This window comes from Ixodes scapularis, unplaced genomic scaffold (genome assembly GCF_016920785.2).
Source record: "Ixodes scapularis isolate PalLabHiFi unplaced genomic scaffold, ASM1692078v2 PGA_scaffold8__174_contigs__length_109621045, whole genome shotgun sequence".
In the NCBI taxonomy this organism is placed as follows: domain Eukaryota; kingdom Metazoa; phylum Arthropoda; class Arachnida; order Ixodida; family Ixodidae; genus Ixodes; species Ixodes scapularis.
Window position 1 is genome coordinate 94188156 of NW_024609883.1, and position 112495 is coordinate 94300650.

At 47.3% G+C, this 112495-nt stretch overlaps 6 protein-coding genes and 1 non-coding gene across 10 annotated transcripts; 4 read left to right on the plus strand and 3 right to left on the minus strand.

Moving 5' to 3' along the window:
• Window positions 1-11437: 11437 nt before the first annotated feature.
• Window positions 11438-26431, plus strand: LOC8051171 (N-acyl-phosphatidylethanolamine-hydrolyzing phospholipase D). The gene is made up of 8 exons (XM_002435425.5): window positions 11438-11672; window positions 13398-13654; window positions 14113-14329; window positions 15974-16266; window positions 18503-18695; window positions 21220-21368; window positions 21804-21918; window positions 23099-26431. The coding sequence occupies exons 1-8, from the start codon at window positions 11604-11606 to the stop codon at window positions 23237-23239; spliced, it is 1434 nt and encodes a 477-aa protein (XP_002435470.2). The 5' UTR covers window positions 11438-11603; the 3' UTR covers window positions 23240-26431.
• Window positions 26432-28530: 2099 nt separating this feature from the next.
• LOC115322038 (proteasome subunit beta type-5) lies at window positions 28531-30261 on the minus strand. Its single transcript, XM_029982370.3, has 2 exons — window positions 30056-30261; window positions 28531-29336 (listed from the first exon to the last, which is right to left on the minus strand). Exons 1-2 carry the CDS (start codon window positions 30200-30202, stop codon window positions 28644-28646), a joined length of 840 nt encoding a protein of 279 aa, XP_029838230.1. The 5' UTR covers window positions 30203-30261; the 3' UTR covers window positions 28531-28643.
• Window positions 30262-30584: 323 nt separating this feature from the next.
• Window positions 30585-50110, plus strand: LOC8051168 (ankyrin repeat and BTB/POZ domain-containing protein 1). Of its 2 annotated transcripts, none has more exons than XM_029982372.3 (12): window positions 30585-30812; window positions 31462-31524; window positions 31607-31662; window positions 32321-32465; window positions 34233-34392; window positions 35210-35255; window positions 36140-36256; window positions 37434-37549; window positions 38118-38204; window positions 38424-38594; window positions 40143-40343; window positions 48481-50110. In XM_029982372.3, exons 1-12 carry the CDS (start codon window positions 30706-30708, stop codon window positions 48685-48687), a joined length of 1476 nt encoding a protein of 491 aa, XP_029838232.2. In that variant the 5' UTR covers window positions 30585-30705; the 3' UTR covers window positions 48688-50110. The 2 variants fall into 2 exon arrangements, with proteins under 2 accessions (XP_029838232.2, XP_040357057.1); XM_040501123.2 differs by having other exon boundaries at window positions 30614-30812; window positions 40121-40343.
• Window positions 50111-50587: 477 nt separating this feature from the next.
• On the minus strand, window positions 50588-52571 carry LOC8051173 (NADH dehydrogenase [ubiquinone] flavoprotein 1, mitochondrial). Its single transcript, XM_002435421.5, has one exon. The coding sequence runs from the start codon at window positions 52528-52530 to the stop codon at window positions 51097-51099; it is 1434 nt and encodes a 477-aa protein (XP_002435466.1). The 5' UTR covers window positions 52531-52571; the 3' UTR covers window positions 50588-51096.
• A 1489-nt stretch (window positions 52572-54060) lies between these two features.
• LOC115322048 lies at window positions 54061-54163 on the plus strand. The gene has a single exon (XR_003918921.1). It is a non-coding gene; the product is annotated as a U6 spliceosomal RNA (small nuclear RNA).
• Window positions 54164-55171: 1008 nt separating this feature from the next.
• LOC115308600 (condensin complex subunit 3) lies at window positions 55172-58687 on the plus strand. The gene has a single exon (XM_029966587.4). The coding sequence runs from the start codon at window positions 55334-55336 to the stop codon at window positions 58250-58252; it is 2919 nt and encodes a 972-aa protein (XP_029822447.2). The 5' UTR covers window positions 55172-55333; the 3' UTR covers window positions 58253-58687.
• Window positions 58688-61119: 2432 nt separating this feature from the next.
• Window positions 61120-93135, minus strand: LOC115308586 (ADP-ribosylation factor GTPase-activating protein 1). Of its 3 annotated transcripts, none has more exons than XM_040210911.3 (13): window positions 93049-93135; window positions 92208-92296; window positions 91152-91261; window positions 88832-89003; window positions 87651-87850; window positions 85567-85650; window positions 84335-84449; window positions 83269-83325; window positions 83101-83166; window positions 82881-82940; window positions 81069-81217; window positions 66202-66306; window positions 61120-62741 (listed from the first exon to the last, which is right to left on the minus strand). In XM_040210911.3, exons 2-13 carry the CDS (start codon window positions 92265-92267, stop codon window positions 62357-62359), a joined length of 1563 nt encoding a protein of 520 aa, XP_040066845.1. In that variant the 5' UTR covers window positions 92268-92296; window positions 93049-93135; the 3' UTR covers window positions 61120-62356. The 3 variants fall into 3 exon arrangements, with proteins under 3 accessions (XP_040066845.1, XP_040066846.1, XP_040066847.1); XM_040210912.3 differs by having other exon boundaries at window positions 92921-93095; XM_040210913.3 differs by lacking the exon at window positions 66202-66306 and having other exon boundaries at window positions 93049-93116.
• Window positions 93136-112495: the final 19360 nt, after the last annotated feature.

Genomic DNA, 112495 nt, shown 5'->3' on the forward strand with positions numbered 1-112495 from the left:
GGTGGTCGAAACAGCCCTCTACCTGAAACAGTCTGACGTCGCCAACAGCGACGGAGAGCACTCGTGGCGCCGTCTAGCTGTTCCCACCTTTCGGTGACCATGGCAATAGCGTATTCGCATCTGTACATGAGTGGAATGCTTAACAGCTGCCTCTGTAGTAGCGCGGGAGAAGGACGGCACTACGAAGTCGGGATTTTGGCCCCACTGTTTTCAGGAATCTCCTACTGCTGATATGAAAGACAGAAATTCGGTTGGAGGCGGTCTCAACCAACCAATGATCCTAAAAAGGCAGACATGGAAACGTACATCGCTGCTATATGGCACGTTCTATGCTCAATACACACCATCAATAACACTCAAAGCCCGTTAACAGCCTCCTCTACGACCACGTGACGTGATCACCAAATCAGAAATTGGGCCCGAGTCCGACATCGAGCGTCCTTCCAAGCATTGATTGGCTACGATGCCAAGCCGAACACTGACGTGGCGCTCGTGGTCTGTGCTCGATCTCATTTTGATGACGTCAAAATGCTAGCGCACGGTTTTTGATTATTTCATGGTCATGGACAGGTAAAAAAAACAAAAACGTAGAGCATGGCATATTATGAGCACGCTTCTTGTTTTGTGATCTTCGATGCTTCAATCTCATTGGCTGTGGCGCAATCAAGAGAAACTTGGGAGTCGCCAAGCCTTGTTGCGTTTCTTAATCCGTCATGTGACCACTGGCCAACTCAACTCCCTGACGTGACGTCATTGCGGTGGCGCTGCTGTCGGCACTGCGCATGCGCAGACGCTTCGCCTCTCTCAAATCTGGTTTCTACGCATGCGCAGTGCCAACAGCCGGTGTGGGCAAACGAGGGCTTGGTTCTAAACAGCGTGTTTGTGCTCTGAGAAATCTAGAGCGTTTACTTTCCCGCAAAACAATTAATTAGTAGAGCCAATCGCGGCAGTCTACGAAGGGAAATCGGCGAATGACGAAATCAAAAACTAAATTTAGAACTAAAAAAAAATGTTTACGCTGTGTCACTACTTGAGTGTGCCTCTTCATCACGTCCAATGCAACAGCGCAGACTATTTTTGTTTTTTAATGAGGTATAGTTCAGTGCCACACTGAATGACAAATTTCTCGGCAAGAATATATGGTTGTATTGTATCGTAATCCTTTACTAATTCATCCTTCTACCACTCCCAATCAACAATCGGTCACCCCAGAGTTCGTTGCTCAAAGGTCTCAAGATTCGCCATACCTTTTCTATACTTGAATGCAGCCAAAGTTAGGTGTCGTCACGTCCCATCATCAACCGGGTCTACATATCACGCGATGGTGTGCTGCTCCGACTTGCGTGTACCTGGTCCGAGAGGGGCACACTATAACGCGCAAGTCGGAGCAACACACCACGTTGCTTCAAACTGGCTCGTTAATGAACATGGCGGTAAGTAAGCTCTGGCCGTAGTCCATATCGTAGGGCAAGACAAAGTGCAAAGTGCATCTTTGGTGCATCCGAACGCGAGGATGGCCACTCCAATGGAAGGACAATATAGAAAACGTGCAGGGAACGCGCGACAACGAGGCAGTTAAGCGCGCGACGTCAATCGTTAAAATAAGAAAGTAAAAAAAAAAAAAAAAAAGAAAAAAAAAAGAGGCACATAAGCGCATTTGGGGGGTAAACAATCGCATGAGGTGCTTAAAGACCGACGATCAGTTCGCGCTTTCCACTTTTCCCCCGCTCCCTCCTCTCCCCCTTTCTTCCGTGTCCACCGTTGCTTGTTTCCTCCTCCCCCAGGGTGAGGAGGATCTTCTGCCTTGCAGAATCTCGTGTCTGGTCGTCGGCCTTTAAGGAGCTGACTAAGAAGAGCAGAGTGAGGGTGCGTTGCATCGTATTATCTCTCCTCTGCCAATGAGATCGGCGCACAAGCCGATAAGAACCCCAAAGAACGAATCATAAACCGTGAACATAATGACCCACGGCCTGCATTGTTCAAGCCCTCTGCGGTAATTATAAAAACGAATAGCTTTAAAAAAAAACAAAAAAAAACTCAGGGTCTGGTTTATTTTTCTTACGCTTCTTGCTTGGTGAAGGTATATCCTTTCCCAGGCTCACAATTGCACATGCTTGCTCGCATGAGCAGAGGAATACGACAGCGGCCAGATGCCCTGCTGGCAATTGTCTACGGGGGCGTTTTCACCGACGTCACTTCGTCCACCATTTTGTTGTTATGAGCAGTCTGGCGCGTGCAGAAGGCGAGCGCTCCGAAGATTCACATCACACCTCAAATTGCTAGTGCTTAAAAACTTCATCACGCTGACATCTAGCAACTAAATGTCGGATTGACGTCATGTGAAAACATTTTATAGAAATCAACACAGATGCAGTCTTAAAGAATGAAACGCTTTGTAACGCAACCCCCCATCCCAAAATGTTGCCCGTCCGTCCGTCCGTCCAGGCTTTTCGCGCTAAATTTAGCAGGAAAATTAATGTCACGTGACCTAAACACGAATTCAGCTTCCCCTCTAAATTTAGCGTGAAAATTAATGGGAAGATTGATGCCATGTGACCCGACGTCACGTAATCTTTACGTTTTATATAGTATATATACACGTGATATATAGACCGTTTCACTGAAAGAGGGCAAGAGAAAAAAGGGGAAAGGGCTGCCGGGGCTTTCCTCCTTACTGGGTAGTTAGAATTGAGCGAAAGACCCGGATGAACGCCTTGGACCCGTGAGTTTCTCCAAGTTCGGTTGTTTTCATCGCGGTTTCCTCTATTTTTTTTTTTCTTCTTCCAAATGCAATTAGGGTTAGCAGGATCAAGGACCACACTCCCTTGGTCATCGGGCCATCATTGTTCGGTAATAGGCTGCACGAATAACAACCGAAAGCGCGGAATATAATCGCAGAACATCTGTATCGCGCACGGGGCCCGACAAGACAACTGCGGCTGCAGTGTCTTCGAACATCATCGCGTCCCAAATGACCAAGACCTCCGGCGGCAGTGGGTTGCGTCCGTGAAAATAAAATACTTTTTATTTTCACGACGCCATCCTCTCGACTGTGCTCGGAACATTTCGTAAATAGAGCGTGCCCCAAACTTATCGCTGTAGACCGTAGATAAACATGGGCTACGCTCGCAAGGTGCGTGCAAGTTTTCTCGGAAGAATCGCTGTTTCAGCTTGTAACGTTTTGTAACGTTTGAGATGGAATGACCCTTAAAGGGACACAGACAAGGTATTTATGCTCGCCAAGGTTTTTATTTGCACATGAAATATGAGAACCCAAGCTCGAAATTCGTTTTCTTTCCGCCCGAAAACCGCCGATCGAGAACTGGCCGGTTTGAGTCGCGCTCACTCTCTCCTCCGTGGTCACGTGCTTATGGTTTAGACACCACCGCCAAATATAATCAAAGGCGTGGATCATCGAAGGTACACACACAAAATAATAAAAATATAAAATAATTATTATACCCATCTTTTGTGGCTTCTCCAAATACATTGACTGAAGAAAAAGAAAAAAAGTTGCACAGTTACGTGATTTTTGCGAACTCTCCCCTCCTCTATATTTCTTCTTCCTCCCCAGTCCAGTTTCGGTTTCGTTTTCGAGTTGTTGCGTTATTTGACTTTACTAAAAATATATATGACGCTAGCTGCAACAAAATACTGATTGGGTACTCTTCTGGCACAATAATAAATCGCCTGGCAACAAAAAACAAATTGGGATGTGCCAGTGTCCCTTTAATTGCGATCTCCTGCACAAAACGCTGAGAGCCGTGAACTTATGTCGTCGGACACAACGCGACAGGGTTCTTCTTATTTTGCAAATTAGTACATAACGTAGCCGTAAAGAAAACCTCAATTTCTATTGCTGAAAGAAGCGCATGCATCAATTTCGAATCCTTTAATCATTGATCGACTCGCTCCGGGAATTAACCCATCTCGTCTTCGCTGTTTTCAGTCCTAGACAAAAGACACACTCGTCGACGCGGTATTTTTAGTTAAAACTTATAAGCATCTGCAAGCCGGAGGGAGCTGCCATCTATCGTTCCCTGCAATGATCTCATCTCGCGTGTCCTTCTTCACATTGTATTTCATTGTTGTGGACGACACGAGACGCCAAAAATATTATCGCTGTGCTGCATCTAAACTTATAAAGGGACAAAAAAAAAGTTGAAGGGAAATTCATTCGCTGTAAACGGATAAAATTTTTTGAGTACTCACCTCCGATGTGTCTCGATGGCCTTCTCAGGATTGCCGCAGTTGCGGATGCTATAATGTGAAGCTTTCCAATTGAGCTGAAGAACACCGTCCGCGGCAGACAAGAACACAAGACACACCCTAAGTCGGATACCCAGCACTTTGGAGCACCCAACCAGTACACCCAACGCGGGAGCGGCGCCCCGAAAAACATGTTCGCCAACGCCTCTAACCACTCAGCATGGCCGCGAAACATGACGCTCGCTAGATGGCGCTACACTATTTAAAATGGCGCTAGCCACGATAAAACGGTTGATACTATATACAAGATTGCGTACGTTTAAAGTCTTCTACACAAATTAAAATGATCACTTCTTAAATGCTGCATTTCATGCATTATATACTTTAAACGTAAAGGTAGCTGCCAATTTTTCTCTCCCTCTCTCCCTGCAGGAGCACGGACTGCAGGACTGCTACCATGCGGAGAAGCCCCGGTTCTGACTGTGTTGCGGCATTGGAGCCGCAACACAGTGTATTCTTACACCTTTTGTCCCATATAATACACCCCAAAACTACTGTTCGACGTCACTGACGTCGATATGACGGTACTAACTTTCACAAGAGGCTTGATAGCCGTGTGGTACAACTTTTAAAATAGTTAATCTACGTGTAACTGACTGAAAAAAATATAATAGGGGTTAACTTGTTCCTACTGCGAAACCTCAGTGTTTTCTTTCTCTGGTCTTTGATATCAAGCCCCTCATAAAATTTGGGGCCGTCTGTTCGACTATAGTGCGCTGTACGTCGAATTAAAGTTTTGGGGTGCATTGTATGAAGGGTGTAAGGTAACACCCTTTTTTAAGAGTGAAGTGCTGACATTTGCATGCCTGACTGAGCGAAAGCTCAGTCAGGAAGTCAGTCAGAAAATGAAAGGAACTGCGCATGGCTTGTTGAATGAACTCAATCAGCCATTCGCCGCCCCCCCCCCCCCCCCCCCCCTCACCTACGGGTAATCAATTCAAGGATGTGCCCGAGCCAAGCCTCTCTGCCATAACCGGTTGCTCAACGAGGCCATTTAGAGTAGCCCCCATATCAGACCGCCCTTTCTCCCTGGCAGAAACGCCAAGGTCGCTATCTTAATGTGTAGGTACGGCTCACATCCGAGTCCAGTTGCTGGACAGTCATTGTTCGGGCAAGGAAAGGCGCACTTCTTCTTCGAGTGAGCAACGGTAAGTTCACGACACGGTTAACCCGTACACGAGATGGCCTTAATTCTTTTCGTTTGTTCTTACGCGTCGAAATGGTCACAATTCGTAGTACTGGTAGCTGTACGCCCCCACTCGCGGCGCCAATTAGAGTGGGAAAGCTTGCGTGCCCGACGCTAATCTCCACGTGTTCCAGGTATTTTCCGGTCTATATAAATTGCAGCGTTGTATAAGTCGCGTCCCTCTATGAAAGACCGTTTTCTAAAATTGGAATATAAGTCGCACCTTTCTGTATTTATACGCCGGGTGGTGAAAAAAAAATTAAATATGATTTGAGGCGGTTTTGAAATCGGACCAGCTTCATTATAATGATGTAAATCAAACCTTTCTCACAAAAATAGTCCCAAAATATTTTTCATTTACAGTTTGTCTGTCGTTTGATGTTCTCATCTGTTTTGTACTTAAGTCCAAGAATCATTAAGCAAGAAAGATTGATATACAACTGAGCATAAGCCAAAATAAAGTGCTCTTCTGAGAAAATCGGAGCGTTAAGCTTTACCCTTCGTTCGTCGGCTACGTAACGTCCAAATGCAACAAAATCAGAACGCAAACAAAGAAAGAACAAAAACTAGAAAACGAAAATTGGAAAAATGAGAACTCGAAAATATATGAAATAAACCTTCTAACTAACTAGAGAAAACATTTAGAACAATCTAAAGAAAACTGGAAAAGTGAGAACTCGCAAATATACAATGAAATAAACCTTTATAAGTAACTAAAGAGAATCAAACAGTTTTGTTCTAGTATGGCGGGGATTACAGCAAAAATTGTGGTTAATTAAACTAAATTTACGTTCAGAGTAATTATTTTTCCGCACTTTTATCAGTGATCGAACGAATTGATATATCAATCTGCCATGTTGAAAAATGTATACATATAGTGGTAAAGAATCACAGTAGGTTCAGTTACTTAAATGAAATTAATTGGATTTAAATAAAACAAATCTGATTTGCATGATTTTTTTAATCATGATTTTTTTCTTACCCATTTTGTACGCAGGTGCGGCGAAAATGCACTCAAAGCCCGCATATGTAGATTGTGATCGCGATCTATGTACGAGCGGAAACCAGTTTAAATATTCTTGGAAGCGAATTAAACGAAAGATATAAACCGAAAGAAGAGTGTATAAGTCGTACCGTTGTAAAGACAATGGTAAAGCAAAAAATAATTAAAAAAAAACGTGACTTTTACACAGTTTTAGCAAGTGTTTGGGAAGTACTTTAAGGATATTGTACTTAAAGTACTACTTCGAGCAGGTTTAGAAAACGGGTACTTTACTTGAAGTACATTCTCTGAGTATGTACTTGAACTGAGTATGTACTTGAACTGAGTATGTACTTGAACTTTCTCTTCCCAAGGAAAGTACAACTCCCAACTTCAATGTACACTCCCAAAATTTGGTCTTGTTGAATTTGTGTCATAAAATCATGTTTTGTCAACAAATAGGTGGCTTATAAGTTATATAAGGCACTTATTTGTTGACAAAGCATCATTTTGTGATACAAAACAAGATCAAATTTTGGGAACGTACATTGAAGTTGGGAGTTGTATAAGTTGATCGCGTGAACAGTTCGTCAGCGAAAGTAATACCACTACTCTGTGGCCACTTGACTTTATCCAATATTCTATGCCTTTCCAAAAATAACTGATGCAACCATGATTACCCTTGGGGCAATGCGCCTACCAGGGGGAATGAAAGGGCATCTTGAAAGGCTTTGTTAAAAATAACTTGTACTTGACCTTGAAGGCATATTGTATTTATAGTAATTCATGTAATTTGCACCCAGTGTACTTACTACTTTACTTAAAATACAAAAAGTATCCCCCCCCCCCACCCACACACACCAAAAAATTGCGCTTTTTTGTGTTTTTTTTTTTGTTTTTTTTTAAATTAAACTACATTTATCGTCGATCACTCATTTTTTACCCAAATGTGCTGGAGGTACGAACCATGTGCCAACTTTTCAGCACTAACCGTCGACACAGATCTCGATTGCATGAGGCTCTATATGCACCAGTTACCAAAAACGGGCAAAAAAAGAGCCCCATTTTCTCATGGAAAATTTCGGAAAAACACGTAACTTTTTAATAAGGAAACGGTTAGTGCTGAAACTTCGGCATATTGTTCGAATCTCTCGTGCTACATTTGCGCAATTTTTTTTTTTTTTTTTTTTTTTTTTGGGGGGGGGGGGGGGGTGAGAGAGAGACAAGCTGCACATTACTTTTTTTTTTATTTAATAACGTACTTACTTACTTCGAGTATCGGGTAACATAGTTGTGCTACCCTGAACCTATCTCCTTCCCAAAACTAAAAAAAAAAAAAAAAAAAAAAAATTGCACGAAATTTGTTTTCGCGTTTTTAGACGCCAAGTGAGGTCAGTTCTTGCATTCATCACACATACCTTAAAAATCAGAACCGTAAAAAAAAAAAAAAAAAAAAAAAAGTTTTTATGTAAAATTTTTGCAGGGAAAAGATGCTTCTTGAAATATGAAGCTTATGCTTTACTGACAAAACAGTAAACGCTTTACTCCATAAATAAAAAGTAATGCAAAAGTAACGTGTGTTCCTTTTTACCGTTTCCTGCAACTTGTTCCTTTTATCTTGAAGTGACGTAGGTCGGTAACGTTTTCCTTTTTATTTGCAAGCAACGAGTAGCTTACTTCGTTTCTAAATTCTTGAATTTTACCGCCATTTTCTTTGTTAACGTTGTTGTTTTTGTTGAAACCTTAGTCCTCAAAATGGTCCAAATGATCCCCTCCATTCATTGCAGATGGTGGGAAAATATTGGAAAGCGCAGCCGATCCTGCCCAGTTGCTCTTGAATGCAAAACGCTTATGACTTTCGCGCCAAATTTTTTTTATTGTCGAGCGGCTTCCTGAAGCTCTGCACTCTCGTTCACTCTGGCTAGGTGGCGCAAGCCACCGCCCAATTAAAAAGGGTTCAGCCGTATACCCATCCTACTACTCATCGAATGAACACACACACAAATAGCAGCCCGTGTGACACTGTGACCAGAGTGTCGAACCAATTTTTTTATCTGTGAATTTCAGTTCAGTTCTGGGTAGTAAAAATAGCGGTTAAAACCGGTTTGAACCGAATTGAGAATATGCCTTCCGAGTTGATTTGGCAATAGGCAGTATTTCTGCCGTAAAGCGAATAGCTGTAGATTTTTCTTTTATCGTTTCTGCAATTTATTTTTATTTTTTAAGGGGGAGGAATTGCGTGACTTAATTTTGACGCCACATTAACTTACAAAACGTCGTGTTAATACGGCTCAAGATCCATTTGTTCACCTCAGTTATATATATATTTGACCTGAATTGAAAGGTTGCCACGAAGAGTGGCAGCTCGCCTAAAATGCCCGTGATTGGTACAACTTTGCGTCGCGCTATTAGAAGATGAATCGTGGTTGTGCTCTGAAAGTAAAGAATTTTTTTCAGTGTATAAAATTATTGAATGGCGACCTCGTCGCTACATATATTGTGAAACATAGCTCACGAAATATGTTTCAAAATATAATATCATGACGACGCAACTGAGCTAAAAGTCATATATTCAAAATGTCACCAAAAGTTTTAGGACAAGCCGTTTCAGTTTACCTCGTACAGAAACACTGAGCGGCAATCACAATGCTTGTTTTTCTAAACACCATTGTTCAGATTCAGCAACGTGATACAGGTAAAGAATCATGCAGAAAGGAAAGGCCAAAATTGTTGACTTTAAACCCAACTTCGCACTCAGATCGATGCTGGCATAAATAACGCGTACACAAGTGATCACTTCTCTTATACAGGGTGAACTGTCAGAGCCTGGCTGTTGATGTTTGTTTTTCACAAGATGCCGGTGAATTCAATTAGAGAATAAGCATCACCCTTACTAATTGATAACTTGTTAAAAAGAAAAAAAATTAATATATTTGACGTTCTACTCGACATGGCCAGCTTTAATTGGCTGCTTTCTGACGGTCTGCGTGCGTAATCGTCATAGATCCGCCACGCGCCCCTAAGAATTTTGTTATTGTCCAGCCCACAGACACATAAAATTGCTGTTCGTCACATATAAAAAAAGAAAATAACGTCCTCTTACATGTTTGAGGAGTTATATCTGTGTCAGGAACACATAGTTACTTAAATCAACTTGAAATACATATGCCTTTCGAGGATAAAAAGGCCGGAAAAGAAATTTGCATAGAATCTTTCAGCGTCACCACCCTACAGTAATTAAATTACTTTTTGTTGACATCAATATATTTGATCAGCTCAAATAACCGCTTGAGACCAACACGGAAACATGTTTTTTGATCGCTGTTTGGCAGTGTGAAACACCCGGGTCGCGAGGTATGCCAAAAATGGCTTTTGCTCACATGATAGATCTGAAGACAAACACATGAAATGAGCAAAAAGGGAAAGATCATATGGCATAAAAAAAAAAAAATGCATAGAGATGTAATACTCATGATAGCGCGAAGGACAGTGGAAGATTCTTATAATCCTAACATAAATCACATTTTGGACTTGGCCTCAGCTTGCACGAACTCGAAACTTCGCGAAATAACGCCTTGGGAGGCTAATGTTACATTCGGTTTTACGTGCACCTGCTTTGGGTCCTTACTTTACGATTGTTTGCTTCATCGGACATGTGCTCTAACATTCTATTAGGCTGGCGCATATCATCTTAAGGCTGTTATATATACTGCGCAACTTTACAATTTAAAAATCTACTTTGTTGCGAACATTGCATTTCACCAGAAAACTGAACTATTTAACATGGTTTGCAGGTGACTTCATCGGCACAGAAAATAAATCCGGTGATGCGAAATGCACGCTGCAGAGGGTTCGCGCTCACTAGAAAGTCCGCCACAATAGCGTTGACGTTGATAACTTGCGAAACACACATTAGTGTTTCTCTGCAAACATTGGCAGACGCAGAAAAAATAAAGGAAAGAAACAGCTTTTCTCTCCCCAACTCGGAATTAGAACAAGTGGCCACGTGATCAGAGTTCATCATAGCCATGCGCTGGGATGGCAAAGCATAGAGCGTGGTCTGAGCATCAAATGTTGTTAGGAGTTTCACTATTCTCATCTTCGATATTGAACACGAGCCATTATCCGAATGTTTAGCGATACTGATTGTCATGAACCCGAGCACTGAACTCGGGCTCATGGCAATCGAGTACGTCATGGTGTCACATGACTCAATGTGCGAAGTCACGTGACGCCGTCATGTGACGTCACGGTGTACACAAAGCAACAACGCTAATAAATCTAGTGATGTTCTCAATTTATGCAGCGAGTCCCGGGTCGTCAAGGGTTACGTGTTATGACGTTGTTACTTAACAGCCTGTCTTGACACCACTCCCATATGTCGACTTGATCAATACATAAAAATACAGCTGCCAATTTTTTTTTCAAATATTTATTTTGTACTATTAACAAACAAAAAAAAAATATCGTGAACCGTTTCAAACCGGCTACATTTTTATTAATTTATTATTATTATTATTATTATTATTATTATTATTATTATTATTATTATTATTATTATTATTATTATTATTATTATTATTATTATTTTAGTTCCTGTTTGGTTTTAAGATGGCGGCGAAGGTTTTGGTTCGGTTCCGGTTTGGATAAGAATGTCGGTTCGGTCCCGCTTCGACACTGACGCAAAGCTGGGCTAGCATCACCAAATAGCTCGGGCCAACATTGCGACAGGAGATTTATTGTTCGTGACTTCGTACACAGTCCTTCATGGTGCAGTTTCTTTTCTCTCCAAACCAAGGTCTCATCGGTCTCATCTGGTTCGCGGACCGCTCTCTAACCAAAACTACAGCTACTGCAACGGAAATGGTGCAGTTAAAACTGCCCTGTGTTCACAGAGCCAATAGAACGCTGTGTCGTTTACCCAGTTAAACTCACTGCATGTCGCATTTCACCACTGTGCGCAGCTGCTAAATGGAAGATCTGATGTCATCTCATTCCAGGGGGGTGAAAACCCCGAGCGCATCGAGACTCGAGAGCAGATAGCGAAGAGTTTGCATAGGTGGCGCGAGCCGCGGCCTAAACCTCGGGGTTCAACCGTGTTCATTGGTCCATTCATTCATCCGAGCATCGTCAGCACTGGCGTCTCCACTCTATAGATAGCAGCCGATGCTAAAAGTATCTCGGATCTCGACGGCCGCTGCATCCACTGCTTGGAGGAATGTCTTCCCCAACGAGGTTTGTGCACGGATTTGAGGCTTGACTTGCGTTAAATTAATCCTACACACGATTTTGAATCGCACGATCTAACCGTAAAACTGTGTCCCGCGTCCGCACTCGCGTTCACGCGCGACGAACATCTCAAAGGCGTCACGCGCGCGTAACCCTTAAAAAATAAAGATCCAAAATACACACGGCCAAAAACTAAACACACGCAAAAGAAAGGGGCGCCGAGAGATAGCGGTGCAAGCGAGCGTTCTAGTAAACAAAACAAAATGACAAAATTTGCGAGCCTTGCGGTTTGGGAGATCTGTAATAAAAATAGTGATCGTTTCCCCCGTCCGCGACCGTGTTTGGTGTGGTTTCGATTTGGGGATTAGGTCGGAGAAGTACTGTCCGCGTTCGGCCGTTCGGCATTGCGCAGTGAGCGAAATCCATCGTGTTTCGCTCCCGCGACGTCGTCGCCTTGCCATGCCGATTTCCGGCTGACCGTTGTACCGTCGCGCTTGCGTCCCGTACAGTCGAGCAAGAGCGACTTGAAAACTATGAAAACTGACTTAATGGTTTGTCACATTATCTTGAGGTCCTTCGCTTTCATCTGAAATAATGTGTATCGTATCCGGAACATACAGTTTACATCCCTTTTTGTGTTCTCTCGAGCGGGTTTCTGAGTGGGAGTTCGAACCTCTAACCTAAAAAAATAAGATTAAAAACATTAAAGAAAATGTCGATGACTCATGTGAATGCCATGTGGGCGGTCGCTTTAGGTAGGTACGGCAGCCGGAGCACGCTTTTTTCGCTAAATATGGTACAACCGGCAGCATGGGAAATACAATTAATCTGGCTAACGAAATATCGTGTGCGAGAATGAAATATTAACTTTTTTTCATGAAGATTTCCTTCTCACTGTGTGATTTCCGCCATCGTACCCTTCCGGGTAATATTCTAGACATATATATATATATATATTTTTTTTTTTTTTTTTTTCATATTTGTTTTAACCGTCAACTCCAAAAAACTTCTGTCACTCATATCTGTCCGTTGCAGCATAAGAAATGCAGGGCAAGCAGCTCCCACAAAGTTATCCACTCTTTCCACTTTAGCAGAATGAATGCTGGAGAGGAGGTGAGAGAAGAGGCAGTAACTACCAGTCATGGCAGGCAGAGTGCTTTGTGGGCGGGGCTCCTCCCTCTATTCTTAACCTGCAACAGACCTTAGGCTTACCTGCCGCACGGCCAATCAGCCATAAGGAAGTGAGGAGGCAATCGCCGACAGAAGTGGGCCCCGGTTGCTTCTTTTCCCCTCTCTCTATCCATCTACCTATCAGCAGATGGGTAGAGAGAGAGAGGGAAGGAGTTTCCGTCTATCTGTAAAAGGGTAGATGTTAGAAAGTATGCGTATGAATGAACCATACCGATCGAATGAACAAAGGTTATGAAGCCGCCGAAAGACAATCTTTGGTGGCACCAAGATTCGAACCAATATTCGTTCGGGTCAATATTCAACCGGATATTGGGAGACCCGGGGTTTAAATCCTGGCGTCTCCAAAGATTTTTTCTTTTTTATGGTTTCGTAACCTTCATTCCATTCGATCTGTACTGGTTCGTTCATCCATATATTATTGAATATTTCCTCTTTGGAGTCTGCGTAAGACGATGAAAGTGCCCCTAAATAGATATAGATGGATACATCGAGGGAAAAGCTTTGTGTATCTATACAACCCTGGTCGACACGCCGTTGCAGCTGAGGACAGGGCAAGGGGTCTCCCCGAGGATGCGCGAGATGGCCTCCCGTGCCCGCCAGCCTGACCAGCCGGCCGACGTGACGCATCCAAAGTCCGGCACCACGAGTCCCTCGGAGACCTCAGACTCCAACTCCGAGGCCTCAGTGAGCAGCGACCAGCGGCGCCTGATCCGCCGTTGCTCGCTCATCTGCTCCTCCGGGTCGGACAAGTTCACCTTCGACAGCCGGTGCGACCCGGACGACCCCGGAACGCCCAGGTAACGCCCTCGGCCGACGTCCTTACGGTGCCGGAAGGCGTCTTTGGCTGATGTGTTTTTTAGCGTTCCGTATTGCCCGTGCATTGAAAGTGGTACCGAAGTGGCAATGAAGTGTGTCACAAGAGCTGGTGTGTCATGCTGTCGGATGTCGCGGTCCTGTCAGTTGGTTACAAAAGTTCCCAGGAGAAACGACGAGAGAATGTGAGTGTCGCCTTCGTCGCAGCTCGTGGTGGCCGAGGCTTTTCGTAAACTGTCAGACGGGCATCTGCTGCACCTACTTCCACTGCCGTGACAGTGCCGGGATCGTTGCAGACGACAGCTTGACACTTCTATAACTCATTGGATGGAAATCGAGGAGCTTTAATTGAGCAGACAACAAACACATCAGTCAGAGACGCGTTCCAGATACATACTGTTGTTGGGCTTTGGTGCTCAAAAGAGTTTTTCACTGGTGTTAGGGTGCGGACTCCTGTGCCGGGGTCGGATGTTGCGACGCCGGCCGGCCCGACCATCAAGCGCAACGCTCTGCTCCACCCGGGGCGGGTGGACCTCCAGCGGTCCGTGTCCGAGAATGGGCGCTTCCAGAACCCATGGCCCACGTGGAGGCCTCCGACCATCACCAATATCTTCAAGTTTGGGCTGTCCAGGGACAACAGCAATGTGCCTTCCAAGCAGGTGGGGCCTGGGTCACTCTCGCGAGCTATATAGCGTTTGTTGTGGATGCATTTTGAACAACCGCTGATCGACAGCAAATGAATTTGGGACAGCCGGTTGAGCTTGCCTGGTCTGGGTGACATCCCACTAAGCTTTCTTTAGAATTATGCATCTACAATAAGCTACCTCGTCAATAGGCAGCAGTGTAAAAGCAGAGGCAACAGCAGACCTTCAGAAACAAATGTAAGAAGTGAGAGTGCAGGAGAGGCGGTTTGGAAACGAGATACTTGTAAACTCTGAGATGGAGAAAAAAAGACGAACAATATTTTCTCAACCTCATGGTTTACAAGCATTTAGAAAAAGACATTTGTGTTATGGCACAATAGTTAATGTTTGTAGCAGTGGTGGGCCACCCTTGTTATCTTCCTTCGTCGTGTCTGTAGCATTGGCAATGGCTTATCCTCAAACATTGTGGCTTTGTTTGCGGTGTGCTTGTTTATCTGTTCTGCAAGCTGGCTTTGTCACATGGTTGCAACGTTTGCGGTGAAGCCTCCTTTCGGTTCTGCTGAGGACTTCTGTGGCAAGTTTTGCCAAAATGAACTTGGAATCATGTGAGGAATATACTGATAACTGAACCTTTCTACTTGTGTCACTTTGGACAAGCACAGAATTTTGTGTGAGGCCTATCTTCTGCAAGATTGAAATAGCTGATACTGAAGTGTCCAATGTTGTCGGTGCTTTTCATGCGAAATGATCTCTAGTAAACTCTTGTTTGGATGAGATGCATTGCACCTTGACTTGTTTCTTGATGGAGCCAGTGTTACAAATCTATGCAGTGGCTAGGTCTTTTTCTATAGCACGTCTGACATTTTTGTTCCTAATGTGAAAGTTTTAATTGGAGAAGTATAGTCAGTAATATTCATTGAGCACAGCTGCTAGGCATGCTTGAAATGAACTTTCACTTATTTTTCTCATGATATCCTCGACAATGTGTCATCCACATCTCAGTACATGCTCAGCAGCAGTCAGCAATGGACTCGGCTCTAGCTTCCGGTCTATATCAGTCATATGTGTATTTTATCCAATCCTTTACTTTTTCAAGCAAATAACTTGACTTTTAAACAGTGTTGCTCCCTCTGTTGACGACCTATTGCAGGCATCCATGTCTGACAGCCTTCTTTCCTAATAGTAATGTTAATGTCCACAGGCTCTTTCAAACAGCCTCGTCGTACCGCTCTGTCGACACGCTAGATTTCTGCTCGTTCATGGGTGTGCCGCAGTTTTCTTGCCTCCACCTAGATGTACAACAACTCGTAGCGCGCTTTATCTTCTATGGGCACGTCTTATGTCCTACTACAGTTTTCCCCGCTACAGGCAGTTGTTCACAGACACACAAATGAAAAAGTGATAATGATGATAGTTCGGTAACGTCACAAGTATGATCGTGTCGGAGTGTCCTCTGCCCAACGCCACCTGGCTTAAAAAGCAACAATGCTGAATTTTCTATCTCACCTACCGCAGATTGGATGTAAGCACTGCGTCATTTTTTGGCAGGGATTCATGTTTGGGTCATCTTAGCCAAACGCCAAGTGACATAGAAAATTCAGCTCCATGGCCATCTATCTGGGAGGTGTCTCCTGCTCAGCGTCTTCTCCTCCGCTCCAGGAGCTGGACCTGGTGCTGCCGGTGCTGAGCCCCCGCTTCCAGGACCCCCCACCCGAGGGCGTGCGGGTCACCTGGCTGGGCCACTCCACGGCCCTTGTGCAGATGTCCGGGGCCACGGTGCTCACGGACCCGATGCTGAGCGAGCGGGCCTCCCCTTCCCAGCTCCTGGGGCCCAAGCGCTTCCGGGAGGCCCCCTGCACCGTGGCACAGCTGCCCCGGCTGGACGCGGTGGTCATCTCCCACAATCACTACGACCACCTCGACTTCAACACCGTGCACCAGCTCAATGCCAGGTGGGTGCACAGACATCGCCGTTTTCGTGGCTGGAACCGCAGACGTGCACATGTTACCGAAATAAAGTAACTTAATACCGTTATTCGTTGTTGCTCAAAAATGAACTAATTACATGGACCCTTCTGCCCATTAATATCAGGTTGAGACGAATTAAATTATTCTTTAAAATTAGTACATGGTCATTGCTTTATTGATATTCATAAATATGTTACATATGCAAACTTTGATAACGCATATTCATAAATATGTTACATATGCAAACTTCGATAACGCATATTCATAGATATGTTACATGTGCAAACTTCTATAATGCCCCAGCTGGAGCAAAGCAACAAATTTATTTTGCCTCATCGCTTCAATGAAGATTATTTTAGAAACTTTTTCTGTTAAATGTATCGCCGAATGGAACTGCCTGTCCACGGATGATGTAAATAGTGAAAATGTGTGTAATTTTCTTGATAATATTCTTAATGCTCAAGTGTGCTTGTACTTTTAAAAAATGCCGACCAACCTCCCTCGACCTCAAGGCAAGCAATATTCTAAAATAAATCAATAAAATTACTCGTTACCAGTGCTGGCAGTAACGCATTACAAGTTGCGGCACATTACTTCTCCCAGTAACATAGCAACATACCGGTTACATTTTTCAAGCAATAAGAGAAAACAATGTTACTTACTTCAAGTAACGGGTAACATAGTTATGTATTTGTTGCATCTTTTTCCCGACACTTCAAAAAGTTATACAACAGCTAAATAAATTTCTTTTTGTGCGTTTTTAAGTGCCAAGTTATATTAATTCTTGCACTCATCCTACATACCTTGGGAAATTTTGCCTCTTTCTCCATGCAAACAGGGCTAAGAAAATATTTCAAACTAGCAGAAGGTAAAGCTGACAATGTAGTTTTTAAGTGTCTTTATATGGCACTCATGCATATCAGTGAAAGCAATGCACATTCCTTTAGTTCGGCAAGAATAATCCATTCCTCTTAAGTTGTAGTAATGTAGGCCAGTAATGAGTTCCTTTTACTTGCAAGTAACGAGTATTGCATTTCGTCACTGCTTGTTACTGCTTCTAACAATGCTAGCTACTGCAATTAAAGAGCAACGCGTTAGCAAAGTTTGAAAGCGACGCACAATTTTCTCGTTACTCCGGATGCGTCATTTTTAGGAAGCAGTAGCCGCAACTTATGTTTGCTGTCGTTGATAACTCTAGCTTTTTAATGCGTTCGTTCAGGGATCACTTTGGCTCTATACTGAGATACCTTGTGTGCATCTTTTTATTGTCTATCAGCGTTTTCTTGTAGTGCAAATCACGGGCATGAGTTGAGGTGTCGCTAGGTTGGGTATTTTTTTGTGTCGTACACAATCCGCCTTAGAATTAATTAAATATTGTCACTCGTTATCTCATCAAACCGTAACGAAGATAGTTACTTGTTCCTACTCTTAAAAACTAACTATAGGTTAGGTGGTTACTTCGTTAATAGGAAAGGTAACTATAGGCATAAGTAACGCGTTACTCGTAACATGTTACGTACAAGCCAACGTGGAACACGCCTTCAGGCAGGCATATACTGTGTCAATCTTCATTTGAGGTTTCGTGATTTCTGCCCAATGATATCACACTTGCGTCGTGCTGGTGTATGCCGTGACCCTGGCGGTGGTACAGCGGTGGAGGCAGACACAGCAAACGCCCGGTTTGCTGACGGTCGCTATCGAGCCCTAGCGAAAGACTGAGAATTAGTTTCGATCACCTGTAGACCTCCCAAAGTGGGGCTGACGTCTCGGTTACATGACGCCTTCTCCACAATGAGCCATTGTCGGATTGCGGGCACCTCAGCCGGGATTCCAACCCGCCAACGGACCCATTGTTAGAGTACCCAAGCACCAAAGAGTGTGCACGAGCGTTGTTACACACGCTGCACTTGCTGGAGTCAGCAGCAGCAACTGTTCTAGAACAGAAGCCCAAAACAAATGGCACTTTGCACTCGCGTTTGTCAACGCCTTGTTTTTATTATTTACATTCAATCTTTGACAGTGAGTGGATGCAGCATGTGTACCATGTTCCCAAAACCTTTCTCGATGCTTGGGTAATTCGGCAAAAGGTCTACGGTGGATTCGTAGGCCAAAGCTTCGCATACCGAGCCAGCGAGACGGCTAAAATGAATATCTGATAAATAATTTTATAGATTTGCGACGTATCTCGACACGATGCGGCATCCTTGACCCTGGTTGCAGGTTTGAGGACAGCCTGCGCTGGTTCGTGCCTCTCGGACTATCTCACTGGATGGAGCAAATGGGCTGCGAGGACGTGGTGGAGCTGGACTGGTGGCAGAGCGGCCACCTGGCGGCAGGGGGTGACAACGACATATCCTTTGTCTTCACCCCCGCCCAGCACTGGTGCAAGCGGACCATCAGCGACGACAACAAGGTGTGGGCAGTGACACCCCTTCTCCCTCCTCGTGTTTTAGCCTTCCGTTGTTGACATATATAGTTGATATAATAAGCCTATAGACGAGAAGGTTCACCATCTTTTTATGAAGTCTGGCTTCTTGGAATGGCAGGGCACAGCGGCAGACATTGGTGGCCCCGGTAGACCTAGATGGCTGGCGAGGATTTAATTAGTATAAAGTTTAGCAACAAGATATCACTCACGAGGCCAGTAGCTGTTTTTTTCTTAGCTTTAAAATTGTTCCTAATTTAGCGTTAAAATTGTTCCTAATTTAGCTTTAAAATTGTTCCTAATCGCCATCACCCCCTCTAGAACCTCGCAAGATGTGCTAAACGGATACGAAAGCTTAGGATATGTAATTCCTGCAGACGGGCAATGGAGTGAAGGCAGAAAGATGCATGTGGGAGGAGAAAATGAAGGGGAAATCAGCTGTAACGATTGGTCACTAAAGCAAGAAATAAAGAAGGAGGTTCTGCGCTCTGGTGTTTGAGGCGAGGTAAGAACAAAAACGTATAGGGCCAAATTTGAGGACACAGATATACAATGTGCACAGTACAGTATAGACCACTTACAACGTAACCGCTTATAGTGCAAGACCGGGTATAACGCAGCTTTTTTAAACCACCAGTTCGCCTCCCATAGAAGTCCATGTAATTACATACCGCTTAAAATGCAGGCGCGCGAAGGGAAATACCGGTTATAGTGCGGTTTTCGGAGCAGCCCGGCGACCGCGCCGACTGACCGACGCAGAGAGCATGCTTCCCTGTGCGACATTAGATAACAGCGCGAGCGGCGCGAGTCGCAAGGCTGCAAGGGGCACTCGCGGGGCAAGGAGGTTTCTCGAAGAAGCGGGGAGAAGCAAAGAGAGAGGCTTCAGTTGCCATAGCGACGGAGCGACGCATGCACGTGTCGTTCACGTGCGTGCGTCCCTCCGCCCCTCCGCTGCGTTGGAAACAACCGCAACGACAGACCAATGGCAGATCGAGGAGAAGCGTTCGCGCGCGTTGCATGCCGGTCGCGGGCCGGCCGGCCGGCTGCTTCTATCCGTAAACATGGCGTCGGTTTTGATCGTTGATGTAGACGGCGTGGTAGAAGCTCATCGTTCCGCGTAAAAGCGCTATCCTTGACTGTGAATTTTCGTTGTGTGTCGCTATGATCACGACGACATGGCAGAAAGGCCCTTGTCGTCGTGTTGGTTTACTTTGACTACAGTGGTGCTTTCTAAGCATTTGTGTTTTCGAACATCGCCCGGATTTCTTATTTGGAGCATTTCGTGCCTGTGCTCAAGTTGAAGGTATTACTGGCGCGTATTGTATAAAGGATGCGAATTTTCACGTGTTTTCATCGCCGGAGAAAAGTGATTAGGGTTAGCAATCCTGAACGCTTGCAACGTCCGTCCGCAACCCGCGACGCCGTTAAAAGGCTGCGCCAGGCAACAGTCGCTAATTTCTTTCAAAATGTGTGACACACTTGAGAGAGAAGTGTACTAGTCTGGTGAAATAAAGACTTTCCTCAAACTAAGCTTTATTTTTCATCTAACATAAAATATATTCTTTTACAAAGGTAAGTTGTCTGATGGCATGCATTTTGGCCTGAAAAATTGATGTTTTGGTTATAGCGCGGTACCGCTTATAGTGCGGATTTTCGCGACTCCCGCGACATACGTTATATGCGGTCTACACTGTATGTAAGGAGGAGACGGAAACAATTGAGCGCGTGATTTAAAATGTAAGGAGCTTAGTCCTGCCCTTCCTGAAGGGGCGACAAACGTATCGGTGGCCCTTAACTTCGTTTGAGATGATGGAAGAGTGGATTATAAAAAAGTAGAGGCAACGAGAGGAGATTAGATTGCTGGTAGATATTATCTAGGGAAAATTGATTTAAGTACAACTACTAACTAGCACAGCTGGGAGACAGGCGGGAAAGAGGAGAATTGGGACCCCCTCCCGGGCGTGGCTCCGGCCCAAAGTCTCAACCCTGCCCCCAGGGGGTCGGGTGCTAGGCGATGCCGACAAGGTTTGGCCGGAGGAAAATTGGCGACTCCCTCGCCGGGCAGAGGAGGCGGGGGGTGGTGTTCTTAGTTTTTTTGCCCGATACCCAAATTAAGGTCTGCCTGGCGATCATCTTCACGACCTGGTGATAGTTAGAAAAACACATTGGCTTGGAAGGGGAGACCAGGTTTTTGTTATTGTTTTCAGGCTAGGTTGCAGACGCTGCCGCCCATTACAAAGGGTGCAGCCGTTATCATCCATTTACATATCCATTTGAACCTCCACGAAAAGTTTCAACTTGTGGGGTCAAAAGCCGATCGACACGTCCCACTCAATCGACGTCCCCCTATACCACCACGACTCGAGAAAGCCGTAAAGAGGGGAGGACAACTAATTAAGTCTAAATTTCTTGAACTAGAAAACAATACGGATCTTGCAGTGAGAGTGAGTTAATGTTCCTCCCCCTTTTGTGCTCGCTGCAACTTCTGTCCCTTCTCTGACCATGGCCACAGGTGCTGTGGGGCAGCTGGTGCGTGATGAGCAGCCAGTACCGCTTCTTCTTTGCCGGGGATACGGGCTACTGCGACGTCTTCAAGCAGATCGGCCAAGCTTACGGTCCCTTTGACCTGGCTGCCATCCCCATCGGGGCCTACGAACCCAGGTTGGATCCCCCCCTGTTTCGGCACAAAAGAAGTCTTGCCTCGATGGCTAGATGGCAGACTGTGTTTAAGGCTGAAGTTTCACGAAGAAATGCTTGAGAAAAATTTAACTCGAAGTGTAACGGATCGCTCCCTCGCTAGCAGAAAATTCTGAATTGAATTATACACCAATTGAAGTTTTCTCACTAAATCTAGAGAAGAAATTGAATTGATGTAGTGTATCATTATACACCAGTTCATGTTTTACCACTGGAAATTGAATTGGTGTGTCAGTCGCACCAATTTGGATTTTCCCCCAAAATTTAGTTGAGTATCTTTTTTCTGCTAAATTTGGTGGGCAAGTCGCATTCTCTGCATCGCGCCTTATCACGGATATTAAGCATTCTCGTGTGGGTTAGTTTATTTTTGAGAGTAATTTCATTTGCGTGCGCATGCAGGTGGTTCATGAAGTACCAGCACGTGAATCCGGAGGAGGCAGTGCTCATTCACAAGGACGTTCGGAGCAGGGCCAGCCTGGCCGTGCATTGGGGAACCTTCACCCTGGCCAATGAGGTGCGCTCGCTTTCAAGTCGTCTTGACACGGTTGGAATATGGGCCAGAACTAATCTGTACCACTTGTTGCGCGTGCGGAGGTGGAAAATATTGTGTTACCCTCGATGTAGTCCAGAGGAAGCTAGTTTAAAGCTGCCTGGCAAATCACACATACCCATATGGGACGTCCTAAAGAAGTCTGAATATCACATGCCAGAAGAGGACATCCATTCAACATACACAAGGCATTTGTTTCTGTATACTGTAAACAACCTTATTTTCGCAGGCTCGTAATTTCACAAATTTTACGAAGTGTAGGTTTCGTAAACATTTGACCGGCACGAAAATTCGCCTTTGGGAGTGGTATGCTGCCTATTTGTTACCATGGGGTAATATATTTTTGGGAGACACATTTTTTGCAATATAATTCAAGTCGCGAAATTATGTTTTTGTGCAAATTAATTAAAGTTGTTTCCAGTATATTAAAACTGGAGAAGTAGTCTTAGGGATGTCCAAACCAGAGCTCCAATGAATATCTGAAGAACGTCCATAAACAGCAGTAAGAGGTGCTCAAATAACAGTTGGAATGCACTGTAGGGGCTAGGAATGAATCGGCCTCATTTATTCCGAACTACCTCCGGCAAGCTTTTGCAAAACAGTCCCGGTAAAGTCTGGTTTGCATATAATAAAAAAAAATAATGGTGAAGACATAGTTTTCACCCCTATGCAAACAGGATGCTAAGGAGGAGGTGTTCCAAAGACAAAGAAAATACCTTAGTCCGTGCTCCTTTTATGTATGCCTTTTTCGTCTTGTTCCATTCATTAAGATGCAATATTAGCTATGGTCCTTCAGGTTCAGACTATAATTTCGTTCGCCCAGCCTGTCTAACTCAAGTCGACAGTTTGATGAATAGCCCGACACTTTCTTTTAGCTTGAGCCCACAATAGTCATTTACATAGCTTTAGAACAGAAGGCGGCGGGCTTTTCAGTTGCTCTGCCACAAGTGCACGATTTTCATGTTCACATTGTTGCATCACCCAAGCATCAATCATGCCCACACTGTCAAGACACAATCTAGATTGTACTTGAAGCAGGCTAACGCATGCATACACCCCACTGTCGTTCCTTCCTCGCTACACTAACCACCACAAGATAGGTCGAGGCGTTAGACTAATAGAGACTTTCTCGGCTCCCTCACAGTACTACCTGGACCCCCCGGTGAAGCTGCGCGAGTCCCTCGAGCGACACAACATTTCACCGCGGGAGTTCTTCACCCTCAAGCACGGGGAGTCGCGGCTTCTTCACGCCGCACCCCCCCGCCGAATGTCACGCATACCGTGATCGACCGCACCGACTCGTTTTTGTACCGTGGCACTGCGCAGAAGTTGCAAGGCGACTGTTCTGCCAACTCTGTTCCGACGACGTGCGGCGTTGGGGTACGTCGGATTGGCAGGCGCAAACGTTCAACGGAGAAGAAGCAATCGTCCCGGATCGATGGAACATTCTAGCTTCTTCGAGTTTTGGAAAGACGTGTGGGCTACATGGTCCGCCATTGAAGTGATTCTTGTTTGCTCCTTGGTTAGAGGAGGTCAGTCCGTCGTTTTTGTATTACAGCTTTGCGGAGGTGTTGTCGGACCGCCATTTGGATGAGTCTGCCACCGCCGCAGCCGCCATCGTTACGGCGGGTTTTGTTGTGAAGGTTACGCGACGTCGGTTGTGCTGCGAGCGTCCGGTATGGAATGACATCTCCGATGGTAGAGGGGAGGTCTTGTTTATTGGGACAAGGAAGCGACCCCATATTTGTTGGAAAACAAAGATTCACTAGCCTGTTGCTTCAGCTTGTATTCCTGGGTTAGGGAAGGCCATCTGGTACGAGTGATTGAGTGTGTGACCATGGCTCAGTTTGAGAACGGATCTGGTTGTGTGCTAGTTGCAAAGGCGTGTCCCGCCGTGGCAAGCCATGCACGATTGTGAAGATCTGCATGGCGTTCGTCTAGTCCGGTGGTTCTCAACAACCATTGATGTTTCGTGGACCCCTTGTGAATCGGCGGGGATGATGGAGGGCCCTGTTCGTGGTGAGGGGAAGGAATAGGTTAATTATGATAATAATTTAATAAATAGATATAACTAAGGGCTAGTGCAAAGTAGACTTCGCTCATTGACATATATACCTACACACGAGCACCCGAAAATTGGAAAGTTCCTTCTCCACTTAAAAAAAAAGAACTTTTATTGCCGGGCTCGACTGACGAGGCAGGACTTTGGGACACCTAGAATGCCTTCGCGGACCCCAAAGGGGTGGTGCTTGAGAGCACCCGATGTCAAAAGCCCCGTGTCAAATTTTTTGCGGCAAACGCCCCGGCCTTTTTGCCCCGCTTTCAAAAGCCCCAGTTTCATAAGCTAAAGACGCGAACCCCCGTGCCGGGTAGCTGGGTCCCCGGGGGCAAGGTCGGAGCATTCTCCTATTAAATAGGAGACGGCGAGTGTGCATGTGAGCTTGTGTAACGATTGTGCCATACCCAGGATTCGACTGAGGAATAATTGGATAAAGCTTTCCGTTCTTCAGGCGTACGCTATACGCATTCACGTCTAGCTACGTTAGAAGCGAGAACAAACGGAAGATATCGGTCACTGGCAAAACATTGGAAGTTACAGTTTTTATGAATAAGTGTTGAGCCAAAGCTTTCGTCGACTCTGAAGCACGCGCGAATTCACAGGTCAGACGTTTCTGTCAAAGCTGTTAATCCGCAGCTCGTGGCGCTGTACTTATTACGTATACAGCACCAAACACTAGTTCCATTCTTCTTACGCTGTTCTAAAATTATTTGTATCCATCTAGGTGGACAAAGCCTATAATTCTATGTCCGAGTATGCCTCTATGAGATTTATGCACTGGGCCACTTGTACGTCATTCTAAGTTTTTTTGCGGTTCAAGTTAACCTTCTATTCTTGTTTCTTTAACTTAAAAGAGCCTTTGTAGACCCTCAACGGATTAGGTTAGGACATAGAACAACGGTGGTTGAAGTGCAAAGAGGGCGGTACGGGGGCAATGAAGACAGGGCTTTTAGCACTGGGGGAATACGGGACAAGGTAATTGAATGCGGGGTTTGCGAAACATGGGGGCTAATCAGTGGCCTTGGAACAGGGGGAGGGGGGGGGCAACTGCGCTCTCCGACAGTTCAGAAATTCAATGGAAACAATGTGGGGAGGGGGCGCAAAATCGCTGTTGCCTCCCCACCACGACAACCGCCGCCCCCCATATCCTGAATTGTTTCGTCGTCTCTGGAGCTAATGACGCGGGGCAATCGTGCCACAAATCTTTCGAAGTGTCCGTGGACCCTCGTTTGAGAACCACTGGTCTAGTCTGCCAGGTGCACATAGCCATGCCTTAGCGAACAACAATACAAGGTGTGCACCAGAGCGTTTTCTATTCACAAAGACGCCAAGCAGATACTGCACGACATGCAGGTTGGAGTCTCGCTTCTTTTCTAAAAAACCCCTCCCCTCCCCTTCTTTATTTCCAGACAACTTTTTTTTAGGAAGGGTTTAAGTGTTATTGTTCTAGTCTTCTGGTTCAGCCCTAGTCGTTTTGTTGTTGTTTTTTTGTACAGAAAGGAATGTTAGTTTGTTTCCTGCTTTATTTATTTTTTTTTTTTTTTCAGTGGAAAAATGCTTTGAAAGCTGCTGTGTTGAGTGCACACTTTGCAAAGAGTGTTTGAACAAAACCAAAGGCACACGTAATTTAGATGCTATGAAATGAAAACTTTGGCAGGGCATGTGATACATATGCAGGTATTTAGAGGACCTTTTGTTTTTATACAGTTTTTGTATTCAAAATAATGCAAGAAGGAAATAGAATTTCAATATTACTTCTCCCCTTATTTGTTTAGTGTAGGTTCAGCAATGAGGCAAGTGCAAATTTCTTTGCAGTGCATTCAGGAAATGCGGGAAAAGGTGTACCTCATGTGTTTGTCCCCCCCCCCCCCCCCCCTGTGATTTTACTGCACTTTTGTTACTAGCGAGGGATGCAGTGCATTTGTTAGCGGCACCCTTACCCTCGGTTTGTGGAGCTGACATACACACTTCGGGTTTTTTGCTTTCCTCCCCCTTTCCCAAAATTTTCGATCCCCTTCAAACACGGGTCATGCCCTCTTCCATCTCGTTCCCTCCTTGCCACCTTTGCAGTGTGGCCAGAAAGAATTCAAGGTCTTTCCCCGCAGAAAAGCGAAGTGGTTCGTCAGCCTTCACGTGTAAGACACAACTTTTCCACAAGCAACTTTTTTTTTTGTTAAATTATACATTGAAAAAGGACTGCAATGTGTGGCTCAAATTCTTGTGCACGGCCGTCTTTACACGCCTTTCGTCCTTACCATAGTCCTGGACGCGGCGAGAATGGCACGGCGTCTTTTTCAGACACCTGGCCTCCAGCATGCACCCATCTTTTGCCCTGCTTTGGCAGAGCACGTAGGCTCAAGGCTCGCAAGACGCCGAAACGTTGCCAAAGGTAGGAAGCTCTTGCTGGAGGTGAGACAAGAAGGAAACCCCTCCCCGCCATTCTCGGCCCATCTGCGACTAATCGCACGATTCTCCTAGCTCCTTTTTCCCGAATGAACCGACTTCATAGAAGCCATGGGCAATGTACGGGAGAGTGTTGCCATACTGTTAAGCGGCTTTGCCAGTTGCGACAGGATTTTGGGTCACTTTGGCAATGCTGAAGCGGCAGTAGGGATGGAGGATCATTGTCGCTGGTGAAAGCGCGTGCATTGTGTGCAGAGTATGCAGAAGTTGAAACGAAGGAATATAACATGCTGTACAGTGCAATCCACTTGTAACAATACCGCATATACAGGACTGTGCATTTTTGTGTAGGGTATCCAGTCCAGATGCAGTGATAATAGATTACACAGATAGCTTTTTTGGGTTTTCTTATTATCGTTATAAGTGGATTGCACTTCGTTAAAAAAGCATGGGCTCGGTCCTGCTCGTTAATGATTGTGTTGAAAGTCTTCAGAGAGTGGGATGCTTATTTGCCCAAGCGGCATTTCGTGCCTCAGCCATAGACAAACAATTTGGCCGGTGCCGTACGATTGCTAACCAGGTCTTTAATGTGCATCACAGTAGTGATAACACAGATGTGCGCCTGTTTGATGTTCGTCCACATCGTGACTGGCAAGAAACCCAGGGTCCCATAGTTCGGCAGCACGAGCTTTCGTTCCACGTGCTCCGAGCTGCAAAACAGTTCTACTATTATGGGACGTCTTGAAAACTTTTCGCGAATCTCGAAGCTCGGCTGCTTCGAAAAACCTTCAAACTTTTGGCAAATTTCGACCAAGTTTAACCTCTTGAGCAGCATTAGAGGGGCCCTGCAACGACTTTTTGACTGGTTTTTAGTTTGCACCGAACCCGAGTGCACTGAACGTAGTTATTTAGTAAAACTTTTCTTGAAATTTGCTTTATTTTTAAAAAGTCAGGCAAATTAAAATGACAAAAACAAGCAAAGAATAACCTCCTTCATAACATCCCTGGTCCTGGCTTGGGTGGCCAATGGCAATGCAACTGGCCAATCGGCTGCGGCTTTCGTTGATGGTCGCTTCTCCTGCAGACGCGTGCACGTTGACGGCTCGTAGCTTGCTTAGGCCCTCCACCGCGCTTGCCGGCATGAATTTACCAAATCTGTTGGAGTTGGAGCTCCAAATCCTCGATAGAAGTGCGGAGCAGGGAGTAGTACCCTACGAGGACACTCCTCATAAGTGTGCAGAGTGTGCTGGCAAAGTCTCCTAGCCCCAACTTAACGACGCTCAAGTTCAGGGCGGGTCTCCTGTGGCGCGAGACGACAGGAGACAAATTCATACTTTCGCTTCTTGCAAAATGCGCCGCCGGCGTCGTGCGTCGTCTGCTAAGATCCGCTGGGGCGCCTGCGTCGACCTGTGCTGCCTCTTCAACCGCTTGGTGGCAGGTTTGTCGACCGATTATCACGTGTTGGTTCTTGTTTCCGTACTTTCTAAACTGCATTTGTTTCTTTTCTCATTTAAGATGCTGAACAAAAACTACTTTCATACATAATTGAAACAGTTTGTGCCACTTTTATTTTGCATTTCGACTAAAAAATTTTTTTAGCGGCCCTGACCAGTCAAGGCAGGAGCTAACCGGGACCGACAACATCACGAATTCGTCACATGGCGTGCGTGTTCGGCACCACGGGGCGTTCTTGTAGGAGGAGGTAGTTAGTGTGTCATCCGGTTAAAATGACACGCCGATATTTAGTAACCCTCTCCGTGCCTGCTGGGTAGCCCGAACCCCGAGATGTGGAAACCGCAAAAAAGCTTGACGCTCGAATAGGATTGCAGGGCACCTTTAAGCAACTTCAAAACAAAAACTTAACAATTTGGGGGAAAAAAAAAAACACAAAAAACCCTAGTTTGTTAAAGATCTTGGGCAATAATAACCAATGATGGCACAACATAAAAGCAACCAGGCAAGCTTTTGATGGAAACAATGTACCCAATCTTGCGTCCTTAGCCATGTGGCATTGGCTTGTTTTCAACGTGTGCACATAAAAGTTGAATTTAAGACAAACTTCTGTCGAACTTGCCATTGAAAGTTCAAAAAGATTGTACCTGATCGACCTCAAATATGCGCAAGTTTGCGACATCCGTACCTTTATTGGGTTCCATCAGATTACAAAAAGAAAAGGTACGGCTGAAACAAAGCGTTTCATCTTCCTCGGCGGATGACTGTCCGCACCCTAAACCTGCATCTTCTCCGCCTGGTACTTGTAGTGCAGGTCCATGCAGTCTTCCTCCGAGATGCACTCCCAGCCGGCTTCCGTCACGCGGTACACCCTCACGATTCCGCCGCTGGCCGAATCCCTGAACGTCGCGTGGTAGATGGCCTTGCGGGCGAGCTCGAAGGCCTCTCCGTCCTCCATGTCGAACTTGTAGCCGTTGTCGAGGACGCCGAATGCGTATGTCGATCCCGAACCGGACGAGAACATGCTACCCGAGAGACGGTTTCCCTCGTTGTCGACGTAGTACAGGCCGGGTCCCCGCTTGTCCCAGCCGGAGATCATGACTCCCAGGGACAGCCCCATGCCCTTGTAGTTGTACAGGATGTTGGCGAGTAACTTGGACGCAGCCGCCACCGAGATCCTCTCTCGGTTCCGCAGCTCGTAGATGCGGCAGCGTTCGGACAGCACCCGCTGCCAGTAGACGCAGTCCGCGGCGCCTCCGGCCATGGTGCCCAGGAGGTACTTGTTGATCACGATGATCTTCTTGACGCTCTGCGAGCCGATGTACTCACCCCCGGTGGCTCGAGAGTCGGCTGCGACGACGACCCCTCCCTTGTACTTGAAACAGAGCGTGGTGGTGCCTTTGTCGTAGTGGATCTTGATCTGTTTCCCAGAGTCGTCTTTCATCAGCGCCGGCATAGACTCGTTCGGCTGCGAGAAAAATGGCGAGTAAGCAACAGCTTGAAACAACTGAAGCCACGCCATCCGTGGCTTTCACGCGATGTCGTTGCACAATGCTGGTGGTAATCCCTACTTGTTCTCGCTGAGTAAGACAGATTCGGTGGGTCAAAACGCGCTCATCGCAAGCATTGGAGACGCCGCAACCAAGAACAACACTGCGGTCGGCTTTCCAGGATTGGTCAAACGCTTGGTGTGACATCTTGAGTGAGAATAATTCTGCTTTCATCGACAGAAATAAGAGTAATGTCAGATTTAATGTCAACGGTTGTTGGCTTAAGAGTGCGATGACACGAAGCTATGGTGTTTACACAAAGCATCAAACTTGTTGTTCACGATGATGATTAGGAGTTTCCTGGCGCAGGAGAAACGAGGGCTATAATGAGACGAGCTAAACGCATTTGGAGTCAAACTAGTCGTTCACAACTGATGGTAGGTAGTTGCGGTCACAACTCGTGATGTCACAGCGAGACAAACCGTCTCGTCCCGATGCCTGGCGTCCAGCAGGCGCTCGTCTCCTTTCGCAGTATTTTAAGTGCGCGTGCTCGCTTCAAGGCTTTCGAAATGCCGAAGCGTTGTCCAAAGAAGGCAGCCAGCGCTGGGGACAGGACAGCTCAAGGTACACCAAGCCCGTTCTATAGTCCTACCGGCAACTACAGCGAGAAGCGCGCAAGGACTGCAGAGTCACTCACGTCGGCGAACGGCGGCTGAGCAAGCTGCGTGTGACAGCGTAAGTTCGAACCGAAGGCATCGTCGAAACGCTGCAAATCCTGATCATCTTGAGATGCCTTGCCGAAGCCTGAGCGAAGATTCAACTGCAGAATACTTTCGAGCGCCATGATACGACAGAAATGATTCCTGGACTGACTGACCGGCTACCAATCTGTCTTGGATCCACGTGTTTGGATTTCTAACAAACTTGCTGACGAAAATTAATAAAAGTAAAAACTAAACCCATAATATTGGTAAAAATATCAGAGATATGTGTGAGTAAACATAAAAATTGTAATATATAATAATTAAATGCAAAAAGCGAAAGGTAGCTTGGACATAATTGCTCTAGAAGGCACAGAGGCTAGAAGGCTAACGAGCTCAACTAAAAAGTTAAAAAAAGTTTGCTCAAATGAAAAGCATAATTATTCATCTTTTAAATACTTTTCGTTTTAAATTAAAAGCTCATTATTTTAGTTTATTGTAAAGGTTACGAAACCTCTTATAAACAAAGGCTCATATCCACAGCCTCATGTGGTCGTCGCCCGACAGCAGCTTGATCAATTTGTCCAATCGGCCCTAAGCCCTATTTCTCAAAATTTAGTCCTTCTGTAATTACGGTGACGTTATCATGACACTTGGAGCAGACACAGCCATCTCGCAGCATCACAGAACATTGGGCAAGGACACGATCGCGCTGTTCGAGAGTTGCAGAAAGGGCGATCTCTCCAAAATCAGGTATACGGTTTCGTTTTCGCGCCCGCCTCTCAAGAGCGCTGTGCAATGCTACGGGAGTGGCTCCTCAAAGGCAGTGCCTATTCTCCCGGCAGCCGGGAAAATAATTTCCCGAAATTCTACCGGCATTCGCCTTCCGTTGGCTGTCTGAAATCATGTGAGAACTGCCGGTAGAATACTGTCTTTCTTAATCTCACGGTCTTTCGTGAAAACACTTTTTATGGACGACGTTTCATGAACGCGTTCGCTAAAACGTCATTCGCCGTTTCGCAGCGAATGACGTTTTAGAAAACAGCGACGTTTTAAGGGGGGCGAGTGTCCCCTCCTCCCGTTCTCTTCCCCACTCCCCAAAACACCTCTTCATCCACCGTGACCTCGTGAAAAAAAGTAATGTGTTTCTCGCAGGAATGAACTTACGTAAGCCAAGCATTATCTAGATTGCTACTCTTTGCATACCATCAACACGCAGTTATCAGTTATCAACATATGTGTTTGTCTAGAGAAGCTGGTGGGCACTGCACATGCGCACGAACCCATTTTTAAGATTGAAGCGTCTGCGCGTGCTCAATTCTCCAGCCAGCGCCATCTGTCAGCATGACGCCAGAGACGGGAGTCGCACATGCTAACCGAGGACTCTTGTCTCTATCGCCAGGCATCTAGTCGAAGAACGAGAAATCGAGCTGAACATAAGGGACAGATGGGATGGCACGCCACTGTACGTACTTGCCCCATAATTCTGCATTGCTATAGCTTTAATCTCGTATTCACAATTTTATCTATGAATTTTTTTTTTTCAGATATTATGCTTGTCTATGTGGTCACAAGGAGGTTGTGGAGTATTTGCTAGATAATGGTAAGCATGTTATTGGTAAGGCTCCTGTGTTCTTTGACAGTCCTTTTCGCACGAAGCACGACATGTAGTTAACACATGATTGCTATTTTGTGATTCTTATAAGCTGGGCAGAAAAATTCGGTATCTATAATTTCGCGTGCGAAAAAAGCCTGCAATACTTTCTTTTAATACGCCATAAATCATACAAATATCAATTATAGTTGATATAAACGGGCATTTTTATTTTTTCTCTCACTGCTGCGTTGTTGAATTGTACAGGGTGATGGGCCTAGTCAGGCGACTGGATAGCCGATGACAGGTTAATATCCGCGTCTTCAGCAGATGATCGGCCTTCAGCACGTGCTCGTTGCCTTCTGTTGGGCTTCGGCGCTGCACGTGCAACGAATCTTTATCAAAAGCGGAATGTTTGCGCGCGAGGCAGAGCATGGTTGTTAACCTGTCCCCAACCATAGTCGCCTTTTACCCCATCCTCCTAAACGTAGTTTGTCCGAATAAAACACTTCCTTTTTTTAAAGCTCTAAGTTCTGATTTTTCGGAAATGAATCATTATGTATAATCCCACGGTGTTGCACGAATCGGGTCAATTCCAAGTACGAAACGTTGTCGGCACTCCTCAGCATACACCCAAAGTGCAACCCGCCCCGTGTGACGCACGCAGGGGCCCGCTGCGTGGCCAACACCTTTGACGGAGAGCGCTGCCTCTACGCCAGCCTGAACGTGGGGATTCGGAACCTACTCAGGGACCACAAAGTGGTCACCTCCAACACCATGCGCCGAGATGGCTATGACCAGTTCCTTCGGAGGTGAAAATAATCTTCTTGCGTGCTTCGTGCGTTTTTGCTGCCTCTTCTCGAAACCTCAAAGAGACTGTTTCCGAGCTTTTCTATAGTCGCTTACAGATTGAGAACGACAGGGCCTGTCTCTTGAGTGCCTAACCTCCGGTTGTGCTCCGTATTTTCCTTCGTGCTTTTGCTGCGCATGCAGACTCGAAATGCACGAGATGTTGAAGCGTTGTGGAAGATCGCACTGGTGGTGGAGCAACTGAAGCTTCTCCCTGTCGTTCTCACCTTGTGAGTAACTATAAAGCAGCATGTGCAGCTGCCTTCCGAGCTTTGTTTAGACTAAGCGTAATGCAGGGGTCAACGTGTCATTTGGAGCAGTTAGCAACTTGATTCCTTCTTTAGACTGCTGTTTAGATGAGGTATTGGGTAAAATGACCCAGTTGTACTTAAAGTAATTCACGTAAGTGCAGTGTGCTTTGAGGCTAAAGTTGGGTGTACCTTTTTTCGACACAATATTTCAGTAACCACTCATATTTCTACCAATATCTCCAACTCGATGAAATGAGAAGGTAAATCTCCTGGCAAAAAAACAAACGCTAAAAGCAAATTCAGATTTCACTCGGGAGGCAGAGGAAACACCTGGAGACATTAAAGTGGCAGCTAGCATATTGCTAAAAATTTCCTTCCTGGTGGCTTCACCTTCCTTCGTGATTTCTTTCAAAAGTTGAACAGAGGTCTGTAAAGATCGACCAAGTTGTTTCGTGAGTAGTAACATCAATCGTTTATTGCAGTCTCGAGCATAAGAAACATGCTCAGTAGGCAACCCTGGGACTCCCTTTAAAGGTTAGCGGCCACAAAAGCTTTAGTGACGGTTTTCACTCCAAAAATAAATAATGCATCGCCGAATGCTCAGTATTCGCCCACGTGTAGCTCTAACAATGTAGACTAGATGTCAAAGTTTCAGAGCTTGCCGTTATCCAATCCAAAAGTTGCAAGCGATTTTCGGAAATTTTCAGCTAGAAAATGGAGGCCGACAAGCCCATGAATGCATGAAGATCGGTCGTGTCAAATACCAGGAAAAAAAAAACATCTTCTTTTTGAAAACTTAAAAAAATATTGCTTACAACTTTTAAATTTGATAACGGCAAGCTCTGAAACTTTGGCATCTTGGTCCAGACTGCTAGCGCTACACTTGGACGGGTACTGACCATTTGGCAATGTGTAGTTTATTTTTGTGGTAAACAAAAGATATACTAAATATTTTTTCAAGGTAGCAAGTACATACCAGGAAAGTTCACTCAAAAACATTCTTCAGAAATGTGATTGGAGTATAGACACAGGCGCTTGAAATGTACCTGAAGTATAGTCGACTTTCATTAATTCAAACTCTCTTAATTCAAACTTGTGGATAATTCAAACTAACATGCAGGTCCCATGCTATGCGTCTCTATGGGAGGAAACTCCTGATAAATAAAAAAAACTCCTGAAACTCCAAACAAATTTTCACTTCCGCTTCCCCAAGTTTGAATTAACGAGATTTGACTTTACAGCTGTGCCCTGTTGCAAGTTATGAAAAACAGAACAAACTCCTCCTGCAAAGCCCTTTCCACTTTAGCAGAGTGAATGCCGGAGAGGAGGCGAATGGACTTGCCTCCTCTCTCACTTCCTCTCCAGCATTTGTTCTGCAAAAGTGGGAAGAGTGGAGGGCTTTGCAGGAGGATCTTGTCCTGCTTTTCTCAACCTGTAACAGGGTGTAGTGACTACAATGCACGCTGGCACCCAACTCAGGTGCTTGGACGACAGACAACACTGCGACATCACCTTCCGCGTGGGGGGAGAGGAAGTGCGGGCGCACCGTTGCATCCTGGCAGCCCGTTCCGAGTTCTTCCGCGACGCCTTCCAGACAAAGTGGAGAGGCCACAACGTCGTTCCTGTCACACACCACCTGGTGAGGAACCTGTCTCTTCTCCGATGAATTAAAGTTAAATTTGTTTTGTCTGTATGTGCATACACTTGGGGTGTTGTGCAAATATTCGAATAGTTTCAAATAACAAGCTATTCGATATTCGCATCGAAATGAACTGCAAATACTTTTCAAAGTGTTGATCACGGCGAGTGAGCCCCGTTGAGTGTGCTTCTCACCGAGCACTTGCGCACTGCAGGAAAGCAATAGCTGCAGAGCTCGCGGGCTCCGCGAGTATTGCTTCCCCACAGTGCACAGGCGCTCGGTGAGAAGCGCACTCAACGGGGCTAACCCACAGCAATTATGCAGAAATGTATGTTATGCAGGTATGCCTTGACAACCTGCATTCATCATTCATGCTTACTTCAACAATCCATCCTGTGCATATTTTGTCAGTAAATATTTTTTAGGCCCGTAGACGCATCAGTTCTTTTTTGGGGGATGTGCCCGAAATACCGACTTTGTGCAATCCGCAGAAAGTGCTTCAAACTGGGTGTATGCTGCTAAATATTTTCCATGCAAATAAAGTCGGTTTTGTTTTAATAGACATTGAGCCGGCCAAAAATTTTTTTTTTGCCAATATTTTAAATTATTATTGGACATGGTTGGCCAAAGTGATCTGAAAATACCCTTTAGAACAAGACCATACTAGTATAACAGTGTCCGGAATTTGTCCTACCATTACATTTGAGAAAAATACCTAACCACAGTGAACTGAAAGCCCGTTTGGTGTTGTGCTAGTGTGGTTTTCAGGACGAGTTTTGTTTCTTGGTTTATGACAGTGGCAGCAATGTCTTTTCAGGTGGATGCCTCAGTCTTTCGAATCATGCTGCAGTACTTGTATACAGGTAACGTATGTTTTCTCTTCTTATGAGGCTTTCCTTCTCAAGCTTTTTGTTCCTTATTACTACTATTAGTAGAAAACAGGTTCTGGACATGCATTGGAGTTTACGGTCTCAAGATAACTCTGGAGTGCCTGAAAAATATGTCTTGGGTAATTCATTTCTTATTTGGATTTATCTCCCCCACTAAAAATATTTTGGCCAGTTAGAATGGGCAAAGCGAGCAGTGTGAAACGTCCGTTTTGCTTCATTGTGGTATCAACCATTCATGCGAATTGCATGGAGCCGCCTCTACCCGAACTAGTGTCCGAGGAAATCGGGAACATGCTTGTAGCCCTAGTTGCAGAATTACAATATGAACCCACAAAAAATGACATACAAAGTCATGGCTGGTTGAACCAGTGCAGGATTGAAATGTGCTTTCCTTTTGCAAGGCTAAACGGGCAGCTTTTTTTTAACTACTTACCTGCTTTCTACTTTTTCGCATGGCACAGGAGAAGGCCTGTCGTTGCGATTGCGCGAAGGAGACTAGCGAATGAGGAGGCGCGGACAGTACTTGGGCAGATCTGTAGATCGCACTACGTTACTGCTCTGAATTCACATTCTTCGGCTTCCTTTGTAGGACGGTTGACTTGTTTAGAAATACAAGCTGTCCCAAAGTGAAATCTACCGAGATTTATTTACCGTATAAATAAACTTTGCATTGGCATATGCTCATTCTTCACCCTAACATAGCAGCAGAGACTGAACGTCTGGCAATGCGTCATTTATTTTTTCTGATAAAAAAACGGTGTGAATTTATTCTTTTTGAGACATGCCGTAGATATGCATAGTAGTTGCTTGCTTCCATCTCCCCGCAGTCTAACTGTATGCACACACTCTTTTCTCAGGCCGACTCGAGATGCAAGCAAGACAGTCCGACAGCCTTATAGAGCTGGCCAAGCGTTGCAGGCTGACGTCCCTCGTAGAGCAGCTCCACGATCTACTGGCGTCAAGTTCCTCGCGCAGTCAGTATTAAGCTTTCTCCTCTTCACATTCCCCACATTGTCTCGAACAAAGGCCGACACTAGAGCTGCTAAATGAGCCACGGTTAGGAGTAACGACACGAGCTTCGGCCATTTTGCTACTTACAATCATTGTTGCCAGTTATCTGAAGTTCCTTACCAGGGGTCTCGAACTCATTTGAGCTTGGGGCCGAGCCCACCCCCAAAATGTTGAGGGGCAGCACACGCTTGGGGGGAGGAGTTGTATATATTAGGACAAGAAAAAAAAAACAGCGAAAAGCAGCTGAGTCTTTCAGCGACACTGAGAGATATCCTAAAGAAATAAGATATTGGGCTATTTGCTTTTTGTAAAATAGCCGTTTTGCCAGTGCCGTCTTTAGCTTTGATGTATCATACAGCTACTTCGGGTTTGTACCTGGTGTGATTACAAAATCTAAAATGCCACCATCTGGCCAATGTGCTGGAATTTTCATTACAACTAGAAACCAAGCACACATTCATTGCTACGTGGCTCAATTCACTAGGGAAGTATCCGATTTCTATATGTTTCAAAAGAAGTTCTTTTCGTACGATAATTTTTTCTTTACTGATGATTTTTAGAGCAGAATTACAAGAAAATACTTGTGGCTGAACGGTATGTAAGAAGAAGCAGTCCGATGTGAACGATAACAGGTATTAGTGCCAAATATGTTAAAATGTCACGAGAGCCGAGCTTCCAGTGTAAATGAATGAACAACACAAGGTCATTATTTTGTGGCGCATGCAGCACTCGAGGCATATAGGAACGGGAGCTCGCAGCCACAAGACACCTGCGCGCCGCATCCCAGTGTGTCGCGTGCTGTGTGTTTGAGACCCCTGTTCTATACCACATCTGAAATCGCAGGAAATGCTTTTTCGTACTCCAGACACGTTAAAATTTGCGACGAAGCAAAACAATATTGCCCGAGCCTTCTGACACCATATGGAAGTTTGAAAAATTGCTTTTTTTCTTTCATTGCTACGACCTCCAGTTGTACCCGCTGCTCTGCACTAGGCGCAAATATGGTGCCACCCGCAACAAAAGCCTGGAAACGGGGTGCCGAAGCGTAGCTCACTTATAGTAGCTCTAGCCAACGCAGAGCCAGATGTAGGGTGGACCGGTTTTCCCGTCGGCTACGAATCGGCGTGACTTGGGACGCAGGGAAAGCCTGGAACGAGTTCAAGACATTGCTGCTGGAGCCGTCCCAGTACGCGCAGGAGGTGCAGCGGGACTTGAGTCGCCTGGCCGAGCAGACGCTGCCAGCGGGGGACCGCGAGGCAAGTCGTCGTTGCCTTTGCATTCTCGCTTCAGGCTACGTAGTATTTGTTTATTGCAGTGTGATGCCTGGAATGTGTCTCTAACAGTTGTTTTTACCGCATCATAAAAAAGCGGTCCCTCGATTTACGCCTCGTGACGTCCTAGAGGCGTCATGTCGTCGCTGGCCACGATCCAGACGGTGTCGCAGCATCGGTGGTGCGTGTAGCAGACGCCCTTCTGCTGCAGGTTGCTCTCAAGCTCGACAGTATGTGGAAGCTTTGGCAGCCGGGAGTTGGGACGCCGCGACGATGGCGACGCTCGCATTCTCGCATGCTTTATTCCACAACTTTTACGCCCAACCGCCACGATTGCGACATCTGACGGCATGACGCTATGTCTTTTGTGACATTGTTTGTTTTCATTTTGGGACCACTTTTGACGCATGGGCAGAATAGGACACGAAACGCACCGGTCGGTGGCATGTTTTAGGCACCATAATTACGGTACTTGAAATCTTTCTTGGAGAAAGTCTGCCAAGGCAAGAGCCTTATAGCGGAAGCTGTCGACAACCTGCGTTCGTTTGCCCAGGTCTCGGCAGACGAGCGTTTGACAGGGGATGCCGGTTACGCCGACGTGTGCTTCAACGTGCATGGCTGTTACTACTTCTGTCACAAGGTAGAAATCCGGATGGATTATTTCTTCTCAAAAACCACTAGTGGTACCAATTCTTCTCGGCACTTAGCTGGGGCTGTACATTTCGAGGGAATTACCTCCAGTAAATAATACAGGTCTATTTTGCTTTTTTTTTTTGTGATTGTTGAGAGTGGGAGTGGGCAACAAGGAATTGACGTAGCTCTGAAGAGCATCACACATGCAGTAACTCTCGTTGCGCAGGTGTTGTTCTGTAACCGTAGCGACTACTTCCGCGCCCTGATTGAAGACCCCTTCACGGAGGCCCTAAGTACGGGAACCAGTAGGGCCGTGCCTGTGATCTCCCTAAATCACGTCACGCCAGAAGTCTTTAAGTGCGTCGTGCAGCACGTCTACGGGAACACTGCCACGGCGGTGAGTGCATGGCCTTCTATTTTCTCGGTGCATAGCTTCATGAATCATTAAGGTAGCAATTTGGGCCAGTTGCTTCATGATCGCCTAAAAAAGCACCAGAAACACACAAGGACAAGGAAGTAGACAGACAAGAGCGCTCTTGTCTGTCTACTTCCTTGTCCTTGTGTTCTTTTTGGCGTTTTTTTGGGTCTTCATGAATCATTTTGTTTGCAATAGCCAATATACAGTCGGCTCGCGATAATTCAAACTCGGATATATCATATTTCTGATTAATTCAAACAAATTTCAAGATTTTGGTTGTCCCACTATGTACCTAATGTATTCATAAGCCCCTTAATTCGAACGGCGTTTTCGCGCAATTCATACTTTTTGTTCTCTCGGCCCCGTAGAGTGCGCTTCTTTCCGAGCACCGATGCACTGCAGAGAGGCAACAGCTATGGAGCTTGCATCCGCGGGTGTTGCTTCTCCGCAATGCACCGGTGCTCGGTGATAAGCGCACTCAACGGGGCTCAAGTGGGCACATGTGAGCTGTGAAAACTGACACCACGCAAAAATGTTCATAGCACATAGCAACTTGCACGGACCCTGTGACGTGGCGGCATGGCATAGGTCCACGTCCCAGCGTCTGTGCAAGTTGCTATGAAAACTGCAGCGTGGTGCCCATTTTCATCACTCATGTGTCCCCTGCTATATAGTCCACATTAGTCAACTTCTTGGCCCGATGAACAAACTTAATTTTGGTTTTGAGTTGTCATGGGCTCTCTAAACAGTCCATGATAAACAACATTTTTCAGAGACAAATAAACTTATGTCATACATTTCACAGATGTTTCATGTGTTGCATACCTACTTATTATCAGTAGGCATATGTAGAGTAAAGCATCAAATATGTTTTTTGTATATGTAGCCATTCATATGACAAATCATAATTTTATCTTGCATCATATTTAAATGAATTTCTGGTAATTCAAACAAAATTTGTGGCTTTCTGAATTTTGAATTATGTGAGTTTACTGTATTTCATCTCATACTCAATGTACAATGCTGTCAAGTTGCTGGTCATCCATCGTCCAGCATCTCACTTGTGTGATAGCAGGTGCAAATGGACCTCTAGATCAAGCCACACACGTGCCAGCAGCTTTGACATTGTATACTAAGTATGAAATGGGCTATGGATTGCTCGGAGAAGACAATTTCTAGAGGCATCTGGTACTGGGTATGCTCCACACAGCACTGGAGGGAGCTCCAGATAAATGAATGAGCGGCAGAACCCTTTCAATCAGGTGGCACCTTGCGCCACCTAGACAGTATTTTTATACCTATACCCACAGTGTAAGGTACTCTTTAGGTGAAAACGCACAGCACGGCAAACGCTGCAGCATGATTAGTCAGAGAAAGTCCTGTCGGCACGTGCTCGAGTGGCCTATGCCGATAGCATCTTTGCTGGTGAGGCGGTGCAACTGAGGAAGAAAAAAAGAACTTACACCGTGCCTCTCCCTTATCTACAAAACATTAACAGAAGGTAGTGCCACCTGTATTGGTCCGCAGCTGGAGCCAGAGAATGCGTGGGAGGTGGCATGTGTGGCAGACGTGTACCTGCTGCCGGAACTGAGGCGCCAGTGTGGCCAGCTGATTGGCGAATGCCTGGACGAAGCCGGGGCCTGTTCCGCGCTCAGAGTGGCCAGGCTGCTGCGGCTGCACAGGCTGGAAGAGCAGTGTATCGACTTCATGGCCAGGCACCTTGCACAGGTGGGCAGGGTTTTCATTTCGGAAGTTCACCTAAAAAAACTGCCGGTCCCTCGCCGCATCCTGCGAATGAACTCGGGTGCTGCACACAGGCTACACACAGTCATTCTCCAGAGCATGGGTTCTCAAACTGGGTTCCCCAGAGCATTCTCGAGGGTTCCCCCGATCTTCCAAATTTTCTTGGCTGTCCCCGACTCTCAGCAAAGGGATTTTCCAGTTTGAGCACTAGCCACCCATTGATGCATAACTACGAGCAAAACACCCCCTGGTATGTGCTTGACTGTTTGCGAGGTCACCTCTGCACTGCTTCATTGCATCAACGCTAAGACCGGGAGAGGTTCCTCAGCTGCCTTTCACGACAGTTGTAGGGGTTCCTTGAGGTTGAAGAGCTTGAGAACCTCTGCGTCACAGTGTAGCGTGACACTGTGATTTCCCACCAAATTTGCCCTGCCACACTGTACACACACTGGGACCTGCCACGAAACCTCGCTAGTAGCGACTGTCGCCGTAAAATTAATGTTATTGTGGTTACTTTTCTGCTGATGCTGAGGTAGGGTCGCCACCTGCCCAGTTTTCAACTGGCACGGCCGTTTCTTTTTGGATAGCAGGCCTGTTACCGCTCTGTGTCTAAAACCATCCATCATTTGCTGTTTCTTTTTTCGACTGCCCAAGTGATTTTTTATTATCTTAAAATTATAAACATATTTTATACTGTCAACGAAACAAATGGCACGAAAAATGCCTGTCATTGTTTTCTCTTTTTTACATGAACTACGCAAAAATTTGGTGAGGACTTTGAAGTAGAGAAATTATGTGGGCCAGGTTGCTTGACAAACGGCTGCATCGTTCAAAATCTCATAGGTGTGGTGGCAAGCGGACAAATGAGGAAAAAAAAATGGGAGGAAGCAGGAAGTCGGCGCTTTCGGAGACACGGGAGAACACGCGACTACTACACTAAGGCTGTTCTGCCCTCCTGGTAGTTGTCGGCGTGTGCCTTCTGGGAGGTGAATGGTTTTACGACTTTTAACCATTATCGGCATTTTGACAGAAATACATGGTGGTACTATCCCCTGTCTAGAAGGCGGGCGGCCGCGGCGTTTCCACTTGCTCTTCTTTTCAGTCACACGCGTCCACATGAGGTGTAAAATAAAAAAAAAATGGACTGGCTTTATCGTTTTTACACTTCATTGTTTTTATTTTTTCATCTGGCACTTTCTGGGGTCTTTGCCCGAACATGAGGATATGCTGAAACATATATAGTAGTAATTGTTTGAGTGGCCCCTCAAAAGCCAAAACCTTTGCCAGCTGTCTCCAGGAAAGGGTGACATCTGTATTGAAATTGCAGCCTCCATGTGTCTCAAAGTGACAGGAGCAGCACGGAATAGCAACAACTTGTTGAATGTTTGAATACTTACTCATTGTTTGTATCAGGATGCTGTACCAGTGTGGAAATCTCAGAACATCAAAAGCCAAGAATAAAAGGGAAGCGACATGGAGATTGGCGCTGTTCGTCAATAAATGTCTGAGCTGCTGTCTTGTCTCTGTTCTACATTTCGCTTCTCTTCCATCCCAGTAAGTTACCAGCGAGTTATCCCAGTAAGTTATCAGCACTCCGAGTCGTCGAAACTCGTTGGACTGTGCTGTTGTGTTCAAGCTTGCTTTTCAAATGACTGCCCTAGAAACGTACTGGAACGTGCCTTCCATCTATCCTAAGTATAAATAATTACAAATGTCAAGCAAAGCTGCGCATTCTGCAGAATGACAACACGTTTTTAATGGGTGCGATCCCCTCATCCCTCTCTTGCTTAGCGACATAACGTGGAAAAGGAAGAGGGTGTCCCGGAAGCCGCCTTTTGTAGAATGTTTTTTTTTGTTGGAGAAAGGATTTGAGGGACAGAACCATGCACAGTAATACGACTGGCTTGCGATGGGCATTCTTGACGTAAATTACCGAAACTTGAACACTATTTGGAAGGCCCGTACGTCAAACTAAATTTAATGTGAAAGACTGTCAACACTGCATCTTTCCTCTTACCAGTTGAATCTCGCATAAGCACTCCCTCCTGGCGAATTTTTCTTTGACGAAAACTGGCAACCCTGTGCTGGAGCCACTTAATGTCCCAGAGTCTCCGAAACTTCATTTCAGCTAGAAGCTCGGCACAGCCCTGTGCGATCGGGGCATGCAGAGTCTGCTCCGCGAATCGGCCCATCTCTCGACGCACATGCGCGTGAACTGCCCGCACCAGTGTTTACAAAGTCGCCTCAACGTTTTTTCCTTGCGAAACGGTTGTAAGCGCACTAAGACATTGTTGCATACTAGGCGGAGAATAGAAGTGCTGATGTATAGTACATTGCAGGTTCAGAATAGTGGAAAGAAGCTCCTCCCACAAACTCCTTCATCCTTTCTGTGGTATGAAATGACCTGCCACCTACCGAGCAGCACACCTACCTGCTGGTGGTAGACGACGAGAATAAAGATTCTTATACGTGGCACTCTGGCGTGCGGTAGCATCTCGTTCTTTCTCCGCCAACCTAACATGGTGTCAGAAGTGGGATCACGGCCGGAAATCAAGAACCGCTACCAGCACTGACTTACGAGGCACCCAAGGAAGCGATCCTCCGCTGGAAGAAATGGCAACAACCGCAGCGGGCACATCGTTCGTGATACAGCCGCCGGAGCCATTTTCTTTCTCGTCTCCGAATGAATGGCCGAAATGGAAGAAGCGCTTCCAACGGTTCCATACTGCTTCGAGACTCAGCGCAAAGCCTGAAGAACACCAAATTGACGCTCTCCTTTACATTATGGGGGACCAAGCTGAGGACATCTTCAGCACATTCCAGCTAACCAAAGCAGAAGCCAAGAAGTTCGATACCATCATGGGCCACTTCAACACGTATTTCATACCGCAAAGAAACGTCATCTTTGAGCGAGCTCGATTCAACTTCCGGGTCCAACAAGAATGCGAGTCCATCGAAGAGTTTGCTACGTCACTGCACGCCTTTTCCAAGTACCGTATTTATTCGAATATAGGTCGACCTTTTTTTTTCCGGAAATGTTGTCAAAAATTAAGGGTCGACCTATAATCGTGACCAAAGAATTTCGACCTAATTCGCGACCAAAATTTGAAACCCTACCGAGGGTATGGAGCTATCAATCACCCAGCCGGCGTCGCGGTAGAGCCGCGCGGCTTCTTGTTTCAAAAAGCTTTTGATGCACGAAAACAACCGAACAGCAGCAGCCGACAGCCCGCGGCCGCCGGCTACGGCTCTCGCACACATTACTCGGGCGTCGGGTTTCGCCATCACGCCTGTAGCATTCCCCTCGCTGGGCAGGGGGGAAGGGGAGGGAGAGGAACGCGATGCGCCATGCACTTTGCCCTCCTATGCGCTCCATTCCTCTCTTTCGCAAACGCGCGCAAAAAAAAAAAAAAAAAAAAAAAAAAAAAAAAACGCGGAGGTATTTTAGTTGTTTTTTTGTTTTTTTTCGGCGTGTCGCGTGTTGCTCACGGGGCTCGCAGCGTTGCTCGTGTCTTTGTATTTGGTCTTTCGTCGCTCGCCCGTCTCCACCTTCTTTCGTTTCTTCTCGTCGTCATTTTACAACGGTGTCAGTGAGGTATTGTTGCCAATTTGCGAGGATGTCTACCAAGCTGACGAACCTTTGGACCCTTTGGACGATATATCCGGAAGTTCTGACGATGAATAAGTTTCTGACATCGCCCTGTGATTTAGCTGAGAGTGCGGTAAATAAAGGTTTGTTTCTTTTGCCCTAACTTTCCCCTGTTCCTTAAAAAAAAAAAAAATGAAAGGTCGACCTATATTTGAATTATTTTTTTTTATTCTCGGTGGGCTCAATAAATAGGGGTCGACCTATTTTCGTGGTCGACCTATTTTCGGGTAAATACGGTACTGCGACTACGGCCCAATGCAAGACCAGTTCGTACGAGATTGGCTAGTCGTTGGCATCCGTGACAAAAAGCTCTCCGCAAAACTCCAGCTCGACGCCGACTTAACACTTCAGAAGGCCCTAGAGTCAGCGAGGCAAGTTGAAAACGTCTGTCAGCAGCAAGTCGAGCTGAACCAAGACATCAAAGCCGGCAGCAGCGTCAACAAGCTTGACATAAGGAGAACTTCAACTAGCCGCTTCTCTGGGTTTAGCACCGAATCACCAGGCAGACTAGAACACAAAGAGTCTGGTTCGTCCAAGACGAACAGCCAAAAATGTCCTTGGTGTGGACGAGCACGTCATCCCAGAAAGTCCTGCCCAGCTCGACACGAGACTTGTAAGAGTTGCCATAAAAAAGGTCATTTCTCCGGAGTCTGCCTTTCCAAGAAAGTCCGCTTCGTTGGACCATCTCAAGACAAGGATGACAAGGTTGGCTTTATTGGAGGAGTGGCACATCCTCAAGCTGACAAGTGGGAAGTGACGGTGATGCTTCAAGGGGAAACTGTAAAGTTTAAATTGGACACGGGCGCCGACGAAACAGTCATCACGCCCTCCATCTTCCGGAAGCTCTCCCCACGACCGCGCCTGGTAGCACCACCTCGTCAGCTTCACGGACCGAACGGAACCCTTTTGGCAACACAGGGGGCAGCTCGCCTCAACATTACGTACAGAGGCCGCACTTCGGTGCAAGACGTTTACATCTTAAAAGACCTCCGTACGCCATTACTAGGAAAGCCTGCTATACAAGCTTTGCAATTGGTATCGGTGGTCAACGAGATCAGCACAAGCTCCAATATTCTTGACGGATCTAAAGTCGACGCAACAACAGAGTTCCCTGCGCTCTTCAAAGGGCAAGCTCCCTGAAGCATACCACGTGCAACTCCAAGACGGCGCCAAACCGTTTGCACTAAGTTCTCCACGGCGAGTGCCGATCCCACTCTTCGAAAAGACGAAAGCAGAGCTTCAAAGAATGGAGAGGATGGGAGTAATATCACCCGTCGAAGAGCCAGCTCCTTGGTGTGCGCCGATGGTAGTTGTTCCAAAGCCAAGCGGTGCAGTGAGAATATGCGTTGATTTCACTGAACTCAATCGCTACGTACTCGGAGAATGGCACCCTATACCGTCCGTCGAACACACCTTGGGACTCCTTCAGAATGCAAAGTACTTCTCAAAACTCGATGCAAACTCCGGTTTTTGGCAAATTCTACTAAGCGGAGATAGCAAGCAGCTCACGACTTTCATTTCGCCGTTTGGACGGTTTTGCTTCAACCGGCTCCTTTTCAGAATTTCTTCAGCTCCGGAGCACTTCCAGAAACAGCTCTCGAGCATCCTACAGGGAGCAAGTGGTGTCGTATGCTATATGGATGACATTCTCATCTGGGGCTCCACTCCCGCAGAGCATAACACCAGACTCCGCACCGTTTTGCAGCGACTCTGCAACGCAGGTCTAACGCTCAACGAGGACAAATGCTCCTTCAACGTCCAAGAATTAACATTCCTGGGCCACAAAATCAACGAGGATGGCATCCGTCCAGACGATTCCAAGGTTGAAGCCGTCAAGGCCATGGACCCGCCTACCTCTAAGCCAGAGCTGCAGAGGGTGCTGGGAATGGCAACGTACCTGGCTAGATTTGTTCCGAACCTAGCAACCGTCTTTCAACCACTCGGCTCTACGCTTAGCACTAAGCAAGAGTTTGTTTGGGGATCCGTTCAACAAGACGCGTTTGACAAGTGGAAGGCGATTTTATCGTCACATCCAGTCCTTGGAGTCTACGACCCTAGAAAAGAGACTGTAGTGACGGCCGATGCGTCTTCTTACGGAGTCGGCACCGTATTGAGACAAAAGCAAGAGGGAAACAAATATAAAGTCATCGCGTACGCTTCCAGACTGCTGAGCGACACCGAAAAAAGGTACACTCAAATTGAAAAAGAAGGTCTAGCGCTCGTCTGGGCTTCTGAGAAGTTCAGCGATTACCTAGTCGGCAAGTTCTTCAGCCTCGAGACTGACCACAAGCCTCTGGTGCCGCTTTTCTCAAGCAAGGCTCTAGACGACCTCACTCCGAGACTGCAGCGTTTGCGCATGCGTATGATGAGGTACAACTACAACATCACATACGTACCAGGAAAAGAACTCCTCGCCGCAGGCACGCTATCAAGGGTACCTCTCAAAAATACTTTCCCTCTAGACCTAGAGAGAGACGTTGGCACTTTTGTCCAACACATCAGGTCTACATTGTCATTCAAAGACACATGTCTTCAGTGGATTATTGACCACCAAAAAACAGACCTAGTCTGCCGAGCATTGAGGAAATACTCTCAACGAACTTGGCCCTGCCGGCGAGACCTTGACAAGGACGTGAAGCCCTACTATCAATATCGGCATCAATTCACTGTTGAGGAGGATCTACTTCTCTACGCCTCAAGGGTAGTGATCCCAGTCAACTGCCGACCCGAACTGCTGAGACTTCTGCATGAAGGTCAATTCGGCATTGTGAAGACTCAAGCCAGAGCGGCAGGCTCTGTATGGTGGCCAGGTCTACAAAGAGATGTGGAAAACACAGTAAAAACATGCCATCCCTGCAGTGAAAAATCAAAGAACAGGAAAATGCCTCTGCTTCCAACTGAATTTCCCGACAGACCATGACAGAGGGTGGCAATGGACCTCTTTTACCATGAAGGTCACTGGTGGTTAATTGTGACCGATTATTTTTCTCGGTACCCAGAAATCGCCTGACTACAGAGTCTGACTACACAGGCAGTTGTCACACACTGCAAGTCAATATTTCCCGACACGGCATACCAGAGGTCGTTGTTTCTGACAACGGACCCCAGTTTTCTCGCGTAGCGACGTCTGCGTTTTCTACATTTGCAAGAGAAAATGGATTTAAACATGTGACATCCAGCCCTCGCTATCCACAAAACAATGGGTTAGCGGAGACTGCAGTAAAAATAATCAAAACTTCGATGTCAAAAACGGAAGACCCCTACAAGACACTTCTCTCGTATCGATTGACACCTCTAAAGAACGGATATAGCCCTGCAGAACTCCTCATGGGAAGGCGGCTTCGAACAAACGTGCCTACAGCATGCAAGATGTTACTTCCCGTCAGCCCCGACATTGATCGACTAAAGAAGTTTGAGAAAGAAAGTCGGGAACAACAAGAAAAGACATACAATCGCCGCCACGGAGTTCGCGACCTGGCGGACATCGTGGATGGTACCGATGTCTGGGTTGTAGACCTCAAGAGAAGAGGTACTGTACAGCAGCCAGCCCAGGAGCCAAGGTCCTTCATCGTAGAAACGGATGAAGGCACCGTTCGGAGGAACAGGACCCATCTTGTTCCCTACACCGATCAAACCCCGGCGCCTGACTCCTCCCACGAATGCCAAGATACCACGCATGCCCACAGCAAGAGTGGCCGCTGCCTAAAACAACCTAGGCGGTACTCTCCTTAAGAAAGGGAGATGTGGTATGAAATGACCTGCCACCTACTGAGCAGCACACCTACCTGCTGGTGGTAGACGACGAGAATAAAGATTCTTATACGTGGCACTCTGGCGTGCGGCAGCATCTCGTTCTTTCTCCGCCAACCTAACACTTTCCACAGAGCGAATATGTTGGAGAGAAGAAAACTGCCTATCATGGCAAGTGGAGAGCTTTGTGGGTGGAGCTTGGTTCACACACTTACAACTGCTTGCGACTGTGCATGCTAAAACCTCTTCTCTTACGACAAGAAAACACACTGGTGCCATCTATCAAGTCACCTCCCAGAACACTTGCGGTTTCCGTACATTTCCTCTTTTTTTTTCGTATATCTTTTTTTTTACTCAAAAAACATTTTACAATGTTATGAACTACTGCTTCTCATAAATAGCATGCATGTTTAATCTAAAAAGTACTGCAAAACCTTCGCTATAGTGAAATGCAGTTCCAGGGTCACCTCATATATGGCGTCAGCATGGCGGCGTGTTCTCTCGTTGCGAGAGGTCACGAGAACTTGTTCCTAGGCAAATGGAAGTGTGAACGGGCCCTAGATATCTTTCGCAAGTGGAGTTTGCTGGTCTAGAGATGTCCTGCCGCACAACGAAGCTTGGCATGCAAGAGATATTCCCGTCCGTTCATTCTCCCATCGCGGTACAGTCATTGGCCGTTGGCACCAAGCCGCATCTCAACGCGACGCCGTGGCATCTTTGCAGGTGGTGCAGCGGCCAGAGTTCCGCGAAATTGTGGCGCAGGACGCGAGCGAGGTCAAGCTCCGCCAGGAGACGGACTCCATCTCGGTGATCGACGACATCCGCTACCACATCGCCGCCAACGCCCGCTCGTGCGCCGAAGTGGAGCTGGCCAACCAGAAGCTGGCGCTCATCGACGCGCTCCTGTCGGACATGGGGCTGGATGCCTGAAGGCCCGGTGCTTCGGTCGCGAGGCCGCCTCTATGGTGCCGGGAATGCGTCTATGACTGGTGGGTTTAGCGCCCCATCACATCCGTGCCTGGCAAGTGGTCTACAAGTGGCTACAAATGATGTCACGAAAGCCGGAGTGTCACGCTGTCGGACTGCTGTCGTCACGGCGTCCCTACCCCTGGCTGCCGGAGCTTCTGGGGACTGTCAAGCTCGAGAGCGACCTCGTGCAGAACAGCCGTCTGCCACATCCAGCACCGAAATTGCGAGAAACGGTCTTCCGTTTCTCGCAATTTTAGAGAAAGCTTCAGATATCTGGCAAGGATGATTTTAAGCACCAATGCGGCCAATTGTCTTCACTCCGAAGCATAGCTTGTTTAGTAACCATAGCCAACATCTCACAGCCTCTCTGTCTTCGAGAGAATAGTGCTGGCAACGGGGAGTTTGCGTCGTCTTCGTTCCATGAAGTTGAGGGTGCCCGATTTAACCTGTTTCAACCGTCGTCGGAGCTGGAATTTTGTACCCTCTGTGACTGCCATAGATGGTTCCAACGTCTGAAAAGCATTCGTTGTGTAATGTGTTGGATTGTTTCAACTTCGGTGTCCGCTGAAGTATTTGCGTGCTCGGCGGTAAAGCCGTTGCCTGGGTGTTGGTGGGCAAGTCGTTGGGAACTCCAGCAGCCACGAATTTGGACACCGAGACGCCCACTTTTGTCCGACTGCTGTGCCGCCGCTTCTTACGGACACTCAAGCACAGAATGCTAAACGGAACGGTCGAAAACATTTACCACGTATACCATAGCGGGAATAAGTTCCGAGGCAGAAATCAAAAATCGAAACGGTCGTCATGACACGAGGTGTTCAGTGCTGTGCAAGAGCTGGTTCACACATCTGTGTTGGTTGCGTTAGCAAGCAACCGAAACGACAGCAACGACAAAGTTACAGGGACAAGTGGTTGCCGTGCTGTGCCAGGGGTAGCTTCGCAAAGCAATCCACGAGTCACGGTTGTTGTAGTTTTCGTCATTACGGTCGTTTCGGTTGCATGAGTACACAATCGTTGCAAATGTGTGAACCAGCCCCTATTTTTAGCAGAATATGAAGTGCCTCGTGGCAGTGTCAAGAGATCTGAAAATGCTGCTACTCAGCTAGGGATCTAATTTGTTTAGACACTGACACTTGTTTCTACTCAAACTGGGAGATGTATGCATGAACTGAGTACTGGTGTGTCCAGTGGTGTTTTTTCAAGTAAGAAGTTTGACTTTTGATGTCACTTTGATGCATCACAGATTTTATCTACATGCAAATGGGATAACTCTGTGATCTGAGAGTATGATTACATTTGCAGTTGGTGTGCAGACAATACAACGAAGCTCAATGTTTTTGGGACCCTGCAATAAACCATGAAAACTGGAAAGAGAAATTTGACATATTTCTTAGCTCAATTTCTTTAAAGAAGCCACTTGAGCCAGAAAAAATTGCCCGTCACATCTTCAACATTCTGAATAAGTTTGTGCGACTGCAACCATAACTCCAAAAATTTTAAACATAAGGAACATATGACATCTCTTTGTTTAACGGACAAAATTTCTCTGGATGCTTTAGAGTTTAGACATTAAATGCTCATACTTTATTTAGAGTTTTGTAAAGTTACCTAGGTGCAAAGTTTCAGGTTTCTTGGCTGAACAGGAAGCATTCATTTTCGGCTTGAGTTGCACTCAACACCGACTTCCAACATTGAAAGCAACAATTCGAAATAAGGCATTGTTTTGCAGTCCAGCCACATTAATAGTGACACTATTACAAAGCACCGCTGCATTTATAGTGAAAGTTACAGCTACGGAGCCCTCTGAGCGAATCGCAAACAGCGCTGTAGGTCTATTTAAGGAATCACGACAAGGGTGCTCTTCTCTTTCAACATATTTATGTGGTGCAAAGAAGTTGCATGAGCGGTAAGTAAACAGGAGACTCTTGGGGAGAGGTATCTGCAGTTTAGAGGTGAGAATCCAAAACATAAAAATAAAACTAGCATTTGCAGTGGCTATATCTTTCTCGCTTCCAGCATTCTCGATGCACATCAAAGCGCAAGGGGTCCTACTTGCGTCGACTCCCGTCCTTTCACTGCCTCGTAAAGTCTATGTACAGTGCACAAAAGCTAAACTGGGGCTGTAAACATGAACACCATGTACGCATGTAGATAGGTATCCACCTTTCTTACTATTGTTCCTTTATTAACAAGACTCCAGTGAGGTTACGCCCTCTTCTCTTGAAAGCTGATCTCTCGGTTCTACTTTGTTTAGTTTATCTCTGAAACCAAAGGCAATTCCTTCAAATCGGGGTTTTAAAGACCCCCGTCCCCTTCCTTCTGATAACGGCTTAAACACTAGTCGAGAACAAGCGTGGGTATGTTTCTACTCTACGAGGCAGCTGCCTTGGAGGCCTTTCCGCTCTGGAACTGCCTGATGCGTTCCTCCATGAGCGGCCTGAAGTGCCTGACGAGCCCCTGGACTGGCCAGGCTGCCCCGTCACCCAGCGCGCAGATGGTGTGGCCTTCGATTTGCTTGCTTAGCTCATAGACCATGTCGATCTCATCGACGCGCGCGTTGCCGCTCACAAAGCGGCCCATCATCTTGTGCAGCCAGCCGACGCCCTCCCGGCACGGCGTGCACTGGCCGCAACTCTCGTGCTTGTAGAACTCGAGCAGGCGGGCGATGGCCCGAATCATGTCCGTCTGCTTGTTCATCACGATCACGGCCGCCGTGCCGAGCCCCGTCTGGGCCGCCACCAGCGCGTCGAAATCCATCAGGACGTCGTCGCAGACGCTCTTGGGGATGACGGGCGTCGACGAGCCGCCGGGGATGACGCCCAGCAGGTTGTCCCAGCCGCCGATGACCCCGCCGGCGTGGCGCTCGATAAGCTCTTTCAGCGGGATGGACATTTCTTCTTCGACGGTGCACGGCGTATTCACGTGGCCCGAGATGTTGAAGAGCTTGGTGCCACTGTTGCGGGTGCGGCCGAACGACGCAAACCACTCGCCGCCGCGGCGGCAGATGGTGGGTGACACGGCCACCGTTTCCACGTTAGTCACCGTAGTCGGGCAACCGAATACCCCGACGTCGGCTGGGAACGGGGGCTTGAGCCTGGGCTTGCCCTGCTTGCCTTCGATGGATTCGATGAGGGCCGTCTCTTCGCCGCATATGTAGGCGCCGGCGCCGCGGTGCACGAAAACGTCGAAGTCGTAGCCCGAGCCGCAGGCGTTCTTGCCCAGGTAGCCCGCCTGATACGCCTCGCGGATGGCGATCTGGAGGTTGGACGCCTCGTTGTAGAACTCGCCTCGAATGTAGATGTAGGCTGCGCGGGCGCCCATGGCCCGTCCGGCGACAAGGCAGCCCTCGACGAGCGTGTGCGGGTCGTGGCGCATGATCTCGCGGTCCTTGCACGTCCCTGGCTCACCTTCATCGGCGTTGACGACCAGGTACTTCGGCCTGCCGTCCGACGGCTTGTTCATGAAGCTCCACTTGAGCCCCGACGGGAAGCCGGCGCCGCCCCGTCCTCTGAGGCCGGACTTCTTGATCTCGTCGATGATCCAGTCGGCTCCCTTGAGGACGATCTCTTTGGTCTTGTACCAGTCGCCCCGGCTCATGGCGCCCTTGAGCCTCCAGTCGTGGCGACCGTACAGGTTCTGGAAGATGCGGTCTTCGTCGCTCAGCGGTCCGAACTTGGTCTTGGTTTGCGGTGGGGGCTGCGCCGGGGCCGATGCATTGTAGCGGCTGGTCGTCGTCAGCGGGTTGCGGACGCTAACGCGAAGGACGGTCTGCAGGCGGCTCGACACTGGCCAGCTGCACGCCATTTTCTCCTCTGCGCAGTGCAGACCGGAAAAGGGACAACAGACGACCCTACAACAACTTCCGGTTTTGTCAAGTTTCGGTTTCGAATAAGCTGCTCCGGGAACCTCGCTTTTCTTTTAGTCCGGTAATTTAAATGTAAAATAGGTTCATCTGCTACCCCAGCATTTTTAAGTAAAAATTATAATACTTCCCTTAGCGGTCACCAAATATTGCGTCCGTAGAACAAGGTCACGAGCACTTTGGAACTGTTTTGAACCGAAGTAACTCGCTGTGAGCGAGGCACCGAAGGCGTCGAATGTGCCTGTGTACGATCATCGACGAAATAGAGTGAGTACACATGTAGACGACACGGTCGGTGAAATGGGTGCTTCCAAGGTGTACAGTGTCCGATGCAGTATGTCACCCCTCAGGTACTGCCTCAAGCGGATCCTGAGCATGATGATTTTGGTGGTCGCCATTGCCCTCGTGTATGTCTTCATTTTCAAGCCAGTGATCGAAAGCTCTGGTCGTATTGCCGTTTAATCATCGTACGGTGCCGTGGTGAAGGTAACTATGAAAAGGGCAAAAGGAGGCAACTCAGCAAACAGCGATGTGCCCATATATATATATATATTTTTTTTTTTTTCCCCTCGGTGAAATAACGCGCTTTTTATCACCTGGACATGTGCGTTGGCGTAGTAATTTGTCAATTTCAGCATCTAAACCAAGCAAAATTGAGGACAAAAATAAATAAATACCGCATGCACATCTTTTTCATCAAAATTAATTGGGGAGCTAGTTGGTTGAACATCTAGATCGTCTAGAACACATTTTTTTATTGATATGTAAACACAGCTCAAAAGGGGCGCTTTACGTTGTGCTTTACGTAATTTGTTCTAGACTTGCTATCTTTACCCCTCTGCTTTATCCTAACAGATTCCGACGAAAGAGCCCACTTCTCTGCCCGTGAGCAACGCGCGCATGCATGAGGGAAGTCCGTGGGAAGTCCACTGATTCGAAAGTCAAGAAAGTATCAATAGAAATGCTAGAAATGAATGTCACGCAACATGGCGAAGTGAGGTTACAAATAAAGTAATGTTTGTCGTGTGTTACAGACACGGTGGCTTCTGAAGCTGCGATATAATAAAAGACTAACTCTAGGCTTCCAAACAGCGCAGAGGCAGAGCCGCCAGCAACAAGCGTCCATACGGTTGAAGCATAAGGCAGGTGAAGTCTTTAAATTGGAAGGAGAGTTGCGCCACCTAGGGAGGAGAAAACAAAACTCGTGGTGCTGTGTGGTAGAGCCCCCTTCCGGTGACCGATCGGAGCAAAATAAGGTATTTAAAACCTAAATTCCTACATAAATGTGCAAATAATATAATATTTAAGTAAAGAGATATATTTACAACGCCTGTTTGTCTTATAAGAACTTATTTTATATTACATATATACACACAGGAGCGGTAGACTCTATAATGTTTGACAATGGTCACCGAACAAAACACTTCCTTGTGATGGTGGGCATAAATAGCTGGAGTGCTACTTGGTGTGTTGTACTTCCAAAGTACATATACTAAAATTGGAACGATACAGAGAAGATTAGCATGGCCCCTGCGCAAGGATGACACGCAAAATCGTGAAGCGTTCCACATTTTTTGACGATGTTAACAATTAGACGCGCAAAGTGAGTGGTTTCCGTCCAATTTCTTCGCCTTTTTTATATTTATAATGAGCATGTTTGTGTATGATAAATGTTTTTATGACAGCATTTATGTCCAAAAATTTCCAATTTCGAGCCGCCTATGTTTAAACTTTTGCACATCTTGTATGATTATTTTCACGCACCGATGCGTGAAAAATAGAAAAACAGTCAAACATTTTTTTTTTCTACAAGGCGGAAACTATTGTTTAAAAAGTTGCAGCAGGTTTCATCTTTAACAAGAAAAACAAAGATTGATCGGATTGTCCTTTTTTTAAATTTTCCTTATCTCCTGCTTTTCTCAAGTTTTGAATCACGACTTCCTATTTAGTGACAACTCATTACTGTGAGTGACTAAAAAATCAATCGCTCGCTGCGGAAAAATATTACGCTGGTTAAAAGAAATAAAAAAGTGGCGGTCGAATGCTCCCATCGAGTTATGAATCATAGCTTCCTATTTACTGACAACTGAATATTACTGGGGGTAACTCATGGGATCCGGACCATACAGCGTGCTACCCAAACGCACCAGCTTATATACCGACACTTTTCAAGACCTACCCTCTCAGATAGCTAAACTAGGACACAAGATCCTAAATAAAATCCGACATTATATAAACAAATAAGGCATTTATAATAGGGAATAGATGAGGTGACTTATTCCTGTTACTCATAAAGTTTAGAAATCATGCTGACTAATCCGTTTCCTTGGAAATGTTGGACTCTTGAAGGCCCGGCCGCGTTACGAAGACAACTGAGCCATCTGAAAACGCTGAAAACTCGCCATCCTCGCCACTCATACAAAACGTGAAACCGAAACCGGCGTTTATGATAAGAAAAGAGGGACATTTAAGACAAACATAAATGTCCCTCTTTCCTTATTTTAAATTAGAAACCAACACGCTCAACCATCTACAAACCAGCGTACTTTTCGCGTACCGATAGTTGAAATATGTCGCACAAGTGGCGCGTCGGTCGCCCATTTTCGATATTGAGCGCGCGGCTAAACGGCAAAACTGGATTGCCTTTGTAACGGACGTCAACATCAGTCAACATTATAGCTGCTTTGTTTTTTCACTACTGCTCGCAAAACAAGCCGTAATTTCCCGAGTGTTGGAACAGTCCGCATGAGCATGAGTGCTGCGAAACCAAGCGTGGCCTCCATGGCGACGATGCGGGACGCGTACACGGTGTGCCAAAACAAACCGAACGCCTTTGCCAAGGGACTGGACGTCATGAACAAACTGCTCCGAGACACTCCGTCGAGCGATTTCGTGTCCCAGCTGACTCCAGTCGTGCAAATTGTGCTCTCCAACACCGAGAGCGGCGAGTACGCTGAGCGTCTGCTCGACTTCACAGCGCAGTTCCTAGCGGGGACGACTTTGACGTCTTCCGCGACGGCGGCGGCTGACGACTCCGGCGTTACCGGCGGTGACAGCTGGCTCCTTGTTCGGATGCTGGACGCCGCGCTAGAGTGGAGCACGTCGGACTCGAAAGTAGTGCGCGAGCGCTGCTGTCGGCTGGTCGAGAAGACGCTGTGCAACATCAAGGACGAGTACGCCGTCGACGAAGACCTCTTCGACCGGGTCGAGGCCGCCATGATGGCGCGACTCAAGGACCGCATCGGCGCCGTCCGCGCAGCGGCCGCGGGAGCCCTCTCGCGTCTACAGGACCCGTCCAATTCGGGCTGCAAAATCGTCGAGGCCTTCTTGTTCCACTTGGAGCACGACCCCTGCGTAGAGGTCCGGAGCGCCATCGTGACTCGGATGGTGCCGTCCACCAAGACTCTGGCGGCCATCGTGGCCAGGACTAGGGACGTGAAGGACGCAGTCCGACGGCTGGCGCTGGAGCGCCTCGTCGAGAAGGTCCCAGTCCGCTACCTGTCTCTGAGACAGCGAACGGCCGTCATCGCGATGGGCCTTGGCGAATCGGCGGGCGCTGTGCGGACCGTCGTGACGCAGAAACTCATCCCGACCTGGCTGCAGCAGACCAAAGGGAGCCTGGTGGACTTCCTGAGGCTGCTGGACGTGCACGGCTCCACCGAGAGCGTCGAAAGCTTCCTCGACTGGTACCTGGCGGAGCACGACCTCAAGCGGGCGGCGGCCGACTTCGCGAGTGCCTGCTTGGATGAGGACAAGTTGGTCCCAGAAGACAAGCTCAGCAGCGAGACGCTCCTCCTCTGGCGCTGCCTGGTGCTCCACCTCCGTGCCGGCGGGTCGGCCGACGCTGACGCGCTCGTCGAGTCGGTCTTCCCGGACACGGTGGTGTATTGCGGCTACCTGGTGAAGCACGTATGCGCCTTTGACGAGTCATGGGATACGCTGCGCCAGCTAGAGCACCGCTTTATGTCCCGGCAGCTGCTGACCCTGGCCCAGGCGGCAGACATTAGCGACAGCGCAGGCAGGGCCCGCCTTGTTGAGACTGTGCACATGCTGCTTGCGTCGCCTAAGGTCGGCTCCGTGCTGGTGCAGCCGCTCATGAGGCTGTTGGGGCGCATATTCCCCAGCACGGACCAGGTAGCCCAGGAGGTGGCATTGGCCATTTCGGCAACGGCCCCCGCCGCCCCGTCACAAGAGGCGCGGGAGGTGGCCGCGGCGCCACTTGTTGCTAGCATCGACGTGGTCAAGATGCGCGTGAAGCTCAACATGCTCCGCGAAGACCTGTCGATCTGCGTTGAGCGGGAGCAGTTTGCCGAGGCGCAGGAACTAAAGAACAAGGTGCTCGAGCTGGAGCAGACGCTCCGGGATGTGCAGGCGGCCGCCGAGGTAGCCCTCGAGGAGTTTCAGGAAGACGGGAGGGTGGAACAGGACAGTGCAACGACCCTCAAGATCGCCACCCTAGTGACCGAGATGCTGGCTGTCACGCCCTTTGCCTCTGTGTCCCCATTCCTGCAGACCTGCCTCGACGACATCGTGCTGCCGGGCATCGTGAGCACCGACACGGCAGTCCGCAAGCAGGCCACGCACGCCCTGGGCCTCTGCTGTACCCTGAGCAAGCGGGCCGCACTAAAGCACATGCAGCTGCTCTTCCAGATCGCGCTCGCGGACACGCCGCAGATCCGCGCCGTCGCGCTGGCTGGTGCCGTGGACCTCATCCTGGCGTTCGGGGTGGAGCCGTTCGACTCTGTCCTGCGGAACCTGTTCGAAGATGATGACGACGATGACGAAGAGGCGACGCCTCGGGATGCGTCCGCGCTCCTTGTTGATTGCCTCATCCGCTATGTCGACGACGAAGACGACCATCTGCGTGCGGTGGCGGCGGAAGGGATGGCCAAGCTGCAGCTGTATGGCCGCGTGTGCTCGCCATCTTTACTGTCCGTCATGGTCCTCCAATGGATGCACCCGAACACGGACCCAGACTCACACCTCCACCAGGTCTTGCGGAACTTCGTGGTCGCCTACAGCCACGGCGGCAGCCCCCAGAGCCTGCGCTGCTTCGAGATGGCCTTCTTGCCTACATTGGCCGCAGTCTTGGATGCGCCGGCATCGAGTCCTCTGGCGCGCCTCAGTGCCGCAGACCTCCTCAACTTCCTGGTGGATGTGACGCTTCCGCGGTCGGCCGATCGGCCCGGGCAACGGGTGCCGGCGTCGGCGGCCACCGAAGCGACGCCACACGACCGCCTGGCTGTGGAGCTGTGCCGCGAGGTCCTCAAGGACCCGCACGACGAGGACGCGCTGGTTTTCCTGAAGGCCCTTACCATGCTGGAGGTCACCGAGAGGGCGTCGGTCGAAGACCTCATGTCTGCGGCGCGCAAGATGCGCGACAAGGTCAAGGCGAAACGGGGCGCTGCCCTCGTAAAGAAGTTTGAGGACAAGCTGAAGACGCTGGCGGGCGCGGCCACTGCGGACAGGGATGGCGAGCCGTCTTCTTCGGCCAGCGTTGTCATCGACTCGTCCACGCTGACCGACGGGAGCTGCAGCCTCTTCGGTCGGAGCGCGAGCATGTCCGTGGGGCCCACGGAGAGCGGTGCTTGTTCAGGGTCGGGGTCGTCCGGAAGACGCCTGCTCGATTCGCAGGACCTGTTTCCACTGAGTAATGACCCCTGAGCGTTTCGAGAAGTTGGCTCGTGCACGCCTTGGAAAACCCGGCGGGCTTCAGAGGACGACTGCCGGATTTGGCGGAGCATCCGACTTCCCCTCAGTGGCTCGTTTCACGCTGCTCTGCATGGCAGAGTGGCAATATTTGCAAAGGACTCCTTGTCTGCTGTTTTATGTCTGTATTTGTACTTGATGAAATAAGTTTGTTCCCGTTCTTCACTGCTCGTTTTTAGCATTTCTAACTGTATCGCATTTTAAACTGAATTTATTTTGCATTAGAGATGGCGGCAACAGAGGATAAATGCTGCCTTGACACGGCTGGGGAGAGCTGCACGTCCCCCTCCCAAGCGACAGCAGGCGAATCAATAAGGAAGCACATTAACATTCAACTACATCAGGAGAGCGAGATATTTTTGTTAGAATTAAATATAAGTTGCATGGTTTTGCATCTGTGCATTACTGTTGACAGTGCTGTTTGTGTCGTCAATTCCAATTCATTGGAGAAGTGGTCTCCTGATTGCTAGTCGTCTCTATGCAGGGAGTTGGGGCTCAAGAACAAATTATCTAGAGATGTCTCCTATGCCCCTACTTTTCTTCTGTTGAACTTTTGGTTCAATACGAGAAATTTGGCGTGATACATCAGTACTTATCAGTTGTACTTACCTAAAAGTAAATGTACAAAATGCACCCCCCCCCCCCCCCCTCCCCTCCAAAAAAAAAAAAAATATATATACTGTAAACGACTAAATTTTCGTGAAAAATGCACCCCCACAAATTCGGGCAATATGTGAACGCCGTGGAAGCTACACTCGATTCGCGAAAATTAGAAACCGCGAATAATTTCAAATTTTCAGCTTTGGCCCGATTCGGAAAAATCTGAGCCCGTGAAAATTAAGTCGTTTAGAGTATATGTTATTGTAAAATATCGGGCAAGCACCCACTCAAAATTTAGAGATGATCGCGAAAGAATGGGGGATGAACACTTGTCCGGTCATCAATTTTACATATCAATGTACTGTGCATATTTTCTCAGATCTTACAAATTTGGGAATGGGCGGATGTGCAGTATTCTACGGTAGTAGTTTTTTCCACCGCCAAAATTAAACTATGCATCACCGAACATTCATTCACCGCCCAAATGCAGCGATAGTGGTTCGAACCATTTGCCAAAGTTTCAGCACAAACAATTACTTTATTCAAAATTTAATAGCGATTTTGTTAAATTTTTTAATGGGAACATGGAGCTTTCGCCAGTTTTTTTGGTAACTCGCGCCATGGAGCTCTGGGCATTCGAGAGCTCTGTCGGCCGCCATATTCCCATTGAGAACTCCAGAAAATCGTTTGTAACTCTGAAACTTTGACAGGTAGTTTAAACCTCTAGCGCTGCATTTGTGCAGAGAATGAGTGGTCGGCAATGCATAGTCTATTCTTGCAATAAAAAAAAAAAATTTTTTTTTTGGGGGGGTTGGGGGGATACTGTGTAGTTTGGGGACAATCTATTGCATCCTTTATCAGTTTTGGGTGAAAATTCTTCCCCACTTAGGAAGTGGCTTGAGGCTTGACAGTGCAACTAGTGAATTCAGTCCAAATTCACTTGGCCACTTGTAACAAAGGGGGGGTGCAACAATTTTCAAACTTCTGCCGATTAATTGCGGGAATAGAACTCTCGCAGAATTGAAGCGATCCTGGTGGTGTAGTGTCGCGCAAAGCATCTTGGATACCCTTTCACCAGTTTCGGCAGGCTTTGATTTCAATTTGCCAACCTCATTTCACGACATCCCGCGACGACCAAATACAGGGCGTGCATTTTCGAATGGGCGACTTTCCTAAATTTATGGTGTTGCCTACCAATACAGATTGAATGCTGGGGCAGGCTTTTTGGGGCTCCCGACATGCCAGAATTTGTGCGCAGGCAGACACAGGAAGAAAACTAAGTGTAGCAAGCCAGTCATCCTTCTCCATTGTCTCAATGACCACACTGCACTCTGGAGAGGTGGCCAGAAAGGTACGGGACGCGGCAGGTCTTTATGGCTGCTGAAGCTCCGCACTTCAACGAGGACTCTCGTGAAGATAGATGGGTGTAGTGCAAGCGAGCGCGGCTTTATTTTCAAGCTGTGCTGATGCGCCACTTTGTCAACGATGCGATCGAAATTTAAATCGTGCCACTCCTCTCCATGGCCGAAGTCCCATAATGCCATTCTTGCAGTGTTACATGGCTTTTTTTTTTTCTTTTTTGGAAGTAGTCTATTGGGCAATGTCACGTGTAGAATGAACAGAAAATTTCATTTTCTTGCATCTGCAATAATGAAACAAATTGAAGTTTGGGGCTGGGGAGTACCAGATTGTTTTCCAATGGGCTTTGTCTTGAGGGCCCCCAACACTCCTCCTCTGATTGGCGACTTTACAAGAGCTTGGCATCGCCCAGAGCGAGCGATCGAGACAAAAGACTTTGAACGGGAAAGGTAGCTACGGAGAGGAAATAGTTTGAACTTCAGTTAGATAGCCGCCCCACAAACTTGTCCACCCTCCTCACGTGACACTGCTGTTCCAGTGACTGCCATGCACAGCGGTAGATGGGGACATGATGCAATTATGCAGCGGCATCGCAGCATTTCGAGGAAGGTGGTGCATTTCGTGCCAAGATGAATATAAAAAACACAAGGAGTAAATTCTTTCAACGTTACAATCGTTGCACCGCCGCTTTAAACCTGCATTCCAGGCATGGCTAGACTTTGCTGACAACACCTGCTGCCCATTTCTTATCCTGGAGTTCTTTACCACTTCAGTGAGGTTCTGTTGCAATACCCCACACACGACATGCACTCTTGGGACCCAAAAACAAGAAGCACCACAGGCAGAAAAAGACGGCAGTAACGCACCACTTTAATAAATATATGCTTTATTCGTCTCTCTCAAGCCCCCTCCCAAGCTGCAACACAGTGCTCCGCAACAGGCGGCCGCTGACACTGCTCCATTCCGAGAAAACTTTTGCGACGCATTACAAAAAAAAGGGGATTATGCATGACGATATGATTGACTTCTTCGCCCACGCTCCGACGCGTCACGAGCCCCGACGGAAGACGGGTACCTTCCAGGGTGCGGCTTTCACTGGTTTCGTCCCCCAATCGTCTATTCGGGGCGCACAGTTGAAAGAGAAATCGGGAAAGAAGAAAAAGGAGGCTCGGCACGATTCGGGAGTATTTGGATGTCTGAGCAGATTGGTACCGCACCTGCCACGCCCTTGGAATGCTCGGCTGACCCCCCTATGTACACCGCAGGCGCTGGCAATGTGCACCGTGCACGCATCCGAGAGCGCCGGTCACCGATGCGTCTGCAAAGCTGGCAACCCACGACTTAAAAGCAAACAGAAAATTCATCTGGCTAAAAAATGAGGCAGACCCTGTACAGTTTAAACAGTTGCTCAACCGTGGGCAAGACAGCACGCAAGAAGATCTCGAAGGGTGCACTTACTGCGGACCCGAGAGAATCGATCTAGCCGGTGAAAGCGAAACGTCGAGATCCGGTCTTCGAGCCAAGACAATGAGCGGGTGCCGTCTAAAAGATTTGGGCCCATGAGTGGAGACGCTCCCGCCTTTCCCCCGCACGGCTTCCTGCCCTGCTAGACGCACGGTACACCGGTCGCGATTCTTTCCCTGTGGCGGTTGCACAACTTCAGACGTTTCTCGGTTCGAGACCGACGAACAACAATGAATAGATCTCTCCTGCGAGCTCCTGCGGCCCACCAGAAGCCAACGGCGCAAAATACGTGCGGCCGGACGTTCCTGCACGTTTCGTTAGGAAGAGGCGACGACGCAAAAGCGGGATAAAACGGAAAGAGGCATGTAACCTCAAACTCGACGACGACGGCCGTGCAGACCGAAACGACGTGCAAACTTGGGGCAGTCCAAACCGAATTCCTGCAGCACCGCGAGCAAAGAGAAAGGGGCGGAAGCACCGACAAACCACCGTTCCCCTCGCCGCTCCGTCGTAAACGCGGATGCCGCACGTCTGCCGGACTTCCACGGGCTGGCGGGGGGAGGAGGGGCGAGACCGACGCTTTGGAAAAAATACTAGTGTGTACGGAGCGGGCTGCGGCGGAGCGGCGGTTTCTTCTCAGTCTGCCTTGGTACTGATGCGCTGGTAGCCGCGCGACCCCGACGAAGAGTCCAGCTGGTCCCAGTCCTCGTCCCATCCGGCATCCCAGTCCGGGTGCGTCTTGTGGGACCCGTCCTCCCCGAAGTCAATGAGCAGCTTTTCGTCGCCCGTCTTCTTCTTGGAGGACTTGACGGAGGAGGAAGAGGAGGACGAGGCCTTCGCCGGCGGGCTTTTGGCCTTCGCTGGGGGGCTCCTGGTTTTTGCCGGCGGCGACTTGGTGGAGGTCGGCGTCGCCTTGGGGCGTGGCGGGGACGCCGGCGTGACGGGCTCCCAGGCGTCCGTGGTGCCCCAGTCGTGCCAGCCGTCCGAGCCCCGGCGTGCTGCGCTCGATGTGGAGGTGGGGCTGTACGAGGAAAGCGATTGCACTGGGACCGTTTTCTAGGCAGGGAGAAAACCGACTCTCTGTTCTGGGACTTGAAGCAAAAGCCCAAAACGCATGGGTGGTATGGTCATTTTAAATTAAATGTATTGAAATCTAACACTTTTTTTTTTAAATGCATATCTTGAGTTTGCATGTTGCTACAGCCTTGCTCTATGTAGTATTGAAGGTTTCAGAATCAAACATCCATTCTAGTGACCAAGGCAGGAACTACACCGACGTAGATGCAGGTCAGGGAAATCACGTTGCTTTCTTTGCATGTACCCCAATGTCTAGTGCCAGCGGGCAAGAGAAAATTTTTCTTCGCTTCGCTAGAACCCAGAGAAAATGCTTGCACTACATACGAGACCTTCCCTAGGCTCAATGGAGCCACCAGAACATTTGGCCTACTCCTCACATTCCTAGAGGACGTCGATCTACTGTCTATGAGGCCACATGGTGATTTGGGGAATCAGCGAACTGCTGTCGCGTGTCTGCATTCTGGGCTCGGCTACTGTCAAGCAATACAACTGTGACAAACTACCTCGACTCTTCCCACTCCTTCCTTTTCTGGTCTCTTCCTTTTAGGCCCTTTTCCTACCTCGTAACTCTCCCCGAACAAAAGATGTGGCCAAAATGTTCTCGGCTCTTAATACTCCTTTACCAAAATGCAATGCCATATAAGGCTACAAGTTTTTATCGACTAGGATCCCCAACACGTAAAAAAAATGCAACTACCAAAAATGCAATGGCCGTGTAAGTGGCACTAGATCAAGAGGCTCAGACACGCTGGGACACGACCTGATAGAATCTGGCGGCTGTAAACCCCAGTTCCCTTATCTCGAGCATGCGGGTCAAGTCGTTCACTTGTTTCCACTCTAAACTTAAGCTATGGCTCCTATAATGTTTTCATTTATTTTGCACTATAGTGCTTTCTTTTAAAGTGTCTTAATTCTTGCTTCTGAGCTCTTTTCAATGTTAATCACCTATACAACAATCTCGCTACTAAGCTAGTAGCGCGAGCTCTTCGCTCAAAAACACACCTTGGGTGCACTAACTCTCGCTGAGCATGAAAAACTGCAAAAAAGAAGGCTATGGGCTTGGGCTTTTAGATGTCAGGAAATACCACTACAAGTATTACCTTATAAAGCCGCTATCAAAATCGTCAGAAAAGCAAAAAGGTGTCGAGCTCGATTAATTCCCGAGTGAACTGAGCGACAGAGCAACGACACTGTGCTTGTTCTCTGGGGAAATGCCAGCACCTTTATGGGGGCGGTGCCATTTTAGGTATTGTTATCACATTAAGTATGGGTCAAAAGTAGTTGTATTAACAAAACAAAGCTAAAAGTGTCACTGGCAAAAAGGTGAGTTTAAAAAAAAAAAAAAAACATTCCAAGGACATTTAAGCACTTCTTACGAGTTGTGAATGTGAAAGCATGAGTGCCGTCTCTCGGCACTGCCATGAAGTGTGGGGTGGCATCCCTTGGAACTACGCTAAATGCCAGCCAATGGGCATTTATCCATCAATTGAGTGCTACAGACTACAGGCTTCGCTCTATGGGACAGGGGAATTTAGATGCCGTCTGGCGCGGCTTCAAAAGCTGATAACGCCGGTTCGCTCCATGGGACCAGTTAACGCTTTCGCATTAAAAGCAGAGTACAAGGTCCCTTCTCGGAAATCTCTGGTGTGTCGCTGAGAGACTCGGCTGCTTTTGCAACGTAATACATAATAGCCGAGTTTCCTTGTCTCCCTCCCACTTACAATGGCCCTCAACCTTTCGGGGCAGGTTACCTGGCCCCCAGGTACGAATGAGCTTGAGAACCCTGCACTAGATGGTATGTAAAAAGGACGCCCAATAACATGGCTGTTGAGCAACTAATCCGCCATGTCCCGTTTACACATTCTCCCTGATCGGTGGACAAGATATAATGTACGAGCCTCACATACCCAGAGGTGAACAAGACAGAAGCACAGTGTTGCGCACGTACACAAAAGCGGACAAACACGCAAGCAACAGATGGGACACTGAGATAACAAGAATCGGCGCTGATCACAATCTTCGGCCAGGAAGCTCCACAGCGACAACACAGAAGTGCCATCTTTAAATGAGTACTGTGACATACTGCGCAGTTGCATTGTGGGTGGCGGCTAGATTCTAACTTTGCGTTTCTACATAACGACAGTGGCATGCTAAGATAGTCTGCACAAGCGTCAAATTCATAACGCAGATTGCAGAAATATTACGCGACCCTCACCTGAATGTAAAGTTTCCAGACCTGCGAGCCGATTTTACTGCTAGGGATCGTCCAAAGGACTAGCCAAGATAGGTCGAGGACCTCGAACATTAGTTTAGGCTACAATGCAAGGCATGGTGAGAAGCCTGGCAGTTAACAGCAGACGATTGGGGGGTCGCTGGAGGACAACAAGTTCATGTTGTCTTCTAGCATGTCGTCTCATAAACGAATGACACGCAGAAGACGAGCGAAGAGTGGCCGATGTCTGCGAGACGGTCTGCAGAAACCAAAAGCCGCCAAGGAAACAATTGGACTAGCTTGCAGAAAGTTGGCAGACGGTTACAGGAGTGTTAAATTCCATTTCACCTTACGATGGACCACAGTGGACGCCATAAGCCGTCCCATCCAATCCAATGCTGCAAGTGTCCCGAAACTTTTACGGCCACACAGAGACGCACGGAACGCACAGTCACGTGATACATTCTCAGCGTTGGATTGGCTGGGACCGCTCGTAGTGTACGCCGCGGTCCATTGTGAGGTATACCGAAACACAAAACTTCCCTCCCAAAAAACTGACAGGGTCTTGTTCACCGCAAAAATAAACTGTGCACCGCCAAATGCTCATTCTCTGCCCAAATGCAAATTCAGAGGCCTCAACCAGAAGCCAAAGTTTCAGAACTGACCGTCACCTTATTCAAAAGTCAAGTGATTTTCTCAAATTTTCAATAGAAAAATGGCAGGTGACGAAGCCCTAGAATACGTGAAGCTGAATGGCACCAGTTACAAAGAACAAGCTCCATTTTCCCATTGGAATTTTCAGAAAATTACTAACTTTTGAATGAGATAACATAACACTTCTGAAACTTTGCATCTGGGGGGTCGTTAAGGGGAGAAAAAAGGAAAGGCTGTTCTTGTGGGGTCGGGTCCGCTAATGCTACACTTGGGTGGAGAACAAGCGTTCGGCAACTTGCAATTCATTTTTGCGGTGAAACAAATTACCATTTTCGGGGGGAACACGTCGTATAATGCCTGAATGGCAGACGAGCCGCTTAGCTCTCGTCGAGGCTACGTTCCTTGCCTTGCCCTCGTCCACTTGGTGCATCCAGTTCTATGAATATCCATCAACTAGTCAATTTTCCCGTTTCATTTCTATGGGAGTTTCCTGGCCGAACATATCACGAAGAGGCGGCGCAACAGTTGCCCCGCGCACCTGGCGCCGCTGTGTGCCCACTGCCAGCCGTCCTGGTCTCGCTCGGCGTTGTACGGCTGGTCCTGGTGCAGTAGCGGGGTGTCGCTGCAATCGGCGCTCGAGTTCCTGCGGGGTGTGGACGCACACGGACAATGCACGACACGACAGGGATGCACACACGCCGAACGTGGCAAGCGACAACATGCAGGCCGACAAAACCCTCTTCGGGCGCTCCAGACGCTGAGCCCGGAAGCGCTCGGAGAAGTTGAGGCTTTGAGGCTAGTTCACATGCTTGCGATTGCTTACGACCAAATGCTTTAAAACCTCTTGGGATCTCTTATGACGAGACAACACACTGGAGCTGTCTATCGAGTAGCCGTAAAAAACACTCGGCATTTTCGTATAATTTCTTTTCGATCGAAGAGGTGATGACAATGTTATAAATGACCCTTTCTTATAAATGGTTGCTGCGTTCAACTTAACTGCACCAGTGAAGAAAAGCTTAGCGCAGTGCAGAAAAGTGCAGGGCAACATACTTCCGGTTGTGTTTTGAGATAGGTCACACTCGTAAATCAAATTTGGTGATGAATCAGATGCAGTGAGTATCTACATTTGATCTCTCAAATACTGCAAAAACCTTCGCTCTAGTGCAATGCAGTCACAGAGTCGCCTCACAGATGGCAACAGCGTGCCGGGGTGTTCCATCGTCGCAAGAGAATGCACAAATTCGGTTATAAGCAGATGCGAGCGTGTGAACAGGCCCTTCCCACGAGCGTCGTGGCTAAGACATATCGAGCTTGTATATATTGTCTGCATGCTGTACAAGCATCAGTATGGTGCATGACACGTGCGACTGGCTGTTTACCGTGTCTTCATTTTTGTCTGTTCGATTTCCGACCAGTGACATCAGAACTGTCGCACGCTGCAGCTTGTCACGATTCTGCAAGTCAAACAGCAGCGAGGGTGGACACACTCTACACCTATCCTGCTGTGGCTCACTCTGCAGCTGGCTGTTCAAGGAAAACATCCACTCTTCTTTCCTCATATTTTTACAACCAACCGCCAGGATCGCAACAACCGTCTTGTTGTTCTTACGGGGCTACTCCGATGCATGGGCAGTGCAGACCGCTAAACACACCAGTCGAGGACGCGTCGCAGGCACCGTAACAATGGTTCACGAAGGCTGCCATTGGTAGTCAAATGTTCCAGAAGTATTCAGAAACACGAAGCCACCTTAAAGGGCAACTCCGCTCAATTCAGAAGATTTCAAGATAACGAGCGATTTGCATTAAAAAGCCCTAGTAAGAGACGCTACGTCATTTGCTTCGTGAAGAATGGTATATATATATTTTCAAATCTAATTTTAAACACGAGTAGAAATCGAAACCGAAACTTCGGATCTGTCCGGCAACAGTGGCCTCGGGCCGCCAAGGACATGACTATCACGTGGTACGAGATGTCGCGTGATCCTCTCCACAACGACGGGTGGGATTGGGGCGGGCGGGCGTGTGCCAGGCGAAAGTGTCATGTGCACTGCACTCTTCACCATGTTTTGGCGTCTACAACATTCAATGATGTCTGCACAATTGCGGCATAAGTCTGCACACGTAGTGGGGACGAAACCCCGAGAGGCAATAATCACAAACGGTGAGACGACGACGGCGGTTGTGACGCAAGAATGGTGGCAACGGCGAAACTATGGTGGGGCGGCCAACTGGCACCCAAGAGGCATGCTGCGCAGGCACGTTACGCCAATCATGTGGGCACTGCTGAGCACCAAGAAGAAATGTTGCTGACGTCAACCGTTACGCTTGCCCAGAGAAGTAAAAACAAGCAAAGGAGGGCAATAGTGATGACATTTAGCTCAATGTTGGTTTTGCCCATGCCACAGCCTTGACTGCGCTGTTGGTTTCGCCTCAATTCGCCCGCTCGAATCAGCCGATTCCGGAAACTTGGTGAGTTGCAAAGTTTGCGGACCGTTTAAGAAACATTAGACAGAACTAAGTCGCGATATTTCGCGTGTGGTCTTCTTAAGTGATACTGAAGAGGACTGCATTGTTTTTTCAAAACAAAAATGAAGCGGAGTTGCTTTTTAAATAAAGTTATCTGCTGAACGCTTCATACACTTGCTCTTTTATTATTATTTTTTTTTTTTTTTTTTTTTTTTTTTTTGCATAGCGTGCACGTTAAAGGGGTACTCCGCCGATTTTTGAGCTACCTCAACTAACTATATTTTCTGACTCCCAGGCCTTCACCCGTTCTGGAATGCTATTTAATATCATGAAATTCATAATAGTTATTGCGAAATCGGCAAATGAAAATGATGCAAAAACAGACATTCAAATATACCCGCCCTTTTCAGGGCCGTGACGTCAGTGGAAGTTCAGCTTGCCAGTCGGGCGAGCAGTCTAAAAAATAGAATATGCCAATTATTTGTTCCGTGCTGGAGCGCGGGGACCAGTGATGCGGAGTTGCCACTCCGGAGTTGGAATGATTCCGGAATCATTCCGCATTTTCTCGACCCCGGAATGGAATGGGAATGGAATGGCGGCAACGTTGAGGGGAATGGAATGGGAATGGAATTGGATGCCTTTTGCCCGGAATGGAATGGGAATGGAATGGGCCAAGTTCTTAATATTTTTTATTCATTTATTTATTCAGCGAGTCAGTTGTTCAGAAATAAAATGAACGGGAAACTGCGAACCTGCGTAAGGCCCTAACAGACTTATACGCGAAAGAAAATGCAATAAAAAAGAGTCAAAGCAAAGAACAAAGGGGGGGGGGGGGGGGGGGGGCGGTGGCGCCTTTCACCAGTGAAGTTCAACACATATCCGAATGCGTCTGCGCCTGAAACATTGCACGGCTCAAGGGTACGTCATCAGCCGACGTGAACGTGACCCGCAGCTCTGGTGATCCGATACCCAGGAAGGAGGCCAAACGTGACCTCACTGTGCGGACCCAGACTTCGTACACCTGCAACTCGTCTCGAACGCGCTGTTTGCTCGCACCTGTGCCGGCCATCTCAGGTCGCAATTCACGAGGTCTCTGTTTGAATGATGCTAGGCGAAACTTGAAGACTGCCGTTCATGCGTTGGAGGCGGAGGGTCCGTCACAACAGGGATGCCACCGTATCGATTTTTCAACCGTAACAGAAGATTAGACATGTGCTTCAGGATGCTTCAGGTGGCCCACTTTTCTCGAAAATTCCATGGTCTTCAACGAGGTAGCCTACAACGAAAGTACGTACTGTCCTTTCATACAGCAGCGTGGGTAAAGTTTCATGTTCAAGGCAACACCTACAGATACAAGAATACTAGCAATACTAGTTCATCCCACCGTGACGTCAGTTGATCAGTGCTGACAGGGGCGCCCTTGTTGGACAGGGAAGTGATGATGTTTTGATGGAATTTATTTAGAGGTCAAAATCTTTTCGCATCACTGGTCAGACAGACAGGATGCCAGGGAAGGGAGCGCGGTCAATCCTTGATGAAATGTTTTTTGAACCCATTGAAGACTTTTCGTCCGGAACCACTACCTTCAAGGCGAAGTGTTAAGCCTACGAAAAAGTTATTTCGGGACAACAAAAAAACTTCCACTTCAAGCTTAGAGCCTCATCTCAGTTGGCGTCTCAAAGAAATTAAAAAAATGTATTGCATTATCAGTATTTATATTTCTGCCCTCGCTAAAGTGTATTCTTGTATTTGTATTTCGAAATACTTTTTTGCCTCTTTTTAAAATGTATTTCGGATACGTATCGCGATACATTTTTACAGATATATTTGAGACTTGAGTATCACTATTTTAGCAACTTTTTTCATTTATCCCAGTATTTGTATTTTTAAATACATCTTTAAATATTTCTGCCCAACCCTGAAACGCAATGCAGCTGTTAAGTGACACTTTTAACATTTAGAAATCAAAGGAATGGAATGGAACGTTTCAGCCATTCCAGGAGTGGGAATGGGCCCAGTGTCCCCATTCCTAGGAGTTGAAAGGAATGGAATTATCGCAAACTCTAATTCCCCGGAATGGAATTGGAATGGAATGGGGGTGCCCATTCCGCAACACTGGCGGGGACTGGAGCGAGCTTCCAAGGCATTCATTTGACACCATGAAACTGCTTCAAATCAGTTGGGAACAAATTCTACAGTCCAAAGAGTGAACCCCTGCACTTCCAATGACGTCACTTTTTCATTGTTGCCAGTAGAGACTTTCAGTTTGAAAAACACGGTGAGGACCAAAATTGTAAATTCAATAACTTCGTGAAAAAAAAATTATTTTGACCTAATATTTGGGATACTATTTTGGCGATGTTGTTCGGCGAGTTTAGCAAAATTTCAAGCAAATCGGGGACCATGAAGAAATCGGCGGAGTACCCCTTTAAGTGCCTGACGTCGACAAGAATGAAAGCCGGCAAATATGTGGAAGCATTGCTACAAAGCAGGTAATTGCACACACTCGAATCAAATTTCAGCCGGCTACGCTCAGTTGCCGATTTGTTTTTTTTTTGTTTTTTAGATTTGTGACAAGACAACTTACTTTGCCGGCTGCTTAGCCGTCCTGGCGTCTTTCCGTGCCGCTTTAGCTTCCGTCAGCAGCAGCGAATGCTGACAAGTGGTTTTACTCCGCCAGCTCATCGCGTCCAGAAAGACGGCCGGATGCGCACTTTTAAAATTGCTACGACTCCGTTCAACCAATCGAAAGCCTAATCAGATCGCGGTCCTCCCGCTCCTCCTCCGCCGCGGCGGCCAGAGTCGCCGTCTATAAATAGAAACAATCAGTGGTAATGCGCGCTCGCTCGACAACTATGACAACCCGCGCCTCCGTTGCGACACGAGACGCTCCAAACTACTGCTCCGAATCGACATCGGAGCCCAAAATCGCAAAATCGCGACGAAACGTCACCAAGTCCGCAGCTCGCCACGATGAAGCAGGTCGGTCCTCCCGGAATCGACGGAAGCCCGACTGTCAAAACCAACAACCGGAAGAAAAAAAAAAAAATCAAAGATGGCGCTTCTGCCGCGTCGCGGTCGTCTGCTGCGTCTGCTACCGATACGGCGGTCACCCGAATACGCTTCCGCGCCGACTCGTTGCCGTAATAACTCTGCGGTACGAAACGACGCAGACCCTCGATAAACAACGACGCAGGCAGCGGCGAGGCCGTATTTCTGCGCACGCCTACAAAGCGGGAGAGAGGAACGATAAAGAGAAGAACGCGTCCACCACGCAGCCGCGCCGCGACGCCAAAAACGAAAACAAAATACGGAAACAGCGGCGACTCGTTGAGACGTTCGGTTAAAGGCGCGGCAGAAAGACGATGGTTCGAGGGAAGCAAATGAAACGAAGCGATTGTAGCCCGGCGCAGCGGACGCTAGGAGCCGAAAACGCAACGTCACGGCGTTTGTCGCACAGGCCCCATTTTCCTATTAAAATGTTCAGAAAATTATGTTTAACTTTTGAATAAGAGAACAGCTAGCTCTAAGCGTTGGCATCTGGTCCGAACCGCTAGCGCTACATTTGGGCGAAAAACGAGCGTTCAACTAAGCGCAATTTTTTATGAAAAAAACAAAGAACAGAACGTAAGCTGACTAATTCATCGCGAAGCAACCCGAGACTGGAGAAATACGAAAGTTGACACCAAGAGGAGAGGAGAGCGGTTTGGAACGTTCCCCTTCTCTTCTTTTGGTGTCAACTTCCTTATTTCCTCAGTCTCGGGTTGCTTCACAATGCTCATCATAAATATTTTGGGGGACACGCGCTGTACTTGGCTGTACAATCAAGCGTAGCAAGGAGTCTGTCGTAGAAATAACCTCGTTTTCGATCCCTCGCCTTAGTTTTATCTCAGTATGAAGCGCACGCAATGCGCCACAGTTCCGAGCTCTTAGTGTGTGTCGAATGACTTCTAGCCGCTGCGGCCGACTTTTTTTGTTGTTGTGACCCTGCGGTCTCCAACATCAAGCCTTCTGATAAATAAAACAAAACACGGCTTCTGATAAACACATAGCAATACAAGGCACAAACGTTGAATAAAGCGGAATTTCCGCAAAGTCTTCGAGCAAATGTCTGTTTGCGAGCAGATTCGAGAGTGTCTCAACAGAACCCCCCCCCCCCCCCCCCCCCCCCCCTTTAGAAAAAAAAAACAAGAAAAAAACAAGGGGACAAACGACTTTAGCACGGCGCGCGTTGCACTCTGGGAACTAGTTGGCCAGGGAGGAGGGTGGCATGGTTTCGGTTTCGATCGACACGTCGACAAGAGATTATATACACAGAGCGTGGACTATTAACGGTCGTTATCTCATGTTTTCTGGTCCCGAGAACGTTATTTGTGGCCTCTAAATTAACCTAAATGGCTAGACCTCGAAGCTTTAGCACAAGCCCGAGACGTATAGCTTGTCTTAACACATACTTGTTGTATTTTTGTACTTGAGCCTTTCCGTTAGCGTTCCAATCGAGGTATGTGGACTAGCCTGTGCTTGGAATTTCGACGCTGCGAAGCTCGGGGATCTTGCTTGTGTCGAATCCACAAGCTGTAGCAACCAATAAGTATGCATACATCGAGCTCGCGCCTTTACATTGGTGTTGTTGATCAGGAAGTTTGTTTGTTTCGTGCGTCCATAGACGAAATATTACTTTTTGCAATTACTGTTTTTCCTAATACGCCCGAATACGTCAAGTAAAACTCGGAGGCGCCATTGAAAAGCTCAATTTTAACTAACTTCTTATCTCTTATCTGTACTGACCCGCAGCACTGCACGAAGTGAAGTCCCCACCCGCTTGCTTTCCACTAATATTCAACATCGCGTATGCGCATAAAGTTATCCTGAAATCATATAGGCACATTCGCACATACAGACCGTTTTAAGAAAGCAAAAGTCGAGCACTTGTGTGAAGAATGTTGCACCGTTCGCCGGAAGTGCGCCGGACGGGCATGAACCAAACGAACGAAACTATTCAAAGCGCGGTTGACAGTTGCTAATGGCCATAATATTTATTATGCGTTTGCTTTCTTCCTACCTGAGTATGCCGAGATCATTTCGGACACACCGTTCAGTCACAGATCTTGGGCGTCAGTAATGCTCGTCCAAAATGGCTTAGCGAGGAGTAGGGGACGCTTGTTAGGGCCTCCGTCGTAGCTAGCCGATCTCAGCGTTCGCGAAAACTTCATCTTCTATCAGCATAAAATTTGAGTGGGAGATATATGATGACACGAGGAAGACATCAAAGTAACTTTTGTGCAGTAGCGAGGTCGAATTTATTGCGTTTCCTTAAAAGTTCATGCGTCAACGCTGGGCTCAACTTTGATTCTCCTGTGAGGATGCGGCTTGCTTTTCGCTAAATGAAGTAACAAGAAGCGGACGTTTGGCAAACAAAATACGTGTAAGGCTCCAGATGACCAAATTTCAGTTCTAGTTCACTGGTACTAGACGGGATCATTGAAATTGAACTCAAAGATGCACTCGTGGGGTGAGGTGACTAAGCCACGTCTTACTACGTTTGCACACGCACTCATAATATTCGGTGTTTCGGGAACCAAGGAAAGTGCCCCGGTCTTCGTTTTGTATCGCTCCAGAATAAGTGTATTGTACGTTCGTGAAAAGTCAGATAATCGAAAACGCAAGCAGCGCGTTCGGTCGCGGCGTGATAGCATGAGATGAAGCTGCTCAGTCGAAACCGAAACTGAGTGGCCAACTAGTTCCCAGAGTGCACTGCGTGGTATTTCGCCGCGATGGGGCGCGTCGGTTTTGGAAGAAGTCCGAGGGCAGAGACGAAGTAGCGGCGTTTCCGAGGGAAACACTGCGCTTTCGCCCAACGAAACGGTCCAAACGGGGAAAAGGCGCAAAACAACCCCTCTTCAAACTATTTTTTTTTTTTTGCAACGGATGATACACTAGTGATCCGAAACGAGCGACCTGGCACCGAGTTCACGCAACGAAGAACGCGCCGCGACGCAAATCCGTACGGTTCGGCCGCCAGTCGTGACCATGCACACGACCAACAAAAAACGGGTCTCGACAAATAAACGGGTGTGGCCCGCTCTCGAGCACAACCGGTCCAGGCTGATGTGCCGTGCAACGTTACTACATCTGTCTCATCCGTGTAAGCACATGCAGCACGCGCGAGCCCAGGAAGGAGGCTTCCCGGCTTTGTCCGTCTCAGGGTTCACAAGCATGTCATTTTCTAACCAGCTCGCCTGGACAAGTAACTTTCTGGGAAGCGTTCATTTGAGTGCACAGCCGTCATTGGGGGAGAAAGATAAGCCAGTCAGTGGGGGAGAAAGAAAGCCAAACACCTACCAAACAGTAGGTGTTTGGTAAAGAACATCTAAAAAGTACTTCAGAGTACCAAAGTAAATAAGAGGTTGTGTACTTTAAGTAAATGATAAGTACAGAATGCACGTGAAGCAAAATACTATAAATACAATGCAGCTTCAAAGTAAAGTACAAGTACTTTTAACACAATCTTTCATGATGTCCTTTCATTCCCCTATAGATTTTGTTTAACTGGTATACTTTGCCTTAGGGGTAATCGGGGGTGCATCAGTTTTTTTCAGAAATGGCGGCGAATATTGGATAAAGTCAAGTGGCTTCAGAGTTGAGCATCATTTTGCGATACAAATTTAACGCGACCAAATTTTGGGCATGTACTTTGAAGTCAAACGTTGTACTTTCCAAAGTACTAAAAAAAAAAAAAACCCTTTAAGTACAAGTACATGCTTAAGAGATGTACTTCAAGAAAAGTAGAAGTATACTAAACCTACTTGAAATACCACTTTAAGTGTAACATACTTAAAGTACTTCCCAGCACTGCACAATAGGGACTTTGGGAGAGCCCACTCAAGGTAACTGCCCGCTGCTCCTTAGAGAAAGAAGGATCTCGCTTTCTTGGTCAAAGGAGTGCCCGCACTCCCTTGAGCATGTGCTCACGTATTTTCATACCAGAACCTCCCGAACCCCCTATTTAAAAAAAGGTCCATTGTGGGCATTTGACATGCACTTCTGTCTACTAAAACACCTGTAAACGGAGAAGCAACGCAACTCCCCCTCTCCAAGCCTCTCCCTCACTGTAGCTACGCGACACCATTTTTGAGCGAAGACGAAGCTCAACGTGGTCAATGAAGATGCCATTTTTGAGCGGAGGTACTGGTCGATGCGGTTAATGACGACGCCAATTTTTAGCAAAGGTGCCAGAGAAGAGGAAAATTTTTAAGAACGAACCGCGCTATTCTAATTTATAAAGGGGCTTTAGTATTTGTCACCCTAAATTTGAGCATAGCAGGAGTATGTATTCTAGTACACTGTAGTAGAAGCGAGCTCTGCGCATTGAGCGAATCTCGTCAGCGCATGCAAACGAGGAATTCTTAGCTCGCTAATCAGCAGGCAACTTCAAGAAGGTGCTCCGAGATCGAAGGAAAAAACACTAACGCGCGCGAGCGCAATTAACGGGCACATCAAAGCAAGAGCTGCACAAAGAGCAGACAAACATGCACACGCTAGCGTTTCTTTTAACACATGCTTCCCAGTCATGCTTGTGGCATTGGGCTGTCACGTTTCGCAGACAGCGGTATTCCTAGTGTGGGTTTTTGATTTTTGAGTCGGCACCACTGGGCACAAAGATTAGACATACAACTAACTTAGCACAGCTGGGGACAGGCTGGACAGAAAAAAACTGGGAATCCCTCCCGCGTGGCTTTGGCCCAAAGTCTCAACCCTGTCTTCCAGGGGGCCGGGTCTGGGGTGACGTCGACAAGGTTTGGCCAGAGAGAAATCGACGACTCCCTCACCGGGGAGAGGAGGCGGGGGAGGGGTGATGTTTCTAGTTTTCTTGCCCAATACCCCAAAGGTCATTGTGGCGATATCCCACTGTTTGGTGATAGTTACAAAAATGCAAAGGGAAAGGAAATTGGCTTAGAAGGGCGAGGGGATGAATCATACTTTGGTTTTTTGGTTTCTAGGGTAGGTGGTGCAAGGTACCGCCCATTATACAGAGCACAGCTGTTAGCAAAAACACTGCTCCTCAACGGCCATTGCTACAGTCGCCCCTGAAGAAGAGGCCAAGTGGGCCTCGAAATGTCGGGTCCCTAATTAGGGCTTGGCTGGACGATCAAGCCCTAATTGGCAGAGCCAACCACAGAACAAACTTTCCCCACCTCTACATAAAAAAAAAGAAAAGAAATTGGGCCATGAACTTATGCTAGAAACCAAGCCGTCAGGTGCCACGGGTTATGCGACACTACTTGACGGATGATAGAGTCAATCCGAGCACTCCAAATTAAATTTGGAGGTTCTACGTGCCAAACCAACAAAGCGCGTATAGCAAGCCCTTGCGGAGAACTGAGGACTATTTTCGACCATCCGGTAAGCTTTTGACGTGCAACCAAAAGCATGGTTGAATGGCACCTTTTCCTCGATAAGCCTCCATCAGACTGTGGGCACCTCGGCCGGGATTTAAACCCGCCACCCCATCTAGGGATCCGTTGGCCAACGTCCAAGCCATAGGCGTAGACTACAGGGGGGCATCGGGGCTCGAGCCCCGCCCTGGTGAGATTTGGGGGTGGGGGGGGGGGGGGGGTGTAACCCCCCTCGTCCCTCCAGAACCTCATACCCCCTAAAATAAACTACTGATGATGGCTGGTGTAAAAAGATGCGTGGAAAAGCACCCCCCCCCCCCCCCCCCCCCCCTTCTCAGCCTGCCCCCCTCAGGGAAAATTGAAAGTCTATGCCGCTGGTCCAAGCACTCCACCAATAATTTTTACGTGGTTAAAATGCCGTAAAAACTGGAATATAGGTCGACCCCCTAATTTACAAGTTGCAAAAAGCAAAAAAAGTTTTTATGGCAAAAAAACGTAACCTTACTTTGGTACCAAAATTGGTCAAATATACGGAAGGACGAGAAAGCACGGAACATTTATTTAATTGTTTCGTACACAATAAAACAGGAAGTGCACGAGCGTTCCTACTCAGATTCTTCAGAACCTTCGTCCGACGATGAGTTCACTAACGCAATTCAAAGGGACGATGCCGTCCCTTTGAATTGCGCCCTCCAGGGCTTGGAGGCACGAGCGACCTCGATGGCTCTCGTACGGATGCACTCCGACGTCACAGCTAGCGATCTGGCGCGCACATCCTGAATAAAATTTGCCACCTTTCTTTCCAATTCGGGGTACATCGCAGTCCTTACACGAAATGAAGTTTTCTTCGCCTGGCTACACAATGCCAGTTTTTGTCTCTGGCCTCGCCAGTAGTGCATGCTTTTCTTCGATACACCAAACTCTCGCTGCGCTGCAACATTCCCGTGGCTTTCTGCATAGGCGATTGCCTTCTTCTTGAAGGCTACCGTGAACAGTCTTCTTCCGCTCACTATCACTCCGGGAGCGGCAACGGTAGATGCAACGAACCAAGGAGCACAAGTGAAAGTGAATCGTGACCAGTGGACGAGTGCTAGGCGATTGCAAAGAAAAACACGACGGCTGCTTCAGCCACCCAGTGTTGCGAGATTATTTTTGTTTTTCCGCTAATGACCGTTATATAAGACGAGGGTCAACCTTTTCAGGTCCACTTTTTAAAATTAATTCAACCTATATTCCGGTTAATACGGTAATGTTGGACAGAATTCAGCTTACAGAGCTGCAAAGAGAAAATCTGGTTATTCCAAAATTCTTTTTTAATGTGCTTAAAAAAAAAAAGTTGACAAAAGGCAGCTGTCAGAAGTTACAACATAGCTAGGTAATACAGGCACATCAACATGCTTTCTTACTCAATTTGTAATACAATTTCTGATGTATGTTAGGTTTCAAAGGTTACTACAGTGCAATCTACTTTTAACAATACCACGAATAACTGGGTACAGCTTATAACGGTCAGTTCATAGTGGAACATGCGTTTGTGCAAGGGGTACCCAGTCCAAATAGAATAATCGGTTAAAACGGTTGCATTTTCTGGTCACCTCATTATCGTTATAGACCGACACGCGGAGCGGCTCTGTTTACCAACACGGCTGGGAGGCCGCGCATGCGCGGTAGCTATGTGGGCAAAAGCAGCCCGGCTGTCCGTGTTTTCGCCATTGCGCTCTGTGGCGTGCGCTCGTTGTTGACGTTGTAGGGACGCTTATATCTTTATTTGTGCGTCGTATTTCCTCATAACGTATGTCGTATGCTATGCCCGACTATTTGAGCTCGTTGCCCGAGCCTGAACGGTAGCGGTATCGAAACAAACTGTGCGTGGACGGCGTTGCCTACGAGGATCCGTACGCCGTAAACAAGGCCTGCTGGACTTCCGACATAAAGTTGCTGCCACGGAAGTCAACGGCTCAGGTCGTCGTTTATTTAGTTTTTTCGCCAAGCCAGTTCACGGCCGACACGGTGCAGGCGTACAAGTCTCTCGAGGTCTACGATTACATCGAGTCGGTTTCCGCACTACCGGCGGGATCAGCAGACTGTGGGTCTGCGGAAGTGTGTGTATTCATTAATTGACTAAATACACAGAGCGTCTTCAAGTCAAGGTATGATATTTTTCATACCCTCATGACCAGAAGGCATTGCAACCAGTAAAGGTTTGTCCGTTTTGCAGTCTTGGCAGTAACAGGTTACAAGTAACGGCGTTACCAGGAACGCGTTACTTTTTTCAGTAACGTAGTAATTTAATCGTTACGTTTTTGGCACAATAACGGGTAACGTACTTATGTTACTATTTCAAGTAACGTAGTTACGTTAGTCGTTACTACTTCCCAAGTCTTAAAGAAATTACACTTCAATTGTTTCCGTGTTTTAGGCGTCAAGCCATGTTTTTCTTTGCGTTTTTTCTCGTAAGTATTTAGGTGAAACCGTGAAAAGAGCTAAAGTAATTATGTTCAGTTTCTGCATGAACATAATGTTTTTTTATATATGACCTGTATCGTCAAAACCGTAAAATGTGTTACATCATAATTTAAAAAAGTAACGCAGAAGTAACGTGCCTTACTTTTTATCGCTAGCGGCAACGCGTCCTTTTATTTTTAGATAACGTAGCTCAGTAACGCGTGCCTTTTATTTGCAAGTAACGAGTAACGTATTTCGTTACTTTTTTTTTTGGTAACGCCTACAACACTGCCGTTCTGTCGTCGAACCCCTTCTGCTTGGTAGCACGGGCGTAGCGAGCCTCCGACGAGCGCTTGGGGGGTGCCCGGGTGCGTTGTGCGCGAACATCGTGGAAACAAAATCCGGGTGGTCTCGATCAGACAACGGTTTCCCTGCACATAGGCAAGCCTCGGGACGGAGATTGAAATGGAAGCCGCACTTGCCTCCAAGAAAGTGTTTGCCGCACAAACGGTCGTTCGCGCGAGGCGACCATTCTTTTCGATCCACGGATATTATCCACCTTCTATGCGTTTCAGAGTCTGCCGGGAACTTGTGGAAACTCACTCCGCTGCTTTTCTTGCACATTTCGGTGCAATTAACGGCAACACATCTTCAGGGCATGCTGAAATGCTATGACGCCCATGCGAAACGTGCGCGCTTTTGCCCACACCCCCCGGCTCCGGCGCGATCGCAGCGCCGCCGCAGCTCCGTGACGTCAAGCCCGCGTGTCGGTGTATAAGTGGATTGCACTGTATGCGATCAGTGCAGGTACTACACCACCACTCTTCTTTATGTGGTTCAAAATATTTCTCGTAGAATCAAGCTCTAGGTGGCTGCTACAGAGTTGAATGAAGCACTCCCAACATTTTTTTCTAAGACCCATAGAAACATTTCTGAGAGAACCGAGATTTCAGAAGTCGGAAGAGCCGTGTAAGACCACTATGTTGGCAAGGAGTTAGAAAGAAGGTTGCCAGTCGATGCGTGTCTGAAGGGCCGTCCACAACACAGCAGACGCAGCACTTTTTAAATTCATGACCCGTGCCGTACTGCGGTCTGCTCTTGTCCGGCACGCCGGAGGGAAAAGATTTTCTCTGCTCGCGTCCTCAAGCAGAGACTTGGAGCACATTCATCAATGGGTCCGGACAGATACTTGCACGCCCCGCTGGCCGTCGTCAAGGCCTCTGCTGTCGTCGTCAGTCCCCTAATCTCTCGAAAACAAGAAAGGGGAAGAGACGACAGCGAGGAGACGAGGAGGAAAGCTGCACTGTTTCATGGCTACAGTGCAAGGTAAATTTAAAGGTTTACGTGCCAAAACAACGAAGGGCATCTGGCACGCCCCAGAGGAGGACCGAAGGTTAATTTAGACCACCTGGGGATCTTTTGACGTGCAACCGAAAGCTCGGTCATACGGCGCATTTTCAGGAATAGGCCTCCATCGATTAGCGGGCACTCGGCCGGAAACGTAACTACGGTGCCTGGGACGGGTCTCCGTCTGGCACGTTTAACGTCCCATTCCACCCACGCGTCGAAAGCGGTCCCAAAGCAGCAACAAACGTCGTCGCAAAAATCGGAGCGTCGGGCCGTTGGGGGGCGCGACCCTGATAGTTAGTCGTAGAAATTCTGGAACAAAGCACAAGCAAAAGAGAGCGTCGCCGTGGTCGCGGCTTCCAAACTCTTGGTTGCCGAAACTTTGGTGGGACGTCGGGCCGAAGACCGACCCGCAGTAGAACGGGTGTATGCCACGTTTGTTACCACTGCCTCGACACTACCAGGATCGTGGCCGGTGACGGCGTGACCGTTCTTTGACGTCGTGGGGCAGAAATCAAGGGACCGCTTTTTGGGACGCAGTAAACAAACCAGTTGGAGACGCGTCCCAGGACTACACCAACATTCAACGGATGCGCGCGCTGCAACGTTCGCGTCTCTTGAGAGAAGCGCGTGACTTCTGCCGTGTCCCGTTTGGACGGCCCTCGACTCTTTGGGGACGGGCAACGGAAGAGTTTGCGCTCCTCCTCGTTGGGCGGCCGTGCGGAAGAAAAAAGGGACGGGGGTTTACCTGTCCTTGGGGTTCCCGGGGGGGCTGCTGCCCCCGAGCAGGAGCGAGGACTTCTCCGTCGGCGCGCCCTCGGCCGTCTCCAGGGTGGTGGCCTTGTTGGCGAACAGTGTCGACAGGTCCTGCACCCCGCGCCGGCTCACGTCCACCACCTGGGGGCATGGAGAGGGCCTCGGTTACGGAGAGGGAGCGACTTGCGAGTCGAAGGGGCGTGCAACGATTTCCGAACATTGGCCAATTCATTTCGGGGAAGTTGTCTATGACGCCTACAAATTAAAAAACAGAAAACCCTTTTTCTCTCGTGTGCGCTAGTCCCTAAAGCATAGACTGCTTTTTTACGGACGCAATCCAAATTCTAAAATTTTGTCTGTCCATCCGTAGATTTCCCGCTAAAGTTTGCAGGGGAAAATGACATCACGTGACTTATGCAACGAGTCGGTTTCTCTGCCTAGGTCTGTGGGAAAATTGACGTCGCGTGACAGGACCTCACGGGTGCATTCACAAATTCAGTTCCCTTCTAAATATGGCAGGGAACTTGATTTCATGTGACGTATGCACACTCTCTTAGCGACCATCAATTTTTCAAGGTCAGGCTCGGCTACAATAGAGCACCGCTCCTGCTCAGCATCGTCCAAGATCGTGACGAGCGATTGAGACAAGAGGCGGTTCACCACAGGAAAGGTGGGGAGGGTAGCGACAAAAAGGAAATGGTTTTGTTGACTTTCTATAGATGGCACCATTAAACCTTACATGCTTTGAACGACTTCTCACAAAAATTCCAATGACCACCACGTGCGACTGCAGATCGGGGATATATATGTTTCCTCCTTCGCGCGGCAGAATTGCGTCATTTCGGGGGAACGTGGGGCGTTTTCTCTCAGTGGTTTTGAGATAAACAATATAAAAAATATGAAATGCAAATTCTTTTGATGTTAAGATCGTTGCACAGACCCTTTAATAATAATGAACGTGTCCTGCACAGATTGGGGGCTCCTGCAGATGTGCGAGTTGCTGCGAAGCGAGGAGAATATCGGGTGGAAACGCTAGGAGAAGCTGGACGTCTCTGCCACAGCCTCGCTCCTTGTGTTGCAGGCGGATGTAAGGTGCTCATATCCAGTTCCCCAAAATGAACTCGATTATCGTCGCGAAATATCCGCGACCATATGGACATCCTGGTCCCCGGAATTATGCCCACGAGCTTTGCGAATAAGAGGCTGAAACCACCGGTCTGCTGTCTCTCCTTAAAAACCACACCGCAACGAGGAAGTTTAGAGCTCGGCGACGATGCGTATAAGCGTACTCGTTTTTCGTGACCCTTTTCGTGACATATGCCTTTGAGTTAGCATTACGCAGATTATTACTCCATTCATTGGACAATTTGTGCAATTAACTTTACGAGAACAAAATTGCCCTTTAGAACGTGTCCAAGCACGTTTACGAAACGTGTTTTAGGCAGTCGGAATGCGAGATATGTGCACGTGACGTGGGTCATGGCAAACAAGGCTGAAGGCTTTTCAAAAGCAAAGGTAATAGTCACGAAGGCAATATTTATTTGGTCGCGTAAATCCACGATGCTCCAGAAAGGTGGGTAGCCCAAGCTCAGGGGTTCGGGTCGCCGCCCTTAACGTAGATGATAATGCGACGGGTACGATACGGATGCATAGACGGCGGCTCTCGGGGGTCGTGTTGTCATGCCGCTCGGAGGGGAGAGTGCTTTAAAGTTGCAAAGCAAAACAAAGTCGAGAAACTACCGACACAACCAAAACAAAAAGACGGAGATGAAACGAAGGAAGAGGCGTGCAGGGGGGCACTCACCTTGGATCCGATGGTCGTCACCTGGCTCTGGAGATCGCCGATGAGGGTGCCGTCCTTGACCTAGCGTCACAGCCACCGACATGCACACAACACCGGAAGGGTCAATGGGCAGGCACTCGAGATGCAATGCACCGAGTAACAATTCTTGAGAACAAAACAAAGGCAAGCGATGCATTCTTTGGGTGCAGCGGTTGCGTTGTCCCGTGCCAACGGGTCTCACCTTGTCGTTGACGGTGCCCGAGATCTCGGCCACCTTCAAGGCCGCTATGCTGCCGATCTTCACCGCCTGCAAACGTGTGCGAGCGCACGTCATGGAAGGTGAGAGAGGGATTTGCGCAGTTCGCTCGTTTGTTAAAAAGGGGGGGGTCGGTAAGGTGAGCACACTCACGTTTTCAGATGCCTTGGAAGCGATCTTTGTTGCGCCGGATGCAAAGGTGGCAAAGCCCTGCAGTTTACATTGTGAGTGTCATGGATCTATCTCTATTAAGCCCCGTTCACACAGCTGCGTTCGCTTACAATGTCTTACGTTCCGTTATGACTCACCGGTACATTCATGCTTCAAATGCTATTCCTCGAATATGTTGCCATACTTAATACGTGGCATGGATGTCCCTTTGATCTTCAATGTAAGCAGACATATGATCCCGTAACATAATGCGAAGTAAAAAAAAAAGGGTATTGCGTGAACTGGCCATTAGACGGAATGCCGTACATACAAAAAAAGTGGGGCATAACAAACCTCTTTCCCACTGTTTCGACTCTTACCCGAAGTAGAAAACGACAGAGCTGGACACCACAGCTGCCAAAACCGTAATGATCAGAAGCTACAGACAAATGAACTTCGGCCATAATGCCTTCACCGTTTGTTCTACCATCTACCTATTTTTTGGCACGAAGTTAACTAAAACTAAATATGCAGCCAGTAACGGAGGAGGAAAGCAAAAAGGTAGTGGCAGCTTAATTTTCCAATCTGGTTCTTCGTAAATATAGAACGAATAAAAGAAAAGATTGGCAGACACACCACACCAGTCAACACCTCTCTTTCTCGTTGCGTTTTCTAATGACAGTGTTCTTGCAATCATATATGACGAGGGAACAGACTGGCATGCTGGCACCACGCATGAGGTGACCCTGGAACTGCATTTCACTAAAGTGAAGGTTCTGCGGAATTCGCGGGACCAAACGTACGTACTGTCCACGAGACATGATTGTTTATATATCAAAACCTTTTCCAGCTAAGAAAGGAAGAGTAATGCACAAACAAAATAGGAAATGTATGGAAACTGCAAGTGCTCTGCGGCTCCCTGATAGATGGCGCCAGTGTGTTCTCTCGTCACAAGAGATTGTGAGAGGCTTCAAGACGCACAATCTTAAGCAGTCATGCGTGCAAACCAGCCTTAAAAGTGGTTTTGGCTAAACCCCACAGTGAAGTTGCGGCCGGAGGGCCCACTCACAGAACTGAAGGACGACCATGCTCCGTCAAAGAACTCGGATGACTGGCTGCGGGGAGGCTGGGACACGCTGTTGCCGAAGCCGCTGTAGCGCCCGCCCTGACTCGGTGGGAGGTCCCTGCATGCACAGAAGCGGATCAGACCTAAGCCGCATTGCCTGCGCCGTATGTCGTCTGCACCGTATGTCCTTCTCTGCCGTATGTCGTCTGCGCCGTATGTGTTCTGCGCCGTATGTCGTCCGCGCCGTATGTGCTCTGCGCCGAATGGCGTCTCCTAGTTTCCCGGAATGCAAACGGATAGCGTGAGGAGTAATAGTAATAGAGTAATCTTTATTTTAGCTCAGGACAGCAGTATTACCACAGAAAGGCAAGCAGCCCGTATCGTCAAGGCATGTGGCACTGTCACTAATGATGCAATGACATCGTACAGACGAAAGAAAAGCGGCGATGACGGTTAAAATGGAGCTTGTAGGCGAGACTGCGGAGGATGACATTGGGCGACGACATCCCACTAGAAGAGAGCAGAATTTCAAAAGTGGGACACCGATGAAAGCAAAGCACAACTGTTTTTTTGCTCGGTCTGTGTTACAAGTCGTTGCGCTCCAACAAAAACAAACAATGCTGCAGTAACAAATACTACTGTGAGAAACAGCACAATTTGCTGCCTTGGCACAAAAATGGCAGCATGCAGTCGAGAGACAGAAAGGCAAGGAGAGGAGAAAATGCCACCAGCCAATCACAGTGGTGCTGGAACGCACGTGGCACTGTGACTGGCCGATGTCTTTGCACAAACGTGATGGCACACAACCAAGAAAGAGAGACAGAGGGCAAATTGCACTACTTTTTCGTATACTGAAAATAACCGAATAAGCAAAAAATACTGCTAGGCAATTGCGTTGCATACATGAAACGTTCTGGCATCAAAAACATTCAGCGATACCTTGAGTTCCCAGATGTCAGATGCCTACGTTCATGGCGCTCTTCATCAGATAGTTTAACGCATACCACGCGTACACTTGATAGCTGCTCTTAAAATGAAGCGATACTTGCGCTAATTGAGCTGACAAACCTGGCTATCTTCAAGAGCCTAACCCGTGATCCAATCAGTGTCGAGACTTGCGGCCATGCTTTTATCCGGGCTTCACTAAATGCTGAACGCCTATCCAAAAAATGCTTCACATTAATTAGCTACAAGCAGCCACTGCCGGAGAAGGAAAAGAGAGGAACACCACTCACTCTCTGCGCGATGCATTCTCGGCCTGCACCCGGTTGAAGAAGTCGTCCCTCTGCGAGGCCACCTGATCCATGTTCATGCCATAGCTGCGACAAAAGAGCAGACAGCTGCACAACTGGCCAGAGCACCCGAAGTTCCTACCATAAAGTATTGAGTAGGCAACCCCCCAAAAGGTGGAGATTATCACAAAAATATGGGGGCGGGTGCTTGTTCGGTTCGAAAGCAGAAAGGGAACATCAAGCTTCACCACTTTGCACCAGCGCACGTGTGTAAAGCTTAACCACTTTGCACTGACCTCTCTGAGAAGCAGAGAGAGTTCGGTTAGCTCGGAAGTTTGCAGGGTTGGGCACTTGATATATCCTTTGCCTATGTTTCAACAAGTTTCATAAAGTATGGGGTGGGCCTTCGTTGGCCATGTGATCGGTATCTTACGGTTTACTCCGCGTTGGCATTTTTGTCTCGTGTCGTCGAGGCCAGTGTAGTTTCCGCAGTGCCGTAGTCCCACACTGCGGCACAAGCGCGCGACTTTATTTTGGGTCTCGTTTGCATGCACCACCGCATGAAGGAGACGCCCACACAGAGCCACGTATTTGTGCAATCGGCTCCGACGGCATTGGAACGCCGCGGAAGTTATTCTAGCCTCGACAGCATAGCATAAAAATATTGACGCAGAGCACCGAGAGTTACATTGTGGCTGCTGGGGAAGAAGAGCAGCTCTCAAAGCCTGGCCACCCCAGGTCTGTCTATGGGCCATTACAAGGAGGAATGTCCCATGCCCTAAATATATGTTTCACATCTCGGTAGGTGCAATTTCCAGTGACCAGAACCGGTTTTAAATACGGAACGCACCAAAAGCATACGTGCAAAAGGGCATGCAAAAAGGAACCAATAAAACAGAAAACCTTTTTCTTGTATAATTTTTTTTTTTTTCGAAAGACGCTGTTAAGGCTGACGTGGCACTGGTCCCTTACAGTTCAATATACAAAGCAGTGTTCCGCCAAAACGCCATGACAAAAAAAAGAAAAAAAGTGTTAAGAAAAATGTTTAGAAACTAGACAATATTACGAAGTACATAACAAGGTACGACTTATAATATATGCATGTAAAAGGCAGGAATCAGCATAGAAAATTAAATATAACAGACTGCAAAACAAATAATAATAACAAATAGTTGTATACAATGTAAAATAAGTTAGGTCTACTGAAATTGTATATCGCTGGTTATAAAAAAAACTAAAATTATAAGGTTACCACCATCTGCTCCTGCAAGAAGAAAAAGCCTTATAGGTTAGGGGTTGCTATTAACTTAAAAAAAAAAATAATTTCAACCCTTCCTTGTTTTGTTTTTTTTTGTTTTTTTTTATCTGGTTGTCTCGAACTTGACTTTCCAATTGTTTGTTCTAATTCTTGTTTGCTTGCATTTGGGCTTAACCCAAATGCAAGCAATAGGTTTGATGAAAAAAATGAAAGACGTTTACCACACCCTGTAATGCCGAATTAGTGTGCTGCTCTTGAGGAGGAGGAGGAGGAGGGGAGGGTACTGAGGGGAGGGTATGCTCTTCCTCCTCATCCCATACCCTCTCCTCCTCACTCCTCCCGTGCTCCTCGCCTCTGCCTCCTCCTCGTCCTCCTCCTCCCTCCCACGCGGTGCATTATAGGAAACGTCCCATAACGCAAAGCGTTCATCACCACGATGCATTATGGGACGTTTCCTATAATGCACCACATAGTGTCGAAACACCCGTGCAGTGCATTATGGGAAATGTCCCATAATGCACCGCTGTGACGTTTCGGCATGGTGCCGTCACGAGGCTGACGAGTGACGTCACGACGGTCCTGCGCGTTGCATTATGGGACGTTTCCCATAATGCATCGCGCAATTACAGCGACGTCGACGCCAACGGCGCTCAAGCCAGAAACGGGCACCGAAGAGCTGCGCTCTAGAAACAGTCCACAAGAGACAGGACAAGGAAGAGACATAGATGAACACACATCATGTCTCAGTACCAACTGGCCCAACTCAGCGCATTGCAAGCAATAGGCTTTAACCCAAATGTCTGACGACAGCAGACAATGTCCCCCTCACCTCTGGTAGCCCCCTCCCCAGTCGTCCGCCCGTCCCCCGGCGTCCCCTTGCCGCGCCCCGCCGCCGCCGCCGCCAGTGGCCGCCGTCCCCTGCTGCCTCAGGTTGGGTCCGGAGCTGCTCTTGGGGAAGGAGCGCCCCGTGTGGCTCCTGGCAGACGACGTTTCGGCCGACCACGTCTTGCCCTGGGCCTCCGTGGCCACCTGTGGTCAGGCGGTTTGCACAATCAATCTATAGCCAGTGAAAGGTTAAGAGATCAGGGCAAAATCCTCCCGCCACTTCCCACTTTTAGACCTCCTCTCTAGCATAGGCTCTGCTGAAGTGGAAAGGAGTGGGAAGAGCTTCTCCTAAACTCTTAACCTGTCGCAGACCATCGGATTTCGACGAGCAACATTTTTTTCCCACTGACAGCCTCGGAACTCCTTCAGGTCTTGGGAGTAATGCACAAGTACTCAAGCTGAGTTTCTAGGAACCCAGGGGTTCTCCAAAGCACCCCCAGAAGTTCCCCCAACTCCCAATTTTCCCCAAACATCCCTACACCTATGCAGAGTGTTCTTTCAGGTTTAAGCCCCAGTTTAGCGAGTCTGAGCTACCCACTACGCGTAACTAAGAGCTAGACGCTCCCTAGTATCTTTACTATTGTTTAAAAGGTGTGTACGCTCCTACGCTACAGAAAGTCCCCCCCAAGAAATGCAGTGTTTTTTGTTTTTTTTCCACCGCAAAAATGAACTATGCATTGCCAAATGCTCATTCTCCACCAAAATGTAGTGTCAACTGTCCGAACCAGGTGCCAAAATTTCAGCACAAACCGTTATCTCATTCAAACGCTACGAGTGATTTTCTGAAAATTGTAATGGGAACAAGGGACACAAGAAGTTGAACTAGCAACAAGAGATAGCGTGCGGACAAGAGTGTTGGCTGCTGCTGCTATCCGTCTCGGCCCAATCACGCTTGAGAACTGTGCCCACTGTGTGCCGTGGCTGCATCCATGTCGCTAGTTTAGTACATGCTTGCAATCATCCCTTTTGCTTGCTCATACATTTAAACGATAATTTAACCAATGCTGGGACCTATAGTGATTCTATAGCACGACAGATTATGGCGAGACTCTACAGTTCGAGGGTTTATTTTGTTTTTCCCAGGTGTGGCGTGTTTTGTTTTGCGAGGCAAGAGCAAGAGGATACCTTGTCCCTGTAGAGGGCGGCCGCCTTGGAGTCCCAGCGCTGCTGCAAGGGGGCGTTGGGGTCCCAGTCTGGTTGGGCCTCGAGGAAACGGCGTGCTCGGTCATTGCCCCCGACCCGCATCTTCTCCAGCTCCAGGTCCTTCCACTTGTCCATGGTGATGGAGCGCACGAAGCTGCCATAGGAGCAAAGCACAAACCGTTCTGAGGACATCTCCTCGCTCACGCAGAAACACTGGCTTGTGGTGCTAGATGCAGCCTGATTCAAAAGGTTCAACCATGCGCACACATCCATCCGTTCAGCTAATAACCTATTCCAGGGCCCAAAGTGCGGGCCTTCGGAAGGCATCTGCCCACCCAACCGAGACGGCCTTAGTATTTCTATTTAAGACCTAACCTTAATGCTGAGATAAATTGGCTTCCAACTAAAATAGAGCTCAACTCACGCCCTCTAAGCCGCCCGGACCAGGATACCATCCCGGGACCTCTACATAAATCTTCATTAGCGAGGGGACTTCCCTTAAAAATATTTATATTTAACCCTAAGCATTTCCACATTAGGTACAGGTTAGCTTTTGATATTAAATACACTAACTAGGTGGTGCAAGCTGCCGCCTGACTTCACAGGTTCAGCTGTACGCACTCATCCATTCATTAATCTGGAAACATTAGATATGTGACACGAGATGTTGCACAACTCAAAGGGTAAACTATATGCATGCACGCATCCATTCATTCATCTAACAACTCATCCCAGTGTCTAGAGAATCTGGAAACAAACTGCAATGCTATGAACAATGCACAGTAGGCACTTTACAAAAGGAAATGCCATCAACAGTGTGGACAGGATGGCACATTGGCCCTTCGAAGGGAACACATAAATCTGCTTAGCATGTTACATTACAATTTACTATAAGGGTGCCTGTAGGTGGCACACTAAATATTTGAAAGCTTAAAAATGTGAACTAAACTAAGTCAAAAGAAAGAAATATTTTTTCTTCGTACGGACAAACATCTTGTTAAGCCTTTCTTGCTGTGAAATCAGCAGAGAGCATTATGGGTAATTATGACATTGTTAAAACAAGGAAATGGGTAAAAGTAAAAAAAAAAATAGGCACCCCCCCACTTTACACCCTCCATTTTCTCAAATATATACCACAGTGACACACAGTGTCATTTGATGATTTCACGCGAGCTAGGGCGATAGGAAAACAATGTTTCTCATTTGTCATTTTTCACACAGGCGAACTCATCCTCGCATATTTTTACAAAAAAAAAAGCACACCGTCCGATTATACCTTTGTTCTACATTGCATTGCAATCAGTTAAGAATCTTACTTTTGTGGTCCCTTCAAGGGGTCAAAGTGCCCTAGGGAATGCACTGTAGTGACTGCTGTGCCAACATCTGAGACCACCTTAGTGTAATCACATATCCTAACCACGCGTGGATTTTGTTCCAGTCATTTCGTCGGTGCGCACAATGACTAACAAAATCATCACTTCAAGGTGGAAGTTCCAAACAGTGCGACAACAAATGTTGCTCGATAGGGTTTTGAAGAGGACAGATTATTTAAAACAATCCCATTGTTTCCACCCCTAAAAGTTGATAAGCACACCACTTTTCTCGACACCTCCAACTGCGACTCTTCTTCCTATCCAGACACGACTCTACGACTGCCAAGTCACCTTGTGGTATGTCAATGGGAGCAAGATGATTCCCGCCCTATTTACGTGGAGTCGCAAAATAAACTTTCTGGTCCTGAAAACTTCTTATCTCAAGGATTCAGGAGAAGGACGAAGGCGGTGTTTTTCACAAATAGGACGTTTTATAACCCCTAACCCATTCCACGGGTAATAACCCCCAACAACTGCTTTACCAAACCCCTTTCCCACAAAGGCCTCCGTCCATCTGACCCAGGTATTCTAAAACTTCTCAATCTCGAAGAATGCCCATCTCTCTTTTATGGCAGCCGAGGAACTTTGGCAAAAAAGCATCGCAGAAGCCTGAAGACCTTGTAAAGTCAAATGCGCAAAATAAAGAAGGTTTTACCACACAGTTATACACCAATGGGTGGTTCGGGTCTCCTAAAATGACGAGTAAACCAGCAGAACCCGTTCCTTAGTTGCGGGAACGGACGAGCAAATTTGGGAGCGTGGACCATCCGCCCCCCCCCCTTCCCCCCTTTAGGTTCTTGGGGAAGCCCCCAAACGTTTATGAGGGAACCCCGAGGTTTCTTTGGAGAACCCTAAAGAGTAACCCCTCCAGAGACAAAAAAAAACAAAGAACAAGAAAAATAACGAAGGTGACATGTTTTTTTTCTTACCTGAGGTGCACGCCGAGGCCCCTGTGTTTGCCCGAGCACTCGAGGCAGATCCAGATGCCGTAGGTAACGCTCACCCATTGCGGATTGTGGGCACCGCACTCGAAACATTTCTGCAAAGGCGACAGAAAGTGTGCGTGCTTACCTCCCGCCATTCCAGCTAAAGGAATAGAGAGCAGGGTACTATAGATTGTGCGATTACTTAGTTAACCAATGCCCAAAATAAAAACCTTTTTTTTTTTTTTTTTTTTGCAAAGAAACAGCAAGATGTTATGTCAGGTCACTACCCCAACAATGTGTTTGCTGCAGAATTGCGTATTTGCTGATAAAATTCAATTTATGCAAACGGAAATTAGGGGGCAAGAGCAGAGGACCATGATGTCAGAAATGCCGGGAGTTGTTGGGAATCGCTTGGGTTGTTTCCCTCACCGTAGCTATGCACTCGAAGTTAATCCAAGTCGATATTTTTGGCAATTTGGTGGTCATAACCATTATGTTCCGCGGTTGTGCCGACCTTTGTTAAGGAAGATGCATCGCAAAGAGATTATTTCTTTTAAAATATTCCCAGCCCTGTGTCATGTCAAGCATGATTCGGAGAAAAAATGAGTGAGAAAAGCCCCGAGATTTGGGGCTTCCCTCACCCACAGACAAAATTGTCTTCTGCTGGGCAGAAAACCCGCTCCCAGTTTCCTTCTTCCAATTCCCTCTCACACTCTTCTCTCCCCCTCTCCCCATGGGAGCGGGTCTTCCAGTTGTTTCCCGCGGAAAGGAGCAGAGTCCTACTCCTTCTCAAATGGAAAGGGGGAATTGAAGAAGAGTTTTCTTCTTTCTGGTTGCTAGTAGGTCTTTAAGGATAAAATACTGCATTCAGAGCCAGAAATATTTTGTTTCCCGAGTGGTTGTTTGGCCCTTGTCGGTCTTTGCTCCCATCAAAATCTAGGCTCGCATAGGTGCCTTGTCAAGGGCCGTTCAGGAATTGCATGTTAAACGCAACCAACCACGGCAAAAAAAAAAAAAAAAAAAAAAAAGAGTGTGACAAACAAGTTATTGCTAACTCACGTTGTTGGTTTCCCTTGGCCTCAGGTCCTGAAGCACTCTTCTGGTACGCGGACTAGCCATGTTGTGAAGGGACTAGTTGGCTGCAGAGGCTACAAAAAGCAAAACGTCGAGCAGTCAGCGATCAGGCGCCAGCTTTAAGCGTGCCCACCGTATGCGAGCAGAACGCTACCCGCAGACAAAAGGCCGATAACCGGAGACACGCTAAGAACGAAGCTTACGTAAGTTACGCAAGTTACGTAAGGTAACGACGAGCGCGATTACCAGGTGTGCGTGGCCGCCACCGATTTTGCTTCGAACGACGCCGATTTCGCTTCGAACGAACGACTCGCTCCTTTTAGACCGAACAATTTTAAGGTTTATCGACGGAGCGGCGGTTCGGTCGACTACATCGGAGGCGTAGCGGGGTTTCGGGTACTATTTTTTTTAAATTTTTTTTCTTGGTATTTTCGTTGCAGTGCAGTGACACCCCGCAAGGAAGCGACGACGGCACCTGTTGCCGTACACGAAAACGTGTTTCCGCACACGGTAGCGCGTCAGTCGGTTTCCTGGCCCTGCTCCCTCTTCGTTCTAACACGTCAAGCTATTCCGCTGTTTTAGTTTCGTGACAGATGTGAGTTCAGTGAAACGGCAAGGGACACAGACAAAAAAAAAAAAAAAAAAAAAAGAGTAACGATTGAATGGCAGCGACTGTTGACGTAAGTCGCTCAACTTACGGCCGTCGGCAGCTCAGATTAGGCTAGACATTCGGTTCCGCTTGAGACACAGGCGAATCTTGACGCGGCGGTGTTAAGTCGTGAGCTGATTAGGCGGTCCTTTAAATAATAAAGGCAGAATCAATTACCCCAAATCGGCTTCCAACGGAGCTCACTGCCACCTCGGACAAGCGGAGAAGAGGTTCCAGCCGTCGACGGTTCGACTACCGTGGGTCAGTTTCGGAAAGTTTTGGGTGAAGAATTACATTAATAAACTAACTGAATCAAAATTTCGTAAATAAAAACATTCATTTTATTATTATATTATTTTTTAAGCACTTCGGGTAATCATCTAAAAAAGCAGACTTTCGATTTCGTAAAAAGTAAATAAATGGATAAGCGTTCAGAGCTAGACCAATTAAATTAGACGGTACCTTGCGCTACCTATACTCTGTTCACGGCTATGCAGAAGCGGTGGACGTGCTCGCCGTTATGTCCACCGTGGTTATGTCCTTTTGTTTACGGCGATGCTATCCTTCGTAGAATTCGCTGCCGGCGGCACTTGCTCACAGGAAGGCTACAAAGAATAACAACGAGAAACAAATGCCACCGTTGCGCGGTAGAAAGTTCACGCCGGCAGACACCGTTTTATATATCAAAATGCAGGCGATCACACGTAGAAAAAAAAAAAAAAAAAATAATGGACAAGACGAGACAAAATCTCTCTCATAATTTGTGTCCTCTAGTACGTTATTTGATTTCTCCGTTTTCAGGGTTTATATTATGACCGTTTTATATCTGTATGTCTTTAACAAATACAGAGAGTTCCCGAGAAAAGAGAACCGTGTTTTTCGGCCGGATAAATTAACTATTCATCGCAGACAGCTCAAACTCCGTGTGAGTATAAAGCAAGCGGTTGGGATAGAAAAAAAAAAAAAAAAAAAAAATGAAAAGATCACGTTGCCTGGATTAAAAGATAACTGAGAAAAACAAAATTTCTCTGTGAGCCGACGTCCACCTAAGGCTAATATCGTCAAAACAAGAAATGAGATTTTGAACACTCGTGAAGTTCTTATCAGTTAAAATAGAGTTGGGAAGTACTTTACCCTGTTTGCCAAACAGCGGCCAGGCTCTTTAAATCGACTGTAAAAACCGGTTTCTTAACCTATCGCGTTCCAATTTTGTACAACGATAGCCAAAGAGCGAACTTGTTTGTAGTAATGCGGCACTGCAGGCCTCAGAAATGGGCCAATGGCCTTTCTGCGGTGTCGCAGCCCTTTAGGCCGAATAACAATTATTATTATTCTTACCTGAGGAAAAAGCAAAACAAGAAAAAAAGGCTTAACTCCTATGAAAACGTACCGAAGCCACCGGTCTTCAAACCATAGGGCAGAAAAAGGCTTAACTCCTATGGAAACGCAGCGAAGCCACCGGTCTTCAAACCATAGGGCAAAAAGAGGCTTAACTCCTATGGAAACGCAGCGAAGCCACCGGTCTTCAAACCATAGGGCGCCCTATGGTCTGAAGACCGGTGGCTTCGCCGCTTTCTTATAGGAATTAAGCCTTTTTCTTTTTTTTACTTTTTCCTCGGGTAAGTCCGCTCTTTGCAAATTTTATAGAAAAAATGCACCACCTGTGGCTAACGCTGTACAAAATTGGAACGCGATAGTTTAAGAAACCAATTTTTGCAGTCGATTTAAAGAGCCTGGCCACTATTTGGGACACGCGGTACTTCAAGCAGGCACGTACCTAGGATTTTGTTTCGAGGGGGGGAGGTGGGAGGGCGGGAAGGGGGGGGGGGGGGGGGGGGGGCGCGCCCATGACAAAATGCTGTATGAGGGGGAGGGGTAGAGGAGGTCGCAGCAAAATGGAAGATTTGGGGGGGGGGGGGGGGCGAACCCTGGTAACCTCCTCGCCCCTTTGGCTACCTACCTGACTTCAAATAGACGGAAACTTGTACTTTAGTTGAAGCGCATTCTACGTACTTGTACCTAAAGTATTCTTTCTGCTACTTTCCGAGGAAAGTACAGCTCCTGACTTCAAAGTACGTGGTATAAAACATAAACGTACAAAAAAGTTCATATAAATCTTCTTGAATCGACGAAGTGCACTCGCTGATTCCTAATTGTAAAGAGATACCACCAGCATGCCGCAGTCTGTCTCGCTCTGAGGTTGTGGTTTCCCCTTAGCACGCGGGTGCACTGCGGCAAAGCAAGACACGCCAAATCGCGATGCCTACTTCGCGGTTGTCGCTCCTCTGCGCTCTGCGCATACCAGTGTGCGGTGATAAGCGCACTCAACGAAACTAACTACCCCCCAGAACAGACCAGAAACACGGGAATTATCGCAAAACTTCCTAGCACCGTCGGTGTTTGATACGAAATCAAATATAATAGTGCGTTATTTGATGCGATTATCGAATTTCAGAAAATTCGCACGAGCTTATCGTAACGATCTGGCCGTGTAACGGGCCCCGAGTATATATAATATTTTCAGTAATATTAAAGTGAAAGTAGGTTCTGGCGCAATGTGGAAGCAAATTCCCCACATTTTGGTAAAAATGTAGCTGGATGTAGCAGAATAAGCACTTTGTGTGCAGTTTGACGCAAATGGCGCATCAATCACATCACTGCTGCTCTGTAGCCGTTGATACAGCCCTTGGTCCAGGCACGTAGCCAGGATTTTGTTGGGGGGGGGGGGGGGGGGGGGCCGCCCATGACCAAATGCTTTATGAGGGGGCGGGGGGGGGGGGGGGGGAGGAGGCCCTAGCAAAATGAAAGATTTCGGGAGGGCAGGCACGTAGCCCCCTGGCTACGTGCCTGCCTTGGTCTCACTAATAAAGCACAAACCACAGTCAAAGGGGATTTTGTAGGCAATCCCCGAAACACATGCACGCGACACTTTTCTCAACAAGCCCCGGAAGCGCCAATCTCATTTCGATGTGCTTGTGCACCCTATACAAGCCTCGTTTTGGCTCTTGTGGAAAGCTTTATTGTAATAGCAATAGTCTCATCGGTCATTCGAGTTGTATGCGCCACGGTGATATCTGCTGTGTGTGATCTGCTGACAAACAAGTCTGTATTAAATGCGAGGAGAACGAAGGTAAAGCTTTTTTAACTGTTTTCTTTTTTACAAAGATGGGCAAAGCTTCTAAAACAAGAGCAACCTAAGCTGATATTTGAGTGTGCTCAAGAATGAATGGCAAAAGGTGCTTATGCTAAGTGGTAGACGTACGCAGTTGATTTTCTGTTTGCCTCTGTATTGTAAATTGGAAGATATGTATCAGCAGAAGACACGTGTCCTTTCGAAAATGTCTTTCATTAGGACAAAAATAGGTTTTCATACACAACCGAAGAGTTCGCAACACCATTTAATGCGAGGCCTCAACGGTTACATCATCTAAGCAACGTCAACGAAAATGTTTGTAACCGCAGACCGATAAATTTAGGTTTAGATGAGTATGCGTCATAGTTTCAGCCTCAAACACGCAGCATTGTTGATATGCACCTTTCTTGATGACAACTGCACCAACGTGAGAGCTAGAGCCCACGTCGTCGAACACATGCACACATATCTTGACTATGGCAAGATTGCTGGCTTGAAGTGAAGATCATCTCGCTACGACTAGCTACGACCACACACCGCAGCGATGCAGGCGTCGAAGGGGCGCAACGCAGTCAGTCGCCGTCACCCGACGCTGCTCGTTTAGCATTCACGGCTTTCCGCCCAGGTGCTTCGTTTGTACTTGGCACAGAGTGTTATTTTCTGTGCTTGTGTGTGCTCAGTGGCTAAATATGGGCCTCAAGAGCAGTTCTTCAGGCTTAATAGCGTTCGACGAAGAACTTCTGAAGGAAATGCAACCCAGGAAAAAAAGCACGAAGACGTAACGCACCAGCTTGCAGCTTGGCGGACTATGCACTGGGCGCGGAAATCCGGCCCTGCGGATTATACACCAAATGCAAACTATCTAAACAAAACAAACAAAAAAAAATTTAGGCTCAAATTGGCTTTTGCGGACTATACGCCTGGCCACTGGTGCCTGTTATTATGCATTGCATATTCACCGCTGATTGTTGTGGCTCGAGACTGCCTTCCTGTAATGATGCAGAGGGGTCCGCTGAACCTTGAAATAAAGATATTTAAGCACATCTAGATGCAATGTCCCTTGAAGCCAGATGGTGAGGGAAAAGGTGTGCCGATACCTAATTTGCCATTTGCCAACAGCACACCAATGGTCACGATCAAAACTGACAGAGTCAATGGGCAGTTTTCCACCACAATATTTATTGCCGTGTAATCACAAATTTGGACCATTAAAAATCTTGAGGCTGTAGCCTATAGCACATCCGAGTCTGGATCTGCAAAGCGTATGCTGTAGACATGCATCATCATATGAGCATGTTTCTTATCAATCTTAAACGTAAAACGCTACTTATGCAACGAAATTCCCATATCATCACACTTTCAGCAAATTGAATGGTCCCACCTGTCACACTGTTAGATTTGGAAGTAAACCAATTCACAATACCACCAGTGACATACATCGTGCCAAGCATTAGTGCCGCATGTGGCACAAAAATGTCCTAACTAGGGAAGCAAACTTAATCAATCGTGTTGATTAAAGCACTTAAGTACGGGAGAAATTATCAATCAAAGAAGGTCACTCGAAAGGGAAGTTTTCTCGCTGAACGAATATGTCTTTTTATTGGGCGTTCCGCAATGTAAGGCCGAAGACATTCACTCCGTGATCGGTACAGAAGCATTTGCTTAGCAGTCGGTCGTCCGTGCTAAAAACAACAACAAAAACAAAGGTGGATTAGAAACGCGATAGATTCGCCTTTGCACGGAGTACTTACACTCAAAATCGTGTCAACATAAAGCGACTATGGCCCACCTTGCTAGCAGCAATCTTAAAATTTATCCGTGTAGTCGCACCCGTGCACCAACCGAACGCGTTGCTGCAAGCCCCTCAGCCGTCAACTTTGAGTCACTGTTGAGTCTGAAGAACTGCTCTATGAGGTCCATATCCAGCCACTGAGCACATACACAAGCACAGGAAATAATACTCGGTTCCAATTACAAGCGTTTGGCATTCAGGGCGGAAAGCCCTGAATGCCGAACGACCTGCGTCGGGCGACGGCGACTGACTGCGTAGTACACAGGTTGCGCTCCTTCGACGCCTGCATCGCTGCGGCGGGTGGTCGTAGCTAGTCGTAGCAGATCGTGTCACCTCTGTTGCTCGTACCGGAACACTAGAGCCGCGTAATATTCTTGCTGCCGAAGTTGATAAGCCTACGTTCGCGGCCAACGCATTAACACAAAGCCAACGCCCAGGGAAACTATCCCCCTCGTTCTCTTTCGGCGACCGGCCGCCAGGGTGGTGACACCGTCGCTGAAACTCTTCAATGGGGAGTATTCACTGGCGGCCATAGCTGTGTGCGCGACTGCTGAGCGCGTGCTGATGGCGAGCTTCCACAGTTCTTTTGCAACGTGCATTCCGCACCATCAAAAGTGCCGGTCTCAGCAGCCTATTCATGTGAGCTCGAGCATGCGCTCTAGACAGCACCCACAAATATAACGTCCAGCGAATACTCCCTATGCCACGTGAACCAGACATGGGGCGTTTTTCTCCAACGGTCATCAGCACGGCATGTCCTTTCATCGCTTACTCGGAGAAATGAAGCTTCTTGAAACTGGCTTACGACGCCAACACGTCGCCTCGCGTTTAAAATAGTGAATAAAAATCGGGGCAAACCATTTTGAGTCCAACGTTTGCCCGCTGAAACCCGAGCGTTGCGCGTTGAGATGGCACATTTGGGACGGCACGACCTATTTAATACCCGTGCCACTCGGGCAACTCGAATGCCATTTACAACGAATGACATTTGAGCGGACGGCCAATCAGCGCGTGACACTCTGGGCGTAGCGCATTCCACGCGCGACAGATTGCGAGCTGATTCGCCGATCACACAAATGTCATTCGTTGTAAATGGCATTCGAGTTGTGTTACCCTTGCCGTGTGGCAAGGGTAACACAATTCGAGTTGAGTAATACCCTTGCCGTGTGGCAAGGGTATTAGATCGCCATATTTGCCCGATAGTGGCGACCTCTATAGGTCGCTGGAGTCGCGAATACGCTAAAGTCTAAAGTCTGGCTTCTGTGGTGGCGCTGCTGTTGGAACGGCCCCACGCGCAGACGCTTCAGTATCTGGTTCCGGCGCACGAGCCGTGCTGTTGCGGAAAAACGCAGGATAGGTCTACAGTCGAACCCGTTTGTAATGAACAGCAGGAAACTCTCGGATCAGTTCGATATAGCAAGTAGTTCGATATAGCAAAAAACATCTGCAACAAACTTCCACGATACATTCGTTGTAAGGCAAGAGCTTCTTTTTCTTTCTCATTTCTTCGCTTCCACCTTCTAAGAAAGCGCTAAAATGTTTTTGTTTCTTACTTTCTTTTTGCATGCTTGCAGGGTTTGTTGATCATGATGTTGTTTTTGCTTATCTCCCCTTCTGAATCACTGCTCTTTGTAGGCGACCGCTTTGGGATGACGTTCTCTTTTTTTTTTTCTTTGCGTGCGTGCAGTTTTTTTTTTTAGCTTTTTCCCCCACTGCATCGCTGCTGTTTGTTAACTTTGTTCGCGGCTTGAGCTTTTAGAATTTTCTTTCTTTCCTAGACTTCTTGGGGGGAGGGGGGGGGGGGGGAAGAGACAGGCTAGAAGACGATTGTTTGTACGTTTTTGTAAGCCTTCCCGGGGGGAAAAAGTTCGATATAGCCAATATGTTGTTCGGTATAAAAAGCACTTTTTACATGCATTTTTATTTAAATCTTCCGTGAGTTCGATATCAACAATAGTTCGCTGTACCTGGGTTCGTTCTAAACGGGTTTCACTGCTTTCTGCCTTTGATAAACCATCGTAGCACGCGCAGCTCCGGCAGAAGGCCATTGACTGGAGATGGAGCATCTATGCGTTCTTAAACACCGATTACACGTAAGAATAAAATGATCCAGCAAATGCCGCAAAAAAGTTGAACAGACGGCAAGTTTTCCAATTTCTTTGCGGCTACATAGCACCGTGGAATTCACTGACAACGTCGGTAACCTTTAAAAGGCTTTTTTCAATTGATTTAAGGAGTGACCTTCACTTGCCACTTCGGTGACCTTTAAAAGACCTTTTCAAATGAATCAATGACTCTGACGTGGATAGGCGGCGACCAAAACGTCCTTTTGGGGCGAGGCACAGTTTCAAACAACCGAGCGAGCGGCCGTAGAGGCACAATGAGCAGGCCATCTTGGACTCTCTGTGTGGAAGAGTGCGAAGATTTACTTGTACTCTGGTTGCGCATTTATACTTCCACCTGCCGAGACGGTTCTGCAAAAGGATAAGGTTTTCGCCCGATGAAAGCCCTTCTGATACTCGTGCTGTGCACCGCTGAAGGTAAGTCATTTTGGTCGCTGAAGCAGATTTCCGGCGTCTCGTTTATTGGCCGAAGCGAAGATCACGTAGGCGTCACACTATACACTCTCAAGAAAAAAGGGTGTCAAAAGGTGTATTATTACACCCTCTGTCCCATATAATACACCCCAGAATTTCAATTCGACGTACAGTGCCCTACAGTCGAACATTGGGCCCGAAACTTTACGAGGGGCTTGATAGCCGTGTGGTACAGCATTTTAAGTAGCTAAAGTCCTTATCAAAGACTATATAAAGAAAACACCGAGTTTTTACAGTAGGGCCAAAAAAAACCGAAGAAGTTTTTTTCGTGTTCAGTAAAACGTACATTAGCAATTTTATGAAGTTGTACCACATGGCTATCAAGCCCCTCGTAAAATTTCGGGCCGTCTGTTCGACTGTAGGGTGCTGTATGTCGAATTGAAGTTTGGGGGTGTATTATATGGGACAAAGGGTGTAAGAATACACCTTTTGACACCCTTTTTTCTTGAGAGTGTAATACTCTGGAACAATGCAAAGATGGGGAAGCACTACATGGTTGCTAATAAAAGCCTCCTATAGGGAGTATTCACTGGACGCCATATTTGTTGGTGCTGTTTAGAGCGCATGCTCAGAACGAGCTCACATCAATAGGCTGCTCCGGCACTCTTGATGGTGCGGAATGCACGTTGCAAAAGAACTGTGGAAGCTCGCCATCAGCACGCGCTCAGCATTCGCGCACACAGCTATGGCCGCCAGCGAATACTTCCTATAGGGCGTTTCCACCGACGTCACTTCGTCCACCATTTTGTTGTTAGCAGCAGTCTGGCCCGTGGAGAAGGCGAGCACTCCGCAGATTCACGCCACACCCTCAACCTGGTAGTGCACACGAGCTTACAAGTTCCATCCCGCTGACACCTTACAACAAAATGGCGGATATACGTCATGTGAAAACGTCCTTTATACACCAACACGCTGCGTACAAACAGCCCCTCGTCTGCTCACACGAGTTGTGGGAACTGTGCGGGTGCAGAACTTCACGGGACGTGAAGCGTCTGCGAAAACACCGTGTTAACAGCAGAGCCACCGCGCTGACTTGAAGTCGGAGAGTTAAAGTTCGCGAATTGTTTGAGGTTCGATTTCGACCAGGTTCGACTTTTTCGAACTTCTTTTGAAAAGTTCGACAAAGGTTCGACTCAGGTTCGACTGCTATGCGCATGCACGACAGGCTGACCAGTTGGCTTCGGATTGGATGATGATGGCTAAGGCATGAATTAAGGGCATCATTGATTGCCTATTTTAGTTAATGCAGTACAGAAAATTAAGTTCTTAACTTCTTCAGTGATTAGAATTAGATTCTTTTAATTGCAACTGTTCATAAAATTAAAATAACCCTTGCATAAAAAAAAAAATCTCCAATCCTAAACATGCTTGTATCAATGTCTGACCACACTGTCCACCAAGTCGAACCGGTCGAATCTGGTTAAAAGTTCGAAGGTTCCTCGAACCGGTTCGAACCAGTCGAAGCACTCAAGTTCGACCTACAAATCCAGTTTGACAAAAGTTCGCGACACCCCTATACTCCGTTCCACCTTCAGTCTGAGGCAGTGGACGCCACAGGCCAACCCAGCCGATCCAGCGCCGGGAGAAAATCGCGTGACCTGCCGGTTGGGCAGGGGGACACAGGGAGCTCAAGGTCACATGACACTCTCCCCACGCTGGATTGGCTGGGATTACTCCTAGCGTCCGCTGCGCTCGGACTGAAGGTGAGCGACAGCATAAGAAACGAGCTTCGTTCTTCGACGTCCTTGACGGCAAATGCTGTCGCATCATTGGCTGCAGAGGCTCCGACGTCACTCCAATGTGGTGGCGCTGCTGTCAGCCCGGGGCATGCGAAAACGCTTCACGCGAATTTGTTTTCTGCGGGGGCGCAGTGCCCAAACTTGACGTGGTCAAACGGGCGCTTGTTTGTGAACAGCCTGGTGGAGGCACAAGGTCTCGCATTAAGTCGTCATTTTACGTCGCTTCACTCGATATGGTTTTGGGTACTGGATTGGCGAAACGTTCGGTGGCTTTGTAAGCAACCCTTGGAGCGAAAGTGTACGTCGCGCCTTGGGTATGTAAATTTATTCCTGCCAACTTTGAGAAAGAAATGTCGTTGCTCTTGTGGGAATTTGTGGGGACAAAGTGCGTTGTTATATTTATATCTTTATGTATATACACTACATTCAAAAGGTCTTGCTGATGATATTAAAACGCAGGATTCACGCCAAGGGAATCCGACAATAATCTCATATTAGAATATGAATGGAACATTTCTAAAGCTTTGGCTGAGTGACGATGTCACTATTTGGAACTGTGTGCTCTGATTAGAAAAACAAATACAAATCACAACGATAGTTACATTTTAGATTTCGGCTCTTCTCCTAAAATAATTTCTACTTGAGCTACGATTCAGCGCGGACAATGAAAAAAAGAGCGATTTTTAGTCCAATTTCAAGCTTCAAACTTTCGAACTTCCTCTTTCTAGAATAACTGAACACTGAACTGGTTTTACAGCCACAGGCTATATTAATCCCCGCAAGAATTAACTTTTATGTTCTTGAAAATAAAACGAAAAACGTACAAAATATCTTAATCATAATAGATTTCATGAGCTCTTGGCTGATAACACTTTGATCCTCCGCATCGGATTCCCATCCGCAGACATCGCATCCGCATCGGAACCGCGTACGCAATCTTCTTAAATAATTGTATCCGAATCCAAACCGCATCAACAGACTTTTTGTCCGCTTCTGAACCGCATCCGCGAAATTCGAAACCGCATCCGACCCTTAATCCTCGCATTCATTCTACATAATAAAGACAAACAAGAAAAAAAAAAAAAAAAAAAAACATTTGGATGGTATTTGATAAGCCGTCTGCTTACCATCCGAGAAAGGTAAGCAGACGTGCCAAATATACGGTTAAATTCATTAAATCGTATTCTTTTTTATTATGTTTATAAAATAAGCGATCATCCTTCCAGAGACACTTCGCATCGCTCATGCGCAGTTATAAGATTGTCTTGGGAGTCCGTGACACTTGCACTCTGCTCAGAAGATGCGCTCAAAAGGAAGAGAATGTATATATATTTTTATTTTTGCTTTGTAATACCCACTTCAAGCAGACGCATATTTTATAAACATAGAAACTGACAAAGGGCGGACTATTATGTTGTGTCATTTTATGCAATAAAAAAGTGGGAGAGAAAAAGCGCTCACTCGCCGCAGCAAAGTACTCGTGTACGTGTAGCAGTGTCGTGCCAAATGTTCAACAAAAGTAGTTAAAATAAGATACTAAATAGCCATTTCAATATGTAATTGGAGTATTATTCAAGCAACCTTAAGTACGCACTATGTTGATTGGAGTACAAATACTTTGAAAAAAGTAATTGAATTACATTCGACGATTCTTGGCAAGATTTGTAAGCTGGTAATATAAGTATAAAAAGTCGGAAAGGGGTGCTTAATTCGTGATTACTGCTCTGAAAATCACTATTCGCTCAGATCTTTATGCCCTTTAAGAAGCGGCTTAGCTTTTGCAATTGATTTTCACTCTGACATAATTGGTGATATCCCACAGAATACGTGCCGAAATATTTTAGGAACAATAGGGATTCATATATTGTAGACATGGCACCTGCCGTGCTTTATATTTTGACGGCAGGCTCGGCTCATGACGCATTCCGCAATATATTTCTAATATGCCCCGCCACAATTCGGGGGCTTGACATGTAGTCCGGCATTGCATATCCATGACAGCCGAACAAGAAGTTGCAGCCATAGTTGCTGATGAGTACGCGAGTGAAGGACGCACGTGCACGCCCAGGAAAAAAACATCGACAGTTGCTGATTAACAACCAAGGGCGAGCACTTTTTCTCGCCCCCCCCCCCCTCGCCCCACCCCCTCCAGTCTAAAGCGAGGACGAACACCTCTACCTTCAAACTGTACAAAACAAATCACAGAAAGGTTGAGAGGGAAACACTGGAAACACAACAGAGAGTCCACAAAACCGCTTCTAAACCCACTTCCACAGACCCCTCCTGAACCACTTCAAACCATTCTTGAGGAATTGAGGTCAAGGTGGTCAAGGTTCCAGAATCGAAATCCGCTAATTCATGAATGACTCCACCTAGCTGGCAGAAAACTGTTGTTGGGGATTTTAAAGGTAAACAATGCGAGCATTCGGATGGAAATGAAAGCTTTGAAACGAACTTGGAAACACAACGAGATTGGGGGAAGCACATTCTAAGTCACTGCAGCCAAATAAAGACAGCAGGATCTAGCTTTTTTAGCAGAGGGAGTGCCGGTGCTCGCATGACAACGCGTTCGCGCATTTTCATACTGGAAACCCCCTGAGCCGGCAATTCCTGAAAATGGATCATTGTGATCGTACTGAGCGTTGGCGTCATAGCCCTCTCATGACGGAACCACTCTGGCTCCAGGCAAAAGGTGGGGTCTGAGTGTAAATTCCAGTTGACGTCACCAACATTTTGCTAGCTCCAAGCGTGACGTGCCATTTAAAGACAACTTGAAAAAAAGAAAAGAAAAGTGGACAAGAGGACAAATAGAGGCGGATCTACTTGGGGCTACCCATTTGATCTTTTGTTGGCATTTCGAGACTGCGGGTTGCATGTGCATTGTTTCTTGTTTCTTTGTTCGGTCACTTGGATCCAAGTCTGCAACCGGTTCCTCCCTGGAGTCTCACGAGCCCCTATTCCGTAGATTGTTCCGGTGTATTCTGTTTCCAAGGTTACAAAATGTATTGGTGATACAGAATACAAAATCATAAGAAATGTAATTAAGATAGAGTAGCAAATATTCTACACTAATTGTGCTAGCAAGATACCAAAATACTACCAAAAGTATTTGAAATATAATGTATTGAGTGGATTATTCAAGATAGGCACAAGTCTTATATGTGGTAAGACGAGAGGACACCACTGAGAAAATAATTTCACAATATTCAATAATGGCAACACCTGCTATCGGTTCAGTTTTAAACACGATGCCTCAACTGCATGCTCGGAACAATGTACTTAAAAAAAAAAAAAAAAAAAAAAAACTCAGTGCCAGCTGTTGAGAAAAAGATAACGCATACACACGCAACGTTTCACTAGTCGTGGTTGCTATCGAAAAGAAACAGAATATCGTCAACACAGTCCGATTCAAAACTGGTTCACCAATGAGAATTCTCTCTTCAGGCACGTAGCCAGGATTTTGTTTCGAGGGGGGGGGGGGGGGGGGGGGGGGCGCCCATGACAAAATGCTGTATGAGAAGGAGGGGGGAGAGGAGGTCCCAGAAAAATCGAAGATTTCGGGGGGGGGGGGGGGGGGGGGCCGGGCTCCATGGGCCGCTTCCTGGCTACGTGGATCCCCATCCGGATCCACAGCAATGGCATCCACTTTCGACGCGCAGTCCGCCAAAACTGAATTTTTATCAGAATCCGCCAGTTTACTGCGGATATCCCCGGATATCCACGGAGAAATCTTGGATGTGCAAAGCTCCATAGATTTCCAACGTTCTCGACACAATTTGAAGTCCATTTCTGCACCCGAAACCACGATAGCTTTGATGTCAGGCGTAACTTCCGATGCTTTAGGGTGGAAGTCCTCGAGAAGGTTAAAAGCTCGTCATATTTCTTTAATTTTTGCCCGAAACAAAAACAAACAAAAGAAACGGACAAACATTTGCTTTATCGAAACTTTTCTACCTCAGATGAGTTAGGTCGCTTGCCCATCCGACTCTTAATCTCTATTCACTTAGCGAAGTCAGTGCAAGGCATATATTACGGTCCCCATGGCTGTAAATCTCGAACGGAAGCAGTTTCTATTGAGGACAAATTCGCTGAGGACGTCGGAATCTTTTCACGTAAGTTGAGAATTCCCCTTGCAACGTGCCGAGAAGGTTACTCCATTATGTTCTGATGACAATGGGGTGACCTATCTCGTTGACGAAATTGGAGACCTTTGATCAAAGCCTGATAAAGAGATTTCGGGGCCCTAGGCTAAGGTTGCTTCTGAGACACTCATGATGATGATGATGACGGCGACAACAACGGTGGTGATGATATATGACTGGTTAACATTTCACATTTTCGAGAGCCTAGGTTATTTTTAAATTTTACATTTTTCCTTTTGGAGCGATGTCATCGCTCAAAAAAGAGGGGGGTGGGGGTCAAATTCACTGATCATTTGCAGTAAATTATTATTTATAAAATAACTGAATGCCGCAATCTGATGACTGCCACTACTCAGTTTCCAGTAAGGGCTATGGGTTAGAAGTGCCGAACTAACTCTTTGACAGTTTAGTCCGTTTAGACAATGGTCGGAACTGACCATTGTATTCCACAGTGGTCGGTTATCCATGGCTATGATGGCGGATTGCTAGGTTGCCGAGGAAAACTCTCATATGTAGTAGTGAGTGGGACGGGCGGAGCAAACAGACCGTCACCTTTACCAGTCTCTTTGTCATGATCGATGGATTGCACTTGGTTGCCAGTGTCTAGACGTTTTGATGATCCAGATGACAGAGTCTTTATTAAATGCCTTATGTCAATGGGTGACATACTTAGTCAATTTTGGTAGCTTTTCTAAATTTATCTTTTTATAAACCCTTATTTCTAACGGACCTCTTGGCGAATATGTGCTGCCACCTAGACACGCGACTGGGTTGGAGGCTAAGTGGCGAGAAAACAACGCGCGCTCAAGGCCTCTCCCACCCGTTCCACACCCAAAAACGTCAGCTACATCCTGTTCACCCATTAAAGGGATACTTCAACGAAATTTGAAATATTCCCGTCGTGTTCAAAAATACGTTGAATATGATCCACAATATCCGTAAATGACAATCGCACGCTTGTATTTTGATCCTGGTGGCTGTATTTTTCGTTATAAACGGCCCACTCTGGCAAGCGCGCGGAGAAGGCCCAGCTTAGAGCACGTGACATCCAACGCAATCGTGACGTAGGTCGTCTCAAGACGAGCAAAGCTACGGCGAGGCTGACGTCGAGAGGATGGCCTAGTCGTTCCAGCCACCGAAGCGGCTGCTTTTGTACGAATTTTGAGTGACGGGTTAATCTTCTATAATCTTCTAGGGGGACAATAGCCACTTCTGCGACACACAAAAGGGATTCTCGGGAAGAGGGGAGTCCCTCCTACCCCCCTTCTCTCGTCGTGGCCGGAGACGAGACAACCTCCGTCACTAGCTGTCAAGGTTCCTAGACGAGCATTACAAACGAGGCGTTAGCGACATCCACCAGGTGCTCTTTGCTAATCGTTTAATTCGTTTTAAAATTCCTTTTCGAGACTTTTTTAACAAGATATTGGTATGTTCCATGTGATACTGCTCTTTTGAACACATATAGACCAAAAAATGAGCGCCGAAATTTCGTTGTAGTATCCCTTTAAGGCGCTGTGACCTAGATACGGTTCCCCCAAACTCGCCTTTGTCCCCATCGTGCATAATCTTCCGCCCCGAAGTCGACACAACGAAACCATCTTCCCTCTCTGCTCGGCCAGAAGGAAAAGAGAGAAGGTACTGGAACCATTTACTCTCGAACCGATGTTTCTACAAAAGGTCCGTTACTAATAACGTCGCCCATATGTTGTTTGTAGCGCAATCTCCTCTCATTTTTTTTCCTCTCTTTTTATGAATTCCAATGAATGGTTCTTCGTGTAACCTTTTTTCTTGTGGAGACATTTCTTCTGGCGTGTAATACGCAGGAACATTTTAAACTCATTATTACAAAGAAAACATTCTACACGTCTCTGAAAGGTCACTGCTTTGCTAAAAGGTTCATTATGAAGACAGTGAGCAGTTCGAAAAGTAAAACCATCTGTGCAGCTTTCGGCGTAAACACAGGCTTGACTAAAGGCCCACTATTGTTCCTAAGTCGGACATAAAAAAGGGCACAGGCAAAAAAAGAAAAGAAAACTGCTGTACAACAGTTTTTTTATTCCTTCTTCTTTTTGCGTGTATAATTATTGGTTCTGTAGCGTGACTTCTTTTTTCGCCCACCGTGCTTGGACTTTGAGGTCCGCATTATTGTCGCCCGCAGGGCCGAGAAAGCAACACTCGGTCAAGGGCTTCTAGAAGATTCGCGTTTATTCTTGCTCCGGACGTAACTTTGATTATTTATTCCTGCTTTCTTGTTCTCGAAAGTGACAGTTTATTCTCGCCCCGAGCTCTCGACACTCGAACCATCTCTGCCGAATTTTCAAGATAGTGACGCGCGGTAGATAAGGAGCTGCTCGTGACGTCAGTCTCGCTCTCGCTTGCTGTTATGCCGCCAAAGTCCGCTTTTGTGTTGCCTCGACGCTCGTTCTTTGTTTTGTTTGGCACAAGTTCGTCGATTAAACCTTTATTTTCAGTTCACTGTTCATTCTTTCGTCACATTCGTACATAAAATATGTACAAAAAAAATGAACGCCGTTTATAACTCCCTGTAACGCCGAATTAGAGCGCAGCTCTTGAGGAGGAGGAGGGAAGGGTACTGGGGGGGGGGCGGTGGGTCACGTGACTTTGGGGGGTCACGTGACAATGCCGATGACGTCATCAGTGACGTCGCTGATGACGTCATCAGTGACGATCGCGGTGCGGATACCGATGACGTCATCACTGACGTCACTGATGACGTCATCAGTGATGATGACGATGCCGATGCCGGTGACGTCACCACTGACGTCACTGATGACGTCATCAGTGATGATGCCGATGACGATCCGGATGCCGGTGACGTCACCAGTGACGTCACTGATGACGTCATCAGTGGCGATGACGCCAACGGGGGTCACGTGACCTGGGGATACCCTAGTAACCCTTGTGAGGGCAACTCTCGTGACCCTCGTGAGGGTAACTCTCGTGACCCTCATGAGGGTAACTCTCATAACCCTCGTGACCCTCGTGAGGGTAACTCTCATAACCCTTGTGACCCTCGTGAGGGTTACCCTCTTGACCCTCGTGAGGGTAACTCTCGTGACCCTCGTGAGGGTAACTCTCATAACCCTCGTGAGCCTCGTGAGGGTAACTCTCATAACCCTCGTGACCCTCGTGAGGGTAAGTCTCATAACCCTCGGGGCCCTCGTGAGGGTAACCCTCGTGAGATTAACCCTCGTAACCCTCACGAGGGCTACGAGGGTTACTCGCGGTTACGCCGACGGCGACGGCGACGGCGACGCCGACGCCGCTCAAGCCGGGAACGGGCGCCTAAGAGCGGCGCTCTAAAAAAAAAACTTTCATTGCTTTAGAGACGACAGTTGTCCGTTTCTTTTGTTTGTTTTTGTTTGGGCAAAATTTAAAGAAATGTGACGAGCTTTTAACCTTCTCCAGGACTTCCACTCTAAAGCAAGGGGAGTTAAGCCAGACAACAAAGATATCGTGGTTTCGGGTGCAAAAATGGACTTCAAATTGTGTCGAGAACGCTGGCAATTTGCACATCCACGGATTCTCCGTGGATATCCGCGGATATCCGGAGTAAACTGGCGGATTCTGATAAAAATGATTCAGTTTTGGCGGACTACGTGTCGAAAGCGAATGCCATTGCTGCGGATCCGGATGCGGATCTCCGCGGGTCCAGATTGATTTCTGTTTTTCGTCAGAGAGCATGGAAGGCCGCGCTTCAAAAGCATATGTTTGCTTCGCACGCATTATGACAGTAAGCGCGAGCTCGAGGTATTTATGATGTTTCAGGGAAACATCATAAATGCGCATCATAAACATCATAAAAGGGAAACATCATAAATGCGCGATGCATTTATGATGTTTCCCTTTTCTTTCTTTTGAAGATGGATGGTGAACATCAAAATGCTGGGGGCCCTTCTGCCTCTCCTTCAGCTCAAAGCCGTTTTGAAAAGAACGCGGAGAAGTAGCATGTGGAGCCGCGGTTCCACGTCAAATTAATCGGGCCTTTCTGTACACCAAGTCACCAAACAAAGATGGTCGCCGCAAACAATCTTTTTTTTTTTTTTGCTTGCAGTGCAGTGCATCTTTGTCATGCATCTCGTCTCGATGCTGCGAAAATATTTTCCAAAATATTTTGTTTGGAAACTATTTTTTTTTTCTGTTTAATATTGCTTCGGGATTAAAACAGCGCAAAAGACGAAGGATTAAACGAAGGAGTAACAGACGCAGCGCTGACTTTCAACTGAGTTTATTGGTCGCAAAATCGCGCTATACACATGCGTTGTCACGAACAAGAAAGAGAGAAAAGAAACTGAAGGAGAAACTCAGCCCACGTGATACATCACCAACAAAAAAGGCGCACAACACAGCCATACAGAGCACGTGTTAAAAAAAAAATGCAAGTCAAGGAACTATAGTCGGTTGCAAGCTAAGAAAAAACCGGAAATGCCTCTCAGAGGAAAATGTAATCCTACGCCGAGAAACGCCAGCCAATCGTTTTCATGACGTCACGATTCCGTGGACCAATCGCGATCCTTTTGAAGAAAAAAAAAAGCTCAACATGGCTGCTGGCCTTAGCAACGCGACGCTAGTTTCTCGTGACAATTATTCTGCTTTTTTGCACCGTGTTTTACGTGCCCGAGGTTACGCCACGAAATCTTAGTAGTATCGGAAGTTCTAGGCTGTATAAACATACACACAGAACCCAATTATTATTGAAGAATTACCACCCAATTGTTATGCATGCCCGCACCAGTCATGATTGCACCTCTATCCAGGAAAATACCAGAGCGATTGGCTCACACAAGGACAAGTATGGGCGAGAAATGATCGAAGCCTTTCAGATGAAGAATGCTACAGACACTGCTTCAGAACCCTCGCTGTCGTAATCGACAAAATAGCTGGAATTCCTTGGGCTAGAGTTCTCCTAGAAATTGTCACTTTCAATTTTCTTCTTCCCTTTCAAGGAGTTAAATTCAGCTCTCATTATCTTTTTCTAGTATTTCGATTTAGCTTCCATTTCACTGTGGCCAAAGTGATTGTCGTAGTGCGATCAGCAGCATATAAATTTGTCGTTGCTCGTTGAAAGAGCTGTGGGTGTCTGCCCCTCGTCCATTTCAGTGTTTTTATTCTTCCTGTGGGAACTATAGCTTATCCAACGCACTCTGCTACGTCTACTCACGATGGAGTGCTGCAGACGCTACGAACCATCCCAGTCAGTCCAGTGTCACGTGACGTTTGGGAAGGGCTCAGCGACGCGCGGGACGCGTAGTCATCTGATACATTCACAGCTCTCAATTGCTGGGATGTGGCTTTTAGTGTTATCTACGAGCCATATCCCAGCAACGAGCCACATCTTCGGTGTGCATTCAACCTTAAAACGCATTAAAATATTAAGGTGGGCTAGTTGGATATGCATTTTCGAAATAAATAGCGCGAAGGTCAAATACAAACTGACTTTGTACTAGACCTTCGCGCTATTTATTTCGAAAATGCTTAAAATGCAGAGCCTGCAATCTGGAGAAGGCACAGTGGGACCTTCGGAAAGCCACAGATGCAAAGTGAATTGAATATTTTTTTCTTTCTTTTCTTGCATAATGGTATAACAATAAAATTGTGCATTGATTCTTTTTCGCTTGGCTCGATCAAAGGTCTAGGTCGCAAATACTCATGTTTTCGACCTTGCGCCAAGACGTGTGGCGTCGGCTCTAGAATTAAACATTCGCGGGCGCCTAGCTTTTAAACGCGCTGGGCTGCGCGTACGCAGTGTGTACGCCTCCACTAGGCAAATGTGCCTGCTCAAGAATCAGGTGCGTACGCCCTTATGAAAGCTTGTGTTGACGTAACAGCCTTTTGATAAAGTAGCGTCTCATACGGGTGAACACAGCCGACATTAATTGCTGCTATGCGGGCAAAAGTTGAGAGAGGGGAGAATACAAGAGCGCTTGGGGGACGTCAGAACGCCGAGCTCTGGTTGGAATGATGCATTGGCAGACGTAAAGTTAGCTGTCTTTGCCTCCACTGCACTGTTGGAACGCGTTGGAGCGCGAACGCCAAAGACCGGACGCCTGCGTTCCGTGTTCTAACGCGTGCAGTGGAGACAGGAAGCTAAAGCCTTGTGTCCATCCCTCCTACTCATTCGAACCAAAGGTCGGTGTTCTGACGTTTTCTCCTTTTCCTCAGGTAAGGCCAACGTTATTAGATTACCTCAGTAACGGAAC

Coding starts and splice junctions, on each gene's coding strand:
- LOC115308600 (XM_029966587.4), top strand. CDS start 55,334: ATGAGCATGAGTGCTGCGAAACCAAGCGTGGCCTCCATGGCGACGATG.
- LOC8051173 (XM_002435421.5), bottom strand. CDS start 52,530: ATGGCGTGCAGCTGGCCAGTGTCGAGCCGCCTGCAGACCGTCCTTCGC.
- LOC115322038 (XM_029982370.3), bottom strand. CDS start 30,202: ATGGCGCTCGAAAGTATTCTGCAGTTGAATCTTCGCTCAGGCTTCGGC. Junction 29,337..30,055: donor CTCAGCCGCCGTTCGCCGAC/GTGAGTGACTCT, acceptor TTTTTCTCGCAG/CCGAACGAGTCTATGCCGGC.
- LOC8051168 (XM_040501123.2), top strand. CDS start 30,706: ATGACACTTGGAGCAGACACAGCCATCTCGCAGCATCACAGAACATTG. Junction 35,256..36,139: donor GCTGCAGTACTTGTATACAG/GTAACGTATGTT, acceptor CTCTTTTCTCAG/GCCGACTCGAGATGCAAGCA. Junction 37,550..38,117: donor TGCCAGCGGGGGACCGCGAG/GCAAGTCGTCGT, acceptor TCGTTTGCCCAG/GTCTCGGCAGACGAGCGTTT.
- LOC115308586 (XM_040210911.3), bottom strand. CDS start 92,267: ATGGCTAGTCCGCGTACCAGAAGAGTGCTTCAGGACCTGAGGCCAAGG. Junction 84,450..85,566: donor GAGAATGCATCGCGCAGAGA/GTGAGTGGTGTT, acceptor CTGTGCATGCAG/GGACCTCCCACCGAGTCAGG. Junction 66,307..81,068: donor CCCGGGAACCCCAAGGACAG/GTAAACCCCCGT, acceptor CACACCCCGCAG/GAACTCGAGCGCCGATTGCA.
- LOC8051171 (XM_002435425.5), top strand. CDS start 11,604: ATGCTAAAAGTATCTCGGATCTCGACGGCCGCTGCATCCACTGCTTGG. Junction 18,696..21,219: donor CCATCAGCGACGACAACAAG/GTGTGGGCAGTG, acceptor CCATGGCCACAG/GTGCTGTGGGGCAGCTGGTG. Junction 21,919..23,098: donor CCTTCACCCTGGCCAATGAG/GTGCGCTCGCTT, acceptor GCTCCCTCACAG/TACTACCTGGACCCCCCGGT.